The sequence below is a fragment of the Mesocricetus auratus genome, unplaced genomic scaffold (assembly GCF_017639785.1).
Source record: "Mesocricetus auratus isolate SY011 unplaced genomic scaffold, BCM_Maur_2.0 Super-Scaffold_100026, whole genome shotgun sequence".
In the NCBI taxonomy this organism is placed as follows: domain Eukaryota; kingdom Metazoa; phylum Chordata; class Mammalia; order Rodentia; family Cricetidae; genus Mesocricetus; species Mesocricetus auratus.
Window position 1 is genome coordinate 25,428,170 of NW_024429207.1, and position 116,410 is coordinate 25,544,579.

At 43.4% G+C, this 116,410-nt stretch overlaps 3 protein-coding genes and 1 long non-coding RNA gene across 12 annotated transcripts; 2 read left to right on the top strand and 2 right to left on the bottom strand.

The window, feature by feature from the left end:
* Positions 1 to 9,323: 9,323 nt before the first annotated feature.
* Kcnu1 (potassium calcium-activated channel subfamily U member 1) lies at positions 9,324 to 81,284 on the bottom strand. 6 transcript variants are annotated; one of them, XM_040731744.1, is made up of 28 exons: positions 80,870 to 81,284; positions 73,994 to 74,089; positions 67,204 to 67,323; positions 64,874 to 64,935; positions 63,591 to 63,681; positions 61,828 to 61,939; positions 60,769 to 60,844; positions 58,047 to 58,122; positions 55,846 to 56,016; positions 54,823 to 54,914; positions 53,771 to 53,881; positions 50,554 to 50,659; positions 48,115 to 48,197; positions 46,388 to 46,457; positions 45,882 to 46,034; positions 43,624 to 43,736; positions 42,980 to 43,048; positions 41,065 to 41,154; positions 40,837 to 40,934; positions 32,487 to 32,601; positions 28,773 to 28,869; positions 26,646 to 26,870; positions 23,289 to 23,475; positions 21,690 to 21,764; positions 19,922 to 20,061; positions 15,263 to 15,457; positions 13,391 to 13,503; positions 9,324 to 10,531 (listed from the first exon to the last, which is right to left on the bottom strand). In XM_040731744.1, exons 2-28 carry the CDS (start codon positions 74,027 to 74,029, stop codon positions 10,249 to 10,251), a joined length of 3,159 nt encoding a protein of 1,052 aa, XP_040587678.1. In that variant the 5' UTR covers positions 74,030 to 74,089; positions 80,870 to 81,284; the 3' UTR covers positions 9,324 to 10,248. The 6 variants fall into 6 exon arrangements, with proteins under 6 accessions (XP_040587678.1, XP_040587679.1, XP_040587677.1 ...); XM_040731745.1 differs by lacking the exon at positions 80,870 to 81,284 and adding an exon at positions 75,090 to 75,116; XM_040731743.1 differs by lacking the exon at positions 80,870 to 81,284 and adding an exon at positions 74,452 to 74,554.
* Positions 59,647 to 73,450, top strand: LOC121134111. Its single transcript, XR_005871131.1, has 3 exons — positions 59,647 to 59,880; positions 71,570 to 71,670; positions 73,186 to 73,450. It is a non-coding gene; the product is annotated as an uncharacterized LOC121134111 (long non-coding RNA).
* A 67-nt stretch (positions 81,285 to 81,351) lies between the features above and the next one.
* Positions 81,352 to 101,065, top strand: Ash2l (ASH2 like, histone lysine methyltransferase complex subunit). 4 transcript variants are annotated; one of them, XM_040731748.1, is made up of 17 exons: positions 81,352 to 81,561; positions 82,052 to 82,115; positions 82,230 to 82,375; positions 83,201 to 83,289; positions 83,914 to 84,008; positions 85,377 to 85,472; positions 86,710 to 86,805; positions 88,642 to 88,717; positions 89,482 to 89,499; positions 91,010 to 91,103; positions 92,525 to 92,742; positions 95,439 to 95,606; positions 95,838 to 96,031; positions 98,151 to 98,243; positions 99,139 to 99,237; positions 100,292 to 100,351; positions 100,453 to 101,065. In XM_040731748.1, exons 1-17 carry the CDS (start codon positions 81,386 to 81,388, stop codon positions 100,558 to 100,560), a joined length of 1,890 nt encoding a protein of 629 aa, XP_040587682.1. In that variant the 5' UTR covers positions 81,352 to 81,385; the 3' UTR covers positions 100,561 to 101,065. The 4 variants fall into 4 exon arrangements, with proteins under 4 accessions (XP_040587682.1, XP_040587683.1, XP_040587685.1 ...); XM_040731751.1 differs by lacking the exon at positions 81,352 to 81,561 and adding an exon at positions 81,673 to 81,691; XM_040731750.1 differs by lacking the exon at positions 81,352 to 81,561 and adding an exon at positions 81,684 to 81,762.
* A 5,185-nt stretch (positions 101,066 to 106,250) lies between these two features.
* Star (steroidogenic acute regulatory protein) lies at positions 106,251 to 111,664 on the bottom strand. Its single transcript, NM_001281682.1, is given in 7 exon segments — positions 106,251 to 107,037; positions 107,959 to 108,052; positions 108,422 to 108,606; positions 108,738 to 108,896; positions 110,248 to 110,375; positions 110,632 to 110,742; positions 111,567 to 111,664. Coding segments are annotated over 7 exon segments (855 nt in total). The 5' UTR covers positions 111,631 to 111,664; the 3' UTR covers positions 106,251 to 106,923.
* Positions 111,665 to 116,410: the final 4,746 nt, after the last annotated feature.

Genomic DNA, 116,410 nt, shown 5'->3' on the forward strand with positions numbered 1-116,410 from the left:
TGGCAGAAAGCGTGCTGGCATGCAGGCATGTCCAGGAGTACTGAGAGCTACATCCTGATGGAGGCAGGGAAGAGAGAGAGAGAGAGAGAGAGAGAGAGAGAGAGAGAGAGAGAGAGAGAGAGAGAGAGAGAGAGAGAGAGAGAGAGAGAGAGAGAGAGAGAGAGAGAGAGAGAGAGAGAGAGAGAGAGAGAGAGAGAGAGAGAGAGAGAGAGAGAGAGAGAGAGAGAGAGAGAGAGAGAGAGAGAGAGAGAGAGAGAGAGAGAGAGAGAGAGAGAGAGAGAGAGAGAGAGAGAGAGAGAGAGAGAGAGAGAGAGAGAGAGAGAGAGAGAGAGAGAGAGAGAGAGAGAGAGAGAGAGAGAGAGAGAGAGAGAGAGAGAGAGAGAGAGAGAGAGAGAGAGAGAGGAGAGAGAGAGAGAGAGAGAGAGAGAGAGAGAGAGAGAGAGAGAGAGAGAGAGAGAGAGAGAGAGAGAGAGGACAGAGAGAGAGACAGAGAGAGACAGAGAGAGGAGAGAGAGACATAAACCTCAAAGCCCACCAACTAAACCACACCTCCTGATCCTTCCAAATACTGTCCCTCAGGTGTCTAAGCATTCAAATATATAATCCTATGGGAACCACTCTTATCCAAACCACCACACTTAAGTTTGTTGCTGTTTGGTTTTTTCAGTATTATTTCCTTAAACACAAACACCTCACATTGCTATTCCTTTTGTCTGAGCCATTAACCCCTTCCTGTTTGGTATACTTATTAGTCAAGTGCATAATCTAATTTTCTTACATTCAAATGATCATTCAAATTCAAATCAGACGTTTTATTTTCCAATTTTGTTTTTAAATTATTCATTTATACACTTTTTATACTTTAATGTTCTTTAGTTCATCTTTTATATTTTAAATAAAAAATTATTTTATATTCCACTTAAAATAGCATAGCTTAGTTATCCTTTCAGAACAGAATGCTACATTAAAGGACCATTAATTTTCAGGAAGTAACTCAAGTCTGACAGATTGAAGCTGCAAATGTATCCTTCTAATCAACCGGCGTGCAACCTGATAGGGAAGTCACTAGTACACTGTGCCAAGAATTGGAATGCTGTACTAAAACCGTGAAGCGTCACTGACTGAAATGTAAAATTCCCTGTACAGAAACACTGGGATAATTATGAAAATGTAAGTAATCCTTTGCAAAAAGCAATTGAGCAAGAGACCCCTTCGGTATTATTATACATGTTTGCATGTTTTCTTCCATAGTCAAACTATTAAAATGTTGTTAGACACAAAGAAATGCTGTCATTCTCCCCAGCAAGCTGTTGTCCTCCCACAAAGAGCCTATGTGTCTAAGAAATTTGAAAACGTGGGTATAGCAAATATTTTTTAAAGATAGAGTCTCTCACTATATAGCCCTAGCTGTCCTGGAGTCCAATCTGTAGACGAGGCTGGCCGCAAACTCAGAGATCGTTTGCCTCTGCCTCCTAAGTACTGGGATTAAAGGCCTACATTACTCCAGCTGACCATAATAAACAATTCTGTCAAGCAAACAGGAAAAAAAAACAGGCAAAAAGAATGCCATTTTGTGCATCCCACCACACCCTGAGTCCCAAGACCTATCTGCTTTTGAAGAACTGATTCTGTCGATTTTTTCTGCATCTATTGAGATGATCATGTAAATTTTGTCTACAAGTCCATATATGTGGCTTATTATATTTATTGACTTGTGTATGTTGAACCATCCCTGCATTTCAGAGATAAAGCCAAGTTGGACACAGTGTATGTTTGTCTGTATTCTGTTTGCAAGTATTGACTATTTTTGAGTCTATGTTCATTAGAGATATTGACCTGTAGTTTTCTTTTTTTGTGTCTTTATGTGGTTTGTGTATGAGAGCGGTCCTGGCTTTGTAGAAGGATTTTGGGAGCGCTCCGTCTGTTTCCCTTTTTTCTTTTTTGAATAGTTTAAGAATTGGCTGTAGATCTTGGAGTGTTGGGTAGAATTCTGCCGTCACTCCATCTGTCCTTGAACATTTCTTTTAGCTAAAGGCTTTTTATTGTGTTTCAGTCTCCTCATTTGTATGGGTCTGTTTAGATTGTTGGTCTCTTCTTAGTATGATTTTGGTGGTTTGACTGAAACTAGAAAAGCCTCCATTTCTTTTAGACTATCCAGCTTCATGGAGTACAGGCTTCAGAAATATTCCGATAGTAGTCTGAATTTCTTTGGTGTCTGTTGCTGTTTCACTGTTCATTTCTGATTCTGTTCATTTGGACAATCTCCTTTCTTTTGGCTAGTTGGGTCAAGAATCTGTCCATATTATCTTCTCAAAGAACCAGCTCTTAGATTAGTGATTCTTTGCATTGTTTTTGTTGTTGTTGTTCGTTTCATTGATTTTTTAAATATATTTTATTTAAATTAGAAACAATCTTATTTTACATGTCAATCCTCAGTTCCCTCTCCCTCCCCTCCTTCCATTCCTTCCCTCCCCCAACCACTCCCCCATCCCATCCGCCATTCACTCCCCAGGGAGGGTGAGGCCTTCCATGAGGGATCATCAAAAATCTGTCAAGTCATTTGGGGTAGGACCTAGGCCCTCCCCCATGTATCTAGGCTAAGAGAGTATCCCTCCATGGAGAATGGGATCCTGAAGTCCGTTCATGCACTAGGGATACATCCTGGTACCACTGCCAGAGGTCCCATAGACTGCCCAGTCCTCCTAATTGACACCCTTGAATGAATTGGCACAGGAGACCACTTCCTGAACATAACACCAATAGTACAGACACTGAGATCGACAATTAATAAATGGGACCTCCTGAAACTGAGAAGCTTCTGTAAAGCTAAGGACACAGTCAACAAGACAAAATGGCAGCCCACAGAATGGTAAAAGATCTTCACCAACCCCAAACCAACAAAGGGCTGATCTCCAAAATATACAAAGAACTCAAGAAGCTAGTCACCAAAACAATTAATTGATTTCTGACTTTTATTGTTTCTCAGCATTGCCTGGGTTTTTTCTTCTTCTTTTTCCAACTTTTTCAGTTGCATTAGGAATCTATTTATTCATGCCCTGATTTTTAATGTAGGCACATACAGCTATAAAGTTTCCTCACAGGACTAATTCCAATGTGTCCCAAAAGTTTTGTGTTATGTTTTAGTTTTCATTTAACTCCAGGAATTATTTTTTAATATTTTTCTTGATTTCTTCTCTGACCCATTCATCATTTATTAATGAGTTGTCTCATCTCCATGAGTATGTGTATTTACTAAAAGTCTGGTCGCTGTAAATTTTAAGTTTTATTATTTGTGGTCAGATTGGATAGAAAGAGTGATTTCAATCTTTTTGAATTTATAAGATTTGTTTTGTGTCTCATGATGTTATTTTGGAAAAGTTACCATGTGCTGCTGGGTAGAATGTGTATTCTTTTTGCATTTGGATAGAATATTCTGGAGGTATCTCTTTAAGTACAACTGATGTATACCACCATTATGAGGACCAGCCTCCAGCAGTGCAGGGCTCAAAGGGGATCCATGGAGTTGGTATACTAAGACTTTTTATTTGAGGGCCTAAGGGAACAGACACTCACACTCTCTTGATAGTTTCTTCCTGAACTTTTCTTTATTCTTCTTGTATATTCTGCTCTATATTTTCCTCTACATCTTATATACCCCAACAAAATCTTTCAGGCAATATAAAAATTAGTGTTACATTCTGTTTTTCAAGTGAATGATTATAATGAATATTGGTTTAAAAAAACCAAGTTTTTCATTTCCCTTAAATGATTAAAACAAAGTCATCCCAAGAATCCACATACATTTACATCTAAGTAACTTGTTATAGATTAACAGGATGTGAGCAAGCAAGGTATTTTTCTCGGCCATTTATTTTACCAGCAGGCTGCATATTGTGGTTACAAAGAATTAATGACTTTATTACTTACCTTGAAAGGTAATCTTATAAGGAATCTCAAAAGAATCCCAAATCTAAACTTTTATATATAACAAACAGCCCTATTTTAAATCCTCAGGGTATATACCCACTCATCAACAGTTTTTTATATCAGGACGCTGAGGGCGTAAATGGGCACAAGAAATTCATCATCATCCTTGATCACCAACCAGTCCTAGCAAGAAAAAAACGTGTCAGCTAATAGTTGGGCTGCTTTGTTTTGGTTCTCTAACCCTACTGTGTCCCTCACTTAGCTGTGTGCCTTTTTTAAACTTTAGATTGCCTTCTTGGGTTTTTCACCTCAAAGCTATTTGTCAAAAACATCTTAGTCTAACCTTATTTTCAGAGCTTGGTTTCAGCTATGATGCACTCTGAAACCTGTAACCAATCTCTCAACATTAAGATTAAAAGAATTTAAGCTAGCTGTGCTACTGGAACTCAATTGTTTTTCCTAATCATTAAGCTAAGCCATAGTCTACACGGCTCCTCAATAGAAATTCATATGTTCTAGCTGTGTGAAACTTTTTATTTTTTAGACTCTGCAGCCTCTGCTTTATCAGATGCAGGGACAACATTTTATCCTACTTTACCATATGTCATTTTTTTCTCACAAATTTAACAGTGCATCTTAGGAGGAAATCATCTTCATAATCATCCACAGGTAAAAATGCCCAGCAGAACGGGGTATTTCCAGGGGATGGTCACACTGCATCAAGGACAGTGGGGATCTCCCCACACCCATTCACACCATCCCAGATACCAGAGACAAATGGCAGCGGCAAATATGCAAAGACAGAGCAGTAGCCAGAAACACTCTGTCACCCCTCAAGTCAGTTGCCATCTGCTGTTCCTCTGACAGGGCCACCAGTAAGATGTATAGTGTCAATTCATCCTGTGTTCCACCGTTTATCTGTTGTCCAGGTGACCTGCCTATTGAAGAAAGGAGGGTACTGGTCACTACTGCTAATGGATTGATGTTGATGTCTTTAATTTCAGTGGTAGATTTGTTACGAATTGGGTGCCCCAAGTTTGGTGCAGATTTATTTGAGATAGCAATGCTGGGACTGGAGAGATAGTTTAGCAGTCAAGAACACTTGTTGCTCTTACAAAGGTCCTGGATTCAGTTCCCAGATACCATGTGGTGGATCACAAACCTCTGTTTTCCAGTTCCATGGGATCTCTAGACCTCTTATGACCTTAGAGGGCACTAGGCACATACATGGTATACATATATGCATGCAGGCAAACACTCATGTACATAAAAAAATCTAAAATTAAAACTTAAAAAAATTTAAAAGGTAGTTATGTCTTCTTGGTTAACTGTCCCCTTGATTAGAATGAAGTGTCCCTCTTTATCTCTTCTTATTAATTTTATTATTAGATTATTTTGACAGGTATTAGGAGAGAGACATCTGCTTACTTCTTTTTTCCCCTTTTTTAATTTAAGTTAGAAACAAGTTTGTTTCACATGTCAATCTCAGCTCCCTCTCCTTCCCCGTCCCTTCCCACCAGGCCCCACAGTACCCCACCCAATCTCCAGTCTGATCCCCAGGTAGAGTGAGGCCCTCCATGGTGGATCTCCAGAGTCTGTCATGTCATCCAGGGTAGGGATAGGGCCTCTTTCAAGAGTCCAGGCTGAGAGAGCATCCCTCATTGTGGGATGGGCACTCAAAGTCTATTTGTATGCCAGGGATAAATACTACCCAAGGCTCCATAGATTACCTAGGCCTCCTCACTGACACCCACATTCAGGGGGTCTGGGTCAGTCCCAGGCTTTCCACACAGCCATCAATATGGGGTCCAAGAGCTACCCTTGTTTAGGTCAACTGTTTCTGTGGGTTAAACCAGCCCAGTCTTAACTCCTTTGTCCATCAATCCTCCCTTTCTGAAACTGGATTCCAGGAGTTTCGTTCAGTGTTTATCTGTGGATATCTGCCTCTGCTTTCATCTGCTTACTTCTTGAACCCATTTGATTGGAGTACTTTTGTCTATCCTTTTTAAGGTATTCCTGATCTTTAAAATTGAGATGTGTTTCTTGTAAGCAGTGGGCAGTGGGTTGGTTTTGTTTCTTGATCCATTCAGTCTGTGTCTTTTGATTGAAGAATTGAGGCTATTGATACTTAAAGTTACTATTGAAATGTTAGTTGTGATCATCGTGTTTTTGATTTTTGGTGTTCTCAGTGGTACTTTGTGTTTTAATAATTAAGTTTCATATTTCTTTGCATGGTCTCTCTCCTATGTTAACTCCTCTCTTCACCCAGAAATAATGTTTTCTGTTTTTCCCTTAGGTTTGGTTCGTTGGATATAATTTTTTAGGCTGTTTATATCATAGAAAGTTTTTCTTTCTCCTTCAAACATGCCAGATAGTTTTGATGGGTATATTGTTCTGTGTTAGCTGTCATAGTCTGTGTGCTTCTTGTATATGCAGGGGTGTGTGCATAGCTTTTCTTTCCTTCTTATTCCATATCTGGTTGTGTGGCTGGTCCCTTCTTTCCTTGCTCCTTCACCTCCTCTCCCAGATTTCTCCTATTTATTCTGTCTGCCTGCAGGTCCTGCCTATCCATTTTCCTGCCCTGCTATTGACCTTTCAGCTCTTTATTAGACCAATCAGGTATTTTAGGCAGGCAAAGTAACTCAGCTTCACAGAGTTAAACAAATGCAACATAAAAGAATGCAATTCATCTTTGCATTATTAAACAAATGTTCAACAGTATAAATAAATGTAACACATCTTAAAATAATATTCCACAACAGATGTGTCTTTCCTTGGCTTGGGGAAGTTTTCTTCTATGATCTTGTTGAAGATCTGGTTTATGCCATTAACTTGGGGTTCTTTTATCTATGCCTGAAATTTGAAGGCTTGTCTTCCTTTTCCTTCCTTTCTTCCTTCTTTCTGGATGTCCCACATCTGTGTGCTTCTTGTGATTTTTTTCATGTTCCTTGCTTATTTGGTCTAGATCTCCACTTCCATTTTGAGACCTGATATCTATCTTCTGCTTAATTCATTATACTTGTAATGCTTTCCTTTGAGTTTTCTATTGGGTTTTTCAATCCCATCTTCATTTCAGCTTGAGTCATCTTCAGTGTTTCTATCTCTTTATTGAATTCCATTTTCATGTACTGGATTATCTTTGCCATTTTTATCAGTCTTAATGTTTGTGTTTCCTTGGGCATCACTTAGGCATTTATTCTCCTTTAGCTCTTTCTCCTTATTTCATTGAGCTGTTACTTTGTGACTTCTTTAAATTCTTTGACTTAAGGACTTTTGTAGTTGTTCTTTTAATTTCTGTGTCCTGGAGGTCAATTCTGATTGGCAAGCATTTCTACAGGAATGGCTGTTAGGTTTTTAGAGAGAAGATGCTGGCTTGAGCTTTCATACTGTTACTTCTGCAATGAGATCCGAGCCTGTGAAATTCCTTTGTAGTTTTGAGTTTGTAATCAATGAAGCAGGAAAGGGGAGATGAGAGGGTGTGAGGTGTGTTTGTTCTAGAGGTTGGAAATGGCTTGGGTGGGATGAAGTCAGGTGGGCAGAGGGGACTTGGGTGGTATATGGGATGTGCTTCCTGTTCATAGTCAGGAATGTGGGAGCAGATTCGAGTGGAGAGCCTGGGTATGGCATGGGAGAGTCCTATAGGATGGCAGGTAGTAGGGAGGATACTGGCCCACTGTGGTAGTTTGAAAGAAAATGGTCCCCAAAGGGAGTGGAATTATTAAGGGGTGTGGCTTGTTGAAGTAGGAGTGCCCTTGTTGGAGGAAGTGTGTCACCGTGGGGTTGGGCTTTGAGGTCTATGCTCAAGATACTGCCCAGTGTGACAGACCACTTCCTGTTGTCTATGAATCAAGACATCAGAACTCTCAGCTCCTTCTCTAGCATCGTGTCTGCTTGCATGCTGCCATGCTTCCCTCCATGATGATAATAGACTGAGCCTCTGGAACTGTGAGCCACCACAGCTAAATTTTATTTATAAGAGTTCCTGTGGTCATGGTGTCTCTTCACAGTAATAGAAACCCTAAGACACCCACCCTAGAGCTCCCCTAAAGGGAAGGCAAGGAAGGCCAGACCACGTTGAAGAACTGGTTGGAGGACTCAGGTTAAATTAGGTAGGTTTTAGAAAATACCTGGATGAAGAGGTTAGGGGTGCTCCAGGGCTGGACCCAGGAGGAGGATGTGGGATGTCTGGTGGGTATGGAGTGGATGGAGGATATGATTCAAAGGATCATGTGGGTGGATGCAGGTGCTGCAGGTCCTGGTGGAAGCCCTGATGTTGGGTACCTTGCAGAAGGTGATGGAGCTAAGCTGGAGTACCAGATATGGGACTCTGCCAAAGGATAGAGGCCCCTGCTGCAAGTTGCTGGTGGCCAAACTGTACAAGGGCACCGGTTGTGGGAACTGGGTTTGATTCAGCAGGATGTAGAAAACAAGGGATGGGTGATGGGGGTACTCACCAGCTAGTCCTTAGACAAGGATGCGGAAAGTCTGGGCATGGAGTGGGGTGGTAGAGATGAAACAAAGCATCCTGTAAGTGGGGGAATGTTTAAACTTTGTGGTCATGATCTATGATTTAGGGGGTTGAAACATTGCCTATTTGAAGCTACTGGGCTTCATCCAGAAGCAGTGTGTACAGGTTAGGTCTTGTTTGCTTGTTTGTTAGTCAATTTGATACAAGTTAGAGTCATCTGGGTAGAAGTAATCTCAGTTGAGAAGATTGGCCTGCAGGTGAATCTGTGAGGCAGTTTCTTTCCCAATGATTGACATGAGAAGGCCCAGCCCACTATGAGCAGGGTCGATCCTGACCAGACTGTCCTGAGAGGTATAAGAAAGTAATCTGAGCCCTCAGGAGCAAGCCAGTGAACAGCAGTCCTCTGTGACCTCTGCATCAGCTCCTGCCTCCAGGTTCCTCCTGCCTTGACTTCCCTTCATGACGAACAGAATCTATAAGCTGAAGCGAATCTTTTCTTCCCTGAGTTGCTTTTGGTCCTGCTGTCTATCACAGCAGTAGAAACCTTCATGGGACTTGTTATGGGTTGTTGAGTGAAGGGCAGGCACCTGGGGTACTGCCGAGTTCATTCTATGGGGCAGAAAGGGGGTCCATTTAGATAGAAAGCCAAGTGAGAGAGAAGACCCGTGACAGAGAGAAGGCTTGAGATTTGGGGGTGGGGGCAGGACAGGAAAGCTGCAGCTGTCAGTACAAGGGGCAGAAATCATGAGCATCCTAGCAGAAAGGACAGTTGCAGAGCCAAGGACAGCTGACATTGGAAGGAAGTATAGACTGAGGCAGAACTTAGAGCACCAGCTACGGAGAGAAAAAAAGAACAGCATTATGTCAGTAGAACAGAAAAAACAGCTTCCATCAAGGGAGCATGTGAGGGCTCAGAGGTGAGAGTATGCCCGGGCTCTGGATAGGACTTTATTATTATTATTAAATTGTTTTATACAATAAATTTTGATCATGTTTTCCTCTCCCTTAACTCCTCGTAGATCCTACCTCCTTCCCCACCCAAATTTATTTTATTCCTCTCTCTTTCAATAAAACAAAACACAAAAATGAAAAAACAAAAGAAACAACCAAAAACATCCAGGAAGACAAAAAACACCAAAACAAAGCAAGTGTCTTCCAGATACACAGGACTGATTGTCATGGGCTCACAAAGACTGGCAGCGCATAGAAGACCTGCACAGGTTCAAGCTCGATGAGGTCCCGGTGCTAAGAGAGGGAGTAGACTCGGGCTCCCACCCCTAATGAAGAAGCTACCAGTAATTGATGCCTGCTGGCAAAGGCAAAATCAGTGTGTTCCAACGGAGTCTCACTGGGCATATTAACCACACTGCAGGGCAGGCCCCACCCATGCCTAGGAGTGGTTGGCCAACATAAAATGGATAAGACCTTTTGTCATCTCCATGGCCTTGGCAGTTTGAAACAACTGCAGTGCCCAAGAGCAAGGAGCGTACCTTCTAAAAAGAACTCATCCCTCTTACCCACGTCATCCAAATTCTGCGGATTCCCTGCTTCAGGATGATCCAAAAATATTCCTAATACTTGTTCCAGGCATGGACCTAGGTCTTATTCATAGACAAACTAGTTCTGGTTCCTGTCGGCATCTGTCCATGGGGAGGACTTCTTATTTCAGCTCAAAGGAACCCATGTCTTGCTCAAGGGAAAGAGCGTGGACCTCCCTTTATTACCGTTTGTCACGTACATCTTTATTCATCATACCAGGTCCAGTGGGATAAGACGGTCTGTTCCACAGCGGTGTGGGCTTTCCGACTCGTCAACTACTAAGCAGTGGGCACAAGAACAGCACACTTCTGTTCTTATCTTATTAGATTAAAATCACTGGTAGTGAATGACTCCAAAGGATAGACTCGGGAGTTGGTGTGATGAGACGTCTTCTCTATCCCCGTGCCGAGTTTGGAAAGATGCTGGATGCTCAGATGCGTCTCTGGGGCCACTGACATTACATTGGTAAGGTTATCGAGAATCTGAGCTGAAGGAACGTTTTCCGTCTTGTAACAGTCGGTGCTAAACGGGATGGCGCAAAACACGAGGTCTGAGGGCAGCAGGCAGCACTCATTAGCCGGCCTGGTAATTACAAACCTGTGAGGAGAGCCAAAGGAAATTCTGAAACCGCCGTTTGCACAGCATGGCTACAAGCAATGCCCTGAAGATGACCTTTTTCTCCTTCTGGCCACTGGCACGCAGAACAGGAGGGGTCACTTCTCTAAAACACACCCACTTGGACATGGCAGCCCAGCTCTCTGGGAGCGGCTATTCTCATGATTTTAATGAGAGAGAAGCAAGCCCGTGTCTGGGAGAGCTCCTCTCTATTGGCTTATCTGGCTCCAGGGTTATCTGATTTAGTATACACATGCCTTCAGTTAGCACACTTCTGAGTACTGAAGCAAACTGGGACACGAGCCAGGAAGACAGGTCAATGCTGGACACTGGCCTCACACGTGCAGGGCCTTGGGTCCCACCCCGTGTAACTGCAAACACACAAGTTTGCTTGTTACAACATGCCAGGGTCCCAGATAGTTCCATACAGACTTATATCTATCTCGACCTGATGTGTCTGTCACAAGCGTTTTACATAGAATGCAGCCTGACCAAAGAATAAATTAATTTAACACCTAAATTTCTATTAACAGTAAATCTGAAAGAATACCCACAGCCTGGTGCTCCATGAGAAGACGTTTAGGGAAGCAAGGCACCTCAACAAGCAGTCAAGTTCAGAGCAAACCTCAACAGGTATGAGTTAATACCCAGGATTCACAACAAATGTAGGCAGCTGACCTTGTGTGACTTTCATGTCCCTTCTCCACCGCCCGGCAGGTCCCCTCCATCAGCCAGTAATCTACTCATAATTTCCCACGGGTCCTCTGTGGCCCTGATTGGTTCTAATTAACATTTGGCACAATCACAAATTCCTTTTAAAAGAAAGATAGCATTTCCTTCCTCTCTAATAGATGCAGCGCGTTCTTCCAAAACCCATATTCTACAGACTTTCCAGACCCGTGGGGGCAGGGTGTAGGGTTGAGAGAAAGTGGGGCAGGGGAACCATGTTTTACATAGGTCTCATTATACTCAGAGCCCTGCTCCTCCCCACTGGCCTAAAAGTGTTTTAAACCCACTTAGCCCTCCCTCCTAATCCATGAGTGTCACCTTTAGGTCTCCAGCACTCGGGCAGCATTTTCTTCCTAACTCAGGCTCCATCACCACTGTTCACTGCTACAGTGTTTCTGTGCTCTACAGCTGTGTCACTAGGCTCACTTCTCTGACATCTGCTACCCAAAGATTCTCCATCTCCAAACCACGTTCCAGGAACATCCTGAGTGTTACCACTTCCTGACTATGTCCCACGTCAGAAATCTCAAGCTTCAGCAAATGAGTCTCCACACACAACCTCCCTCCATCCTCTCTCTCCTGCTCTCTTACTCTGGGTGCATCTCCTCTCTGTTCATCAGGATTTCCAGTCCTCATCCCCGATCCTACAGTCTACCATTGTTCCCTGTATCCATGACAACCCTGCTTTCACACCACCCATCAGCCCATCTGAATATTACCTCTTCTAACTCCGCATCACCCTCCCACCTCCTCTCTGCACTGTGACTCCTCCACCTCCTCTCTGCACTGTGACTCCTCCACCTCCTCTCTGCACTGTGACTCCTCCCATCTCCTCTCTGCACTGTGACTCCTCCACCTCCTCTCTGCACTGTGTGACTCCTCCACCTCCTCTCTGCACTGTGTGACTCCACCTCCTCTCTGCACTGTGTGACTCCTCCACCTCCTCTCTGCACTGTGACTCCTCCATCTCCTCTCTGCACTGTGTGACTCCTCCTCTCTCTCTGCACTGTGACTCCTCCACCTCCTCTCTGCACTGTGTGACTCCTCCTCTCTCTGCACTGTGTGACTCCTCCACCTCCTCTCTGCACTGTGTGACTCCTCCTCTCTCTGCACTGTGACTCCTCCACCTCCTCTCTGCACTGTGACTCCTCCACCTCCTCTCTGCACTGTGACTCCTCCACCTCCTCTCTGCACTGTGACTCCTCCACCTCCTCTCTGCACTGTGACTCCTCCACCTCCTCTCTGCACTGTGTGACTCCTCCCACCTCCTCTCTGCACTGTGACTCCTCCTCTCTGCACTGTGTGACTCCTCCACCTCCTCTCTCTGCACTGGCTATGTAAGCACTAAGAAATGTTAGTGCTAAGTAACCCACACACACACATCTTATATTGTTCATTTATTGTCTCTTCTTACTATAGTGTTCTTCCTTCTCGCATTTCTTTCTGTCCTCCCCCTCTTTCTCTTTCTCACTTGAGCTCACTATTTCGGGTAATTTTATTTGTCCCCTGACTGGAATGGGTTCCACCAACCTATTTCTACTCTTCCATTTTTTCACTTCTCCCTGGCTACTAACTGCTTTCATTCCAATGTGACAGTCCTGTCTTGGAACTGCATGGTTGAGCTGTTATAGATTGCATCCTTTCTTTTCCCCTTTCCATTTTGATCCAGATAGATTTTCTCTCTTTCCCACCACTAGCATAATGATCTCCTTTTAATAAAGCTGGAGTCTGAACACAGTGCACTTATGATTTAAGAATCCAAGCCACTGTGACTAGAGAGAAGCATCCATTAAACATTTCCCAGTGAACCCAACAGGAAACCAGGGCATCCCTCTGATGTAGCAGCAGCCTCGTGGGTGGAGGTAGGCCATACAAGAACTCTTATGTAAAGTTAATGCTTTAGTTTCCAATAGGGACAGAATCTCTATTCTCCTTACAAGGTTCATGGGATTCTGATGACATGCTTCCCGTTGTTTGGACCCAGTCTTCCATATTCTTACATCATTATCTATCCCCTTGCATCCTGCTATGCAATAGCTGGTCTGGAGCTCTGGACTTGGCCTTGGTTCTACACTTAAAAGTGGCTAGCACTTTTCAAATCACCATACTCCCCTTTTGTGTTCTGGGTTGTGTCCCTGCTCATCCATCACACGGTATAAGCCAACACATAGGATCCCATAATTATCTAGTGAGCCACAGAAGAGTTGTCCAAAGGTTTTTCTTGGCTGCGAAGAGAGCAGAACAACAGGGCTGTGTAAGCACTTTAATCCAACAGCTGTAAGAACTTCCTTGCGTGTTGTTTGCCAGCTCTTTGCTGCAGACACCCAGAAAACCTGGCAGCCCTTCATTGGCTTGTGATGGCAGTGTAAGGGGGCAGTCACAGAGGTTTGTGATTAGTTATCCCTTTATGATTCTGGTTTCCTCAGGAGCCTCTGGTGGATGTAGTGTGGCACATGGTCTTGCACGTCATTTTACCGTGCTAGTTTTGGCCCCCATTAAGATGAGCGACAGGTTCAAAATTAATCATGAGCAACAGGTTCAAAAATTCAGTTTTAGGGTAAACTTCAGGGGATCTCAAGCATTCCTGCTCTAAAGCTATGGTCAACAAGGCCACAGTTCAAAGGCAGTGGCAGATAGGCTAGAAGCATCTGGAAAGGCGAGGTCAACAGCTGCTCAGTTCTGTGCTTCCTTAGGGAAAGATGGAATTGAGAACAGAAATGCAGGACAGCCTGCTGTTACCTCGGAGATCCAGAGGAGGCACCTGCAGCAGCTCTCTGGGCTTACCCCTCACCAGGCAACTGCAGGTGAGGGTCCCAGAACCACATACAGGCAGGTGGTGTTTGCATCTGGAATTCACAGGCACAGAACACTTGGGCAGTATGTGTTGGGCCATGTTCAGGGCAGAGGTCTACAGAGCACATGCCTTTGGAGGGCCCTGCTGGCAGCCACTGACTTTACAAAGATGTCTCCTTGTCCAGTGAGTGCTCACTATAACCCTGAACAGGGGGATGCAGTGTCAATCAGAACAAAGCACACCGAGAAGTGGATGACTTGTGACCAGGCTGCACTCTACCCCAGCTCCTACGGGATGATGCCCCACTGGAAGCTGCCCACGGGGTTATCTTGTTATGATCTGCCTTTTCCTGCTTTCTGGGCCAAGAAAGTATCAGCATATTCCGTAAACCAGTGACAGTCTTAGAGCCAGGTCCAGAGTTCTGCCTGACTACAGGTGGCCTGACCAGAATTCTCTAGCATTGTAGGAACTGAGGCAACAGCCTGAGCCTGGAACACACTCCTTAGCTTGTCCACCGCTGTGATATGGTTAAAACTGTAACGGCCTCATGTGAGCCTCAGTTCCTTGATCTGCTAAGTGGGTTTAGTTACTTAACTCATGTCATCCCTGGACAGATTCACACAAAAGACTGAAATAGAGGAGATCTAGGGCTTCTTGGAAGGTAGAGGTCAAGGGGACTACGAATGACAACAACCTTACTGCTGCATCGTGTCATGACAAGGTGAAAGGGCAAGAGAGGCCACATGTAAGAGAGGGAGGAGGCCAAGCCCATCCTTCTACTGGTACCCTACTCCTGCTAGGGACACTTAGTTCCTCATGCTCCCTCCACCAGTCTTTTAATGGCTCACCCTTCAACACCGTTGCATTAGGGACTGAGTTTCCAATACGAGATCTAGAGGGGATGCATCCACATATAGTGTTGGGTCTCTCTGATGCTGCTTGCAGATTTAGCTGGAGGATGGAGATTTTTTCCCATCCTCTTTCTCTACCTCTGGAGATTTTTGCAAAGAATAAACGCAACCGATGAAAATGTACTGTGCAGAGACACTGTAGCTATAACACTGTATTGTATTAAATTTTTACTAGTTATTATTTCTGTGTTAAGTCATTTATGATCTGAAGCAACCTAGACCATTGAAAATCAGAGAGTTAAGGAAGTAGGAAATGCGTTATAGTAACAGTAGACTCACCTCAATGTCTGATAGAATGGTTTGGTCTAAAGAGAGAAGCCCCAGCTTACACCGTGCCCTCCCAGACAAGACTGTGGCACAGCCTTCATGTATCCCGTAGTACTTCTCCTTAACCAAACACTGCTCCATCTGAGCACTGATGCCACCTGTTACTAGCATCTGAAGTAACTCCAGGACATGATAGTTGTAGAAGGCCTGGAAAACAAAGGCAAGCCACGAGTGAAATCAGAGGGGCCAGCACATGAACGGTAGGCATTGGGACATAGAGGTTAAGTAGGCATCACCATGTCAAGTGGGCCTCATGGTGCTGGTTTTTATCACCACTATCAAATTCAAATTGAGTTTAAGTTGGCACTTTGGGTAGAGTGCTGGGTTAGTTAAAGCAAGGAGAAAAACAAACAAACAAACAGTGAGGAGGTCTTGTTCCTATAGTGCAGACACTGAAAAGTGAATAATGGTGCTGATATCCCAGAGCCTTCTTCCTCCATAAGTGACCAGAGTAGTGTGTCAAGCCACAATGCCCTAAGCATTGTCAATGTACATTTAAAAAATGTATATATAATTAATGAGATAGATTTTTCCTTGAGGTCACACTGACATTTTTGTCATCTATTCTTGAGCTTTGGGGATGTGAATTTACTTACAGTTCTTGAATAATGACCTATTTAAAGCCACACAGTGATGTCACTCATGGGACTCCCATAGTTCTTTTCACCACAGTAACAGTTATAAGTGTCAGATAAATAGAGTTTTAGAATCTTTGGTGTCTTAGTTGCTGTGAAGAGACACCATGACCAAGGCAACTCTTATAAAAGCATTTAATTATAGGTTTGCTTACAACTTCAGAGGTTAGTTCATTGTCATTGAGGTGTGGAAGATGGTAATACATAGGTAGACATGGTATTGGAGAAGTTGCTGAAAAGTCAGCATCCTGATTCGTAGGCAGAGAGAGAGCTACTGGGCCTGGCAGGGGCTTTTGAAATCTCAAAGCCCCACCCCTGGTGACACACTTCCTCCAATAAGCCCATACCTCCTAGTCCTTCTAATCCTTTCAAATAGTGCTACTCCCTGGTGACTAAACATTCTAATATTTGAGAGTATGAGGCCATTCTTATTCAAGTCAAACATTTGGTGTCCAGGGGAAACCAGAAGAGGAAATGGAGACAAGTTCGCACACCAAAACAAGCTTGAGTCTAAACAATCTGAGGTGTTCTCCATAAACTCCCTCTCCAGAATTAGTTACAATCTTACATCCTGTGTAGTAGGTTTTCTCAAGATGACAGAATACATATTTTCTAAGAGTTTTACTTATTTCATTTTTTAGGTTGACATAACAAAGTAATGGGTTTTGTGATGGCATCTGCATATGGCTGCTTCTTGATATTCTCTTCTCATTTCTCCAGTCTCTCCCATCCTCTCCCATGCTCCTCTGTCATCCAGCTGGTTCCCTTTACTCCCCCAGTTAGTCCCTACTTTCCAAGTGCATATATCCTAATGCCTTGTATACTCCCCACCTCCCTTAAATATCACACTCCCTTCTCGTGAACTCCTTGTTTCAAACATACACATGTACATACACAAGTATACACACATGTGCACACACAATTACACACATACAAGTATACAAAACTTTAGATTCTGCACATGAAAGGAACATGTTTGTCTTTCTGCACTTAACATAATGATTTGTGGGTGCACACCTTCTCCTGTGAATGTCAAGGCTTCCTTTTTTCTATGGCTGCAAACAATTCTATTGTGCTCATGTGCCACATCGTATTCATTAGTCATATGCTGATGGACACTTGACTGGCTGTGTTTCTCAACTGTTGTGAACAGTGCACCTATAAATATAAATGCCTAAGAACTTCTATAGTATGATAGCTTGGAGTCCTTCAGATACAAGCCTAGGAGATGGATCATATAATAGCTCTATTTTACTTTTCTTACTTGAAAGAGATCAATTTTAGAAGAGGGTCACTGGGCACTGGTGGCACGCCTTTGACCCCAGCACTCAGGAGGCAGAGGCAGGTGGATCTCTGTGAGTTCAAGGCCAGCCTGGTCTATAGAGTGAGTTCCAGAACAGCCAGGATATACAGAGAAACACTCTCTTGGGAAAAAAAGGGGGGTCAATTAAAAAATATTCACCACTTTTATTCTTAAAAAATTGACTAAAAAAGAATGCCAATTCTAACTGCACGTAAATTCCTTAAGTGGTATAGTCTTTGGGTCTGGACATTGGCACATGATGTTTCTGTTTGCAAGTTTTTAAAAATAAAGTTCTTTTCTTTCTGTGTATACGTCTGTGTAAATGTGCATGCACACACGGGGGCTGGTCCATGCTCTGTGGGAGAACGTGAAGGGTAAAGGGAGGAACTGGGCGCATGCCGCCTTCACTCTTGCTTTATTCCTTTGGAGGCAGGGTCTGTCACCGCCCCTGGAGCTTACATTACTTTGGCTAGGCTGGCAGTCAGCGAACCCTAGCAACTCTCCTGTCTCTATCACCGTCAGATATGCACAGGTCCGCACTCAGCCTGTTCTGCAGACGCTTCCATCTAAGCCCCTGTCCCATAGGGCACAACAAGCGCTCGTAGCCAGAGTTACAGGTCTGGGGGAAGTGTCCGCCCAGTGTGTCCTCAGCATCTGCAGAAACTCACTTTCCTACCAGCTGTGGAGAAGGTTCAGAGGTCCTTGCACCCTGGTCAGCCTTCGCTGTCACGTGCTTTGGTGGCCATTCTGCCGGGATGAGAGAATCTCAAAGCAGTTTAATCCCCGTTTCCCTGATGTCTGGGGATTTTAGAATTCTTGGTGCTGCTCTCGGTTGTACTTTTTTCTTTTTTGGGGGGGGTGTCAAGACAGGATTTCTCTGTGTAGCTTTGGAGCCTGTCCTGGAACTCACTCTGCAGACCAGGCTGGCCTTGAACTCACAGAGATCCACCCGTCTCTGCCTCCCGGGATTAAAGGTTTGGGCCACCACCACCCAGTCCTGATTTTTTTTTTCACTTCCCACATTTCTATTCCCAAAGTGTAGCTTTACTAATTAAGTTTCCTTTCATCTGGCTGACGTTTTGACCATCTCTCTGACTCTTGTCCAGCCCGCTGGCTCTGGTCTCGATGCTGCTTCCCTCTCGAGGGGCTGGGGTTGGATTCATCTGTTCTTTGTGTCCTCCTTCAGGTCACTGACCTGGTCCTCACCTGGAATTTTACCCATTTGAATGTTGGCGTTTGGCAGCTGATGAACCCTGGTGTCTTAGGGGCTTCATGCTGCCTAGATCTCCTTTGTTGGGTTGCAGTTCGCATCTCTTTTGGTTCCAGTGCCTTTCCTGTTATGTAGCTCTTCTCACTCAACAGCCTACTCTGGAAGGCTCATCTCCAGCACAATGTTAAGAGTCACCTCAGAAATGTAACCTGCTTGATTCCCCTTCAATGCAGACATCTCTGCTTACACAGGGGTTAATGTAGCTTATACTTCAAGAACACCATGGCCTATCAGCTCATTTAGCAGTGTTCTAGTGCCAAGGTAGAGCTATTTGTCTGAGAGCTCAGTAGGGTTTACAAGGTATTCACTGTGGCTAAGAGGAGCAGAGCCATGTTATTTCCTCAGCTCTAGGGAGCAGTGACTCCATGAAGACTGTACATGGCCCAGCCATGCTCTGATAACATGCAGACCGTCTTTGAGGCAAGCACGCCATTCAGGAACACGGAACTACAGAAAGCAAGGTGTTTACCAAGCTCCCCTCAGAGCCTCATGCATTTGGATTTTCTCATTAATATTTGGTCTTTTTGCAACCTTCTCTTGAAAAACCCTTCGTGGGAGGAGTCTGGGAGGCAGTGGATCACATGATTTCCTTTCAGGGCTTCCTACAGTCATTCACAAATGGTTGCACACAGATTGTCTGGTCTTAGACAAGTTCAGATTCCTCAGATACCTTATTCCTGCCTGGGACATTCTTCCTAAAAGCTCTCAGTGACATCCACTCCCTTCCAGGTAATGACTTGCAAGCATCCCCTCAGAATCCCTTGCCCTGGTCATAGTTGAAATCCCTTCCCCCAAGCTCCGTATAATCCTGTCTCCCCTGACCTTTGCCTTGTATGCATTCTTTCTGTTGCTAGTTACCCATGTCTAAGTTGGTCTCTGCTGTACCCTGCTGGTACAGTGCCCAGCACAGTAGGTGTTCACTGTTTCAGAGTGGATTCTGCTCATGGGAATCCTGTGATGGGTGTCAGGGGTCTGCTTACAGCCAAAGAACCACTGAACCATCACCAGAAACTTAAAATGGATCCCACAAGAGGAGCAATACAGAGGGAGATTTGGCGTTGATCTGAATAAATGGCATGCTCCTCCCAAGACCAAGCCTTTCCGCTTGAAAGTCCTGGGTCCTCTTATGGTGATGTCTACATGAACTATTGGGGAGATCAGTCTACAGAGCTCTGACACAGCTGAATGCAAAGATATAAGTTGGGTGTCCGTCCCCCCAGGCATTTGGGATTCCCTCGACGCCGGGACTGCAAGGTTGTAATCTTGAAAATGTGAACATTTGAAAAGATGAAATAATGCCTGTGAAGTTGCCTTTTCAGAAAAGTAAAAAGAGGTCAAAACTGGGAGCAGTGGTCTCTTCATGAGAGGCTCGCTCCAGAGTACTCTGGCTCATCTGCACCTACCGTGGCCAGAAGAGAATCCAAGAAGTTGCCTGAAAAGACGGCACCCGTGGAGAAGGAAGTGCTGAGATGCAGGCTGGTTCCTTTGAGTGTCCCATCCAGCCCTCCAATCTGCTCGATAAAGTGGATGTTGGAGGGGTTCTCTGTAAGACAAGATGAAAAGGCAAAGCCAGCCACGGGAGAGCGGGAGACGGCTGCCTGCATTCCTAAACTCAGTCCTCTCTGGGACAACAGTGCCCCATGGGCTTTCTGTCCCTCTGTGTGGCTCAGCCAGTAAAGTGCTTGCCACACATCCAGGAAGAGCCATTTGAGCCTAGAATTTATGTTTAAAAAAAAAGCCATGGGGCTGAAAAGATGGCTCAGCAGTTCAGAGCACGGCTGCTCTTCCAGAGGACCTGGGTTCATAACTAGATTGTTCCATGAGGACTATAAGACACTTCGAAGCCTGCTTTGTTTCTTTTTGTTTTTTGTTTTGTTTTGTTTTGTTTTGTTTTGTTTTGAGAAAGGGTTTCTCTGTATAGCTTTGTAGACCAGGCTGGCCTCAAACTCACAGAGATCCACCTGCTTCTGCCTTCCGAGTGCTGAGATTGAAGGTATAAGCCACCACCACTGGTTATTTTGTTTTGTTTTTTTTACTCAGACTAACATAAGAAAACAACAATTTCTCCCCAGTCTAAGACAAGCTACATACATTTAGCTAATTTATAACCTCAAAATAACTTCAGACTAGAATGTCTCTGTAAATGGATCATAAGTTAAAAACTTTGCAGATATGCACAAGAACAGTTATAGGTGTCTAAACCAAGGTTATCAGCACGAAGCAACCTAAAATACTATGTGAGTTTCTCTTGCCAAGTCTGACTGATAAAGACCTACTTCCTGTGCAAATTCTTCAGCAGCTTGTCTGACTAGGCACTATGCCCCCCACCTCTGGCCACAGCCTGTACACCAAGAACCTGGAAGCCAGGCGTTGACATGATTACCCTCTCCCCTCAGATGTAGCTTTTGTAAACTTTTTTATTGAAAGTTTGTTGTTGAGTGTCTGTGTGTGTGTGAGTGTGTATACACACACACACACACACACACACACACACATATATATATATATATGTGTGTGTGTGCTAGGTGAACAAAGGAGCTAGAGAGAATTGGAGCTAGAGAATTGGAGCTAGAGAAGGCGAGCTGGAAATAGAAAGAACATCACCCTCAGATTGTATATGTGAGACTTTCTCTTTGGATAGATAGGAAATTTTCCAAAGTCCCCACTGCTCCGAAGGCATTCTTTTCTGCAACCCTGGGTGCAGTTCTGGGAGCTGGACTCCCAGGCTGTGGTAAAGAGCAAAGATTGAGGGTCTGGCGGGTGACTTGTTAGTTAATGTGACAGTGGGTGTCTGTTTCCAAAAGGTCTTTGGCTGAACAAAGTCCCTTATCTCCCGCCCCCACTTAATTCACCATTTCTTCTAACTATATACTTAATCTTGGGAGTCAGAGTGGTTATGAGGGAAGAAACAGTTAAGATATGCATTAAACTTGCAGTCATCTAAGATTCAAGGTGATTACAAGTAGACTGACGGGCTGGTTCAGGTGCTTGGAACAGGCTTCAGTGGATGATGTCTCCATTTGGGGAGAAGCCCCAAAGAGCATCAGAAGGGTTCTGGGACCTGTTCTGTTTCCTTAGTCCTCTGACTATGGATTCTAGAAAGAGCTTGAGGCATCAACTATGCACCATAGAAATCTCTCCCTTGAATATCCCACTTGCAAGGCAACTTACTCAGTTCAGTGAGAATGGGGATCCTCTTGTATATTTTTTGGCCATATTTATTGAAGGTAGATGCAGCCCTTGTGTCTACGGACAATAAAGAGATGACAAGAACAAACAAACAGCTCATAAAACTTGGCTGGAAATACAGTAACATTACACGACCCAATGTCTTAGCTCAGCAAAGTTACTTTCTGGTCCATAACTCAAGTTTTTAGAAGAAAAAAATCTATTATACTTGTCCCTTGATATCTATGGGGAGTGGAGTCCCTGTAAGTTCCAATCCTCAGAAGCTCAAGCTCTTTCTCGGAAAATGTCAGTTAGTTGTGTATCGCTGATGCACACCTCTCAAACACCTTACCTTACCTCAGATGACTGATAATACCTAGCACATTGTAAATGACTACAATAATGTTTACAGAACAATGATGTAAGGTCTATAAATGTTTAGATGTCTAATAGAGATGCATTTCCCCTGGAATACCATCTGCCTGTGGTTGGGAATGAATCCACAGATGCAGAACCCACAGTACAGAGGGTTGACTGTATTTAGTCTCTTCTCTTGGATGGTAAATGGTGCTTGTTTGGGTGTGCACGCACACATGTGTGTACGTGTGCATGTGTCGCAAAGGTCTCCAAGTAGTAAGGTGTTAGTGTTTTGAGTAATAGCTGAGCTGCATTAATATATTCATAGCACTTCTAGGAAACTACTAATGAGTTGATGTTGCTGCTTCACGCATGCTTCTGGAGACCCTCAATGGGCGTCTGGCCCCTAATACTCTCTGCCACTTCAAGGTCCTCTAGAGGATATGGCTTGTATCTTCTTTCCGCTCCTCAGAGCTGAGCGGCACCCCACTCTGAGAACCTTGGGAGTCTGTAAAGAGCAGTCTTTGATGTGGAGGAGGTGACAATCAGAGGCCGTCTAGGTTTGCCAGCTTTGCTTTGCAGTGTGGCCCGGCAGTAATCAGCATGGCTGGAAACCCTTCATGCTTCCCATACACATGTCCAAGAGGTGCCTCTATGGATCCTTAGGCAAGTCCTCGGTCTCAGTACTGTGACCTTTAGTGTGGGGCTGCCCGGTGTGCTGAAAGCTGTTTAACAGACAGCTTGTGTGACCTTACCAAGAGATGGCAGCATCTTTCCAGTTGTGACAACCAAAACTGTCACCACTGATCCTGGGAAACATAAAGAAGACCGTCCACCATCAATTGGTGCGTCGTGGGCCAACCTCCAGCCCTGATATAGAATCTAATACAGCAGAGAAAATTGGAATCTTTTTGCTGAATTAATAAAATGTGGAAAATCACTATATATATATGTACATATATATGTATATATATGTATATAAACAACATTTGGCTGAGTGTGATGGACACACCTTTAGCCTCAGCACTCAGGAGGCAGTGTCAGCTAGATCTCTGTGAGTTCAAGACCACCCTACTCTACATAGTGTGTTCCAGGACACAATGAGACCCTGTCCCCCCCAAAAAAATAGAATCAATTTTTAAAGTCTTCCTATCCTATAAAGAAAGTTAAGGTTGCTCAGGGGGGATTTAATTAACTTCCTTACCCCACCCCCCCAAGGCTCGCCCCCTCAGGAGTTGTTCTGACCTGGCACTGAAGACACCTGGGTAGGGTAGCTGACCCGAAAGGACTGGATGTTGAGGGTGGCCATGATAGTCTCAGTGTCCACCAGAATCTGGCTGCTCAGTGCCTTGGACGGGGAGGCTAAGATGGCGCACATAGAGCACTGCTCTATGTTGACTGCATGCAGATCGCCAGTGTAGAGTGCAGAGCCCTGAGGAGAGAGTTCCACGTTGTGACGGGATCCTCACACGGGCGGGCCTGAGATCACAGTTCATGGTGGTGCTCTTTGTGGGTGACGCAGGGTTTTAGCTAAAGCCTCTACTGACTTGACTAAAACTTCGTTATCAGTTGTCCAACACCCTGTCCTGATTAATAGTTAATGTCTTACTATGCACTGACTTCACAGACCCCTCCTCAGAGGACAAATTTGGATGAGACAAAAGGAAGTGATGGGGAGCAAAAAATCCATTTTGACAACTAAAGAGAAAAGAAAGCAAAAGGTGACCATGGTGATGAAAATGTCAGAGAAAGGAAGCATCATGGAGCTAGAGGTTAATTCTATGTCTCTCACCCTTGCTAGCAGGCCACCCATCCCACTTGTATTCTCCAAATAACTGGTAATACAGCCTCACCTTTGGGAAGCTTGGGGTTTGTCCTAGTTGGCATTTCTATTGCTGTGATGAAGAACCATTACCAAAAGCAACTTGAGGAGGAAAAGGTTTAATTCAGCTTATACGTACACATCACAGCTCGTCACAGAAGGAAGTCAAGGCAGAGCAGAAACCCAGAGGCAGGAACTGCAGCAGAGGCCATGGAGGACTGCTTCTTACCGGCTTACTCCCCAGGGCTTGCGCAAATCTGCTTTTTTCAGCCCAGGGTGGTACCACCCACAGTGACTTGGGCCCTACTATATCAATTATCAACCAAAAAATGTACCACAGGCCAATCTGGTGGGGCTATGACTTTCCAAATGACTCTAGCTTGTGTCAAGTTGACATAAAACTAGCCACCACAAGTGGTCCCTTGTCAGTTTGACACACAGACACATCATTTTTAATCCATAACCTTTCCTTTCTTGTTGATCTCCAAAATCTCAATATTAATATAAGAGCATAAAACATAAATACTTTTAAAGTCCCACAGTATTTAAAAATTCAGTCTCTTTTTAAAAAACATCTATAGTTTCTATCAATGTTCAAAGCCTCTTCAAAATATACAGAGTCTTTCTGAATTATCAAAGTTTCTTAACCATGGATCCTATGACATAAAAAATAATTTAAATACTTTCTTACTCCAAAAAGAATTGGGACATAGAATCAAATCAAAGTAAAATAAAGTCCAACAGTATACAGTTCAGTCTCAGACTTCTGGGATTCAGTCACAATCTTCTAGGCTCCAAAGTGCTTGCAAGAGGTACATAGTTCATCTCATAGGCTCAGCCCAGCTCCACTCCCCAGCTGCTCTTGTACTTGGTGGTCACCCAGGTAATGGAATCTTCACTCTGGGACCTCCTGCAGCAACTGGGCTGCACTTCTGCCAAGAATCTCTCACAGGCTCAGCTTTCTCTCTGACCCCTTCAGTCCTGAGACTTCTGCTTCAACTGAGGCTTTACCTCACCAGTGGACTCTCCTGACCTCTCGCAATGTCAAGTCTCACCTGCTCTCCATGACTCCATGAGGCCTCCAAACCAGTGCCATGAAGGAGATTTTTACACATTACCAAGTTCAGCTGCCAGTATAAGGCACAGCCTTGACCTCCTCAGGACCAGTTTCTATGTGCTGAGCCTAAGGAAGTCCTCCCAGTCTTAGGATCCTCAGTGATGCTGGTCTCTTCTTAACCACACTTATTTCTCATCTCCAGCAAATCAGCATCAATTGTCCTAATAAAGCAAAGGTCTCACCTTAGTGGTTCTAGTCTTTTCCTAACCACAGCTCATTCTTCAGCCCCACCTGACCAGAAGCACAGATTCTTAAAGCTCCGAGTACTAAACAGCGCTCACTGAGTCTTTAATGGACTCTCCACAGTCCTTCTGAAACTCCACAAGCCTCCCTTGTCTGCACTGCTCTCAGTTATCTTCAAAGTTCAAACAACAACTCATTAAGCTCTCAACGCTCAATGGCTTCTCCAGCCCAAAGCTGCAAGGCCCTTCCATAATCCTATCCAAAACCTGGTCAGGTCTGTCACAAAAATACCCTGTGGAAGGGTTTGACATGGAGCATTCCCAACAGCAGTTAAGACTGGGGACTTCCGAGCATCTTCTCTCCTGCCGTGTTGAGTGAAGCAGGGAGGAGGAGACACGGAGGACTTCATGGTGGCTTTTTTAGAACTGCAACTTCAATTTGCTTTTTAGAGAATCAGTAGTTCTTATACACTGCCAGTATTATTTCATTAAATATTCAAATGCTTTGGTACAGTTCACAGTGCATATAATGGACTTCTCATCCGGGAAAATGGTAGCATAACTTAGAGTATAAACCTATGAAAGCTAAATGTAAATAAGACATCAGCTAGAATGCAGCACAGAACTAAGGTTCTGTGTTAGCCTGTTCTGCTTCTGTAACAGAATGCCACAGACTGGGTAATTTACGAAGAAAAGAAATTCGTTTCCCATAATTCTGCAGTCTTGGAAATCCAAGAGTGAAGGGTCATGTTTTATGAAGGCCTTCCTGCTGCATTTTAGTGCGGCGGGGGGATGGGGACACACTGGATAGAGCAGGAAGCCAACTTCCCTTCCATCAGGAACCCACTCCCAGAGAGGCTAGTCCCATTCTCAGGGCAGCAGCATTAACACATTCACGGGAGCAGAGTCCCCATGCCTGATCACTCCTCTCAGCACAGTCACAACGGAAAGTCGGCATTCCAACAACAGGTCCATTTCAGCAGGGCAGATGGAGCCCCTCCTCTCCATATCCTTCTTGTGAGGGTCCACGTGTGGCTGTGTGTTCCATGGAAGATGTGATCAGAAAAGACGAGAAAGTCAGAGCCCAAAGGTCCAGCCAGCACCAGCTTAGGTTTAACCAGTAAGGGAGAAGCAGACTGGGAAACAGAGAAAAATTCTCATTTGTGCACAGTCCATAAAACATGCTGGTCTGAACACAAACTCAGGAGCCTTAATGTCTGGATTTAAATCTACTCTTTCCACTCACTTGTTCTGTGATCTTAGACAACCTACCTACTTGGGAGCCTACTATTCCCACACCTAAGGTTTGGCATTTTTACAGTCTACCCCATATGATTATTTAGAGGAGTAAATAAAATGATACAGGCAAACTGTTTAGCTAATATCTGTCACACAGCAGGTGCCACATAACTGGAAACTATAAATATCATTACTATTGTTACAAATCTAGTACTACATCATTATCCTCGTGTAATGCTTACAGGCATGATATATATCTGGGGAAAGTTCCGGAGAAATCGCCATTCTCTCTGGAAGTATTCCAGAGCCCCGATAAACACAATGTCCTTCAGCTCCCGCCGGGTATAGTTGCTGGCTCTCAGAGGCATCACAAAGTTCTGAAGCCCCACCAGGGCTGAGTGGGCATCTCCAAACACGCATGCTATAATGTGGTTCCGAAACTCATGTTTTGGCTTGTCAGTTCGTTTCTAAGGAGACACATGCCAGACTCAGGTCAGTTTCACAAATAGCTAAGAGTTCTGAGATGAGGCCCACCTCCTTCCCCTCCTGACTCCCTAGGTATCTCCAGAGCAGTACTTTTATAGGCTAATACAGTCTTTCAACTGCTTATACAAAAATGGAACCTACATATAGTTGGTACAGATATATATATATATATATATATATATATATATAGAGAGAGAGAGAGAGAGAGAGAGAGAGAGAGATTGTGTTGAGATAGGATCTCATGGTGTAGCCTTGCCTGACCTAGAATCATTATATGGACCAAGCTGGCCTCCAATTCACAGAGACCCAACTGTCACTCTTTTAAGTGCTGGGGTTAAAGGTGTGCACCACTACACCCCACCTAAAGACTTGAGAATTCTGAAGGGGGACACTGGAATACTGGTAGAGACTGTTACGTGTATTTAAATTTCATATGAGTGAGCTCTACAGCATATACATTGTGTGTGTGTGTGTGTGTGTGTGTATGAATTAGACTATTTCAAATGGGCATATGTAATAACAAGAATTAACACCTGACACAGCTGCTTATTTGATGAAATCATCGGGGAAGACTCTCTGCAGGGATTGCCTGCTGCAAGATAGAAAACTACTTTTCTCCAGCTGCCTAGAGACGGACACGCATGCTAACTAAATCATTAAATGCTTGCCTGTTTAATCTGGTCAATTTTAACTCGAAGCCTCTAAGTAAAGCTCATGCACCATCTCTAAAGTCTAATAGTTGCTCGGCTGAGATGAACTGAACACTTAGAAACAGTATCCATGGCAGACTGCATCTGTGAACACAGCTAGGGAAGGCAGTTCCTCCAACCAACTCTGGTAAAGCCTGCCTCTCAGTTAAGAGAGATGGTGGCTTGGCAGAGTGCCCTTTGTTCAGAGTAGAGCAAAGTGAGCATCCTCCTGCAAGCAGAACCAAGTTCAAAGGTTCTGAGTTTCTGAAATCTGCACTTTTCATTCCTGGGGACTTGGCACTCAGTCTGAACTACATACATCCTACAACCAGTATTTTAAGGGAAGTACGAAGATTTGTTTGTATGCTTAACTAACACAATCTAACAAAATCCTCTCTCCAACTGCCTTCCCTGCCTCTCTTGAGTGTGTCAGTCTGGGTCCAGCTGTTCTTAAGATCTGCTTTGGGCTGAAAACACACATGGCTCCCTGCTCAGTGGATATTTACCTGGCATGGGTAGAAATCCTGAAACAGTTGTTTATAAGCTGATATGTCTCCTAGCTGATATACCAGCTCTGTGAAATTAATGATGCTGGTCAAAAGAGTAGCCGTGTTTTATAAATATTGGAACATGTTCTGTCAGGATACTGGCATTGAACAACAAAGGTGGGACCTAGAAGGAATGGTTTGTGTACTAAAATGCTTTTGAAAACCTAGAAAATATCTGTAATTATTAAATGGTCATAGATGGGGAAATTTTCCGCTTGAGAGCCCAGGGAGGGACAGAACTATAACGTCTACAAGGCTTGGCTAACAGATACCTTTTTTAGTTAATTGTTAAATGTAAGCATAGGAAAGTACATTTTAACCAATAAATTAGGGACACTTTTATTTTAAAACAAAAGAATGCAGAGTTCTTGTAGATCATTTATCTGGCAGCTTTAGGTTTGCTAGGTCTCTGGAAAGCGTTGTTGAGAAGAATTATTGGATAAGCTGCTCAGAAGTGGAACCCATAGGTGATGCCACCTGCATTTTAAACCCCACACGTTGCCCACAGTCTTTGTTACAGGCCACATGGCTCGTGGCCTGTGACTTGTGTGGCTAATGTATCTTTCGTTCCAAACTCATGGGCTATAGAGGAGCTAGTTCTTCTAGTGACTCACAGGTCACCCCTCACCCTGGTGTGGTCACCTACCAGAACCACCTTGTCCAAGGGCATTGACTTGCACCAGTGAAACAAGCCACTGCTGTCCAGCTGCTCAGCGTCATCCACTGTGTCATTTGTCATGTTCCTGAGCAGAGAGAATGGAGAGTCAGTCTGAGAAAGTTCAGGGAGCTAACATACCAACACCGAGTTATTTGTTTTCACAGCCACATTAAAGAACGGGAAAGCTAGTGACGCAGAGTGGCTAAAACTACACTTAGGGTTTTTTTGTGGCTCTGGCTTGCCCACAGCAAGACAACCCTTTATCATGGAGATAACCTGGGAAAGAATCCATGAAGGCCCAGTCATGGCTGATCTCATCATGCACCATCACGTGTGGTCTCTCAAGCATGAGCCATGCTTTCTAGCAATTTTCTAGCAGGAATGTAACCATGGTGCATGCAGTCATACACATGCATGCATAATACCAAAAGCCAAGAACGTCTCTTGAGAGATCAGGGATGTGATTTCTCACAACACTTTGGTTGGAATGGCTATCTGATGCACAGAGGCACCACGTTCCCCCTGGCCTTGTCCACATCACATTCTTCCCACCTCTTCAAGCTCCTCCTCTCACACGAGGCTTTCTGGAGAAGTCTGTGCGGTGTCACCTCTTCCTATGTCTTTTCTGCTGCACCCTTCAGTGAGCACCTGAAGGGATGCTTCCTCACTTGGCTTTGATTTATTCCTGCATCTTGTTTATCCAATGGGGTTGCTGCTTATAGTGTGCTTCCTATATCCAGACACGACACCTACGTAGCACAGAGAGTTCTCTACAAACACCTGTTTACCAACTATCTTTAAAGAGTAAAATACCCACACCCCAATGGTATTCTGTAGCTGTTTGGTTGTTGGAAACAGTGATGCCAAACCTGGATGCCTGAAATGTCCCAGTACCTTTCCTTCATCTAATCCTTGATACTTCCTCACTGATTATGTCATCTGGTTTCAGAAAAAGCCTAGACTAGAAGGCAAGTTCCCACTGCCCTGCATTTCTCTTAGAAGATGGCATCTTTTGGCATCTGAGACATATGAAACCGACCCCACCTTATTATTCATTCAGACTCATTCACATATTTTCCCAAATATAAAACTAATTACAGCCGGGCGGTAGTGGCACACACCTTTAATCCCAGCACTCGGGAGGCAGAGGCAGACGGATCTCTGTGTGTTCGAGGCTGGGCTGGTCCGACAGCCTCCTAAACAATACAGAGAAACCCTGTCTCGTAAAAACCAAAAAAAAAAAAAAAAAAAAAAAAACTAATTACTACAACAGGCTTGATGTCCAACACCAGCCTGGAGAACTTAGCGAGACAATGTCTCAAATGCGTTTCTTTAAAAGGGGCCAGGAATATAGCTAAGTGGTGGAGTGTGCAAGACCCTGGGTTCCATCCCTGGTACCACAAAGGAAAAAATGTTTTGTAACATGTCCTAGTCAGGGACTCTATTGCTGCAACGAAACACCATGACCAAAAAGCAGGAGGAGGGCTGGAGAGATGGCTCAGCGGTTAAGAGCACTGACTGTTCTTCCAGAGGTCCTGAGTTCAATTCCCAGCAACCACATGGTGGCTCACAACCACCTTGAATGAGATCTGGTGCCCTCTACTGGCATGCTGAAGGTTGTATACATAATAAATAAAATATTTTTTTAAAAAAGCAGGAGGAAAGGTTTATTTGCCGTACACTTCAACATTGCTGTTCCTCACTGAAGGAAGTCTGGGCAGGACAGGACAGGATCCTAGAGGAAGGAGCTGAGGCAGAAGCCATGTGGGGAGCTGCTTACTGGCTCACTTCCCAAGCCTTGCTCAGTCTGCTTTCTTGTAGAACCCAGGACCACCAGCCCAGGGATAGAACCACCATGGGCTTGGCCTCCCTCACTGATCACTAAATGAGAGAATGCCTCACAGCTGCATCTCTAGTAGGCATTTCCTCAGCTGAGGCTCCTTCCTCTAATGACTCTAGCTTGTGTCAGGTTGACACAAAACCACCAGTACACAACACTAAGTAACTGAGAATTGTACTTGTGCATTGTTTTCCTGTTACTGTTGTACACTTGGCCAGAACCTCCTTATCTGCCATAGCCCAATGGCTGGTGGATACCTTTCTGCTTCCCATGAGATCTGCTTTGGTGTACGTGAGCATTCATTGCTCTGCCCTTGGCTTCCTGCACCCCACATTCCTTGAGGTACCTCCACTTCCCCCCAAAGGGCAGGATTGCCTTCTTTGTAAAATGTGGAGCTCCCTGGGTGTGGTAGCACACACCTTTAATTGCAGCACTTGGGGGGAGGGGAGCAGGTCTCTATTTGCTCAGGGCTCTGGTCTACATACTGAGTTCCAGGAGAGTCAAATCTACATAGTGAAACCCTGTCTCAAAAAACAAAAACCAAAACCAGCCAAACGAAAATGTGTGAGTCTGTTCTAGTGTGGATACATAGAGGTGAATGTCACACTTTTTTGTCCTTTCTTCTTTTACCACAGGCCCCACAGCTTGCCTATTGTGATGAAAGCTGCAACCAAAGGGTGAGTTTAGGAATCTTTTTAATATACTAATTTCATTCCCTTTAGCTAAATATTCAGAAATTGAATTATTGGATCACTTGTTGTGGTGATTTGAAAGAAAATGGTCCCCAAAGGGAGTGGCACTGTTTGGAGGTGTTGTCTCATTGGTGTAGGTGTGGTCTTGTTGGCAATATGTGTCTCTGTCGGGGAAGCTTTGAGGTCGCTCTTCTCAAGCTTCCCTCAGTGTGACAGTCAGTCAACTTCCTGTTGCCTTCTGGTCCTGCTGCTGTGCTCCCTCTCATGATGATAATGGACTACGGTGTCTATTCACAGCAATTAAAAAAAAAAACTAAGACACGTGTATATTTTATTCTTTGAGAAACTTTCATACTGTTTTATATGAAGGTTATACTAGTGAAGTTCTTGTATAGTTAATGTCATTCAATCATTAAAAAATATCTGCTATGTTGGTCATAGTAGTTTATGCTCCACTGATAATATATTTATCTTTAGGTAATCATAATTCTCAATCTTCCGAGATTATTATTCTTACAAAATTGAAAGATTACCTACATATTACATAGATGTTTTCACTAAAATTAGGAATGATAAATATTTTAGATTGACCTGATTCTTTAGAATTAACTAAGAAAATCATTCTCTACCTTGCTTTCTGGGTAGTAAAAATTTTTGTTGTTGTTTTGTTCTTGAGACAGGGTCTCATGAAGTCAGTATGGCTCACACTCATATAGGCAAGTACTAGGATTACAAGTGAATGCCAACTGGTCCAGTTTTATGTGGTGCTAGAAACCACGCCCAGGTTTTTGTACATGCTAGAGCAATCTACCAACTCAGCTGCATCTTCATCTCCAGGTAGTAACTTAAATATACTGAAGAGCTGGAGAGCAAAAAAAGCTGGGGAGGGAGAATTCGTTGGTCCCATTTTGCAGATTTAAAAACTTAGGCAATCTCAGCTGGGTGTAGTGGCACACACCTTTAACTGCAGCACTCGAGAGGCAGAGGCAGGTGGATCTTTAGAGTTTGAGGTGGGAAAGAGTAAGTGCTATGGGGCCAAAGCAGGGATGGGTGTATTTGGTAAACAGTGATTCCACTGGTCTACAGAGGAGCCAATAAACCAAATGTTTCCATCTAAGTTGAGTTTCTAAAGCTGAGTGATGTAGGAGGCTGCCATCCTGTGGTTCTTACCTATTCTTAAGGCTTGTGATGGTGAGCAAGCTCTCATGTTCTTCTGAAATAAGATCCTGATTTTCCGAACTGCAGGCAGATTTACTGTTGCTTTTCATCACCACGATGTCCGGCCCTGCAGGTGCACAACAACCCCAGTGAGTCACATACCATCTGTCACCTCCTTAACAGGGTCTTTTTTATGATTTCCATTGACCGAGTCACTCCCAGGCTCCTGCCTAGGAAGAGTCTGGGAACTCTTAGCTACTGCTACTCTGAAAAGATAGCAAAGTCTTTGGTTTCCATCTATACCAATGCTTCTCAACCTTCATAACTCTGCATGCAACCCTTTAACACAGTTCTTCATGTCGTGCTGACCCCCAACCATAACATTAGTTTTGTTGCTACTTGTAATATTGCTGCTATTACAAATCATAAATATCTAAAATGCAGGCTGATATGCAACCCCCAAGGGGGTCTCGACCACTGCCCTGTAGGATCAGGGTACACAGGCTGCAAATGTACCTGGCATGTGAGAGTAAATACCTCCAAGGCACTTCTGCACCTTCTCATGTCTTCCAAGGGGCAGGGGCTGGGGTTACCTTAGGACCTGGAAACCCTATCCTTCCTGCACATGCCGGTCAGGCTCCAATTCACTGTCGTCTGAAGTCACTAGCTTATATTTGATCTTCCCTTTGCAGGTACTATTGTTACTAATTTAGACTTGATCATCCAAGGGTACGTCTCAAACCCCTTGGGAATTGCTACATATTGAAATAACATAGAAACTAATAATTTTTTCTTACACAATAATGAGAATGAACACACCATGACTTTTAAAGATTTTCATAGGGACAAATGCTGATAGTATACAAGTAATAATTTTCTCACATTTTAGGACAGAAATGGTAAAATGGCTTCATGTTTTTTTTTAAAAAAGATTTATTTATTATATATACAATGTTCAGCCTGCATGTATCCATGCAGGCCAGGAGAGGGCACCAGACTTCATTAAGATGGCTGTGAGCCACCATATGGTTGCTGGGAATTGAACTCAAGACTCTGGAAGAACAGGCAGTGCTCTTAACCCCTGAGCTATCTCTCCAGCCCATGGTTTTATTCTTTCAAGGCAAACTGTTAATATCATGACAGTTTAGTAGAGTTTTCCAGTGAGTTCCTTAAGTAAGATTTCTGTATAAACAATTGTGGAAGTTTGAATAAGAACAGCCCCCATAAATTCATAGATTTGAATGCTTGGTCACCAGGGAGCAGCACTATTAGGATATGTGGCCTTGTTGAATTAGTTGTGACAATGTTGTAAGGAAGTGTGTCACTAGGGGTGGGCTTTGAGGTTTCAAATGTTCAAGACAGGACTGGTGTTACTTTCTCTTTCTGCTGCCTGACAATCCAGGTTGTAAAAATCTCTCTCCAGCATCATGTCTGCCTGCATGCCACCAAGCTTCCCACCATGATGACAATAGACTAAATCTCTGAACTATAAGCCAGCTCTAATTAATTTTCTTTTACATAAGAGTTGCTGTGGCCATGGTGTATCTTCACAGCAATAAAACCCTAACTAAGACAACAATTAAACTTAAAAAAAAAAAAGACATAAATAGATCCCAGACCTGTGAAGACTGAAAGAAATTAATGCTCACCGATCTCATGTAGGTCTACAATAAGAAAGAGCGGGCATAGAACAGAATGATGTTAAAGATGAGCACTTTGCCAGGGAAAAGAGCTCCAGAAATTTAAAGCTGCAGCCAGGGCATGCCAGAAAGGTGGCAACTGTTAGAGAAACCTCCTTGCTCTACATTGAGAAAGCCTTGGAGATAAGACTCATCAAAGGCTCCAAGGTATAAAAATGCTAATTCATTTGAAAGGCCAGAGGGTCTCAACTGGGAATGTCACCAAGGGGGATGCCCTGATCCTGGAGAACCGTGTTTCCCTAGGGCCAGCATACAGAAGCTGATGCAACTGTGGTCCTGCATATGGTACTGGGGTATATATGCAAGATTGAGGAAGTTGTGGTTGCAGAGAGCCACTGGAGTCAGGTCATGTGTAGCAGGCTCAGAGTCCCTGCAAGCATGCCCTGAAAGCCACTGTGTGGTTTGGGGCTGCCCAAAATACCCACTCCTGTCACAATTGCTTGGGATCCTCACATGGAGACTTTCTTGAATCCTGTTACATGTTCTTTGAGGGTTTTTTTTATGTTGTTGTTAAATGCTTATAGATGATTTTCATGTATTTATCTGTCCTTTCATCTACTGGCCAAATGGTAAATATATTCATGATAATTTTTAAACATAATTGCTTCATGTATTGTTTTACATCCTAAGACAGATCTAAATAACAAAACTCATAGCCCTTTCATTTATACATCTTCTAAAACTTACTGATCATTGCTGTTAATGTGTACCTAATTTTAAGATATATGTGTGCATATAGGTAGACATGTATGTATATATAAATATTTTAGGATGAATTCTAACCACTAAAACGTTTTGACTGTCAAATATGAGTTTTTTTCAAGGTTTTTAATCTTGTTAAGCTGAGATAAAATACAATACAAACATTGGGGGCTGAAATAACCAGTGGGGGGAAAGACATGAGGAGTCTGGAGAAACAGAAGGCTCAGTGGTAAGAGTCTGTGCTGGTCTTCAGGGGATCCAGGTTTGGCTCCCAGCACCCACATTGGGCATCTCACAACTACCTGTCACACCAGCTCCCAGGGCATCTGACTCTCCTCTGGCCTTCCACAGGCCCCTGCACACACAAGGCATATACTCATACAGATGCAGACCCATCACATGAATAAGTTAAGACACGTCTAAAAATATTAACTTGTTTAAAGATATACAACGACACCTTAAGATTTACAGGTGAGCCTAATTTACTTCGTTACATTATAAATACAGGGACCAGGTACAACAGGCCCTGCATAAGGGCCTGTGTTCCAGTGCCTAGGGATCGCCTGGGAACTGCACAGAGCTTCCAATCCCAGCAGCAGCCAAACACCCGAGACTCCAGGACTTCTCTCCCATCAACAAGACCAGGAAACTAGCAGATCCAGGGAGACCAGAGGACCAGCTGTTCTGGTGGGACCAGGTAAAACAGACCCTGCATCTGGGCCTGTGTTCCAGTGCCTGGGGATCGCCTGGGAACTGCACAGAACCTCCAATCCCGGTGGGAGCCAAGCACCCCAGATTCCAGTTTCTTCTCCACCCACGGGACCAGAATGAGGACAAGGAATAAAACTACCAGATTATTGGACTTGCTAGCACCCACCAAAAGGGAACTCTGGTCCCCAGACCAGTAAGGGACTCTTTCTGCACCCACTAGAAGAAGAGATGGGAAAGAGACAATACAAAAACATACTCAGCAACAGAAAAACAAATATGACACCACCAGATTCTAGAGACTCCACACCAGCAAGACTCCAACATTCCAATGCAAATGAAGCAGAAGAGAATGACCTTAAAACTACCTTCATGAAAATGACAGAGGCCCTAAAAGAGGGTATAGGAAAATCCCTCAAAGAAATGGAAGAAGAAACAAAGCAAAAAATACAAGAAATGGAAGAAGAAACAAAGCAAAAAAGGCAGGAAATGGAAGAAAAAACAAACCAAAAAATACAAGAACTGGAAGAAAAAGCAAGCCAAAAAATGCAAGAAATGGAAGAAAAAGCAAACCAAAAAAGGCAAGAAATGGAAGAAAAAGCAAACCAAAAAATGCAAGAAATGGAAGAAAAAGCAAACCAAAAAATTCATAAAAGGCAACAAATGGACGAAAAGATAAACCAAAAATTGCAAGAAACAATGCAAACAGTGCAAGGCTTGAAAACTGAAATAGAGACAATAAAAAAAAAACACAATCTGAAGAAAGGCAGGAAATAGAACAGCTGGGCAAACGGTCAGGTAATACCGATACAAGCATTACCAACAGAATACAAGAGATGGAAGAGAGAATCTCAGGTGTTGAAGATACACTAGGAGAAATGGATTCATCAACCAAAGAAAACCTTAAGTCCAACAAATCCTTAACACAAAATATCCAGAAAATATGGGACACCATGAAAAGACCAAACCTAAGAATAAATAGGTATAGAAGGAGAAGAAAACCATCTCAAAAGGGCAGAAAACATATTCAACAAAATCATAGAAAAAAACTTTCCCAACCTTAAGAAAGACATGCCAATGAAGGTACAAGAAGCTTACATAACACCAAATAGAGTGGATCACAAAAAAGTCCCCTCGCCACATAATAATCAAGACTCCAAATATACAGAATAAAGAAAGAATATTAAGAGAAGCTAAGGAAAAAGGCCAAGTAACATATAAAGGCAGACCTATCATAATTACACCTGACTTCTTCATGGAAACTCTGAAAGCCAGAAGGTCCTACCAACACTAAGAGACCATGGATGCCAGCCCAGACTACTATACTCAGCAAAGCTCTCAATCACTATAGATGGAGAAAACAAGATATTCCATGACAAAACTAGATTCAAGCAATACGTATCTACTAACCCAGCCCTACAGAAAGTTTTGGAAGGAAAAATCCAACCCAAGGAAGTTAACTACAACTAGAAAAACATAGGCATTAGAGAATCCCTCTCTACCAACAGCCAAAAGAACAAAGGGGTGAAATTACACACATAATTCCACCACCAACAACCATTCCAAATCAAAGAATAATGAGCAATCAATGGTCATTAATATCCCTCAACATTAATGGCCTTAACTCACCCATAAAAAGACACAGGCTAGCAGAATGGATTCGAAGACAGAACCCATCCTACTGCTGCATACAAGAAACACACCTCACCCTCAAAGACAGACATCGCCTGAGAGTTAAAGGTTGGGAAAAAATTTTGAATCAAATGGACCCAAGAAACAAGCAAGGGTAGCAATCCTAATATCTAATAAATTAGACTTTTAAATAAAATCAATCAAAAGAGATGAAGGAGCTCATTACATACTCATCACAGGTGAAATCCACCAAGATGAAGTGTCTATCCTGAACATCTATGCCCCAAATACAAAGGCATCCACATTCATAAAAGAAACATTACTAAAACTTAAATCACATATAAAGCACCACACACTTATAGTGGGAGATTACAACTCAAGAAAATCAGTAGCCCTACTATATACAGATGATAAAAGGGCTGAGAAAGAAATCAGAGAATCATCACCCTTTACAATTACCACAAGCAACATAAAATACCTTGGGGGTAACGCTAACCAAACAAGTGAAAGACCTGTATCGCAAGAACTTTGGATCTTTAAAGAAAGAAATTAAAGAAGCCCTCAGAAAATGGAAAGATGGCCCATGCTCTTGGATAGGTAGGATCAATGTAGTAAAAATGGCAATCCTGCCAAAAGCAATCTACAGATTCAATGCAATCCCCATTAAAATCCCAGCACAATTGAAAGAACAATAATCAATATTGTATGGAAAAACAAAAGACCCAGGATAGCCAAAACAACCCTGTTCAACAAGGCAACGTCAAAAGGCATCACCATCCCTGACTTCAAGCTATGGTCCTGAAAACAGCTTGGTATTGGCACAAAAATAGACAGGTAGACCAATGGAATTGAATTGAAAACCCGGATATTAACCCACACATGTATGAACATCTGATCTTTGACAAAGAAGCTAAAAATATACAATGGAATAAAGAAAGCATCTTCAACAAATGGTGCTGGCATAACTGGAGGCTGGCATGTAGCAGAATGCGGATCGATCCATGTTTATCGCCATGCAAAAACTTAAGTCCAAATGGATCAAAGACCTCAACATAAATCCAGCCACAATGAACCTCTTAGAAGAGAAAGTGGGTGGTACCCTTGAACGAATTGGTACAGGAGACAGCTTCCTGAACATAACACCAGTAGCACAGGCAGTGAGATCAACAATTAATAAATGGGACCTTCTGAAACCGAGACGCTTCTGTAAGGCAAAGGACACAGTCAGCAAGACAAAAAGGCAGCCCACAGAATGGGAAAAAATATTCACTAACCCCGCATCTGATAGAGGGTTGATCTCCAAAATTTACAAAGAACTCAACAAGCAAGTCTCCAAAACACCAAAGGATCCAATTAAAAAGTGGGCTGCAGAACTAAATAGATAATTTTCAATAGAGAAGTCTAAAATGGCTGAGAGGCACTTGAGAAAGTGCTCAACATCCTTAGCCATCAGGGAAATGCAAATCAAAACAACTCTGAGATACCATCTCACTCCTGTCAGAATGGCTATAATCAAAAACACCAACGACAATTTATGCTGGAGAGGATGTGGTGAAAGGGGAACACTCCTCCATTGATGGTGGGAGTGCCAACTGGTTCAGCCACTTTGGAAATCAGTATGGAGATTCCTCAGAAAAATGGGAATAAACCTACCACAAGACCCAGCAACTCCACTCTTATGCATATATCCAAAAGATGCCCATTCATACAACAAGGATGTCTGTTCCACTATGTTCATAGCTGCATTATTTGTAATAGCCAGAACTTGGAAGCAACCTAGATGCCCCTCAACTGAAGAGTGGATAGAGAAAATGTGGTACATTTACACAATGGAGTACTATTCAGCAGAAAAAAAACAATTGAATCCTGAGATTTGCAGGCAAATGGATGACACTAGAAGAAACCATCCTGAGTGAGGTAACACAAACACAAAAAGAAAAATATGGCATGTACTCTCTCATATATGGATTTTAGACATAGATCTGGGGAGTGCCAGCCTACAATCCCATGGCCAGAGAGTCTGGGAAACAGAACCCTCATTCAGTGGCTGATGGAAGAAGAGGCAGACTCCCACGGCTAAGCACTGAGCTGAACTTAAGAAAGCCAGTAACAAAGAGGGAGGACTGATGACCAAAGGGATTAAGACTGGGCTGGTTTAACCCCCAGAAACAGCTGACCAGACAAAGGTTAACTCTTGAATTCCAGGCATCAGCCTGGGAATCCAAGGGTTAACTCCTGAATCCCAGGCTGATACCTGAGAATTCAGCATGGGACTGATCAAGACCCCCTGAATGTGGGTGTCAGTGAGGAGGCCTAGGTAATCTATTGAGTCTTGGGCAGTATAACAGTATTCATCCCCAGTATACACATGGACTTTGGACTCCCATCCAACAATGTGAGATGCATTCTCACCCTGAACTCTTGTGGGAGGGTCTGGGCCCTGCCCTGGATGAAATAACAGACTGTAGACACCCCATAGAGGGCCATAGAGGACCTGGAACTGACTTTGTGAAGCAACCTTGTTTCTAATCTAAATTTAAACCTAAAAATAAATAAAAAAAGAAAAAAACATTATAAATACAATTTCTCTCACATAATGTTTTTGGGACAACACCCTATCTCTGTGCTTTCAGGTTTAGCATGTTTAACTCGTGACTGGGCACCACCTTCTGTGCGCTGGGCCCTCCCACATCAATCACTAATTGAGACAATGCTCCACAGACCTGTCTACAGGCCAATCTTATGGAGATATTTCTCATCAGTGATTTATGCATCTCTGATGATTCTAGCTTGGGTCAAGTTGACATGAAACTAGCCAGCACATGATGTTTCACTTCATATAAGTTTATTTTGTGTAGACAAAGGTGTCTTGAGAATTGTGTAGGTAAATAAGATGAAGGGAAAACATCAGATTGAAAAAAAAATATGTAGGAGTTTAATCTATAAAATGTATTTTTGCCAGGAAAGTCACATTTGGAATTGATCAAGTTTCTGTTTTAAAATACTGAAATTTTACCCAAAGGCTATGGAGGTATCTGGAAAAGACTAACTTTTAAATTAGAAGAGGCAAACTTATCATGGATCTTTAGGGTTAGTTTTTCTTTTCCTACATTAAATTGGAAAGAGTTGCTAGTGAGGCATTGAGTTCAACTAGACAAAAGAGAGTTACATTCTCATATAACTGTGTCAGAATAAGCTCCCCACTGCCCACAAGGGGAAAAAATGCTCAAAGACAGTCTATGCTCTACGGACTGTCTAGCAGTCTAGCAGTTCATAGGGAGCAGATTTCCAGGCTGAAGTTGGGGAAACTGGCATGCTGTAGGGAAAGCCCAGTAACTGGAAATCGGCATGGCTGATTCCATTTTTTGGCCATGTCACCAATTACTCAATCCTTGGGAGTTCATTCTCTTAGCCTGCAAGGGAGTTGAACTGGGCAACCACAAAGGTGTTGTTGTTGTTTCACAGCTTTAAAAGATCAGTTATCAGGTCTTGGATCCCCAGTGGGAAGCACATGCCTTACTTTGGCCAAGTTAAATGGTCTTTATCTTCTCAGAGATGGAAGCCCCTCCTTGACCAGACCCCCAGAGAATAGGTTAACCACAGAGATGATGGGCAATTACCTGCAAGTTGTTCCTGGCTCCTGTTTTTGCAGCCACATTCTTCGATCAGCTCAGGGGTGTTCACATTACAGTGACAGGAGGAACAATAAAAGAAGGCCCTAGACAATGAGAGGAGATCAAGGGTGACTTCAGTGACAGCTGACACCAGGGAGACACAGTGCCTGTCTCCTAGTAGGTTCTACTTGGTTTAGGGTGTCCTCTCCGTAAACGAAATGCAAAGCGAAGTACCTTTTGGCAACTTGTGAGGATTCGGCAATAAAGAACCCGAGGGTGTCCTTATTCAGCTTCACTTGTGCTGAGGGATTTAGCAAAAGACTACTGGAAATGGAAGGATAAAGACAGTTAAGTTCTCTGCTAACACCTGTAGCAACATTTGGTGTTTCATACTGTCATTAACAAGGGATTCTCTAAGTTGATGTATCAGTAGAATTAAATCTATTTTTCTTCACTGCTAAACACAGTGGTTAAAGTGAATTTGCATACCCTTAATCCTAAATAACACTCAGGGAGGCCGAGGAGAGCTTGACTACTGAGCAGACAGGAAGCTCCTACTTTGTAGCAGTCATGAATCTGAGAAGGATTGGCTAATCCAAGTGCTTGGTGCCTTGTTGCTTTAGGCAAGCATGACAAAGGAGACACTACCATGCAGTGGGCAGCCTTATGGGAATGCTAGTGGTGCCCATGCCTGGACCACCTATCTTTAAAATGAGCTACATCTAATTAGGTCTGGGAAGTAGCTCAGGGAGCAGCACTGGCCCTGCACACTCTGGGCCCACGGTTGGGTCTTTGGAAAAGAAAAACATTCTACATGAACATTCTCTAATAGGAATGTAGGTCAGTGCTAGTCTGCTTCAGCAGCCGGGTCTCTGGAACCACAATAAAATTAAAAAGATGATATTGTCACAGAAGTACAACTAGTTATCAAGGTGGATTCCAACATTCCTTTTCTTTTCCAATGGCTGTGTGCTGGAAAACTGTCATAAATTTTACCCATGGTTTTCCTTGATGTCCGGTCACTGTTTCTGTTTGCCTCGTGGCTCCTGTTATCCAAATATCCTGTCTTTGGTTTCTTTCACTCATACATCCAGGATGGGGAAGCCCTTGACTGTCTAATGCTCTCAGTTCTTTCATTTCTGATCATGTATTCCTTTCTGTCTCTAAATGTTACTGTTTGGCAGGCATGGTGACACTTGCCTTTAATCCCAGCACTTGGGAGGCTGAGGCAGGTAGAGCTCTCTGAGCTAAGGCCCACCTGGTCTGCATAGCAAGTTCCAGGCCAAGCAAGTGAGAGTCTATCTCAAACAATGAAAAAATAAATAAACAGGCAAATTTACTTTGGAATGAAGTTAAGTCCTGATTCTGGCTTATTCTGTTGTCAAGATGGGTCAGAGTACATTGAGAGTGTGAGAGAATCCTTGTGAATAGACATGGACTTCAAAACAAAAGCTTTTTGCTTCTGCCAAGAGGGGCAGAGCACTGTTCTGGTCGATCTTTACCTAAAACAATGTAGGGCAGTTGGTGAATGTTTAATTGAGGATATTAATGAGGGGTGTGGTTGGTTCTGACCCCCAAAAGGAATAAGACGGGTATTTGACAAGCACATGTCTAGTGTGTCTAGGGACTGCTGAACAGCTCCTGTGGGGGGGAACAGAGGATCTCTGAGTTCTTGTTAAACATCTGCTTATCTCTTCTTCACTTTTGGAAAAGGTCAGTGTACATATCTAGTTATAAAGATTTTGTGAGGAAAAAAAGGTATTGGCACAAAATATGTAGGTACTTGGTCTGAACCAAAAGCTGAGAAGTGCCATAACAATAACAATAACATACCTCATTGTACTTGTAAGAACTTACAAACTTATTTTGTCTTTTTGTTTTGTTTTATTTTTGAGGAGGGATCTTGCTATACAGCCCAGCCTGGCCTCAAACTATCAGTGATCCCCCTCCCTCAACCTCCTGGGGGCTAAGGTTGCAAGTCAATACTGTCATATTCAGTTATACATTCATAACTTACCAGCTCTTGAAAAATGCCAGTGGTCTGATAATGTCCCCCTAGCTCCTTCATCTGTTCTACCAACAAAGTCAGACACCCCTCAACAACAGAAACCCCAAATACCCTTGCAGCAATGAAAAGCTTTATCAGTACCAGCAATTGTTAAAGATGGACTTGTGCTGTATGGCGATCAGCATGAGATTCATCTTCACAAAGCAAAGCCTGGGGAGGAAAACAGGGGTTACGAGGGTAGAGACAAGCAGTAGGCTGGGCTACACGGACAGAACCGATCCTTTATGCTCCGTGTAGGCAAGAAAACCAACTACTCAACATAGAAAGCAACTCCTAAATACAGATTTCCACTTGAAATTTAATCCGCCCGACATAAATTTTAGCAAAAGTGCCGCTGGGATGGAGATGGACCTGTCCCACATGTGCTATAAAGTGCTAGGTTCTAGAGCAGCGGTTCTCATCCTATGGGTCATGACTCCTTTGGGGGAGTCAAATATCAGATATCCTGCCTATCAGATTTTTACGTTATGAATCATGAAAGTAGCAAAATTACAGTTATGACGTAACAACAAAAAGAACTTTATGGTTTGGGTGACTGCAAGATGAGGAACTGTATTAAAAGTTGTGGTGTGAGGAAAGTTGAGAACCACTGATCTAGAGGCTCTGACCTAACTGCCCTTCCATCTCCAGAGTTTGTAATGAAGCCTGCCTACAGCAAGCCCTCCATCAGCAGTGTGGGATGAGGGCATTGCACGAAGAATGGGGGAAGGCTTCACATAACATACCGGCAGACCTCAGGAAATGTCATCCCAACGAAGTCATCAGAGAGGCGCTGTGTCACAATTTTGTTCTTCAAGCTATTCAAGAAATATTTTTGCCAGGGATGTTTAGGAAAAACCTATAAAATATAATTATACCATATACAGAGTTACATCTATATAGGTACTTATACATATGCACATAGACATACATTGATGTGTACAGTATATTAATAAGAGAAACTGACGCTATAACATAGGTTGCATAGCCTGCTAAGTACCGAATCAGTTTCCACTTCCCACAGAAAGGAGATACAGCCCAGTGTTCTTGTGGAACAACGTTAAAGGAGGAACTGAAACTCATCTATTTCCAATGGAGTCCATGCTAGTGTGGGCACCTCACTACTCAGCTTCTTCCCAGAAGGCATTGTGAAGGAGAATTCCTGGAAGGAAGCTGTGTCTGCAAAGGCTGGGTGACTAATTAAAACATCAGTGCCTGTGGAGAGTTTGGAAGACTGCAGGTCCAGAGAGCATAATTACAATTTCTTACAATCCCCCGAAAGAACTATGCCTTACCTACCTCTGTCTTACTTAACTTCCTGATAAATTAACAGGAACCTTTGGAATGCTATTCTCCACCAATCAAAGGAAAGGGCTCAGAATGCAATCAGATAGTAGCAGAGGCCTATAGCTGAGATTTCTCTGCCTGGCGTAATCCCCTTTCAGATGTGTCTACCGATGTGTTTTTAAAATGTCTTGACTCATGACTTTTTTTTGTTCTATTACTATGAATACTCATACTCCATAAAACTGCTTCCGTATGGAGACATGGGTAACCTAAATCCGTGTTCCCAAGCTCTAGTCACTCAAATTTGATTCCAAAATAAATTATTTTATTTCCTTTGAAGTAAGAGCATTTTTAAGTTAACCACATCCAAGTTTCCTTGTCAGAATTAGAATTGTTTTCTCTGGCCTACTGCTAATTTTAGCACAGTAGCTTTACTGTTTTATGAGACACTAACAGTAACATGGGAGGGGCAATGTGGAATCTAAGTTGTCATTCTCTGGATATGATAGCTTAGGATTGACTTTGATTAATATTACTTTCAACTGAAAAATTGCATACCACAATAAATAAATAAATAAGTATCTGTGGCTTCTACCACAGGTTTATAGAAATCCAAGATGATGTTGGTCAGGACTGATAGTAATGCAAAACCTAAGGCCAGCTGTAGGTCTCTAGAGAAATGAGAGAGATGAAAGGTGGCTTTTCTGTGGTGCTACAATAGAACCCAGGACCTTGAATGTGCAACACCCTGCTGCTAAGCATCCCCAGCTCTAGAATAAGCATTCTTAACAAGACTGAGTGCCACCTAGGGGAGCTCATTGGAAACTTCTCTTTGGGATTTTTTTTTTTTTTTTGTATAAGACACCTTATCTCCTCACCTGCTTCCATGAGAGCCCTACAGTGCCACATCCACAGAGTAGGACATAAGCCAGAACATAGATGACGATGGAAATTTCTAGATTCTCTAGAGCAACTCTTGCATAACAGTGACCTCAGACACTCTCCTCAAACCATTCTGTGGTTTGAAAACTGCCCTACTAAAATCAGTCACCCATTCCTGATAATTTGTGATTTGAAGTGGTGGGTGGGTATCCAACTTCAGAGACATAAAGACTATGAACCAAATGGCTCTGGCTCCCGGTGTGCTGTTCACCAGCTTACTATACATACAACCTGGTTCATTAAGGCTTCCACCCAGGCTGGGTACTGCCTGGAAACACCACTGAGAAGCAGCATTTATGACCATTATTCCTGTTCCTGAGTGGATCTGCCCTAAAGTAATCTAGAAATTAATTAGATTTTAGGTATTATTTGTATCACTTCTATTTGGTTAATATAATAATTATTATACTAATTATATTTTACTTACATTTAAATACTATTTCTCTGTTAAGACTAAAGCTGTTTAGATTTCTACACTTAATAAATTAAAGTACTTCTGAATTTATGAAAATATCTACATTTACAGTATCCTGGGGTGTAGACAGAAAACAGAGTTACAGCCTCTGTTTTGCAGATTGATGCTGCAAATGTTCTAACCGTGGCTTCTTCGAGGCCTGGGAAACACCCGGAAGGTGAATCCAGATCTTTCCGTCACTCCCCGCCCAAGAGGCAAATCATATTTCTTAGAGACTTCTTGCGTTCCTCAATTTTTTTTCTACTTCGGATTCCATCGTGTGGGACGTAGCCAAGACACAACATGGCTGCACAAAGTTACCTTTTGGTTCTGTTCGATAAACAGGGTCGTGAGAAAGGTGCACAGGCCTGGCACCAAGCAACCCTGGGCGATAAACCCCAGCTTTAGCTCCGCGAAGCAGATGATGTTGTCCCCAGCGCTCCAATTCCAGGTGGGGATCTTAGACAGGAAAACCTGTTTCAGGGTAGAAAGTAAGAATGAAGATGCCACAGGAAACCTCTGCTGGGCACACATCTCCTTTAAATGAGTTTTTCTTCCCTATTGAGAATAAAGGCAGCACCAGGACTAGAACACAGCCTGCATCTGAAAGGGTCGTTTGTTCCAAATGAACAAAAAATGCTCAAGTTGTAAAGATCAGGTCAAACGGCTGGCTGAACTCACTAATTTACTCCCTTGTTTGGTCCCTAAGTGGTCCACCCATTTAAAGAGACTCCAAATGTCATCTATTACTGATTTTTTTTTAAATTTGTAGATCTCTAAGGAGACCTGAAGATGAGAAAACCAAATGCACTCAACTACCATGATACCTTGTTGTGGGACTGAAGGATCTGAATGATGACTCTGACCTGGGAATTATAGTTCTTGATAGAAAGCACCCTGAAAAAAAAATCACAATGTGCTCAAAAGTCATATTGGCTTTGTAATATAATCAATTTAGAGCCAGATTTATTTGTGGATAAGTGAGGGACTCCTTGCATTACAAAATTCGTTGCTTGCCTGTTTCTACATTCTGTGTTGATACTTTTCTCTTTTTAAAGATTTTTTTTATTTTTATTTTTGTGTGTATGAGTGCTCCCTCACTCATATGTGGGCATGCTCCAAGGACAGAAGAAGGCATCATTGTCCCTGGAACAGGAGTTGCAGGAGCTGAACCTAGTCCTGCGAAAGTGCAGTGAGTGCTCCTAACTGCTGAGCCACCTCTCGAACCTCTGCATTGTTTTCTGAAAAGTGCTTACAAGGACATCCCCGGTGACACAACCTGCCAAGCCTATGGGAAGGCCAGGTTTTAGTATTTGAAAATGAACCCATTGACAAGGAAGAAAACAGTTTCACATGTCTTAGCCTTGACCTCATAGCTCAAAGTGGCTAATAGAATGTCTCATTTCATAGGTTAAGAGCCTAAATTATATCTTCTACTCAAGGTAGCATACATGATGTAATTTCTCAACTATTTCTCATTCTACATAGGGTCATCTTCAATCAAACATATTTATTTTGCTCTAGGAACAGAGCCACCCAAATCATATTTTGAGTTTCTGTCACCACAAGGAAAGTTTCTGCTCATAGATACCTAATAGCTAAAGTTGGGAACACCACCTCCTTTCGCCTTAAAAACACTTTCCAGGGAGCACAGACACATCACACTCAACCATGTGTACTCTTTTCCTAGAACTGCCAAAGAGAAATTCCAATAAAGAATACAACTAGAATTTGTGGAATATTCCTCTACACTGTGCGAATATATGTTACTGTGATTGGGTTACTAAAGAAGCTGACTGGCCAATAGCTGGACAGGTAGAGGTTAAGTGGGACTTGAAGACCAAAAGAGAGCACCAAAAGGAAGAGGAGGAGTATCAGAAATGCAAGGAGACATAGAGAAGGAGATGAACTTGCTGTACTGCAAAAAGGTACCAAGTCACATGACAAAGCACAGATAAGAAATAAGGGTTCATTTAAAATGCAAGAGTTAGTAACAAGCCTGAGCTATTGGCTGAGCATTTACAATTACAAATAAGTTTCTGTGTGCTTATTTGGGAACTGGCTGGCAGGAAAGGAAAGTCTGACTACAAAGATTCACAAATGGCATCTCTGTTTTTGAACGGAGGAGGATCTTACTCATAATAACACTATCTAAATACCAACCTGGAGTTACAGCTGGGAATGTAGCTCAAGTGGTAGAGTTAACACATGATATCCTAGGTTTGATCCTTACCACCATAAAAAGGGGGAGAGGGTGTTCATATCTTTCTTTTAAAATGTATATAGCTCTTATCAATAGGAAATTGGGGAGTAAATATGGAGAAAGTCATACACAATGAAGATGTTCTAGTTTCACTTCCCTTTGCATTCATTGTTTTGGGGTTGCATGTGAGAAAAAAAAACAGGCAGAAACCTGGCATATGATGAACCTAGTGAATTAGAGATGACATCTCCCCTCATTTAGTCTTACGTGATAAGCTTTGTTTTAGTGTTTAGCGAAGAATACCATTAATGGAGCATGCAAGAACAAAACAGAGCAACACCAACTTCTCACCTCATGATGTTGGAGTTGTCCTCAGCATGTGAGTCACTGCACAAAGGGTTGGCTAGAATCAGGCAAGCTTCTGCAGACTCCACCTGTTCTTCAGATTAAACAGCAGCCATCAGGTTAATGACAAGGGGAATACTCTAGCGCTCCCTCTTTGAGGCTTTCTTATGGTTTCATCAAACTATCACCAACAAGAAGAGCACATGTAGGAAAAAGTCATGGACCAGACGCCTCCATATCAAGACAGCAGCCCTGCAAACGCTGCCAGAGCTCCGAGAGCTGCAGCTGATGGACCATGGCACAGGGTCTCTTACAGAAACTAAAAGTTGCTTTACAATGGGTACAGTTTCAAGTTGCACATTCCTGTACTGTATATCATCCTTACTTATGTCTGCCGATGTGCAATAAGACATTTTTCAGCAATTTCCAGTACATTTATCCACCTTAAGGACACCGAACAATGGGAGAATTGGGAATATAGTTGTCTACAATGAAGAGCCACTGGATATTGGGGTTCTGAATCTTAAAGTGCCAGAAAAATATCACTCTTACAATAACAAATTGTAGGGCAAAAAAAAAAAAGACTATGCTGAGTCAGTCATTTTCTGCTTGAGAGTCTACATTAGCTCTCTAGACCAGTGGTTCTCAATTCTTCCCACTGCTGCAACCCTTTAATACAACTCGTGTTGTATTGGAACTGGAGACCTTACTGAACCTCAAACTATACAATTATTTCCATTGCTCTTTCATAACTGTAATTTTGCTACTGTTATGAATCATAATGTAAATATCTGTGTTTTCCAATGGTCTTAGGTAACCCTTGCAAAAGGGTCATTTGACCCCCCCAAAGTGGTTGTGACCCACAGGTGGAGAACCGCTGCTATAGACTTTTGCTTTAAACTGAAATATTCAGGTTTGTTACTTAGATACTAGGAAGCCAGTTTTGATCTAATAGCAAACTTTATTATTTACTTGGCCATTGTTTTTTATTTTTAGCCTTGGCCTTGCTGGTATTTCTACTATTTTTCTTAATGTTTATATTGCCAAAGGCATACCAATATTTAAGAAGGGAAACTGATGAGGACCAATGAATCCATGGTTAAGACCATATTCAGTCATGCAGCCTGCTGGGGGAGAAAAGCCATCAATAGAAGTCTTAATCTTGCAAGCTACAATAGTAACTAGCCTAGCAAACTATGCCCATGGATGTAACAGTGGCATAAATGCTATATAGGACTAATCAACTCTGGTTGGATTTAGGGTCTGGGAGTATAAAGAAACTTGGATCTGGTAATGTAAACCCAAACCCGTGGCTGGGAAGCTCATGAGGAGTATCTGCTAATATTACTTTGATAAATGGGCATGCTTCTAAATACATTGTCTCTATATCCATAGGTAAGTGTAACTTCTCACTAGAGAAGCTTCTTTATGTAGTGGACAGCAGTCAATACAGAGACTAACAATTAGTCAAAGTGCAGAGATTAAGTGTCTGTTAAGTGATTAGCCACAAAGTGAACATCTGTATCACATCCTTTCCTTCCAAGGTTCAGAGAACATAGCCAAATTGTGTGGTGGAAAGATTCTTAGAGCCAACGTTGAAAGTTTGGGGACAAAACAGTGTATTATGGACATAACAGGACTGTTGCACCTATGAACTCACAGTAGCTTTGCTTGCTTGAGTAAGACCTGTACAAGCTATCAATATTCCCATATGGACTGAGGAGGGGCATACAAACCAATAGTTGAGGAGCTGTTGACAGTAATGGCTACTAAGGAGGGAGTCAGTTTTCCTTAGGAGTATGGTTCCTGGTAGGTTGACCATGCTCCAATAAGGAGCCTCACACCCATGACCCATGTGTATATGGGCATCACTAATCAGACTCACTGGGTTACAAAAAACAAAACAAGAGCCAGAAAGACAGACAGACAGACAGACAGAGAAATATCAAGTTAGATGAGGATTATGAGGGAATTCAGAAGGAGCTGGATGGGGAGAGAAGTGAATATAAGTAAAACAAATGGTATGAATATACAAAATTCTCAAGGAAAAAATAAAAATAAAGGGTGGAGGAAGATTTCATCATATACTGTACAAATAAATGTTTTTAATTAAATATTTTTAAAAGTAAAACACATAAATGAACATACATTTTTATTATCTATAACTTTTTCTAAACCTCTAAAGTAATATAATAAAATCTCATAGAGAATTTTATGGAAGAAAACATTTTTAAATAATATAGATCAACATGGAAGTCAACTTGCTATGAGTCAAGGATTTGGAAGCCAGTTATTATACTATATTTCTGATCAGTGTTTAAAATTATGGAAGTTTTGTTTTCCTCCAGTCAAAGGACTTGGACTAGCTTCTGATACAGCAACACAACCTATTGTTTTCACTCCCAGCTTAGGGAAGGAACATACAGAGAAAGAGTTAGATCTTACTGCAACTCGCTTCAGATCCTCAAACTTCAGTGCGGAGCCGCATACAAACGTCGTGCAGAAAAAGTAGCACTTCAGTAAGGTCTCCAGTTCCAAGGATGGAGGAGCCCTAGATGAAAGAGTCCAATGGCAAAGACAGAAACCCAAAGCTTGGTTCTGCTTGGTGGTTGTTAGCTGACTTAGTGCATTTACTAAACCCCTAATTCCATCAGAGACTGTCTGTATTGTGCTGTACATCTATATGGCTAGAGGATATTGGCACAACTAACCTAATCCACAAATGGGCGTATAAATCAGGCCTCAGCAATCCTAATGACACAAAACCAAAACAATACAGAAACCATGAATCAAATAATGCCATGCAAAAATCAATAACTATGCAACAAAAACATTTCAATCACTCAGAGAGATATAACATTTCAGGGCTGAAAAGATTGTAGAATTAGAGAATCGATCGCTGTTAGGGAGGACTGGATTTCAATGCCTAGGACCTACACAAGGTGGCTCACAACTACCTGTGAAACCCAGCTCCAAGTGAGCCAACATCCTTCTCTGGCCTCCACAGGCGCCTACACTCAAGTGTACATATCCACAAACATATACACAGAATTTAAAATAAAATCTTTTTTTGTTTTGCTTTTGGTTTTTCAAGACATGGTTTTTTTTCTCTGTAGCTTTGAAGGCTGTCACGGAACTTACTCTGTAGACCAGGCTGGCCTCGAACTCACAGAGACCTGCCTGCCTCTGCTTCCCGTGTGCAGTGATTAAATGTGTGCGCCACCAATGCCCGGCCTTGAAATAAAGTCTTAAATATGAAAAGATATAGCATTTGCAGGCATTATTTAACAAAATGGCTTCTAAATATATAAAGTGAATACAGACAGAATGTGAGAATTGATCCTGTCACTGGCCTGAACAATTTCAACACACCTGCAAATGATAATTAGCAAGTATTTTAAACATGGATTTATTTAGTACTCATTGATTCTTTAGTCAACACTTAGAAAACCTAATTTCTTTGAAGAGGGCAAAAATATTTAGTAAAATAGTAATTTACCTCTCCAAAAAAAAAAACTCATGTTGCAAAAAATAGATACAGTGCTAGGATCAAAGGCATGCGTCTACATGCCTAGCTCAAGGCATTAATTTTAAGTCTCTTAGTGAAGGGGGGCAGGATAAATCTGATCTGACTATAAAACTCAACAGCATTCTGAAAGAAGACCTAACTCTAATCCTTCAAGAATTACTCAGAAAATAGAAAATTGGTTTCCAAATTTATTTTTTGAAGCCAGTATTACACTGATTAGCAAAATCACAACAAAAAATTATCTTCCTGGTGGAACAAGAAACAAAAATTCTCGATAAAATGTTCGCAAACCTAATTCAAGAATACATCAAAAAAGATCACTCACCATGATCAAGTTGACTTCATTGCAGGGATGTAGGAATCGTTCAACATATATAAATCAATTTTCTTACATCAATGGGCTCAATTGAAGAAATCATATAATTTGACAAAACCCAATATCCTTTCATGATACAAGTCCTGGGGAGATTAGGGATTGGGCCTTGTCTCAACATAACAAAAGCTAGATACAATACAACTATAGCCAACATCTCACTAACACCAAAAACCTACAGCCAACCTCATGCTAATTACAGAAATGCCCAGAGCATTATCACTAAAATCAGACAATGCCCACTCTTCCACTCCTACCTAAAGTCTCAGCTAGACCAAGAAGACAGAAGAGGAACTAAAAGGAGTACAATCAGAAGTCAAATAATCCCAGTTTGCAGATGATATTATGGTGTACTTATGAGTCCCTAAAGACCCCACCAGAAAACCCCAAACTGATGAACCCTTTCAGTAACGTGTCAAGGCACAAAATTTCACACATACACACACACACACACACACACACACACACAGAGTAGCCTTTCTATATGTCAATGACAAATACACTAAACAAGAAATCAGAGAAACAACCCCATTTCACAATATCCTCCAAAACAAACAAACAAACAAACCAAAAAGGTTGGCATAAACTTGACCAAGGACAGCAAAGATTACTACAAGAACAATTTTAAAGCCCTGAAGAAGAAAACTGAGGAAGAAACCAAATCCATGTTCCTGGGTTTGAAGAATTATGATTTCAAAAATGACTATTTTAGGCCAGGTGTGGTGGCGCACACCTTTAGTCCTAGCACTTTGGAGACAGTGGCAGGCAGATCTCTGAGATAAAGGCCAGCCTGGACTACAGTGAGTTCCAGGACGTGAGAGAAACCCATCGCAACAAAACAAATATCAACAAATAAAACGGCTATCCCACCAAAAGCATTTACAGATTCAATATTATCTCATTCAAAATTCCAGCACCATTCTCCACGGGGCAAAAGAAAGGACTCTTAGATTTCTTATGAAAACACAAAGACTCTAGATTACCAAAGCAATCTTGAACAAAAATAATAATGAAGGAAGTTCCACTGTGTGTGATTTCAAGTTATACTATAGAGCTATAGCAATAAAAACACTGATACACAGGTGTGGACTACCTCTCTGAGTCATTGATCAAAAGTTCCCCATTGAAGTATACAGACAAACGCCATTGCTCTTGGTTACTCACTAGAACGGAAGGTAAGACCCTACTGCTGAAGACACCACACACCTGAGTCGTGAGACACGGACAAATCAAACCAGTCCTGACCTGGAAGCTTCATTCCTACTGCTAGCTTTCATAGTACCTAAGAGTCCAATAATTGAGTCACTTAAATAATGTCAGTAGATATGTACAAAAGCATCTGGAGAGATAGATTCCAAAGTTTTTGTAGTGGTTAGGTCTGAACATGAAGTTACTTTTCTTTTTCTACACTTGATCTTAAAGTAATTCTTTTTCTATTTTGTTTACTATTGTTTCCTAAAATTTCTATAAATGTTACAAGTGTAATTTTCTTCCATTAAAAACTAAATGCATATTTTAAGCCGGGCATTGGTGGCACACACCTTTAATCCCAGCACTTGGGAGGCAGAGGCAGGCGGATCTCTGTGAGTTTGAAGCCAGCCTGGCCTATAGAGTGCGTTCCAGGACAGGTTCCAAAACACTACAGAGAAACCCTGTCTTGAAAAAACAAAAACAAAAATCAAACAAACAAAACCGAAAAAGCTAAATTTAATGTTTTAAATATTCATTTAGAACCCATTGAGCCATATTGATGTGCTTACTCTCCAAGGAACACAACCTCAGTGTTGATTACTCCTGACTTATGGCGGAGAAAGTTCCTCAGAAAGGCAGTCACACTGTCAATCGTGATGTTTCCACAGACCACGATGAACCTAGGCAGCAGGACAGGGGAAGAGGTGCATCTGAGGAACAAAGGGACTTCTCTCCCATGGTATCTGAGGCAATGGACTCCAAGAGTCACCCCCACCCCCACAAGTAATCAAAACCTAGATGCTCAATGTCCTCATTTAAAATGGTATGAACTTGTGTGTGCCTACACACATCCCCAGCCTACTTTAAGTCATCTCAAGGTTGCTTGTAAAGTCTAATACAATGTAAATATTATGTGAGTAATTGCCACAGTGTTGTTCTTGGAATAATGACAAGGAAAACAGTCTACACAAATTCAGTAATGATGCAAATTGTTTTTTAATATTTTCTATCTGAGGCTGGTTGAACTCTCAAAATCCAATAGCTCTGACTGCATCTTCCTGTCAAACTTATAGAAGGGCAATTAGCTCAAACTTGTTTTCAGTAAGTATTGTCTAGGAATCCTTTCTTTAGATTCCAGCAATACAAAAATGAAGGAGTTCAAAGCACAAAGGAAGCATCCAGTTCTGTAGTCTTTTACCTCATGTAAAACATGCATGTCTCCAAACAGTTGCGTTGTACTAAGATTTCTAGGAAAGCTACCATTATTGTTACAATTGACATAGTGATTTATCACGTAATAGACTTTCTGTCCCCTATGCTTGCAAAACTCTGCTATTCACAAGTGTTGTTATTTGAGGAACTCTCTCTCTCCTCTCTCTTATTTAGTTGACATAAATTGACTAAATACTCTTATGAATAGATCTATATGGTAATTTGCATCATGTAGCTAACATCCTGTTTATATGGCATTCATTCTAACACTGTTCTCTTCAGTGAATGAAAAATGTTGGCAATGTGTTCCCTCAGGTCTGTAACTATGGCCGGCAGTATGCGTCTAGAACAAAATATGTGACCAATAGAATGTCTTAAACTGTAGGGACTGTATAGAAAAGCTGATTACTTCTTTCCTTTCACTGCTTCATAGGGCTTGGTGAATTTCCTCCTGTTGGTAAGAAGCTCCACCATTTCTGGGATGTAATTTGCAAATAGTACCTAAAATAATAAGTAAAAAGAAAAACACCTCAGGGCTCATTACTTTGACAGATATTCCCAAGAAAAAGACAAGTACACATAAATGTCTTTCACCCAGCACAGTGGTTCTCAAGCTTCCTAGTGCTGCAACCCTTTAATACAGTTCCCCATATTGTGGTGACTCCCAACCATAACATTATTTTTGTTAGCTAACCATTGGGCCAAGCTCCTGGAATACAATTGAAGTGAGGGAGGAGCGATAATATGAACAAAGGAATCAAGACCATGATGGGGAAACCCACCGAATCAGCTGACCCAAGCTAGTGAGAGATCACTAACTGCAGCCTGACAAATGGGGAACCTGTGTAAGACTTAACTAGACACCCTTAATATAGGTGACAATCGTGCAACTGGGACAATATGTGAGGCCACTAGCAGTGTGGGTTCGAGATCTAACTCTATATGGAGAGATACCTTACTGAGCCTAGACACGGGTGTGGAGGCTGGAGAGGGGCCTTGGTCCTGCCTCTATGAGATGAAGGGACAGACTTAGTAGACTTCCTAGGGGAGGCCTTACCCTCTCCAAGGAGCAGATGGGAAGTGGGGTGGGGAGAAAGTGAGGGGAACAGGAGGAAATGAGAGAGAGCGAACTGGGATTGGAATGTAAGAAATTAATAAAAAAATTATTTTTGTTGCCACTTCATAACTGTAATTTTGCTACTGTTATGAATTATAATGTAAATATTTTGGAGCTCTACCTCCTTCCACCCCTGAAAACCAAGCAGTTGCACTCCAGGATCCAGGGTACAGGGTTTGGAAAATGTAGGATCTGTGCATCTTTTAATTTTCACATGCACTGAGTAAAGCAACATTCACTTTCAAATCTATATTGGTTTCTCACCATTAACTGAATGTTTTATCTTTATATCCAAGATAAAAAAGTATTCCTCACCAGACTTCCAAGGGTGAAGAAAACAATGAAAGTTCGTCCTAGGGATGTCTTGGCTACCACATCCCCAAAGCCAACAGTTGACATCGTTGCTGTTACCAGATAAACGGACTCAAAGTATGACATAGGCTGTGAATTTCTACCATGGAGCCAGGGGTCACCAGAATTTTCCACCTGTTCAAAGAGAGATGGCAAAGGAAAGGTCTGTGAATAGAAGGGAGGGAGAAGGCAAACACCGCATCCATTTCCCCCAGTTCAGTCCAAAGACAAGAGCAAATGACTGACTGCAGCCGCTAACAAGGCCCTGCCAATTGTGGGTGGTGATCAGAAAACCTTGTCCCCACAATTATGATTACCACTGACATCCCATGGGGCACCTGGCATGCACTGAGATTTGGAGCACCCTGTGGGAGTTGCTGCCTGCTTCCCTTGAGGCCAGAACTGCATCCTGGAGCCAGGGGTCTCCAGCAGTCCCCATTCATTTTCATTTTCTAAGAAGATGGTGAAAATGAGGAAGCTGAGCCTGGGTTTCAGTGAGCCTAAGCACGTGACCTTAACTGCTAAGAAAAAACAAACTTCCAAATCGATTCCAATGAGGTGGCACCAGTTTGCTTTTAGTCATGGGACTGCTACAAGGATGCTCACACTGGTGGATGTCATTAGAGACTACAAGGATGCTCAAACTGGTGGATGTCATTAGAGACTACAAGGATGCTCACACTGGTGGATATCATTAGAGACTACAAGGATGCTCAAACTGGTGGATGCCATTGGGGACTACAAGGATGCTCACACTGGTGGATGTCATTAGACTACAAGGATGCTCAAACTGGTGGATGTCATTAGACTACAAGGATGCTCACACTGGTGGATGGCATTAGACTACAAGGATGCTCACACTGGTTGATGGCATTAGAGACTACAAGGATGCTCACACTGGTGGATGCCATTAGACTACAAGGATGCTCACACTGGTGGATGCCATTAGACTACAAGGATGCTCATACTGGTAGATGTCATTAGACACTACAAGGATGCTCACACTGGTGGATGTCATTAGACTACAAGGATGCTCACACTGGTTGATGGCATTAGAGACTACAAGGATGCTCACACTGGTTGATGGCATTAGAGACTACAAGGATGCTCACACTGGTGGATGGCATTGGGGACTACAAGGATGCTCATACTGGTAGATGTCATTAGACTACAAGGATGCTCACACTGGTAGATATCATTAGAGACTACAAGGATGCTCACACTGGTAGATGTCATTAGACTACAAGGATGCTCATACTGGTAGATGTCATTAGAGACTACAAGGATGCTCATACTGGTAGATGTCATTAGACTACAAGGATGCTCATACTGGTAGATGTCATTAGACTACAAGGATGCTCACACTGGTGGATGGCATTAGACTACAAGGATGCTCACATTGGTTGATGGCATTGGGGACTACAAGGATGCTCACACTGGTGGATGCCATTAGAGACTACAAGGATGCTCAAACTGGTGGATGTCATTAGAGACTACAAGGATGCTCATACTGGTAGATGTCATTAGACTACAAGGATGCTCACACTGGTAGATGTCATTAGAGACTACAAGGATGCTCAAACTGGTGGATGGCATTAGACTACAAGGATGCTCACACTGGTGGATGTCATTAGAGACTTCAAGGATGCTCACACTGGTGGATGTCATTAGACTACAAGGATGCTCACACTGGTGGATGTCATTAGACTACAAGGATGCTCACACTGGTTGATGGCATTAGAGACTACAAGGATGCTCACACTGGTGGATGGCATTGGGGACTACAAGGATGCTCAAACTGGTAGATGTCATTAGAGACTACAAGGATGCTCACACTGGTAGATATCATTAGAGACTACAAGGATGCTCACACTGGTAGATGTCATTAGAGACTACAAGGATGCTCACACTGGTGGATGTCATTAGAGACTACAAGGATGCTCACACTGGTGGATGTCATTAGAGACTTCAAGGATGCTCATACTGGTAGATGTCATTAGACTACAAGGATGCTCACACTGGTGGATGGCATTAGACTACAAGGATGTTCACACTGGTTGATGGCATTAGAGACTACAAGGATGCTCACACTGGTGGATGGCATTGGGGACTACAAGGATGCTCACACTGGTGGATGCCATTGGGGACTACAAGGATCTACTTACCAGATGAAGGAACCCTGCAGCTGTGAACCAGGTACTGAGAAGTATTGACAAGAGTTTGGAAAGCTTCACTGAATTACTAAAAGACAAGGACAAAGAACTGTTAGGTCTCTGCAAGCAGGTTCTCAATCAACACAAACACATTGTCCCCAAGGGTTCTGCTCACAGCGTGGGCCACAGACTGGAAGGTAGAGCATCATCTAGGGCTCTGCCCTCACCTATCAGTCTGCATGGATACCTGGCATTTGTATCATTCATGTATGCATTACAAGTCTGAGAAACACTGCTGGGAACTCACCCGGTGTTGTGTATTTCTTCAAACACTAAAGATTTTACTGTATCATCTATTAGCCTGGTGTGTTTTTTTGTTTTTGTTGTTTTGTTTTGTTTTTTAATACAGGGTTTCTCTGTGGCTTTGGAACCTGTCCTGGAAGTAGCTCTATAGAACAGGCTGGCCTCGAACTCACAGAGATCCAATTGCCTCTGCCTCATAAGTGCCTGGATTAAAAGCGAGTGCCACCACCACTTGGCTAGCCTGGTGTTTTAAAGACATACATACATGTGATCAGTGCTCAGTAAATATGTAAGGTTATATAACTTTGTCTCAAGTAGCGGAATACATGTGATCAGTGCTCAGTAAATATGTAAGGTTATATAACTTTGTCTCAAGTAGCAGAACAAAATGACAGGAGTCCAGTGTGGATCTGAAAAACAAAATGTGAGTAGATTACAGGAATGCAGTGTCATACAACATACCAGGATTGTTGAGGGAAAAGTATCAGAGAGGCTTAAGTCTGTCAAGGAAAGCCTAGAACTTGGCTGAAATAGCTGTGGTTTCTGACCTGGCCATTTGTCATGTAAAAAACAATCTTTCCCGTCTCGACTTCTTTACAATGCACACTAAACACTGAGATGCACCTAGACTATAATATTGACATTTCTAATAAAAACGTAGCAGTGTGTTGAAAGAGATAGCTTGCACTTTTATTATTGTGTTTTGGAGATATTTAAGCTGCATTTTTTTATCTGTCATGCGGGGGTTTGAACCCAGGATCTTGTATATGTCAGGTAAATGCTCTCCCATTAAGCCACACCCTAAGCTCATGGATCTACTTCCCTAAGCAATAGTTCACTGCTGCTGATGGACATAGCTCAGGGGAACTGTTTTACCTCTAACCCTGAAGAAGTGTTTATTAGCCAGTAAGAGGTGGTTCTTTTTATGATTGATTACCTTTGTTCTTTCATAGTTGTATACATGCATAAAATGTATTCTGATTACTCTCTCCTGCAATCCTCAGTTATCATCCTGTCAATCCCCACCCTACCAGTTCCTTTCCCAGATTTGTGACTCTTGGGTTTGGTCTTGTAACCCTCTTAGTTTAATCAGAGCCATCTTCTGTGCAGTGGATCTCATTGGAACCTCCTGGGGTCACCACTGACTCTCCAGCTCTGTGAATTTATCAGCATATGATGGTTCATCGGTGAGGGGTAGTGCCCTTTGAGGCCCTCCCTCCATCCATGCCTGATTGGCAATGGGCGTGTTCTTGTGCAGACCCAGGGCAGACATCCTTGGTTACTGTGAGGTCACAATCGCAATGGCTGTGTCTCATGGAGATGGTGTTTGTAGCCTTTTTCCCTGTCTCCTGTCTCTCTCACTAATTCTTTCTGCCTCCTCTTCCTTAGAGGAGGAATGTGTGTCTTGTTTAGGCCCGGGTGCTCATACATCACTTATTATCAGCACTCTGTACAGCCTGAGTCTCTTCACTCACCCGGACCACTAGGAAAAAACGGTGTCTCTGATTAAGGCTGAGAGTGGCATTTGTCTACGGATATAAATGTAAGTTTTACATTATGAAGTATAAACAATCGTACTCCACCTATGTGCTCTGTGATACCCTGTGGCATGGGTTTTTAACCAGGTTCACAGTACCAGGCATGGATTCCCTCCATGGAGCAGGTCTCAAATCCAAGCAGACAGCAGGTGGTTGCCCCCATGACAGTAGCGCCATTGCTGCACACGTGGGCACATCTCGTTCGTCTTATAGTCTGTAGGGTTAACAACTGGTAACACCACTGATGCCTTTGTACCTCAGCAGCTTGCATAGCATCTTGAGGGAGGGACTATAAAAGCTAGCCAGCCTGTGGTCCTGACCAGGAACTCTATGGGAGGTTTCCCATGTCTGGTACTGGTGTTTGTTTAACAATCCCTGGCTTCTAGGGACAGCATTTTCCAGCCACACAGAGAGAGGTGTTTCTTAATAACAAACGGATAAAACCCAAACCTCTGTATGGACTGACGACTTTTGTTTTGGGTAGAGAGATCTGGAATTAAAATTAAAGCAGACTTACATACTGTAATTTTGCAAAACAAGAAACAAGCAGTCTCTTTACAGGGACTGCCAAGTTTTCAGCCAGGGTGCTAAATGCTACATGGAGGAAGAGAGTGAGTGAGAGCACAGATGAGAGAGAGGGAGGGAGGAAGGGAGGGAGGGAGAGCACAGATGAGAGAAGAGAAGAGAGAGGGAGGGAGGGAGGGAGGGAGGGAGGGTGGGAGGGAGGAGGGAGGGAGAGAAGGAGGGAGGAGGGAGGGAGGGAGGGAGAGCACAGATACTGAGGGATTCCCCGTTTTCACACTGGTGGGACATAGGGAGCTTTCGGATCTGTTAATGTTTTCATTTCCCAATCCAAGCCTCCTAGCTAGCACATCAGGCAGTGCTGCAGTTACCTGCTCTTGATGATTTGGAGGATATGTAAGATTTTAGGGAGTTCGAGCAACCGCAAAGCTCTTAGAAACCTTAAACCTGCAACACAACCAGGAGAAAGCAGCCTGAAATATAATGTGATTGGAATACATACACTCTGCATCCTGAAACCCTGAAATATAGCGTGCTGTAATGTTACCGCTTTAAGGACATGTGAATCCTGGTCCTAAAAGCTAACTAACTACTATCACCTAGGGTACCTACTTTTATAGTTAGTTCCTCATCCAAATGTGAGGATTATTATAGGACCCAGCTTACAGCATCATAGACCTGACCTCAAGCGTGTAAGATGCTGGCCTTGCATGTAGCAAGCACTATTCATTTTACTCTAACTCCACTTTAGAATTTATAGGGAACTTTACATGGATTCATTAAGCTCCTGATTATTCAACTTTTCAATACTCCTAGTTTTACTTTCTATAGCTTGTTAACAATAGCAAGAAATAGAATATAAACAATAAATAAAACATAAAATGTTTTAAAAGCCAATTTTTAAAAGCCTGTGCATTGCCAATACACCCACCTCAAAGACAAAACAACTAATGAATAATTTCCAGATGTTACGGCATATTTGATAGTTGACCTTCAGAGAACAGCATTGTTTGAGCTCATAAGAGACCGCAGCACAGGGGTCCCTGGATGCTTGAGCCTTGCCCCCTCTGGTTGTAGATAGTTATCCCATCAAAAGTTACTGGACACCTGCTGTGTACCAGGTGCATTGCTACATGCTGAGATCAAGAAATGATTTCTGATCATTCTGCTGGGGACACATCCTAGCATTAATGAGGTAGAGGCAGGAGGGTCTCTGTGAGTTCAAAGCCAGTCAGAGAAACACAGTGAAATCCTGTCTCAAAGCAAAACAAAACAAAACAAAAAAAATGTTTCTGCAAATATAGTACAAAACTCTACAGTCAAGACAGGGTTGTGGTATTTAAAAAAAGATAAATATACTAACTGAATGTTGAGTGGTTTGGACTTAAAACAACCTTGATACTGATTACTGACTGCCACAGAATACTTACCTAGCCAATTACTCTTCAAATAATAAGAAATAAAGGTTGGTGGGATAGTGAAAATGTCTACAATTGAATTCATCTCCAACCAGAACTTGATCTTGTCTTCAGCTGCCCAAAACTGAAATGGAAACAAAACACCCAAATTATATTATTACCCTTGGGATTTTTAAAAAGATTTTGAAATTATTTTATGTATATAAGTATGTGTGTCTATGCATAAGCCTCTATGATTGTGTGTGTACCAAGTGCAAGCCTGGTGCCCTTAGAGATCAGAAGAGAGCGTCAGAGCCTTGGAATCTGAAATTACAGACAGTTGTAAGCTACCATGGAGGAGCAGAGCCTCCTCTACAAAGCATCAAGTGCTCTTAACTGAAGAGCTGCTCTCCATCCCCTACCTACCATGGAGAGTTTTAAAGTGACTATGAAGGACGATAATAATTCAGCTATATTTCATTCATTCACTGAAGTTTTCACCTCATGCTCTCTAACACATATACAAATACATCTATGCAAATACACTAATGCATACATATTACGTAAAGAGATTGTACCTTGGGCTGAACATGGTGATACACAACTTTAATCCCAGCTCTTGTGAGGCAGAGGCAGGTGGATCTCTGTGAGTTTGAGGCCACCTGGTCTCAAACGCAGGTTCAGTTCCCAGCACCCACATGGTGACTCAGAACCATCTCTAACTTCAGTAAGAATTCCAAAGGATTGCACGCCCTCTTCTGGCCTCCGTGGGTTTCATGGCCAACTGGTGCACAGATATACAGGAAGACTCTTAAAAAGAAAAACACCTCATGGGCCCCAGACTGATGGCTGGGAAACCAGCATAGGACTGACCCAGACCCCTGAACGTGGGTGTCAGTTAGGAGGCCTGGGAAATCTATGGGGCCTCTGGTAGTGGATCAGTATCTATCCCTGGTATACGAATGGACTTTGGGAGCCCATTCCACATAGAGGGATACTCTCTCAGCCTAGACACACGGGGAGAGCCTAGGCCCTGCCCCAAATGTTATGACAGACTTTGAAGATCCCCCATGGAAGGCCTCACCCTCCCTGGGGAGCAGAAAGGGGATGAGATAGGGGTCTGGTGGGGGCAGGAGAGGAGGGGAGGGAGAGGGAACTGGGATTGGCATGTAAACAAGCTTGTTTCTAATTTAAATAAAAAAAGGAAAAACAAGAAAAGAAAAACACTTGGAAAACAAATCAAAAATACAAAAATAAGACGGCACATGTGCCACTAGTATAACAATGGCATTCAAGGTCTACTAGCTTTTGATTGCTAGTGAAGCTTCCCTAGTGGAAGGCCAGAAGCCAGTAAGAACTGCAGACATGGTGTTTAACAATGGGATATTTTCAGTTGGGTTGGAATTCTGGACCTGGTTTACACTTTCAAGCCCAGGAGAAACAGGATACAGGTTTTAGGTCTCGTTAAATATTTAACAATTTAAGCCGGGGGGGGGGGGGTTGGTGGCACACGCCTTTAATCCCAGCACTCGGGAGGCAGAGGCAGGTGGATCTCTGTGAGTTCCAGGCCAGCCTGGTCTACAGAGTGAGTTCCAGAGCAGCCTCCAAACAATACAGAGAAACCCTGTATCAAAAACCAATATATATATATATATATGACAACTTAGGGCACAGATCTACCTTTAGAGCCTGAGAATTGAGGGAGACTGAATAAACAAGGAACAAACTGGTCTCCTAACATTGCTTCTGTCTGTGTATGGGGGCAGTAGTTATTATCATTTTACATAGGTACTTACCCTCAACCCAAAGTAGAAACTAAAGAAAGCATTGAAACCCAAATCAACAGAGACCGTTTTGTCTTCATATGAAGTACACCTTCCAATGGGGCTGGAAAGAAATGAGAACATTTTGCAAAGATGAACATTTTTTTGTTGTTAAATTATTTTTTTATTTTTTTGTTTTATTCACATTGATGTTTTACTTAAATGGAACAGGAGTTACAGACAGTTGTGAGCTGCCATGTGGGTGCTGGAAATTGAACCCAGGTCTTCTGGAGTAGCAACAAGTGCTCTTAACCACTGAGCCATCTCTCCAGCCGAAAGATGAACACGTTAAAACCTATGTCTACAGAGGGGTAGACAATGTACATGTGCACTATGAGCTGTCCATTGAAGATGTTTCCCATTGGAATGGAATTCTCTTCCTCTGGGGAATGGAACTATGAACAAGTGAAGCCACTAGACCATACGTGGAGCTGCGAGCAGTAGGAGAATGACTCACCACTCCATTACAGAGCTTACTGGTTCCACTTCAGATTTTTAAGTTGGTACCCAAAGCCTCAAAAATTATACGGTCCTTTGTGGTTGAAAACCTATCTAGTCAGGGTTTTCCAGCTTCTCTACACCTTTGAGATCAAACGAATGGATCTGAAAGAAGTTCAAAGGTGTATCCTAAAAGATGTGCCAGGAATTTCCAAAGCAAAGACTACCATTTGCCTGGGTTTTCTGAAGTAACTTGGCTTTTGTGGCCTGCAATTCTTACTTTTACCCCAGATGGGTATTTAATACAATTCTCAGAGGCTTGCATGAAGTGTAAATTAGACTGGGTTTAGTTTTTGAAAAATATTGTTCTAGCCTTGACATGTTTAAGAAGAGCATGACTTCAAAGAATCCATCCAAGGTTGAAGTTGCAAAGGTCTCTGAGGCATAAGAGAGGCTCTGAAACACCCCAGGACTTCTTTCTCAACTCCTGAGAGTGAGTGGCCCCCTATGAGGAAGTGACAGCTGGGAGTTCAGAGTCTGCTATACAGCTGTACACCCCACCCCAACACGAGCAATGGAGGAGGCAAAATACAGGGCAAACTGCATGCACTTATCACAGAAGTGGAGTTAGTCTTCCTCACTGGGGGAAACGGGGACAGCTACATGATCACCAGTTTGATTAGCTTCTGTGGGGGCAGGGTGTGGGTGTGGATGTGTGCACACATGCAAGCCAAGCTCTACTGACATCCCTGGAGAGAAGTTCTAAAGCAGTTAAGTTACTGATAAAGCAGACAAGAATGACTGGGCTTTTTACTCACTCTGTTGAATTGATGAAATAGATTATAAGAGAGCCGATGCTTAGTACAAAGACAAGGATCACCTAAAAACAGGAAAGGACGGGACATGATGCTATTTTATTGACACAGAACAAATAAGCCCACAAAATTGTCTTTTCTGTTTTAAATGAAGTAAATGTTATTACGTATTTTATTCCTATGTGCAGAGAAGGGCGGGGAAGAAATGGGTTTCCCCCACCTCACCTATGCATGTGTAGTGCTGCATTCAACGTTCATTTATGCCTGCATTCTTTCATTCACTGAAGAAAAGTGCACTATGCCAACATGTACCCATGTTACTTAACTTTAGCTCCCACATGCTTCACAATAACGAGGGGTCCCTTCCTACTTCCCGTAGAGTTTAGCGAATGTTCCGGTGTGCTTAGCATGTGTCACGTGCTTCGTTTCCTGGTAGAAACGAGGGCTAGTAAACAATAGGACTTGAACTGCCCGTGATGTGTGCTTAGGGACCTCTCCCTACCTGAGAAACCATTCCGTGAGAGGGAAGGGAGCGCTTCTGCTGTGCCAGTTTGTCTGGTGGGTGAAGCACACACCCGGAAGCTGCTGCTTACTGAAACCCCCAGTGGAGTTGGGAGAGGTCTTTGGCAGCCTCTGTGATTTTTCTCAGGCCAGCTTTGGATAATTAAGCATCTGTCTGGTCATTTCTAATATCCAAACCACCAGGTTTTTGCCTGACATGGTGGGTCACACCTTTCATCCTAGCACTCAGAAGGCAAAGGGAGGTGGATCTCTGTGAGTTTGAGGCCAGCCTGGCCTACATAGAGAGGCCAGACAGGGGTACTTAGTGAGACCCTGTCTAGAAAAACAAATGTTTTCAGTATATTTAGTACAATGTAGCTTTAATGATCAAATTCAGAATTTCATTTACAATGAGATTTTCACTACCTTTCAACTGAAATATTGCTTAGGTAGGCCTCTTATGTTCTTTTCTCTTAACCATTTGTGTTTGTGTTGATAGGTTCTTTTACTTTATTGCTGGCTAGGCTCATTGCGGCTGTTTGGTAGGAGGCATGGAGGTCTTTGTCTCACAAAGGGAACCTGGAATGTTAAGCAAGCACTGAGGGCTGTCCCTTCAGGGGAAGGGATGCCATGCTTGCTATCCATGCAGAAAGCTGGGAGTGGATCCGAGCTCTAGCCTAGTGACCTGTGTTCTTTCTCTGTGACCAGACTTTTTCCAGCCCCAGCTTGTCTCCCAGACCCTGATCATAAATCTTCTCAAGGAATCTATAGAGCCTATCTTCGTGAACTTTAGGAAGACTTTTGATGTGCTCCCATCTGATCTGTATTTAGCTTACTGTATTCCTCAAGATGATTTATATCTTTTTTGTTGTGCACATGGGACTGAATTAATCATCACCAGAATAATTTTCACCAAACTGTGAAGCGCTTAAATACACCTAAAATGAACTATTCGGTGCCAAACTCTTGAAGTTGTAACCAACACCAGCTCCTGGACTGTGTTGAGAGGAACTGCCTTATTGCCTCTGTGACTCCTCTCTCTGCTGCCATTAAGGCCACAGAAGTCCCTGCAAAAGTGCTCCTAACCTGACTGGTGTTCCATCATGACACCCATGCCCAGGAGTGCCTCAGCATATAAGCTATTTAGTGTTTATTTTTGTGAGGTGAGGTTGGGGGGTGGTACACAGTCTGGTTGAATATCGTATAAGGCTGATTTATTAGAGACTTGGGATTACAGAGGCATGGAATCCAGAGGGAAAGTGGTCTTGGGCATCAGCCTCTGCAGCTGACTTAACATCAGAGTCTAGGAAATCCTTTTTAATGTATTAGCTTTGCAGATAATTTGCTTTCACCAACTAAAAGCTCAGATGTGACCTGAAACCAACCTATAGCAAAGATTGAATGGCTTTGCCATAGCCTTCCTACCTGATGTCCTTACCAGTGTATTCGGGGAAAGCTTTGATTTGTGATTTTTCTTTTACTCATTTTACACAGCAACCATAGTTTCCCCTACCTCCCCTCCTTCGCTTTTCCCCCATCTACCCCCAACACATCCCCATCCACTTCTCAGAAAGGGGCAAGCCTCCCATGGCAGTCAGCAAAGCCTGGCACATCCAGTTGAGGCAGGACCAAGCTCCCCTCCCCACCCCGCATCCCACCCACCATATGGGATGGGCTTTACAAACCCAGCCCATGTACTAGGGAGAGCCCCACACACAGTGCTGGAACGTAGCTAAGACCAGCATGGAGAAGACACCCGTGTGAGAAGAGTACAGAGGGGTTACGATCATGTTCACGGCTACAGTTCATGAGAACATTGAAAGTGAACTCACCAACACTTGCCCCACGATGGTCTGTGCAGAAAGCAGCATTTCTATACGATTACGAAACATTCTATAAAAGTAAACTCTTTTTAAAGGGTTAAGGCCGATATTCCTTGATGTGAACAGACCCTGTGCGCAAGAAAAAGGAATGACCAGTGAGCTGCAGCTCAAGAGAAAGCTCCTTTTCAGGTTGAAGAGGATCTTATCATGGTATTAGTCAGAAACCATTCCACCTGGCCCAGCCAGACAGTGAACACTAGGAAGACTAAACATTTCCTGGAGCAGTCAACTAAGGAAATTTCTAAATGCTCAGACTCTGCACACACACACACACACACACACACACGCACAATATGTTCATTAGCCATTAATCCAAAGAGTATCAGAATTCTTTCCCCAATAATTTTATAATGTTGTTTAAAGTCTTGTCTTCCAAAGTTTTGTTTATTTTCATTTATGTATATGGGTGTTTTGCCTAAATGTAATGTCTGTGCAACATGTATGTGCCTGGTGCCCAGGGAAGCCAGAAGAGGGCATCAGATCCCTTGGAACTGGAAATATAGACAGTTGTGAGTCTCCATGTGGGTGCTGGGAATTGAACCCAGGTACTTTGGAAGAGCAGACAGTTCTCTTCACCCCTGAATCACCCTCCAGCCCTGTTTAAAGTCTTTAAAGTAGAAACAATTGCAGAGTAGACTGGCTTATCAATAAAATCTATGAGCTTCAATACTAGATATTCTCAAATACAGAAATATAAAATCCATATTACAAATAACCTTAACTTTTTACTCTTATTTCAAACTATGTTATTTTATGCCACCATAACATTAAGAGATATATTAGGCAAAATTTGCATATTTATTATGATACACAAATAAAATGTGTTTTATTACAAAAATTACTATATTCTAAGAAGAAACAGAATTGAAGAAATGAAAACGAGCCAGGCATTGGTGGTGCATGCCTTTAATCGCAGCACTTGGAAGGCAGAGGCGGGTGGATCTCTGTGAATTTGAGGCCAGTCTGGTCTACAGAGTGAGTCCCAGGATAGGTTCCAAAGCAATACATAGAAACCCTGTCTCGAAAAACAAACAAACAAAAAAAATGAATGAAAATGAAAACAAACAACAAAGGACTTGATAAAATTCTTCTATTGAGCTAATTGTGGTAGCAAATCCCATTAAATCCCAGCATACAGGAGGCAAAAGCAGGTGAGTTAGAAGCCAGCCTGGTCTACATAGCAAGTTCCAGGCCATCCAGGGCTACGTTGGGAGACTCTGTCTCAAAACAAACAACAGCAACAACAAAGCTAAAACAGTCATGTGGATTTAAAGAGAGGTATTTCAAACTATTAATATATCATCTTCATAAAGCATCATTTGTTGCTATGGTCATCATTTTGCCAGCTAATCATATCGACCTTCACAAAGTGAGTTAGGCTACAAAAAATGTCTAGGTGTTTGGGGCTGGTGTAGGTTACACATAAAACCACAAAACACTTAAGTGTACACATACAGATGCATATGAATCATGCACGAAGGATATTTGAAAGTTAGGCTGAATTGATGTCTTGTGCCTTTGTTGCTCCCTTACAGTAGCTAACAAAACTCTCTCTGAAACAGGGTCTCATGTAGCCTAGGCTGACCCCAACCTCACAACAATCTTCCTGCTTCAAGTGATGGGATTATCCCATTAAGTACCACATTTGGTCGTAACTGTCAATGTTTCTGGAAGTTTGTTTGTTTGTTTGTTTGTTTTGGAACAGAGACTCTAGTACACACATCATCATCCATGCTCACCAAGCTGTGCACTGGTTGTCTTGGGCCTTATTTCCTGCCCTTTATGAAGCATCAAGCTCATTAGTCTGAAAATCAAGGAAGGCCTGAACTGCTTGCTAAACACAGACATATGCCAAACTTAGCTGCAATCTTCCCATACAGATGTCCCAAGGAAGGAAACTGACCAAGATTATTCCTGTACACCTGATGTCTCCACATCTTTTTGAGACTCTAAAGATTAATCTGGAAGTGAGTAAGATGATGAGTCCCCCGAAGAAAGTCACAAAGGAGGAGAGAATAAATGCTGCTTGGATTTCAATTGTGCAGAAATTTTCATCCGATTCTTTATCAGTTAAATCTTTTAGCAATGCTTCAAACATCTTGAGACCACACTGTTGGGCTATTCTATGATGTCATGGTCACCTGGCAACAGTTCCAGGAGGTATACTTCCTTGTATTGCATCATCTTAGGATTGGATGTGAAAGCCAATGAGAAGTTCAAGGGACAAGAATTCTCCAACCACTTTGGGGAAACCCAGACTGCACTTAACTGCTAGAAAATGGTAGGGCTTACCAATGGCAGTCAGTAGATGGGGAGATGGGGATTCTAGACACCATCGTTATTTTATCTGTGACCTTGAGGAATTAAGGGACTGTGAGCAGCTGGCTACCCATTTCAATTGACTTGTTTAATCAAACAACTTCAAATTTTGTTTTTGGTGAAGTACATCTAATGATCTCAATACTGGCTCTGTATCGTTCTGAGGCAACATCATATTCTCGATAACTTCAGGGAAAAAGAACACACACACACACACACACACACAGTAACTATGAAATTGTAGGTGTGTTTCATTATAACCATTTAAATATGCATAAACTGATGTGTGATATTTTTAAAGATTTATTTATTTATTATGTATACAGTGTTCTGTCTGCATGCGTGCCTATAGGCCAGACAAGGCCATCAGACCTCAGGCCAGACAAGGGCATCAGATCTCATTATAGATGGTTGTGAGCCGCCATGTGAGTGCTGGGATTTGAACCTGGGTCCTCTGGAAGAGCAGCCAGTGCTCTTAACCGCAGAGCCATCTCTCCAGCCCGTGATATTTTGATTGTGTTCTGACAAATAAAGTTTGCTTGGATTAAGAGGGCAGAGCTATCCACTGGCTGACCTAAATTAACCACGGAGGTTTGGAGGACTGTAGACAGATAGGAGACAGGACGTAGCGAGGCAAGGCTGAGAGAAGATCTCTGCCTTTTGGAGGAAGCAATGGAAGAGGTAGGAAGTCACTGGTGACTGCCCTCTGCTTCTCTGATATTTCAGGTTCTCACCCTAATATCTGACTCCTGGTTTTTTTATGGATAAAGAATAATTAGTAAGGCCTGGCATTCCGCTCAGCACAAACTAGCAAGATAACTGCTTGCTGCAGCTTTGCAGGTATTGGCAGCCAGCAGAGCTGTACCCACTGGAGCCGCCATGCTACCGGCTGCCTTTTCCTTTCTTTCTCCTAGCCCTCTGAGTGAGTTTGGGATTCTCCTGTTGCAGCCTCTCTACAACAGTCTCCGGTTGCCACTCAAACTCCAGAGGCACCCGGGCTCCAAATGCCACTTGATTTACCTGCCCACATCTGGCTGGCTCTGCCTTCAGGCAGCTCCTGCCACACAAACTCCTTCCACATAATCCTGTGTGTCTGCTTTACAGACAGCTGGCTCCTTCTCCCCGGTCTTATCAGGAGGGCAATCAGTACTGAAGGCCACGGTTTATTAATAGATCATTTAATTAACCATCCAAAGGTGGGGGCAACGGCAGAAGACATCTATTATCATGTATAAAGGGCTGATAGCAAATATTTCCCTTAATCCTAGAGACACTTGTTTGCAGTGGGTACTCAAGCCCTCAGGCACTCCACACCAGCACATCTCACTAGCCTTCAGAATGGGTGTAGACTTCCCCTGGCCCATGGCTATTGTTACTTAGAATAGAAGCCATTCTCCTCCTGAGGCCAGACCAACCAGTGGCTATCAGCCGACACCTAAAAGACAACAGAAACTCTGGGCTCTCCAGAACTCATGGCTGGGTGGAGACTTCCAAAATATGCAGACCTCGACATTATATGATACACACCTTGGCTCTATGCTGTACAGCACCTTTAAGTGCTTGGGACAGAATTAAAGAAGTTGGAAAGGGAATTGAGTCATTTACTAAAGTTATACAGGGCCCAAAAGAAAACTTCTCTGATTTTCTTTTACAAAGATTGACTTCAGCTGTAAATAGAATGATATCAAATACAGAAGCTAGACAGATACTAATTGAATCTTTGGTTTTTGAAAATGTTAATTCACAATGCAAAGGAGACAATTAGTCCTTTAAAGGCAAGACCAGCACCACAGAGGAATGGACCTGAGATACAGCCAATACTGAATCTCATAACCATGATATGCTTGGATAGGAGAGGTGACTTCCAGAGGCTCGAAGGAAAATCAAAGTGCCAGCTGTTTTAATTGTGGTAAAGAAGGTCATCTAAAAAGGGGTTGTAGGCAGGCCATTCCTAGAAACAATGTTTTTTGTTGTTGTTTTTGTGGGTTTTTTTTAGTTAACCCAAAGAAGAAGGCCCCTGTCTTCTGGAGTATGCAGATGGTGTGGCAAAAGGTCGACACTGGGTCAAGGAATGCAGATCAACAAGGCACAGACAAGGTAGCCCTTTGTCTTTGGAAAATGCTTTGTGGGTGATTCTCATAGGCCCCCATGTCAAATTTGGTTCAATAATTCCCTGTCACCATGGGGGAAACTCCTCCCCAGAGCAATTAAAGGACCTAATGCCTATTGTAAAATTCCATACTCTTCTGGATGATAGAGCAGCTTTAGAAGATAAAACAAAAATTTCAAGAGAAACCATAAAGAAATATTTTGGCAAACTTTTATAAATGATCAAAGACCAAGGTTAGAAATATGAATAAGTGGCCTTGCAATTGAGGGTTTGGAAGACACAGAGAAAGATATAACAATAATTGTGCAAGAATCTTGGCATCCAAATTGGCCTCTTCAGGAGGTAAATATTCAGCTTTTAGGAATTGGAACTTTATTCCAGGTAAAACAGGTGTGAGATGGGTTGAGTGTACAGGGCCAGAAGGACAGAGAGGAAAATTAAAGCTGTATGTTGCTGACACAGCAATGAGTTTATGGAGACACGATTTGTTACAGCAATAGGATACCCAGATTAACATTCCTCCAATCTCAGAAACAAACCATAAAACATATGTTTCTGAGAAAAATATTAAAAGGTATTATAAAGAACAGTCACTGACCAATCAGGTTGTACATAAGTAGGGCACAACAACTGCTGATCTTTCAAAAGTACTAACAACTTTACCTTTAAAATGGTTAACTGACAATCTGTCTGGGTGGAACAATGGCCTTTGATATCAGAAAAATTACAGTCCTTAGAACAGCTGGCACCTGAGCAGCTAAATGTTCAACATATTAAAGAATCAACCAGTCCTCAGAATTCTGTATTGCTATTAAAAAGAAATATGGAAAATAGAGAATGGTAACAGATCTAAGAGATGTTATTAAGGTGACTCATCCAATGGTGTCTTTACAGCCAGGACTTCCCTTGCCTTCTCTATTACCTAAAGGGTTGTCTTTTATAGTGATTGATTTGAAAGATTGTTTTTTTTACTACACCTTTCTAAGAACAGCATAGAGAAAAACTCGCTTTCACAGTGCCTACTTATAAAATAATTCCCAGTCTATAGAAAATTCTTCCACACAAATGGTGCTGGTATAACTGGCTGTTGACATGTAGAAGAATGCAAATAGACCCATATCTATCACCATGCAAAAAACTCAACTCCAAATGGATCAAAGACCTCAGTATAAACCTATCCACAATGAACCTCATAGAAGAGAAAGTGGGAAATACCTTTGAGCACATAGTCAGTGATCTCTCACTATCTTGGGTCAGCTGATTCTGTGGGTTTCCCCATGTTGGTCTTGACTCCTTTGTTCATATTATCACTCTTCCCTCACTTCGATTACACTCCAGGAGCTTGATCCAATGGTTAGTTGTGGATTTCTTTATCTGCTTCCATCTGTTTCTGGAAGAGGATTCTAGTTTCTCTGGGCTTGTTGTAGATTGGGTACGTTTTGCTTTATGTCTGTTATCCACTTATGAGTGAGTACATACTATATTTGTCTTTATGGTTTCAGGTTACCTCACTCAGTGTCAGGGGCCTCCGGCCATCAACCAGATACGGCTGCCTCACGTACTCATAAGAAAAGATGTGACTCAACATTCATAGAGAGTACATGACTTTGGACCACCCTGCTACCTCTGTCAAATTCCAGATACAGACCTGCGGCTTATCTGCCTAGTCTAGTGCATAGGCTTGAACAATAGAAGGTGGAATGTGAAAGATAAAGTTAGAGTCTGCAGTTACGTTACCAGAGGACCAGAGGACACAGGATGACCTACCCATGCCACTGACCTTTGCTCCGCCAGGCTCACTGCAGCTGCAGCACACCCCCATTCCTTCCCCTCCTCCCTTCCCCTATATAAATCCCTTTGGGATGAAATAAAGCTGTCGCCTTGATCAGACTCCTGTCTTAGCATCCATTCTTCGTATCTCCTGCCCTCATCTTTCCCCTAGCTACCCTCCATCCCCCACGCTGAATATCCCTCTGTTTGGGGCATTAACTCAGGATGTTTGTTTTTTCTGGTTTGAATATGTTCCTTTTTAAGACATCAAAATTAAATAAACTTTTATAAATACACAGGCAACTGCTTTATCTTAAAATGAGAGAAAATATTTTAAGGAGCTTAAAGAACATAGAGAAGGAAGTGGGAGGTGGGACTCAGGTAACATGAATGTAGAGGAGAAGCCTCTAGGGGGGGAGGAAGGGGAAAGAGGAGTGGGAAAGAGTTAACCAAAAATAAATACATATGAAAAATACATGTGGAAATATATTATTCTGTAAGCTGTTCTTTTAGAAAGCATGAAAAAAATTGGGGAAGTACCTTGCATAGATGGATAATGCTGCTGCCAGAAGCCATAGGTTATTTTTTTTTCCGTCTTGCTTGAAGGTCTCTCCTTAAGGCATAGTGATTTTTTTCCTTTTTTTAAATTTAAATTAGAAATAAGCTTGTTTTACATGTCAATTCCAGTTCCCTCTTTCTCTCCCCTCTTCCCCTGCCCCCATCAACACCCTACCCCATCCCCGCTCTTCTCCCCAGGGAGGGTGAGGCCTTCCATTGGGGATCCCCAAAGTCTGTCACATCATTTGGAGCAGGGCCTAGGCCCTCCCCCGTATGTTTAGTTTGGGAGTGGACTCCCAAAGTCCATTCGTATACTAGGGATAAATATTGACCCACTACCAGAGGGCCCATAGATTAACCAGACCTCCAAAATGACACCCACATTCAGGGGATCTGAAACAGTCCTATCTGGTTTCCCAGCTATCAGTCCCTGAGCTCACTCTTGTTAAAGTCAGCTGGTTCTGTGAGTTTCTCCAGCCTGGTCTTGACCCCTTTGCTCATCACTCCTCTCTCTCTGCAACTGGATTCCACAGTTCAGCTCAGTGTTTGTCTATAGGTGTCTGTTTCTGCTTGCATCAGCTACTGAATGAAGGCTCTAGGATGGCATATAAGATAGTCATCAATCTCATTATCGGAGAAGGGCATTTAAGATAGTTTCTCAACTATTGCACTGATTGTTAGTTGGGGTCAACCTTGTAGATTTCTGGACATTTCCCTAGTGCCAACTTTCTCTTTTAGCCTATAGCCAGGTGGGTTAGGGTTAGCCTATAATGACTCATTCTTTTATGGTATCTCTTTTCTTGCTCTCCTCTATTCTTTGCCTGACTGGACCTTCCTACTCTCTCACGTCCTCCTCTCCCCTCCTCCCCTCCTCTTCTCCTTTTCTCTTCCGACTACCTACATCTCCCCTCCTCCCATGCTTCCAATTTGCTCAGGAGATCTTGACCCTGTCCCCTTCCTCGGACCATGTATGTCTTTCTTAGGGTCATCCTTGTTTCCTAGCTTCTCTGGCAGTGTGGATTGTAGGTTGGTAATCCTTTGCTATATGTCTAAAATCCATATATGATTGAGTACATACCATGTTTGTCTTTTTGTGACTGAGTTACCTCACTCAGGGTGGCTTCTTCTAGTTCTATTCATTTGCCTGTGAATTTCAATATTCCATTTTTTTTGTTTGTTTTTACGAGACAGGGTTTCTCTGTATTGTTTTGGAGGCTGTCGGTCCAGCCTGGCCTCGAACTCACAGAGATCCGCCTGCCTCTGCCTCCCAAGTGCTGGGAGTAAAGGCGTGCGCCACCACCGCCCCGCTCCATTGTTTTTTTTTTCTGCTCAATAGTACTCCATTGTGTAAATGTACCACATTTTCTCTATCCACTCTTCAGTTGAGGGGCATCTAGGTTGCTTCCAGGTTCTGGCTATTACACATGGTTGAACAGATGAGATGTCCTTGTATGAATGTGCATCTTTTGGGTACATGCCAAGAGTGGAATTGCTGGATCCTGGATCTTTTTTTTTTTTTTTTTTTTGGTTTTTTGAGACAGGTTTTCTCTGTGACTTTGGAGGCTATCCTGGAACTAGCTCTTGTAGACCAGGCTGGTCTTGAACTCACAGAGATCTGCCTGCCTCTGCCTCCCGAGTTCTGGGAGTAAAGGTGTGCGCCACCACTGCCCAGAATTGCTGGATCTTGTGGTAGAGTGATTCCCATTTTCCTGAGAAACCGCCATACTGATTTCCAAAGTGGCTGACTAGTTTGCATTCCCACCAGCAAGTGCAGGAGTGTTCCCCTTTCTCCACATCCTCTCCAGCATAAACTGTCATTGGTGGTTTTGATTTTAGGTATTCTGACAGGAGTAAGAAGGTATCTCAGAGTTGCTTTGATTTGCATTTCCCTGATGGCTAAGGATGTTGAACACTTTCTTAAGTGTCTCTTGGCCATTTTAGTCTCCTCTATTAAGAATTCTCTATTTAGTTCTGCAGCCTACTAATTAATTGGATTTTTGTGTGTGTGTGTGTTTTGGTGACTAGCTTCTTGAGTTCTTTGTATATTTTGAAAATCAGCCCTCAAAGATGTGGGGTTGGTGAATATCTTTTCCCATTCTGTGGGCTGCCGTTTTGTTTTGTTGACTGTGTCCTTTGCCTTACAGAAGCATCTCAGTTTCAGGAGTTCCCATGTATTAATTGTCCATCTCAGTGTCTGTGCTACTGGTGTTATGTTCAGAAAGTGGTCTCCTGTACCAATTTGTTTGATGGTACTTCCTACTTTCTCTTCTAAGAGGTTCAGTGTGGCTGAATTTATGTTGACGTCTTTGATCCATTTGGACTTAAGTTTTGTGCTTGGTGATAGATATGGATCTATCTGCAGTCTTCTACATGCGAGCATCTAGTTATGCCAGCACCATTTGTTGAAGATGCTTTATTTTTTCCGATTTATAATTTTAGCTTCTTTGTCAAAACTCAGGTGTTTGTAGGTGTGTGGGTTAATAAGGTTTTCAATTCAATTCAATTCCATTGGTCTACCTGTCTATTTTTGTGCCAATACCAAGCTGTTTTCAGCACTATAGCTCTATAATAGAGCTTGAAGTCAGGGATGGTGATGCCTCTGGAAGTTCCTTTATTGTACAGGGTTGTTTTGGCTATCCTGTTTCTTTCGTTTTTCCATGTAAAGTTGAGAATTGTTCTTTCAAGGTCTGTGAAGAATTGTGGGATTTTTTATGGGGATTGCATTGAATCGGTATATTGCTTTTGGTAAGACTGCCATTTTTACTATGTTGAGCCTACCTATCCAAGAGCATGGGAGATCTTTCCATTTTCTGGTATTATCTTTAATTTCTTTCTTTAAAGACACAAAGTTTTTCTATACGGAGTTTCCATGGAGAAGTCAGGTGTAATTCTGATAGGTTTCCCTTTATATTTTAATTGTCCTTTTGCTTTAGCTGCTCTTAATAGTCTTTATTCTGTATGTTTGGGGTTTTGATTATTATGTAGCGAGGGTACTTTTTTTTGTGTGGTCCACTCTATTTTTGGAGGCAGGACTAGTACCAGCTCCAGGCAGTCTCTTGGTGAACTGGACTGCCAGGATGGGATCCCCAATGTGCATTCCACAGGCCTTAGGCAACTCCGAGCAGGGCCAGAAACAGGACCATGGTTTTCTCCGCCATAGATTATTTAACAAAACTTCCAATGCCAGGTGTGAAGTATCTCCCAATACAATATAAGCCCTTGCCATTCCTGTTGGTTGCCAACCAGAAATAGATGGTAAGAACATATTGTTGAAGGCGTTGTACACTTGTGAGTATAGGACATAAAGAAATCAAACTGGAACTGATTTTAAAACTTGCTTCTTGTTGGCTAGTGTTCATAGTGCCAAATGGTGCTATGTAGATTACTAGAGGAGAAATGATGTAAAGAGTCTTACTCAGATGTGAACCCCTGTGAGCTACAATACCAACCAGCAGGTAAGATGTGTCCTGATGCAATAATGGCATGACTGTTATGGAGTTAACCAAACACTTTCTGCTTTGATCAGAGGCCTGCTCCACAGGAAGAAATTCATGTTTGGTACTATAAGCCTAGTCAAACGCTCATGACTCCATAGGTGATAGGCCCTCATATGGTAGGGTTCCCTGAGAACCCGGGGAAACAAAAACCAGATGAGCAGGCCAAGCAATGTCCTTGAATGAATGTCAGCTTCATAAGATCCCTCCCACAGGTCCTCTTTACTTACCAAACTTTCCTGAAGGCCTTGGGAAAGACAAAGAGACCACTCTATGGTTTAGTCCCTGCCAAGATGCTGATGTGTGTCATTGCTACATATCCTGAGAAACCCCCCATTGATCTACATGTGCGTGGGGGGGGGCAGTTCCACCAAGGGTCTCCTGGGTTCTTGGTTCTTTTGAACAGATATGTGGCTGAATCTGCTAGAATTCAAAGCTATTTTCCTGAAGAAACCTCAATGAACCATCTCTTATTCAGAATCCCACAACACTAATGGGAAACCTACTAGTTATTTTGCTAAATTGACATGTTATCAAACTGCCTTCTAAGTGTCTGTGTAGAACAGTAGATTGATGCTGCTCTCAGCCTTTGTCAGAGGAAACTCATAGGCCAGCGCTAAGAAAAAGTGACCGTTGAGTATTCAGCTCTAAGTGAGACACGTATGTAACCCTTCCCCCATCTTGTGCTCACAGGATGACAATGCCTTCATAAACTCACAGTAGCTGTGATTACTTGTACGAGATGGGAGCCTGTCAACATTTCATCATACATAGGGGTTTATGAGGCTCTACCCTACCTTGAGGAGTATTGGCAATTAATGGTTGCTGTGGTAAGGGACATACTTTTTTTTTTCAGTGATGTAGCCACTGGAAGAACACAATCATTTTTGTTGACTGAGGTCCCTCAATGTAGGTCCTATTGGCACTTTGAGTAGACTAACATTTTTGGGAACTATTCTGTGCATTGTAGGATGATTGTCAGCCTCCATAATCATGACCTACTTGATGCCAGAAACACTCTATGCTTCCCCTGAACTCTTGGCTATGGGTTTGTCAAATAGTCTCTATTGTGTTGAGGTATGATTCCTCCAGATCCAATGCTCCCCAGGACATCTGAATTTTGTCAAATGATTTCTCTGCATCTATTAAGGTGATTATGTGATTTCAGTCTTTAAGTCCATTGATGTGTTTTACCACTTTTATTCACCTCATATTCTGATCCATTCCAGCACATCTTGGATAAAGCCAACTTGGTTATGGTAGGTAATCTTTTTTATGAATGTCTATAATCGATTTTCAAATAGTGAAAGACTGAATGGATTCAAACTCAAGGCTGAAGAGGGTTGTGACTTACAGGGGAAGTGCTTCACACACGCTGTTTCTCCAGTAAGTGTCTCTTTGTTGATGAACTATCACTTTGGGAATGCCACTTAAAAATTACTCAGTATCTTGAGATGTGTATATGGAACTGTTTATGGACTGTTCACCTTACCACTATTTGCATAGTCAGTTAACATTGGTGGGGATGAAACCCAGTCTCATGCATACCAGGCAAGTGGTCTGCCACTGAGCCAAATTCCCAGGTCCATTATGGTTCCACAGTTTTTGCATCAGTTACCCTCTCTTTAGTTTCCATCAGTAGAAATGATGTTGTGGTAACTACTTCCTTGGTTTTCTGAAACGGAAATCTCATGTGTCCTAAGCTACCTTTGAACTCGTGGCTAAGGATGATCTTGAATCTGCGCCTCCACTTCCACAGTTATGAGATCACAGACGTATGCTACTCTGCCCAGTTTGTAAGACATTGGCGATCTAGCCCCAGGGCGTCTGCACTGGGGGCTACATTCCCAGCACATACTAACCACTGCTGGAGAAGGTTACTTTAGAAGGAATACGATCTGTGAAGGTCTGAATGAGACATGTCCCCCATCGACTTGGTGAGGCTTAGGAGGTGCTGCCTTGCGGGAGGAAAGGCATCACTGGGCTGGGCTTTATGAGTAAAACATAAAGCCGCTTTCCTTGCAGTTCCCTCTCTCTGTGCTTGGCCATCCTGGTAAAGAATGCGAGCTTTCCTCGTGTTATAGTCTCTGTTATGACAAAGCACATGGGGGACCTTGGCAGATTCCGCATCAGGAAGGTTGATGAAGGCGGAGGATCAAACATGCCAGACAGCTTAGTGAGAAGTTTTATCAGAAAGGGGAGGGAAGAGGAAAGAAAGCGAAAAGAGGGACAGAGGGACAGAGGGACAGACACAGAGAGAGGACAGAAGAGAAGAGGGAGACAGGAAAGGTCCTGTCTGCTTCAGGGGAACAGCAGGAAAGAGAGGAGCAGGAAATAGATCATAAGTGGGCGGAGGTCTGTCTTTTAAAAAGGTGCTTTGCACCTGTCTGAGTGCATTCTGCCAAGTGACAGGCAGGCCAGCATAAATAATGCCTGAATCCTTATAGTCACCATGCCTGCTGCCATTTCTCTCCTCCACAATCAAGGGCTCTTAGCCCGCTGAAACCCACAGCCAAAAATTTTTTTTTTCACTTTGTTGCTTAAGTTACATTTAGTCACAGTGTTTTCTCATGGCATCAGAACAGCAACTAATCAGTGATCTAATCCCTAGGTCTATGTTCTTTTTAGATCTATTCATTCTTTTTTTTTCTTTTTTTAGTTTTTCGAGACAGGGTTTCTTTCTCTGTATTGTTTTGGAGGCTGTCCTGGCACTCGCTCGGTAGACCAAGCTGGCCTCGAACTCACAGAGATCCGCCTGCCTCTGCCTCCCAAGTGCTGGGGTTAAAGGCGTGCGCCACCGAAGCCCGGCCTATTTTTTAAAAAAAGCAAATGGAGGGTCAGTGAGATGGCTCAGTGGGCAAATGCCCTTGTTGCCAAGCCTGAGTTAGATCTCCCACAGTGGAAGGAAAGACTCGATTCCCTCAAGTTGTCTCCTCACCTCTCCAGTGCACCGTGCCACACACGTGCCCACACGGGCGCGCGGACACACACACACACACACACACACACACACACACACACTCAGGGGGTGAGGAGAGGGAAAAGGGAGAGGGGAGAGAGAGAGGGAGAGGGAGGGAGGGAGGGAGGGAGGGAGCGAGAGAGCGAGGGAGCGAGGGAGAGAGGGAGCGAGGGAGAGAGGGAGAGAGGAGTTTGGAGACCACCTGCTTTCCTACTCCAGGGTTTCAGCTAGGCGCTAACATCCCCCTCCGCCTTTAGTTCTGCTCTTTGGCTGAGCACCGAGCCTGCCTGAACTCTCCGGTAGCCGGCGCTGCCCTGGCTTCCTTGCCCCCGAGAACAAGCCGCTGGCAGGCAGCTCCCGGCTCGCACCGTGCTCGTAGCCTCCCCCGGGCAGACGTTCACTCACGCCCTCTCCACCTGTCTCCTCCCTCGGGACTGGAATCTGTAGTCTCCCCAAAGCCATCTGGAAGCGGGCTCTGAGTGGCGAACCACCAAGAGCGCGGCGGCCAACGACAGGTGTGAGCGGGTGCGTGCCGGCTCTTCTGGAAGCGGCTCCCGTGGCGTTACGGACGGTCGCTGTGCACAAAACGGTGTAAAGGCGACGCTCTCAAACCCTCATATACGCCGCGGCTTCCACTCTGAGCCACGAAAAAAAAAAACTGAGCAGGATTTGTTTGTTTTTAACGGACACCGTAAATTCTAGAGGAAAGCAAAGGACAGACCCGGTGCACCGCTTCCCTCTAACACCCGCTATCCGCGTCGCGCAAGGCTCGTCTGGCCGTAAAGCGGGCGGGCTCAAAGTGCGTGATTCACCAGCAAGCGGTGGGCCCAGCAAAAGGTCTTTGCCGCTTTAAGAATGCAGACCAAGGCGGCGACTCGCCAAACAGATGCTGTTCTCGCGAGAGCTCGGGAACGGGCAGCAATGGCGGCGACTGGAGCGGCTCCCGGCCCTGGAGTGAGCTCCGGTCCCGGTGCAGGAGCGGCTGCAAGTGCCTCGGCGGCAGAAGAGGGAGAGGCGGAGCCGGTGGCCGCTGGGGCCGGAGAGGGGCCGTCTGCTGCTCCGGGAGCGGAGCCCAGCTCTGGGGAGGCTGAAAGTGGGTAAGACTTGTGCCGCCCGCGCGAGCGCGGGACGGGAGGGAGGGCCCGCCCCTCGCGGAATCCCGCCGCTCGCGCTCTCCGGGGCGGCCTTCCCGACCCAGGCCCTGCGGCCAACGGCTCGACCTGCCCGGTACCCTGTGCAACCCCGCAGGCTGCTTGGCGGGTTGGCTCTGAACTGCACCTCAGATCGCTGGCACCGGCGTGAGCCAAGCGTGTTTCCCCCTCCTGCCCTGGCACCCCTTAGGACTTCCGAAAGCTCTAGCAAACCCAGATCCCCGTGACTCTTCCCCCCCAGGAACAACTCTAAGCCATGTACACGTGTGTAATGACCCATTAGGCTTCACTGTGTTGTTTCCTGAGCATCCAGTCCAGGACAGGCTGAGACTGGGAAGTCCATCAGTAATTTGGTTCAGCGGTTTTAGTTTGTTGTTTTGCTTCCGAGTAGGTATTTGAAGTTTATTTCTCCTGAGACCTCTTGCTTTCTTTATAGGGATGCAAACTTGGCTGATGTAAGTGGTCTGGAGACAGAGTCATCTAATGGAAAAGATACTCTAGTAAGTAAATTTTAGGCCTCTGAAAGGCAAACTAGATTTCGTTTCAAAGTTTTTAATCTTAATTTTGAAAGCGTAGTCAAACTGCTTGATTTGCCTGTTGCCCCATGCCTCCAGGAAGGAGCTGGGGATACCTCAGAAGTGATGGATACCCAGGCTGGCTCCGTGGATGAAGAAAATGGTCGACAATTGGGAGAGGTGGAGTTACAATGTGGAATATGTACGAAATGGTTTACAGCTGACACCTTTGGAATAGACACGTCGTGAGTACTTTTTGTAATCTTAAAGAGCATGCTGTGTAAGATTTCAACACGAGGCTGGAAAGGCTGCTCAGCAGTTAAGAACACTGGTTGCTCTTCCTGGGGATGGGGTTTGAAGGACCAGGGTTAGATTCCCAGCACCCATAGGGCAGTTTACAACTATCTATAACTCTAGTTCCATGGGGATTGGACAACATCACACAGACATACGTGCAGTAAGGTATCAATGTGCACAAAATAAAAAATAGTTTAAAAAAAGGTTTCACATTTAGAAAATAATTGCAGAAATCCTCCTGTCTTTGAGTCAGTCTTTGTGGTTAAATTTTGAGGCCAGGCTGGACTGCATATTGAATATCAGGTTAGCCGGGGCCATACCACAAGGCCTTGGAAAGCAAAAAAAAGTACATCGAGTGGAGCTGGTGGTGCATACCCGTAACTCAAGTTAGGGGCCTAAGACAGGAGGATCACAAGTTGAGTCATTATGGGCTGTAGCTAACTCTCTACCAGAGCCCTACCTCAGAACAAGCCAAAGAGTGGGCTGTGAGATAGCTCAGTGGATAGTCACTTCCCATGCAAGCCTGGCAACCTGAGTTTGATCCCTGGAGCCCTTACGAAGATGGGAGGAGAGAACTGAGCCAAAGGGTTAGCCTCCAGCTCCCACGTGTGCACCTTGGCAAGTGTGCCCTTGTATGCATCATGTATACATACGCACAACAGCAATAATAATAAACTTTTTAAAAGAAGAAAAACGTATTAATTTTTTCTTTAAAAAGGCATAGAAATGTGTTCAACGGTGCTCTAATTTTGTGCAATTTGGCTCATCCACAGATCATGTCTACCTTTTATGACCAACTACAGTTTCCATTGCAATGTATGCCATCACAGTGGGAATACCTACTTTCTCCGGAAGCAAGCAAGTAAGAATAACTCGGGAGTGTTTTTAAAAGATTGTCCCTTGGGAAGAGAAGGGGCATCTAGTGTTAGCACACTTATGATACCTCTGTTTAAGAGCTGGATGGAATCTACTTGGTATTTCACGATGAGTAATTGCAGTTGCCCATTTCAAACCGATTATTACTTTTGACTGCTCCCGTTACTGTTTTGTAGACCCCATCTTCTACCTGTTGACGTGATAAAAATATTCTGACAAAGGCAGGGTGAGGGAAAAGGTTTTGGAGGGGTCACAGTTCTGGGTCACGGTCCGTCACGACAGTGAAGTCACAGCAGCAGGCATTGGAAGGAGCTGGCCACACTGACCTCATACTTAGAAATACAGACAGGATGTCTAAATTCTGCTTGCCTTTCGATCTGTATAGTGCAGGGTCCCCTCCCCGGGAAGTAGTACTTCCTGTAGTGGGCAAGCCTGAACGCAACATAACGAAGGTAATCCACCCACACGGTGTACATAATCCCTCATGGAGACTCTTCAGTTGTTTTAACTGTGCCAAGTTGAAAGTGTCACACCTACTGTATTGAATGCACTCTTGTTGATAGAGTATTTCAGTATTACAGATACCTTTTTTCTGTTTTCTTTTTGATAGATTTAAAAGAAATGTGCCTTAGTGCTTTGGCGAACCTAACATGGCAATCTCGAACACAGGATGAACATCCAAAAACCATGTTTTCCAAAGATAAGGTAAAGTTAGAATGAATGTAATTGTAATATGCTTTAAAAAAAAAAGTGAAGCTTCAAGATACCCTCTTTAACAAGTGTAGTCTCCTCAGTTTTTATGAGTAAATCATCTAGTAGTTACCTTACTTTTTCCATATATGGACATTATAATTTACCTAGTAGGTGTCATTAGCTGTTAGTATTATGAATCCTTAAATAAATTTGATTGGCTTTTTGGAAGGAAGCAAGTGTAGTATAAACCAGTCTCTGTGGGCTTTGCTGACCTGGAACTTGGTGTCTTCAAACTCAGTCTTCCTGCTTCAGCCTCTCTGCTTATCCCTAGAGAGAACAGAGATCTGACTTCCTGGTTTCTGACCTCTTCCTTGTCTCTGTGCATGCGCACGCACGCGCGCGTGCACACACACGCACGCACGCACGCGCGCGCTAACTGTCTAGATAAGGGCCATTATGGGCAGCAGGCCCAAAGCTCCAGGCAAGGTGGGAGGATGGGAGCCACCAAGATGCACTGCTGTACTTGCCATTCATCGTCTTAGAGTGTAGTCGTCCAGTTGAAAGTATACTATAAACCACATTGTATTAGAGGTCAGTGGCTCACTCAGCTTTTGCTCACCATGCCTTTGTTATCATTCTCTCTTGTGTGTGACTTAATCTCACATTTGTTTCATTGTGACCCTAGAAGCAATAATACATAACTGCTTTATTGTCCACGGAATTTCTGACATTTGATTATCCCACTTTTGACCAGGATAGCTTTGTCACCTTGATTGCCAAAACTGGCTATGGCCAGTTATAAAGGCTGTAAGTTAATGACTGATGAGTTAAGGCTATCTAGTTTATGATTCTGAGGGATCAGTAATTCCAAATAGTAAGAGCAAGAACAGAACTCTACAGAGCAAGCTTAGAAGGTGCAGAATTCTATCTTAGTCACAAACAAGACAGGTTTGCAGGGTGTCCAGAAAGAAATGTCCTCAGGACACAGAAACAAAAGCTCAGGAGTTGACAACCAAGGAAGGGAGTACAATTATCCCCAGGTGGACTGTGAGCCCTGAGTACCTAAAATCTGTATATACTTATCTTGAATTCTCCATAATCTATATATTTGATTGGTGGTGGTTGTTGCTTGAGACAGACTTTTACTCTGTTGCCCTGGCCTTGAAACTCACAGCCACCTCCTGCCGAAGCCAAGTGCTGAGACTGCGGAACTGAGCCACCCTGTGGGACATGTATTGTTTTTGAACAATTGAATATTTGTTCAGTACTTAAAAGCTACAGACTATCTTTGTTTTGATTGTAGGGAGGTCTTCTAAAAAGGCTACTTTTGTGTGTGTGTAACTTTGAAAACATAATTCTTAATATATTTTTTAAAAATAGGATATTATACCATTTATTGATAAATACTGGGAGTGTATGACAACCAGACAGAGACCTGGAAAAATGACTTGGCCCAATAACATTGTCAAAACAATGGTAAGTAAATTAAAAATGAATTTGAGATGATCAGTTCCAAAAAGCCAGTTTTGTTTCTAACAGTTAAATTCTGTTTACTTTGAAATAATGGGATGGCCGAGAAAATGCAAACAATTTGATATTAGTCATTGAATGAGATACAGGCAGTTCAAATTCTAATATTTTTTTCACACAAATTCAGTTAGTAGCATAGTGTCTTAGGTAAATAGTCTCTAAAATTGCTTTTATGCCCTGAAACCCTTTGCTGCTGTTGTTTTTGGTTTGTTTTATTTTCCTAACATTTATTTATTATATATATGTATGTATGAGCTTGAGAGAGAGAGAGAGAGAGAGAGAGAGAGAGAGAGAGAGAGAGAGAGAGAGAGAGAGAGAGAGAGAGAGAGAGAAAGTATGTATGTGTGTGGGGTGTATTCAGTGCCCATGAAGGCCAGAAAGGGCTTTTTGGGATCCCTGGGAATTAAAGTTACAGGTGGTTTTGAGCCACCTAATGCTGATGCTGAGAACTAAACCTGGGTCCTGTGGAAAAGCAGCAAGTGCTTTTACCTTCTGAGCCCTCTGTCCACCACACTTGTGCAGTGTGATTTTATACTAAACTCAGAGGCCATTTTTTAATTTTTGGTTTAAAAAAGCCTTATTCTGAACATAGAAGTAACGAGAGCTCTTGGGGAGAAGTCAGCAGTTGGCTGCCGTGCGAGGAGAGGAGCCAGGCCTTGAACTCGGTCTGTAGACACAGGTGACTGAACTTCTGGCCTTCTCCTCCTCCAGAGTGCAGTTACAGTCGTATGCCACCTCACGTGGTGTTTATGGAACCCAGGTCTTCATACACTGTAGGCAGAGCTCTTTCTGCAGAGCTACTTACCCAGCCCCATATGGACTCTCTTTATGTACCTCTTCCATTTGAATTTTTGTGGTCATTTTCTTTTTTCTTTTTTTTGCTTTTGTTTGTTTGTTTGTTGTTGTTGTTATTTGTAAGACAGGGTTTCTCTGAGAAGTCTTGGCTGTCACTTTGTAGACCAGGCTGGCCTTGAAATCACAGAAATTCTCTGCCTCTGCCTCCTGAGTGCTGGGATTAGAGATACGAGCCGCCGCCACCTGGCTTAATTTTCTAATAAGAGGAACCTTAGGGTTTTTGGAGAGTACAATTAGGAATTGGCACTTGGAACTGATGACTAAACACCTTCTGCACTTCAAGTTTTAAAAAAAAGTTCATTATTACTAAGATACTGTTTGCTTTTAGAGTAAGGAAAGAGATGTATTCTTGGTAAAGGAACATCCTGACCCAGGAAGCAAAGACCCAGAAGATGATTATCCCAAATTTGGACTTCTGGACCAGGTGTGTTAATCTTCCTTCCTTCATATTCTGTGTGTCTGACTTTCTCTGTCTCTGTGTATATGAAGTATGTGCACTATGTGTAGTGCCTGTAGAGGCCAGAAAAGGGAGTTGGAGCAGAGGGCCCCTGGAACTGGAATTACAGACAGTTGTGAGCTGCCATGGGTACTGGGAACTGAACCTGGATCCCCTGGGAGAGTAGCAAGTGCCCTTAACCACTAAGCCATCTGTCCAGTCCAGTGTTCTTTTTTTATCAGAAGCCATATAGGAGTAATGAAGTAGGTTTGTTCGCATTGGGCTGGAGATGTGGCTGGGTTGAGAGAGTCATGGGGTCATGATGTACTCAGTGGTACTGCACTAGGGAGGTACAAACGAAAGGATCATGAATTTAAGGCCAGCCTGGGCTACATGAAGCCTTGTCTCAAAAACAAAAACAAAAAAAACTGAAGAGGCTGGAGAGATGGCTCCATGCTTATGTTCTTGTTGTGCAGACATGAGAACCTGAGTTCATATCCCTGGTTCCCAGTAACTACCCACATACATCCATAAGCCCATTACTGTGCGGCACACTCGGGCAGATCCTGCAGCTTCCTGGCCAGTCAGCCAAAATGGCCAGCGCCAGGCTCACAACTCCAGCTTTAGTGAGAGACAATCTGTAAGTCAGAGCCAGTAAGATGGCCCTGCTGGGAAAATGTGCTTGCCACACATGCCTGGTGACCAGAGTACTGGTATTAAAGGCGTGTGCCACCACTGCCCAACCCTGCAGAGTTGTCCTTTAACTCTACACCTGCACTTGAGCTCACACATACAAAAGGCAGGTTGACAGAGGATGACACTGTTACTGATCTCTGGTCTTCACATGAGTATGCTTGACTGTGTAAGCCTCTCACTCCCAACACACACGTGTACATACTCATGCACACAGAATTGTTTGCATCTGGTTGTCAAAAACACACTGCTATTACATGCTCGAAACATGGTGGACTCCAAATGAATGGTTATTGATACCCGGAGAAAACACTCACCTTAACCAGTGCCTAGTGTTTTAACTTAAGATCTCACTATATCTCAGACTAGCTTAAACTCGTGACAGTTGTTCCTGCCTCTGCCTTCTACTTGCTAGGGCTACATGTGTGAGCCGCCAGTTTGGGTTCTGGTGGTTCCTCAGTGTCAGGGCTTAGTTTTTGTAAATTCTAATTTTCTTGTTACCTGTAATTTTGCTTCTAAAAACATTTTTTGAAGTGAAATTTTTGGAAGAAATTTTGGATAATATGTGTTGCTGTAACCTTTATGGGAAAAAGAAATTCCTTTTTTTTTTTTTTTTTTTTTTGGTTGTTGTATAGCATTGGCAATTAAGAAGGCAAAATCTTTTAGATTTGCCTTAAAATGCTTGTTTTGCTCCTTTTTTTCTTTGTTGAGATGGTATCTGTCAGTGTGGCTTAGACTTAAGAACTCTGTCCTCCGCCTGCTCCTGGCCGATGAGAGGAAGCTGACCTCTGCCTGCGTAGATTTGAAGAGCTGGGTTATGTCTTGGTGGCCACTTTTGTAGAAGTTCAGATTTCTGTCTCATAAATGGAAAGGTAGAACTCAGGGCCCGAGTTCCTGGAGAGCAGAGTAAGGGGACCTACGCACACTGCCTGCTGCACAGCTCCCCCTCCACCTGCTACACACGCTCCTTCATGAATTCAGGGGCATCTCACTGGGGGAGCCTGCAAGCTTGCTTCTTAGGATTACGGCATTCATTTCTGTGCTCTAATTTTGTCTGCTTTTTTCTTTTTTTCAATTGTAGATTAATTTGCTCATGTGGCCTTTTTTTTACTAGGCTGTTTCTTCTTCTAGGATCTTAGTAACATTGGTCCTGCTTATGACAACCAAAAACAAAGCAGTGCTGTGTCTGCTAGTGGGACCCTGAATGGTATGTGCTTAAATATCCTGTTGGAAGATTATGAAACCCTTGCCTAGAATTGGGTGTTGTGTAGGATGACCCAGACCCGAGTGATGGCTAAGATGCTTTTATGTTCGGATTTGAGCAGCTAACCAAACACTTGATGATAGTGGGAGGGTACTTTTGTCACTTTACAACAGTTTGCTCTCATTAGTTATACACATAATGGGATGTACTGTGAATCTCTTAGGATGAGAGCATTAATGATGGCCATCCCCCCAGACTCAACTTGGACAGATTTCATGTACTGTTGCTGTAGACTTTCAAGGTTAGACTTTCTTTGTTGTTAGATTCCACAACTGTATCATAATAAATACTTAATTTGGGGAATTTATTTGCTCTCCACCCTTTTCCATAGCTCACCTATCTCTTGGTAAGCTGACTTTGTCTATCTAATTTTTCTTGCCCAGAATTTCATATGATAAATTTCTGTATGAATTACCCATTGTGGCGTCGCCACCCCCCATCCCTCTAATGAATAGAGGGAATTCTCTTCATTGCAGTCTAGTGAGAACAGGGGAGGGGGTGCTGGGAGGTAGCTTGATGGATATCTATCCCATACATGGCATCATTCATTAGCTTGTCTGTTAGAGTTGGAGCATCTAAATATATAAATTGTGTCCAGTTAACATACTAAGCTGTGTTGGAAATACAAGTGTATCATTATCCTACACATGCCTCCCTTTGTAACTGTTGATGTTTGACAATACATAGTGCCGCTTCTGTCCTTACAGGTGGAGCCACTTTGGGAGGTGAATTCCTCTCTGTCTTCTTTCAGCCTCACACTTAAGTATCTTGTGGTTTGAAGTGCTTTTTGCTAAGCTTTGGTAGAAGCTAAACTACATAATTTTAAAGCATTGTGAAAGTGGTGTGATGGCACTTACTTTGAAGCTGTAGTTCCAGTTTAATGGTGGGAATAAAAGCTTGATGTTGTCATATTCTGCCTGACATAGCCAGCCAGCAGTCCTTCCTCTTCAGGGTTGCTCACTCTGTTGAAGTAGCCCAAATGGCAGCAGAGGATTTGGCAGGTTTTTGATTGATGGTTATGTCACCACAACTGTTTAACATTAAACCTTTTATGAACTGTGTGAATAGCCAAGTTCATAAAAGGACATTCTGCATTAATCTGGTACTGTATGGGCAGAATATGACCTGCCCTTCATGTCTTTATTCTTTTTATTGCAGCAGAAATGCTGATAATTTCCAAGCTTGTCCCAAATTTACATATAGTACTCTATGCAGTTGTTTATATAAAGGTGTTTTCCTGCAGTTCAGGGACATTTTCTGGAAAAAGAAAGAAAAATGAGAGGCATGATAGAAATGGACAAAATTTACAACAAAACACATAAGGTAATACTTCTGAACTGAATATGTAGCTATGTGTTCTAATATAAAATATGTAATTGTTTTATTTGCCCTTAATTTCACAAACAAGACTCATGTATTCATTGGCAGAGTCTTAAGTATATTGATATGGAACTAAAAACTAAATTTAAAGCCTCAGTCCTTGAGTCTCATATACCAATGATGAATTTTCAAACACTGGAGAGAAACACCTTTTTAGTGTTTTTGTTTTCTGTTTGGTGTACTTTTGTCTTGTTGGATATTCAAGTGCTTTAAGTAGACAGCGCCTTTATATGTTTATGAAATGTACTATGCAGTTCAAGCAAGTGGACATTGACCTACAATAAGGACATTTTCATCGATGTTTGTATTAAGTGGTGAAAAACACAATCCATGCAATTGTTCTCATTCTTTTTTAGCCGTGAGTGCTTGGAATCTGAGTACGAATGCATTTGTGTCACAACCCCATTGGTTACAGTTGATTAAGAAAGGGCTGGAGAGAGGATTTGACCAGTAAAGGTACTTGATGCATAAGTCTGGTGACTTTAGTTCAGTTTCTGGAACCCATGGAATGCACAGATGCAACTCTACAAAGTTATCCTCTGATCTCCACATGCATTAATTAATTAATTGGCTATATAATTTTTTCTTTTAAAGAAGGAAGATTGAAGATGTAATACAGATACCAATCATACTAGATTCATGTAACCTTACTGTCAGAACTGACCCAGAACGTTGCCTGTGAGATACAGCTGATCCTTTCAGAACCAGGCTAAAATCCAGTATATATATAAAAAAAAAAAATCCTTTGTGTGATGTTACACAAATGCACATTGGGGAATGGTGGTCGCCATGGACTTTGAGTGCCCTTGTGCCTCTGTAGTGGCTCTAGGAAAATGATCTGCCCTCTCTTCAAAGGGGGAATCGCAGCAGGAAGCAGTGGGAAAGGAAGAGGAGCCAAGCGTAAACAGCAAGATGGCGGGACAACAGGGACCACCAAGAAGGCCCGAAGGTGGGGTCACCCCCACCCCACTCACTCGCATCCATGTTTATTTGCTGCAGGCAAAATCCACTGAAAGGGAAAGAACCATATTACTTCCAAGAATATGGGGGTTTGTTTGTTTGTTTTTGGTGAATTCTGAGTTCCTGGTAAGACAGGATAACTTCACATGAGGCCCTCTTCCATGAACTCACTACTGTAAAAATAGACCCTTGCACTGGGAATACCACTTAGTAGTCAGGGCTTGCCTGGCCTGTGTGAGGCTGTAGGTTGAATTCCTACCATTGAAACAACAAAAGGCCCAGCAACATGTCTTCTGTTGTAGGGGGATAAAGTTCCCTTATAAGATCCTGAGAGGGCTGAATGGAAGAGGAAATAAAGCTTCCTAACTGTTAGCCTCTCGACTTCCTGCCTCTCCTCTCTCATGTCTCTTCCCTTCCCTTTGTCCAAAGCTGAGGTGATAAAATCCAGGTCACCTCTGATTTAAACTGGCAACCGAGAATACATCTTCAGTCTCCTGATCTCTCTCCCTTAATTTATATACCAAATGAACTCCAGAGGGCTGGAGATGTGTACAGCTCAGTTGGTAGAGTTCTTACATATACAAAGCTCTGGGTTTGATCCCAGACTTGGATAAAGCAGGGATGGTGACACAGGCCTGTAATCCGTACTCTGGGAAGGTAGAAGTAGGAGGATCAGTTTGCAGGGCCTCCTCAGCTGCATAGTGGGCTGGAGGACATGGGATACAGAACACCATGTCTCAAAAACTTCAGTGAAATTGGGCCTAGAGAGATGGCTGTGGTCAGAAGCACTTGTTGCTCTTGCAGGGGACCTGGATCTGGTTCACAGGCATCTGTACTGGTCTGCCCTTGGGGTCCTGACAGGACACGCCCTCAGCTGCAGCCACTAAGAGCATCACCTATGCACATTCACTATGCTCCCTTTTAAAAGGGCCTTGACCACATCCCATCCTTCTCTTTCTCTCCCTCTCTCTCCTCCTAACTTTCATCTTTCTTCTCTTCTTTCCTCTCTCGTCTCTTCTACTACTACTCTCTCCAGAGACCAGCCTCTCCCATTCCCTTTCCCCTTTTTAATGATCCCTTTCCCTAATAAAAAAAACTCTCTGAGCCCTGTGGCATGGTGTCTTTGTCTCTCGCACCGCTTTTCTTAAATTACAACACTCAGCACCAGAAACAACAAATCAGAGGCCTTTTTTCTTTTTGAGCCCGGGTTTCTCTGTTTAGCCTTGGCTGTGCTGGAACTCACTCTGTAGACCAGGTTGGCCTCCAAGTCAGAGATTGCTTCTGCCTCCAGACAGCTTGGACTAAAGGCGTATGCCACCACTGCCTGGTTTAGAGGCCTTTCTTATGGGATAGAACACAGGTGAACTAGAGAGCACTTTGGTTTCTTCATTGAGCTTTTCTTTTTTTCAGTGACCCCTTGTTCTCTGCTCAGCGTCTCCCCCCTCATGGCTACCCTTTGGAACACCCGTTTAACAAAGATGGCTACCGGTATATCCTAGCTGAGCCTGATCCTCATGCCCCAGACCCAGAGAAGCTTGAACTTGACTGTTGGGCTGGAAAACCTATTCCTGGGGACCTCTACAGAGCCTGCTTATATGAACGAGTTTTGCTAGCTCTACATGATCGAGGTGTGTAAGATGTTTTTTTGTTGTTGTTGTTTCCTAATTGGTGTTTTGCCTATGTGTATATCTGTGTTCGGGTCTTGGCTCCTGGAGTTAAAGACAGTTGTATGCTGCCATGTTGGTGCTGGGAATTGAACCTAGGTCCTCTGGAACAGCAGCCAGTGTTCTTAACCACTGAGCCATCTCTCTAGCCCCAAGGACTATTCATTGAAGGGATTTTATTCAGTTTATTGTTACAAACAAATAGATTTAATTTTCGAATTGTTTCCTTGTAAGATTCATTTTTCCCACTGATTAAAAAAAAAAAGAAAAAAGCTGGGTAGTGGTGGCGCACGCCTTTAATCCCAGCACTTAGTAGGAATAGGCAGGAGGATCTCAGTGAGTTTGAGGCCAGCCTGGTCTACAGAGCGAGCTCCAGAACAGGCAGGGCTGTTACACAGAAAAACCTTATCTCAAACAAACAAAAAAAATCAAGGTATGTAAGTTTTAATGATCATTTGAAAATTGTGCTGTTTAGTTTTTTTGACATCTGGAAAGAGGGAACCCTAACTGAGAAAATGCCACCATCAGATTGGCCTGTGAGAAATCTGTAGGGCATTTTCTTGGTTGATGATTGATTTGGGAGGGTTCAGCCCACTGTAGGTGATGCTATCCCTGACAGGTGGTTCTGGAATACAAAGAAAGCAATCTGGTAAGTGGTGGTGGTGCACAGCTTTAATTCCAGCACTTGGGAGGAAGAGAGGCAGATCTCTGAGTTCGAGGACAGCCAGGGCTACACAGAGAAACCCTGTCTTGAGAAACAAAAAAAAAAAAAAAAAAAGGAAAGAAAGTAACCCAAACAAGCCAGTGAGCACCATGGCTTAGTGGTTTCTGCTTCAGTTTGTGCAATGCAATAAACCATCCTCCCCAAACTTTGGTTATGATGTTTATCATGGCAGAATATCACTAGGACAGAAATGAGTGCCAGCATTCTGAGGTGCTCTGATAGACCTGACTGTCAGTTTGGGGGAAGAGTGTGGAAGTATTTAGAACTTGGGGCAGGAAAACCACTAGAGTGCAAAGCTGGATAGGTTGTTGTACAGCAGCTTGGATGGTAAGAACGCTAGAGCAGTGAGACAATGGAGGCTGGCATGGGAAGCTTCAGGGGAAGGTCGAGAGTGCCTCCAACTCTGGATGTTTGATGTTTTGTATTAAGAAACTGCTTTCTAATCAGCTGAGGCTGAAGAGTCAGCTGTGATTAAGAAGAGACTTTGCTACCCTGTTAGCAGTGGGAGGTGTTTCTTCAAGGTCAGCACATAGAGCTTTGGTCCAGAGCAGGCCAAGGCTGTGTTTCAAGCTGGCAGCCAAGCTTAGTAGTGTGGAAGAGTCTCCACACCTTACTGGTTTGTTTGGGCAGCACTGAAAGGGTCATGGGCAACAGTGAGGCTTAGCCCTGGACAGTCCGGAAGAGGCTGCTGATGAAGGTTCCATTCAGTTACATTAGAAACCTTGGGATGGGGGACTGAAGGTGTCTTCTAGGCTTATCTGTTACAGGCTTTCTCTGAGCTGTTTACTTTTCCTGGTGTCTCCATAGTCTGGCTGGTATCTGCCTCGCTTCTGGCACCAGGTGACCCTGTCTTTTTCCCTCCTTCTCTTTCCCTTCTCTTTCATTTTTCTCAAGCCTAGATTTCTCTTATTCTCTCTGCCTGCCAGCCCTGCCTATCCCTCTTCTGCCTAGCTATTGGCCGCCCAGCATTTTATTAGACCAATCAGGTGCCTTAGACAGGCAACGTGAACCAGCAACACATCTTTTCATAATTAAACAAATACAGTAAAAACAAATGTAACACATCTTCGCATAGTTATAAAGAAATATTCACAGCATAAACAAATACAACACATCTTTACATAGTTAAGACAATATTCCACATTTGTCCACTGTAAAATTACTTTTCCCTTCATCATAGTTTTGCAAGGAAGCAAGTATTTGCTACTCTGTTAGTATTTCTAATTCCAAAGGTATATAGTGTCGAGTTAGTTCTGGACCAGAGGAAATGTGTGATTGGGTAATTGGCCTATTTGAAGATGTTCTTGTCTCCTGGAGGCAAGATAAGTTGTTCAGTTGTCACATCTCTCTGCATATCGATAAGGTTTGGGCCCTGTTCTTTTGAGTTAATCTGTCCTGTGATGCCAGTTCTTGGCTTCACAAGCCACTGGTTACGAAGGATAGTCCCTTCTCCAGTGTCCCACAAGCCTGCTCATATTTGCATGCCTACTTTGCATCACTGTTAATTTTCTCTAGTTGATTTTCTTTTCTTTCTTTCTTCCTGCTTTTGGGGTTTTTGTTTGTTTTTAACTGGTTTTCCTAAGCTGGCCTTAAACTTCTGGAATCCAGGAATCCCACTGTAAACTCCCTAAGTAGCACTGTTGTCCTTATAGATGATACCATTTGGAGAAACTGACAGAAGGGACTCTCAGACTATGCTGAGCCATAAACCCTGGACTATAATTCTTACCTTTCTTCTTTACAATCTTGTATTTGTTTGCTTTTGAGACAGGGTCTCACTATGTCACCCTGGCTGTCCTGGGAGTCACAGAAATCAGCCTGTTTGTCCCTCCCAAGTGTGTGTGCCACCACACCTAACTTTTTTAGGCCCTTTTTTATCTTTGTGTAGTATAAGGGACTCAAGTAACTACCCACCTTTGAATCTCTTTCACTGCAGCTCCCCAGTTAAAGATCTCTGACGACCGGCTGACTGTGGTAGGAGAGAAGGGCTACTCCATGGTACGGGCCTCCCATGGGGTACGAAAAGGTGCCTGGTACTTTGAAATCACTGTGGATGAGATGCCACCAGATACAGCTGCCAGGCTGGGCTGGTCCCAGCCCTTGGGTAAGCAGGGGGCATTGTGCGAGTCTCACAGCAAGGGTAATATGGCTTGTGATTTAGGATTACTGTGTTTACCAGATTATGGTCTTAAAATTAAATTCCTGAAGAAGCAGCCAGTTTAGTATTCCTAGAATACTGTAGAGATTTACAAAGTTGGTCAAAAAGATGTGCAAAGGAAAGTAGAAAGAGTTAACTGTAGCCCTCTGATTTCCACATGTCTTTTTGTTGGGACAGGTAACCTTCAAGCTCCCTTAGGTTATGATAAATTTAGCTATTCTTGGAGGAGCAAAAAGGGAACCAAGTTCCATCAGTCTATTGGCAAACACTACTCATCTGGCTATGGACAAGGAGATGTCCTGGGATTTTATATCAATCTTCCAGAAGATACAGAGACAGCCAAATCACTGCCGGATACTTACAAAGACAAGGTGAGATAGTCCTTCAACAGCATCGTGGCTTTGACGACCTGTGGCAGTTAGTGCCTGTAGCTGTTGCCTGAGTTCTGTTGTGATGGTACCCCATGGAGTGTGAGTGTGAGTGTGTGTGTGTGTGTGTGTGTGTGTGTGTGTGTGTGTGTGTGTGTGTGTGTAAGTATAACATACAAATTTTAAGTTTTTTTTTTCAGGAACAGAATTTTTTCCAGGTTTTCTTTTAAGGATATTTTAGTGTTTTAAAGTCAAGCCCTGGGTCTTCTACATGCTAGACCAGCACCTTACCACTGAGCCACATCTTAATGCTATTTTTTTAAGTTTTTGTGTATGTGAGTGTTTTGCCTGCATGTGTGTATTTATATGTACCACGTGTGCCTGAAGAGGGAGTTAGATCTCCCGGACCTGGGATACAGATGGTTTGAGTTGTTATAAATACTGTGAATCAAACTCAGTCCTCTCTGGAAGGGAAACAGTTACTCTTAGCTGTTGAACCATCCTCCAGTCCCCTTTAAAAGAATTTTGAGATTACCAAGTGTTGTTGGCACACATCTTTAGTCCCCACACTTGAGAGGAAGAAGCAGACAGATCTCTGAGTTGGAGGCCAGCATGGTCTACAGAGTGAGTTCCAGGACAGGTTCACAGAGAAACCCTGTGTGAACAAGAAATTTTTAAATCTATTTACTTTTGTGAGTGTTTAGTCTCCTTGTAGTGCACTGTGTGGGTTTCTGGTGCCCAGAGTTCAGAATAAGACAGTGGATTCCCTAGAACTGGACTTAGTTTGTTGTGAATCACCGTATGGGTGCCAGGTCCTCTGGAAAAGCAGCCAATATTCTTTACTGAGCCATCTCTAGTCCTTCTATTCAGTGCTGGTTTCGTTTTTTAATTATTGTTGCTTAAAGATTTATTTATGTATATGGGTACTTTGCATGTCCATCTGTACACCGGAGAGGGTGTTGGATCCCATTTTATAGAGCCTCCATGTGGGTGCTGGGATTTGAACTCAAGCTCTGGAAGAGCAACCAGTGCTTTTAACCACCACCCCATCTCTCCAGCCCTGGCCCTCTGTTCAGTTTTAAATGGTATCTTTTAAAAAAGCTTTTTAGAATTATTTTTAATTATGTGTATATAATGGTGTGCACACCTGAGTGTACTGCCCACAAAGGTCATGTGTGTCAGTTTGATCCCACTAGAGTTGGAGTGAGCCACCTCATGGTGGGGCTGGGAACCAAACTCAGCTCCTCTGTAAGAACAGTACCTCTCCTAAGCAGAGCCATCTCCCTAGCCCTAGTGTCTCTTCTGATAACCAAAATTAATGTTGATGAAGCCTAAGTTGTTCAGATTTTTCTTCTATGTTTCTTTCTGTGACTTAATAAATGTTGGTATACCCACAAATCATGAAAATATCCTCCCATCTTTACCTTTGAACTTGCATTAGGTCACTGACTTAACTTTGGTGGGGAGGTTGACCATATATTTTTTTCCTTAAGAATATCAAAATACTCAGACAATACAGAGAAACCCTGTATCAAAAAACAAAAACAAAAAATCAAAATATTCCAACATGATCTGTTTAACTTCTTGCATTCTCCCCTGGATTTCTTTGGTGTATCAGTAAAAATCAAACCATCATACAAGTAACTCTTCCAGTGATCCCAAAAATGTTGTTATAGAGTAAGTATTAGGCTCTCTGAAATTTTTCTCCACAATTTTTCAATTAATTTCTTTTATATGTACTTTGTGGGTTTTTTTTTTAAGTGTACATGTATAATTCTCTTACTAAGGGCTTTTTTGGGAAATGTTTAACAAACATGACCAACTAATCTCTTTTAAAAACCACTTGGGAGTCAGGTGGTTGTGGTGCACGCCTTTAATGCCAGCACTTTCGAGGCAGAGGCAGGCTTAGACCTCTGAATTCAAGGCCAGCCTAGTCTACATTGTGAGTTCCAGGACAGCCAGAGCTACACATAGTGAGACCCTGTCTTGACAAAGCAAAACATAAAAATACTTAGGAACTGAAAAATTCACCAAACTGGTGTGTGAATTTGACTATTTTCTCCATCATGATGTAGCTGACTCTTCAAAATGTCTTTTTCTTGTTTCTTACTGGATTTTCAAGGCTTTGATAAAGTTCAAGAGTTATTTGTATTTTGAAGAAAAAGACTTTGTGGACAAAGCAGAGAAGAGCCTAAAGCAAACTCCCCATAGTGAGGTGAGTCACAACGATAAACATGTCAGAATAGCAATGCTTTGAACATGGGGGAAGGGAGGTCAACTCCTTGAGGATAAAAGAGGCAGCTGTGGTGGTGCATATCTTCAGTCCAGCACTCTGAGTTCAAGGACAGCCTGGTCTACAGAGTGAGTTCCAGAACAGCCAAGGATATACAGAGAAACACTCTCTTGGGGAAAAAAGGGGGGTCAATTAAAAAATATTCACCACTTTTATTCTTAAAAAATTGACTAAAAAAGAATGCCAATTCTAACTGCACGTAAATTCCTTATGTGGTATAGTCTTTGGGTCTGGACATTGGCACATGATGTTTCTGTTTGCAAGTTTTAAAAAATAAAGTTCTTTTCTTTCTGTGTATATGTCTGTGTAAAAGGTGCATGCACACACGGGGGCCTTTCCAGAAAGGGAAGTCTTTCTGATACTTCTTAGAAATACAGTGTAATGAAATCTGGGTGTGTGGCACATGACTGCCAGTAAGTATAGTGCTTACTGGATATGTGAGTTTAGGGTCACCCTCAGCTGCAGAATGAGCTGGAGGCCAGCCTAGACTACACAAGACTGTCTCAGGCCCTCCTCCAAGTTAGTATAATGAATATGGGATATTGAACTGTTTGGTATATGTAGCATGGAAATTCAAAAACAAATAAGCTTAAAGTCAACTGAAATAATATGTTTACATTAATTTTACTTGAAAAAGTCTAAAGTAGCATATAAATTTAAGATACTACTACTACTATATAAAATGTATGCTATTCTTAGAATTATATTATTGTCATTCTGGTAGCAGTATTAAGTGTTCCACAATTGAAGTGGGTTTTTGATGTTTTTTTTTTTCAGTTTTTAAAATTCTAAAGTAAAACCTTGATCTTTGTTTCAGATAATATTTTATAAAAATGGTGTCAATCAGGGTGTGGCTTACAAAGATATTTTTGAGGGAGTTTACTTTCCAGCCATCTCACTGTACAAGAGCTGCACGGTATGTACCCTGTGTTTGGTCTGTGCATATAACTTAAAGGAAGTGTGTGGGTGGGTTGTGACGAAAGAGCTGTTGATTTGAGAGCAGAGTTGTTTCTAGAAAGAAATCTGAATAGCCTCTTGGAGACGTAGAAATATACACACATCTGAAAGAAATCTGAATAGCCTCTAGAAAGCCTGGAAATATACACACATCTGGATGTCTGGAGTATTTTTAGATGTTAGTATGTACCCTACTTTGCAAGTGTCATTGTTTAATGTGAAAGATACAAAGTATATGCATTTGTGAGTATTGGTGTCTCATGTTTGGTGATGCCATATGTTTATGGCTATTGGCAACTGTTTCTTATACTTAAAAAATACATACTCAAAAAAAATACACACTCGAATATACATACATATCTATACACATACATACATACATATGTGTGTGTCCTGGTGTGGTGTGCACCTTTAATCCCAGCATTTGGGGGGCAGAGGCGTGGTATGCTGATCTCTGTTGAGTTCAAGACCAACCTGGTCTATTCAGTGAGTTTCAGGACAGCCAGACCTATGCAGCGAGACCATCTCGAAAAAAGAAAAAGAAAAAAAGTCATGCATGAAGAAAGGGACTATCGTTACTACGTGTTTAAAAGGGAAAAATTAGCACATGGAGATTCCCATGTATTAGTGTCACCACCCCCCACTGAACAAAAGTAAGATTAGAAAATCTCTAGGCTGCAAACAGAAATCAATGAGAAATCTTTTTCTGCCTGATGTTTGATCCACATTAGGGTGTTGACCACTTTTAGCAATGTTAATATATATCTTTTTTTTCCAATTTTACCCTAAGTATCTTCACAACAATGTTTTTATTTTAAAACAGGATCTGCTGAGTAGTTCAGGCTAGACTCAAATCCAGGATCCTCCTGCCTCCACCTCTCTAGTGCTGGGGTTTACAGGCATGCACCACAGTTCTTACTTCCCATAGTTTTCCTTAAATGTCTCCTAGCAAGTGAACTTTTGTTTTCTTTTTCATTTTTTCCCTGTGTCTACTTGAATTGAACTTATCCCAGGTTTCCATTAACTTTGGACCGTCCTTCAAATATCCTCCAAAGGATCTCACTTACCACCCTGTGAGTACCGTGAATGTCTACATGCACCCTCCATTTCTTGAGTTCTTGCTGTGGCTTTTGTCATCACTTTTCCTGTTTGTCTGTCTTTATTCCCCCTGCAGATGAGCGACATGGGCTGGGGTGCAGTGGTGGAGCACACACTGGCTGATGTTTTGTACCATGTGGAGACAGAAGTGGACGGAAGGCGCAGTCCACCCTGGGAACCCTAACCAATCCTTGCTCCAGGCAGCTTTCTGTGGCATAGTATTGGGAGTGTTGCTTTTGTTTATTCAGTGTCAAATGTCCTCCCAAAGATGCTGCAGTAGGCTTGGTCGAGGTAGAAGGCGCTGCTGGGCGGGACTGCAGCAGATGCCCTGCCTTCAGCATTCCCTCCTGCAGCGCGGCTGCCGCTTGCCTGTGAGTACCATGAGTCAGCAGCCGCTGATGCTGAAGCACAGACTCCTGAGAAACTGGTGCTGCACCACGCGCCTGCCCCTGCAGGCCGTGTAGGAAAGATGGCTGTGTCCCTCTGGTTCCTGAGGAGGCATACTTGTTTCTGAGAGTGGCTGCAATCAGGGCAGTGCATTCCAAAGCAATGGAAAAGCTATCTCTCTTGGTGTGGAGTTTGGGGATCTGTGAAGCTCCTGGGTTTCTATGAACCGTAATTGTCAAAGGAATTTGCCTGCAGGTTTAACAGTTAGATCTTCTCTCCAATAAAACTTGTTTTCAAGCGTGTGTGGTACTTGGCTTCACTTGAGGTTGAGTTCCTCTTGGTGACAGTATGGGAAGGAAACAGCACTGGAAGGAAGGGCCAGACTTCTGACTCAGGCTTCAACCCTCTTCTATTGCTCTCCTTCTTCTCCCTGGGCGCCCAGGCTTGTCCACTGTGTGGTGAAAACCGGAATCTCAAGGAGAACAAGAATGCCAAAGGCCTCCTCTCGTCTTCTCTTTGAACCTGGTGTGGAGTGTGCAGGTGGTTCTCTTGCCCACCTGCCTTTGTAATGGCCAGTCAGCGGTTAGGATACGGGAATGGCAATGTCTTCCTTTGGGAGGACCCCTTAATGGCCTCGTCTGTTTTAAGTACATGAGTCTGGCAAACGCAAACCCCTAGAATTACCTAATGACTGCCCTATGGGTAAAGTGACTCAGCAGGAGCTAGGTGGTATGCAGGATTACACAAATGGCAATACTGGGCCAGATGGTGGTACACACGCCTTTAATCCCAACACTTGGGAGGCAGAGGCAGGTGGATATCTGTGAGTCTACAGATCGAGCTCCAGGACAGCCAGGGCTACACAGACAAACCCTGTCTTCAAAACAAAAAGCAAATGGCAATGCTATTACACTTGTCTCTTACTGAGTCACCCATACTCCTTGTTTTAGCCATTCAATGTCTTTGTTGTTCATTTTTGTTTTTGAGGTAGGGTCTATGTAGCTGAGCTGGCTATGGATAGATATCAGGCTGGCCTCAAGCTGACAAGAGATTTGCCTTCCTCTGCCCCCTTTGGGGGCTGGGATTAAGGATGGACCAGCATGGATGGCTCATCCATCTACTTCTCTTTTCCTTTCTTTCTTTCTTTCTTTCTTTCTTTCTTTCTTTCTTTCTTTCTTTCTTTCTTTTTTTTTTTTAGGCAGGGTTTCTCTGTTGCTTTGGAGGCTACTACATTACAAATGATTGTGAGCCACCATGTGGTTGCTGGGAATTGAACTCAGGACCTCTGGAAGAACCAGCAGTGAGTGCTCTGAGCCATCTTTCCAGCCCCAGTGGTGTTTAATTTGACAGTATTAAGTGTCTGAAAGCAAAAGGCCAGGTGGTAGTGGGTCACACCATTAATCACTGCACTCAAGAGGCTGAGGCAGGAGGGTTGAAATGAGTTCCAAGCCAGCCTGGGCTACAGAGTGAGAGAGACCCTGTGAGAAGTGTGTGTACAGTTGTGAGCTTGCATGTGTTAGTAAGTTTCATTTGAAAGACCCAAAAGTAACTACCCATCTATAGGTGCCTATAATCAGATTACTGTGGTGACATATTATGATTTATTAAAGCTTGCCTGACGCCTTTAATCCCAGCACTTGGGAGGCAGAGAAAGGCGGATTTCTGTGAGTTCGAGACCAGCCTGGTCTACAGAGTGAGTTCCAGGACAGCCTCCAAAGCCACAGAGAAACCCTGTCTCAAAACAAAACAAAACAAAAAAGCTTGCCTGAGGCACAGATAGCAAAGCTAGCCACAAGCAATAGAACCAGGCAGTGGTGGCACACACCTTTAATCCCAAGACTCAAGAGACAAGCAGAACGGATCTCAGTTCAAGGCCACCTTGGGCTACAGGAAACTGATCCAGCCCTACAGAGAAACAGCTCACACAAAGGTGATTTCAGCACTTGGCATCACGAGTCTTTAACCCCAGAATTTGAGAGGTATAAAAGGAAGAACCAAAGGGTCTTAAGTGAAGATTTATTTTCTGGCCACGCTGACGAGAGGACAGCCCTTTCAGCCTAAGGTAGAGGCAAGGCTAACGGCCGACTGCCTTGCTTTTCTGATCTTTGGCTTGAAGTTTGAACCTCAATATCTGTCTCTGGTCTTTTATTTACTGTGTCACAGATTACCATTGACAACTAGTTCTGGTCAAATTTAAGATTAAGCAAAGGGGTAAAACCTGTCAGACAGCACAAAGATCCAGTTGCAGGGTGTGAAGCAGCAAAGGATAGCTGTGTTTGCTGAGGCCTTTTTCCTCTCCATCAGCCTTTCCCGAAGCTGTCAGCAAGCGGCTGCTTTCTCTTGGCTGACCATGGTGACAGTTGTAGCCAAAAAGCCCTACAACTGCCCTTCCTCACCCTGAAGCCCTGGAGGGGCAACAGTCTCATCTGTGTCAAAAGTCGACTGGAAAGCAACCAGAATGAGTTACAATAAATCTCAGTTGTTAAATCTTAAGACCTCAATAAATGAGTGTCCCCACTGCTGCTTTACTCGTAAATAAGCCAGAATTCTTTGCAAAACATGGAAATTACCAATTCTAAGGCTATAAAGGACAGAAAAATGGGCTGGCAAGATGGGCATGCAGATAAAAGTGCTTGCTGCCTGCCCTGACAGTGAAATGCTTTAGTTGTAACAGTTTGGTTCTCATCCTTAGCACATTCAGCAAAGGAATTCCCTCATATTTTGGTATACATGTATTAAGTGTAAGGTTTTTAGTGTGGGTGAGCGCGAGCGAGTGGACATCTGGAAACTCGGTGGAATCACTTTTTCAATTCCCTCCTGCCACCTCTATATGGGTTCCAAGAGTCATCAGGCTTGGTGGCAAACACTTTCACACTGAGTCATTTTGCTAGCCCCCAACTCAAATCTTTAAAGCATAATTCCTCCAAATCCTGGAACAGGAATTTGTTACTACTATATTGCCTTCTAACTATTCCCAAGTGGTAATAGTTTAAGCTTTTCTTCTTTTTTTTTTTTTTTTTTTTTTTTTTTTTTTTGGTTTTTCGAGACAGGGTTTCTCTGTATTGTTTTGGAGGCTGTCCTGGAACTCACTCTGTAGACCAGGCTGGTCTCAAAGTCACAGAGATCTGCCTGCCTCTGCCTCCCGAGTGCTGGGATTAAAGACGTGCGCCACAACTGCCCGGCTAGTTTAAGCTTTTCAAGTAAGTAAGTTGCTAGCTCTGAGCCAAACTGACATCTCTCTAACCTGTTTCTTACTAACTTCATAAACAATAGCACTTATTGGTCAGGATTTCTTATTTGGTGTTGTCCTTTTAATTAGGTAAATAAAAATCCTGTTATAACCTTCCTCTTTTAGGGCTATTATTCTTAACTGATAGCTCTAATTTTGTTTTTGTTTTGTTTTGTTTATTGAGGTGGTCTCACAGTGGTTCAAGCTTGCCTGGAACTTAGGGCAATTCACCTGTATTAACCTGTGTTATCATTTGGAGTGTTGTGATTTTAGCTGTTGAGCCAAGGTACCTGACTAGAGGTTGTTGGGTTTTGTTGGGCCCCAACCCCATGGGGTCTCTGTGAGTTTGAGGCCAGCGTAGTCTACAAATCGAGTTCCAGGACAGCCTGCAAAACAATACAGAGAAACCCTGTCTCAAAAAAATCAATTTAAAAAAATCTCAGGGACTTCTCAAACATAAAATAAGACTTAAAACTAATTTCCAGGCCTTTGCCTGACACCAAGGTCAAGAAAGAAAGGGGAACCTGAGAGATCACCCTAGCTTGGAGAGTGGATTGGATTAAATCTCCAGGCCTTCGCCTGACACTAAGGTTGGGAAAGAAAGGAGAACCAGAGAGATCGCCCTCATTTGGAGGGTGGGTTGGATTAAATCTCCAGGCCTTCACCTGACACAAAGGTCAGGAAAGAAAGGGGAACCTGAGAGATCGCCCTCAGCTGGAGGATGGATTAAAAGTGGGTAAATTAAAAATTGGTAACAGTTAATAAACGAGGTACTAGTATTAAGTAAAAGAAAAGGAAAAGATAAAAGTATATGGAATGAAAAATACACAAGAGAGTCTGGATACTGTGTATAGTTGTGTTGTCCTTAAATTGTTTAATTGCCAAGAAAGGAACAAAAACTGCTAAAAGACATTTGATTATTAATGCTGCTAAATTAATCCAACTTATATATTTTGAAAATGCTTTGACTTAAATTTAAATATAAGGACAGGTTACTTGGGAAAAGAATTTCTGCTTTTGTTTCCACAGGACATAAAAAGCTGTGGGTCCCTTCCAGACTAGTATGGTTTGATGAAGCAAGACCACCTGAAGCAGTGGCCCAGGTGATCCAACACCTAAAACAGCTGAGATGATGCAGCCTTACAGACCACAAAAACAAGAACTTCAACAGGTTTCTGGGTTTTGTTTTGTTTTTTGTCATGATCCCCATGGTATTTCAGCACCCCATAACAGCAGGAAGTAGTTTGGAAAGAATGATGCCCACATTCCCAAATATTGTTTATAAATGCTTGTATACTAAGATTGGCATTAACGTCCTAGTCACCTGAGATAGGTGCTAATTTATATATAAAGAAGGGGGAAGATGTTGGGTCCCAGCCCCACAGGGTCACTGTGAGTTGCTGGTCAGCCTACAAGTACAATTTGTTTTCCAGTCCAAGTGCTTCCTGTTTTCTAGTCCTGGCTTACTGCCCCGGCCTTGACCCTCCAATATCAACATTCTGCAGAAGGAAAACATGATCTCTTCTACCTGGGGTTTTTCCACTGTGCTGTAAGCCTGTACATAAAGCTCCTCCCTCCTACAAGAGAGAGACCTCTTAGCACTTGCAATGAAGACACACACACACACACACACTCACTCACTCACTCACTCACTCACTCACTCCTGGCAATAAAGGCAACACATGCATTCTCTTAGTACAAACAGCTGGACGTCTTGTCTCTCTTTTCCTGATACCTCGGGCTAGCTTGTGGTGCAGGTGCTGCAGAGTTTTCTTTTTAATAATGGGTGTTCAGCATGTATGTATGTATGTATGTATGTATGTATGTATGTATGTATGTATATATGCATGTATATATGTATGTATGTATGTATGTGTACCATGTGTGTGCCTGGTACCCACAGAAGAAGGTATCAGATTCCCTGAGTCTGCAATTACAGTTGTAAGCTGCAATGTGAGTGCTGGGAATTGAACCTGGATCCCCCTAGAAGAGCAGCTGGTGCTCCAAACTGTTGAGTCATCCCTCCAACCTGTTTTCATGTTTTTGAGACGGGGGTCTCACCGTGTAGCTCTGGCTATCCTTCTATGTAGACCATGCTGGCCTCAGTATTACAGAGATCCACCTGTGTGTGCTGCCTGAGTGCTGGGATTAAGGGCATGTGCCGTCACAGTGGCTTTTGGCTAGAGTTCTTTAACAACCAATTTAGAGTTGTGTTTGGTATAAAATTGCATTTTTAGGAAAGAGTCTAAACAAGTGACAAATGTGAAGTTTTGTTCCTTTAATGAACTAGGAAATTGGAACCCACAGTCTTGATCCAGAGCTCTGATGAAGCTGTGGCTCCCAGCACAGATTCTGTGCCATAGGACTTGACAAGTATAGGCTGAAATTTCATGTGTGGTACTTTATTGTGATGTAATAAGTAGGGAAGCCAACGTAATATTTAGTTTCCTTTCTCCTTAGAGAGAACTTGGAGTGTACTCTGGAAGGGTCTGTTTGTGAGTGGTTTGATGTTCTTGGCCTTTTATGGAGGAACAGAGGGTCACTGAAGTCCCTGGGGAAGCCTTGCTGTGTGCACACACTGCTTCAGGCAGTGGCTTTGAGCTCAGAAGACAACAGTTCCTAAACACCCCCCCTTGTCACACTAACTACTTGCGTTTTGAGTAGGGTTTTTAGGTGAGCATACACAGGCCTACATAAAAGTGTTAGCATGTCTATCTCTTAGCCCACTTCACAGCTAATCTGTGGGAGAGGCTGAGGTCTCTTCTGCTCAGCCTCATTGCTAATTTCCTGATGGTCATGTTTCGCCAGTCAGTCCTAGTGTCTGATAAGTACTACCCCTCCCGTAGTCATCAACTGGAGATTTGAAACAGACTTGCAGGCTTCCTGCGGGAGGCTGCTGATGGCATGCAGGTTGATGTAGTGGGTACAGTCTTAACACCGGGCCTCAGAGGCAGAGCTGGACTCCAGGCGCTTGCGCAGGTGGTTGGCAAACTCCATCTGGGTTTGTGATAAGACCTGATTGATGATGCTTTTCGGCAGCCACCCCTGGATCAGAGACGAGAGTATTGGTATCTTTGATTGTTTTTGTTTTTTTTGTTTTTGTTTTTGTTTTTGTTTTTTTTTGAGACAGGATTTCTCTGTGGAACAGCACTGGCTGTCCTGGATCTTGCTTTATAGACCAGGCTGACCTTGAACTCACAAAGACCCATCTGCTTCTGTCTATCAAAGTGCGGGATTAAAGACATGTGCCACCATGCCCAGTGAGCACTGGTATCTTGTGGATACTATTCTACTCCTGTATCTAACAAAAAGGGCTTGGTCTTTATGTTTAGAGATGCAACCTTGGTTGTCCAATTGTTAGAGACAGGATTTCTAGCTGTGTGACCCTGAGAAATCTGTATCCCCTTTCCCATCATCTCCCTCAGGGCCTAAGATCACTTCTTTCTAAAAGGCCATATTTATACATAAAACTGATTTTCTTTTTTAACCATTTAACTAGGTCCTGGAACCTCAAATGTGTGATCTTACTTCTGCCTTTAAGTACTAAAATTTTTGATATTGCACCCAGCTTTTTAGATGAGGTAAGAGGAAGCCTTAGCAGGCTTATACAATGGTAGAATAGCATGCCATAAGTCCACTGCCTATCCAACAGCCTGTGATTCTATCAAAACGCAAGGGGAAGGCTGGCAAAATGGCTTGCTGCGTCCAAGTGCTTGCTTCCCAGGCCTGGCATCTGAGTTAAATTACTGAAACCCACATAAAAGGAGAATCCCAAGTCAACGGTGTCCTTTGACCTCCACACTGTTGAGACATGTGAGCGCCTGCATTCACACATATACACCATGTGTACACACACAACAATGAAGTGTTTTAAAAGTCAGGAAAAATGCAAGAGGATTCTTTCTATGTTGGGGGACAAGAGCATATTTTTGTCATGACTCCAAGGCTATCTCCCATGCCCCTCACCTTGAGGTCAATACTGAGCAGCCAAGTGAATTTAGTCTTCGAGGGACTCCCAGCCAGTGGGTGAAGCACCATGCAGGTGGGACCCTGTTCAGCTCTGGGAAATAAAGAGCAGTCAAAACAGGAAGACAAGATTAGTGACACTAGCACATTGCCAGAGTCCCTTGTATTTTAAATTTCATGAGGAAGTACTTCACCAAAAGTACTAACAGTGGCTACCAGCTCATCAGAACCTGCTGCTTGTAGCTGCAGGCCGCCTCCTATGTTCCCGGTTGTTAGAACACAGGGGAGCCTGCTCCTTGCTTTGGAAAAGTATTAAGATTCTTAGAAGTTCCTGGGAGGGTCTGTTGGAGTGGGGCTGTTCTGGCCGTACTTCCTTGCTAAAGCTGAGAGTGGCTAAGGACTGGTCTTGGAAATAGGGATCTGGATTGTGACTCTGCGGTTTTGAAACTGCTGCCAGTTTTACCTGATAACACCGCTTTGTTCAGGCATCTCCCCAAAATGTGTGGCTATGCCTGCCAGCACACAGGTGGAGCCTCGGCGCTTGGCACAGCGTACGCTCACAAAGTCACGGGGTCCCACCAGGTTTCCTGCTGCTGCTGCAGCCAGCTCATGGGTGATGACTGTGTCTTTCCCAATCTTTTGCAGGACCTAATACAAGGGACTTGGAGTCAGGACTCAGCCAGTGTGAGCTAAGCACCCACAGTTTGGGATGCCTTTGGCCTACCTCTTAGATTGCATTCTCTTGGGTCCCTGCTACCCACACCCGGGCTTTTCCTCACCTTGATCTCCTTGACATTTGGGTTCCACTCTCCCATTGCCTCCATGCGGTCCACAAGTTCTGCATAGAGTCTGTCCATGGGCTGGTCTACCACCACCTCCAGCCGAAATACCTTGCCCACATCAGGGACCACTTTACTCAGCACCTCATCCCCGTTTTCCTGTTGGGGACAAAAGAGAGCCCAGGGTGAAGGATAGAGAAAATCACCCCTGGTCTAGGTCTTAGTACTGGGAAAGGAACTAGCAAGTCTAAGGTGAGTGAGCATTAGGGCCCTGGCTCTCTGCTGATGAGGACAAGCACTGTGGCCCCATGTCTTGTATACCACTTAGCACTGCCTCGTCTCAGTGATGACACATACTTCAAAGCTCAAAGAGTCTAAAGACAGACCTGGGGAGTAAAGCATTTGGTCTACAACTAGCCAATCATATAGAGGGAACATTGGGGTTGTTTGTTTATCTTGTTGGTTCAATGTATGTCATTTCACTTCAGAAGAATGTGGGGCCAGAAAGTTTCCATGATTTGCCCAGGACCTTTAGCAAAGAGCAGTGCTGAGCTTGGATCCCAGATTGTTTTACTCCTAAACTATCTGTAACTAGATGTTTCACCTGAACTTGAGGTGATGAATCATGTGTAAACTTTTTCTGGAGATAAGGTCACCAAAGTAGATCTAATAGTAGAGCTACTGGTTTTAATGTAAAGTCTTGTTACTGGCTCTCAGTGAGGGATAAAACATTCAGGACAGGGCTTCAAACAATACTGGGACATTTTTGTATACTCCAGCTGTGTGGCAAGATGAGCCCACATTACCCACTGCAAGTTCCTCTACAGGATGGACTGCATAGTATAGAATACACTCTAGCATTGTAAGGGTTTCAGTACTGGGCAATATGTCCTCCAATGCACATGGAATATCCATAGTGTGTGGTTTCTATTGGATGAACGTACAGGATTCAGAGGGCAATTAAAAAATAAGAACTGTCTCTCAATCAGGTCTTATGGAGAGAGGATTATTTGAGAACATATTGTTTGCTTCTTTGTTTTGAGACAGGGTCTGAGACTGGCCTGGAACTTGCTACATAGACCAGGCTGGCCTCAAACTTGCAGAGACCCCCCCCCCAATGCCTCTGGTTCTGAGTGCTGAGATTAAAGTTGTATACCCTCACCCCAACCTGAGAATATGTTATTTATTATATATATATATATTAATTTTATGTGTATTGGTGTTTTTCCTGCATGTATGTCTGTGTGAGGCTGTCAGATCTTGGAATTACAGAGAGTTGTAAGCTGCCATGTGGGTGCTTGGAATTGAACCCGGATCCTCTGGAAGAGTAGTTAGTGCCCTTAACCACTGAGCCATCTCTCCAGTCCCCGAGAATATATTCTTAGAAGAGTTCTCAAAATAAAACTGTTGGCTGCTTATTAACCGTGAATGAGGTAGGAGTGGAGCAGGTGCTGAACACGGCAGTGGGACAATGAGTAGCTCCGGGTTTCTCACAGCCACGCTTACTTACCTGCTGGTTCTCTTTCTTCCAGCCTTCCTGGTTGCTGAGGATACTCAAGGCCTTCTGCATAGCCACCTCTCCCTGCTGGATATAGGACAGCTCCTGCTCACTGTAGAGTGCCGCTTCCAGCTGAGAACCTGTGTGCATAGCCACGGAAAGAAAGAAAGAAAGTGTCTTTCCAGTGTCCTAGCCGATGGGCTCCCCAGCTCTCATCCCTTTGCCTTCTGAATGTGCTCAGTCCTCAAAACAAGACAAGATCAAAGGCAAGGGTCCTGTCTGAAGGTCAAGGTAGACACAGGAGTTAGGTAGGCACAGACAGGGAGCAGGCCTCATGAGCAACATTTGCACCCTAAGACTCATCACTGCCAGAAGCCCAGAAGCCCCAACATTTACCAAGCAGAGAGCTCCGACGCCGAACCTGACTGATCCATCCAGGGCTGGAGTCTCCCAGTGTTCTTCTGTTGAGTTCCTGGCCAATGGCCAGCACAGCTTGGTGTCTCAGTCCTGCAGAGAGGGAAGGGAAACATTTGTCCCTTAGTGCGGGGCCATCCAGTCCACTCATAACAGAGAAGCAAAGTGACTCAGGAACAGATGTCAGCAGGGACCTGAACTAGAGCCACATCTTTAAAACCAAGTTCAGTATTACGCTTCCTCCAGCACTTCCAGAGCCCAGAAATCTCTTTTCCATCCTGGGAAATAAGGGCAGGCTGGTCAAACCTGGCCCTACTTGGACACAGTTTACCTGGGCCTGCTGTAAACTAGAAAAAGGTTACTCAGTAGTACTCAGTAGGCTGGATATGGGGGGATACGTCTGTCTCCTGAAGGTTACCCCACTACCAAGATCTGCCTGTTGGCTATCCAGTGACAAGAGCCTCCCTCCCACTTTGCCTTGTACTTCTGCTGCCCAACACTCCTGTCTGTCTTCTGCAGCTCTTGCCAGGGTCTTTGCTTGCCAGGCACTGCTTCTTAGAGTCAAGGATGGCTTCTGTATTTCTCTACCATGGTGGCACAGACTTGCCTGGGACCTTTGGTACAGACCTGGTCCAATCCCAAAGGAAGGCACTGTCAGTACTAGCTCCAGAACAACTGGAGTCCTAGAGCAGAGGCCAGAAATTACAGGGTTTGGGTGAGATACGACATCTTACTATCCAGCCTAATTTTTCTGGTGAAAAACTGAGGTCCAGAGGGGAAAAGATTTACCCAGGCTCACCCAGTAAGAGGCACAACTGGGACCAAAGCCTAGGTGGCCTGTCCCCCATGCAGGATCTTTCCCACAAAACCATATTGCCTGGAGGCTCTTGGCAAGCTCTCGGCCCCCGGAGACTCACCTTTCATGTTCCGCAGATGTCTGTAGGAGCTTCCAGCACACAGCTTAAACGTGGCTAGCAACATGCTTTCCTGCAGATGTGGCAGCACTGCACTTGTGGCTGCACTCAAGGATTTGTTCTTCCTGAGCCGCTCAAGGTCTTGCAGCTGCGGCTCGAGTCAAGCGCTCTGCCTTAAATGCTTCCAGCGGAAGGCTGTGCATCATCACTTGGAGATAAAAAAGCCATCAGTCACTGTGCAGAGGGTCAAGGATGGAGTGATTGCCTCATGCTGCAGCACTGGCCAAGGTGGGAGGAGGCAGAGTGCGTAGAAGGGAGTGGAGAGGGCCAGGCTCAGTCGATGCGGGGGGGGGGATTGAGATGGGGCTGTTGGACAGAAGGCACACAGCTTCTCCAAAGTTTTAAATGCAAACCGTGAGCCCTGTCCTCAAGCCCCACATCCAGCATTCACTTAAACGCCCACCAGCTGAGGTGGACCGCCTCTGTTCAGAAACACCAGCTGAGAGAGCGAGCCAGGGTAAAAGAACCAAAGAGTAAGTTAAGGCTACAAGACCAGAGCCAGGTGTGGTGGTGCGCGCCTTAATCACAGCACTCTGAGGCAGAGGCAAGTAGGTCTCTGTGAGTTCGAGGCCAGCCTCATCTACACGGTAAGTTTCAGGACAGCCAAGGCTACACAGAAAGACCCCTATCTCTAAATAAATAAATACATACATAAATAGAAATGTTAAAAAGCTGCAAAACTATCAGTCAGGCCTGCTACAGGACTTGGCCTCTACAGAAAGGTGGGAATGACAAGTACAAGTACTTGGACATCTACTCACGACAGTTTTTGCAGGTAGGGGAACCTGTGGTACTGGGCCGCAAAGACCCATGGAGCCTTTGAACTGCCTGGGGCATGCCAGTACTGCTCTTGTGAGATCTCTCTTCCTGGCAAAGGCACTTTGAGGCTGCTCCTAAGCCAATTTCCTATAGCAATAATGTTGCCAATAGTCTCATTAGATTTGCCCTGCCCCCAAACCCTGCAGCCAGTGTTGGATTTCTGTATCCTGTCAACTACTGTCCTGAGTCAAGACAAGGCCCACCCTTTTCAAGGCAATTAGATAAAAGGACATATGGATGAGTCCTATAGCCTACATTTCCATTCTGGTAAAGTTGTGTGAGAGGGCCTGTGAGAGCTACTGCTTTGAGGCACCCAAGGTCCCAGGATCTAGTCCCCAAGATCCACTGTAACTACTCTTCTGCCACTGTTCAGTTTTGTCCACTCAGTTTTCTAGTGTTTGTCCCTGATGCTAACCCTCCCCCATCAGTGCCCCTGGAAAGGTGTAACCCAGTGCTTGACCCATGTGTGCTTGTCTGTTCTGTTCTAAGATGGAGTGCCTAACCTGGGCTGTCCTAAAACTTTAGCTGACATGAGCCTTGAAATCCTAATTCTCCTGCCTCTGACTCCCAAGTGCTGGGATTACAGGCATGTGCTACCACGCCCACCCTCTTCTAAGGGATTACATCCCAGACACAGGTACTGTTTCGTTCTCCAGCCCTGTTGCTGGCTCCAGCACTCAGTTCTTACGAGGACAGAGTGAATTCCTACTCCTCCATTGAGACACTGCTTAGAGGAGCAAGAGGCACATCTTTGGCTCAGGAAACCTACCTGCGCTGCTTCTGGCCCTCAGTGAGTTCCAGGAGGACGGAGGCCTGTTCTTCTGCAGCCTGTGTCTAGGCAGAGGGTGTGCTGGCAGGCTTGGCTGCCCTAGCTTTTCCCGGCCCATTGCTTGGGACACGTGCAACCTCGGATACACGTGGACCTGCCTTCAGAGAAGGTGCTAGAGAGTTGGGAGGGGGGTCGTGTGGGACAAGCCGTTCAGATAATGTTCAAGGCCCTGCTGTTGCCGTTTTGTGGAGAATTATGGCATTCAGAGTTAGGAGGGGGGACAGTGTGGGCAGACTGGAGCACTGAGGCATACAGCTGTTGCTGATGTCAGAGACGGGCTGCCGTTGACTCAGGGAGGGCATGTTGAATGACCTCCCCCAGGGCCAAGGCTTGCCTTCCCAGTCCTTTCCAAGCCGAATGACTGTTTAACTCTTGCTGTTCCTCTGAGCTAAAAGGTCGAGAAAGATCTGGGAATGTCCTCTGATTCTGGGTATCTATATCTGGCTTTCCATGTTGATTAGAGCACAGCCTACATGAAGGAGACCGGACAGACAGAGCAGGTTGGGAGAGGGGCAAGGCTTTGGAACAGAAAAGGGAACTCCATTGACTACCCAGCCAGCCTATACTGAATGTCCCCCGTGTGAGTCTACAGTTAAGACACTGTGAGTATGACTACGATTCACAGACTCAAAGGAGGGCTCTTGTAGGACAGGTGAGGGAGAAGGGGTGCCACCCAGAAATCCTGCTGCCTCTGCCTCCCTCAATGCTGAGATTAAAGGGGTGGGTCACCCCAGTTCATTTCTCCCTCCCTGCCTGCCCTTCAAATTCTGGGATTAAAGGCTAGTGCTATCATGCCCAGCTTCTTTTTTTTTTGGGGGGGGGCTATTTAAAATTTTACTTTGTATTTGCCCTCAATGCATTTCTGTGTACCATTCATGTGCCAGGTGCTCATGGAGGCCCAAAGAAGGCATCAGGAACCTGGAATTGGAGTTAACAGTTGTGAACTGCCATGTGGGTGCTAGGAACCACACCAGAAAAAAGCAGTTAGTGCTCTTAACCACTGAACCTGAGCCATCCCTCTGGGTCCTCTTTAAAACAAACTGGAGAGTTGACTATGTTGTGGAGGCTGGCCCTGCCTCGGCTTCCCTGGTAGAACTCCAGGTGCATACACCCACTTAGCCCAACATTCACTTTTGATTAGTAAATGTAAGACTGAGCAGAGAAAATTAAACACCCACAAAACCACCTTTTGTTCCCAATAGAAAAGGGAATGGCCACATGCAAAGTGATGGGTGGAAACTGCAGTCCAGTTTCCCGGAAGGCAGCTGGAAGAACAGGCAACTGGGGCCCTAGCTTTCTGACGCATTCTTCTCTTGAGATGTTTTCTCAGATACTGACAGATTCTTTACAGCTGTGGCCTACAGCTAAGGTAGTCCTAGGGGAACATTTATGTGTAATTGCTCACCTCCTGATTGCTCAGTACCCCCAGCTGTCCTCACCTTTTCGTACACTTCTGGTCCCCAAAGTGTATGAGTCAACCTGAACTGACAGCTGTATTTTCATCCATTTATCTGTCTTTTTTGGTTTCTCTGTGTAACAGCCCTGGCTGTTCTGGAACTCAGAGATCCACCTGCCAAATCCTGGGATTAAGGCATGCATTGCCACCACCCTGCTCATTTATCGGTATCAATCTAGCCTTCAACAGCTTTATAGTGAAACCTAGTATTTCAAGCATCATTCAGATGTTGGGGCTACAGTTTGGAGCACACAGAAAACTCCACTCTTCTGCTTGGTTTGGTATGGTTGAAACAGGGTCTATGTAGTTCTAGAACTCTCTATGTGACCAGAAGTCCTCCTATCTTTGCCTCCCAAGTGCAGGGATTAAAGGTGTACACCACTAGCCATGGCTTTTCCTTTTTTTAAAGACAGGGACTCACGTAGCCCAGGCTGACTTCCAATTCACATTGTAGTAGAGGTTGGCTTTAAATACACAACCTTCCTGCCTTTCAGCCTCCCAAGTGCTGGGATTATAGACATATGTTTATACACTCAAAAATCCCAGTCTTAGGCGTTTACTCTGGGGGTTCAGACAGTAATGACTTTTGTCAGCCATCAATGGTCATCAGTGTAAAAAATAAAGCTGGAAGGGAAACAGGTGGAGGTAGGATTTTTGAGGTTTTCTTTCCCTACCTCAAATGCTCATGCTAAACAAGCTTTCTACCGCTGAGTTACCTTTCTGTTCTAGAGATGTTTTGAACAGGCAGTCAAGGAGGGCAAAGCTTGAGCAGAGCTCTGAAGATTGAAAAGCATTCATGCAGAGCTAAGGTATTCTAAGCTTAGATGTCAGATTCAGCTCCATCCCAGGCAAAGGTAATCTTTAGTGGTTAGAAATCAAAGATAGGGCAATGAAGATGTACTTTTATAATGGACTATATATAATGCTTTTCAAGTGTTTGAGTCACTCAGAAATGTATATTACCAGTATCCATATACACGCATGCAAATTTTACATGTAACCCGACTTCATTAAACAAGATGTGCTCTATTTCTTTGTTTTTGAACTCTATTTTGTATCCTATTCAGAGTGGAGAGATGTGGGTTTAGAAAGCAGAGACTATGAAATCAAATATACGAAGGGCCTAGGAAGAGTTTAGAAAAAAAAGGACCTGAAACAGATATGCTCAGTTATTTCCGAATGAAGAAGCCACAAACAGCACGTTGGACGATCTCATTTCCCCTCTGAAAGCAGCTGCCCCAATTGGTAGGAACTTTTAATATGAACTGGAATTGTTCCTGCAGTGTAATAGGAGTACACCCACAGTGGTTGGGGTCAGGGAGAGGCAGTAGAAGCAAGCCCCCAAGCTGGGCAATCTGGGAAATAAGAGGAAGGAAGCAGTCCAAACAGTTTAACTTTTAGGTTCAATTCCAGACTGCTGCATGATGTAGATCAGAAACAATATGTCACACATGACTGAACCTTGCAAAGAAATGTCTGATGTTGAAAAAAGTGACCTACAGCTCTTGAAGGTGCCAAATGTTCTAAACCAGCAAAGGGCAATTAAACAGTCACTCTACTGTCCCTATACTTAGATATGTGATATGAACATTGCACATTCTTTTTTTGCTTGTTTTTTGAGACAGAGTTTCTTTGTGTGGCCTTGGCTGTCCTGGAATTCACTGTGTAGGTCAGGCTGGTCTC

Excerpts from the sequence above, each read along its gene's own strand:
- Ash2l (XM_040731748.1), top strand. The coding sequence starts at position 81,386 with ATGGCGGCGACTGGAGCGGCTCCCGGCCCTGGAGTGAGCTCCGGTCCC. Across the intron at positions 91,104-92,524 it reads ACCACCAAGAAGGCCCGAAG|TGACCCCTTGTTCTCTGCTC; the intron begins GTGGGGTCACCC and ends TCTTTTTTTCAG. Across the intron at positions 100,352-100,452 it reads AGGATCTCACTTACCACCCT|ATGAGCGACATGGGCTGGGG; the intron begins GTGAGTACCGTG and ends TTCCCCCTGCAG.
- Kcnu1 (XM_040731741.1), bottom strand. The coding sequence starts at position 69,352 with ATGTTTGAAGCATTGCTAAAAGATTTAACTGATAAAGAATCGGATGAA. Across the intron at positions 64,936-67,203 it reads CCATCGTGGGGCAAGTGTTG|GTGATCCTTGTCTTTGTACT; the intron begins GTGAGTTCACTT and ends TCCTGTTTTTAG. Across the intron at positions 23,476-26,645 it reads CCCAGATATATATCATGCCT|GGCTCTGCACTCTACACTGG; the intron begins GTAAGCATTACA and ends CTCTCTCCTCAG.